The sequence below is a fragment of the Adiantum capillus-veneris genome, chromosome 10 (genome assembly GCF_014529385.1).
Source record: "Adiantum capillus-veneris isolate H3 chromosome 10, ASM1452938v2, whole genome shotgun sequence".
Taxonomy (NCBI): domain Eukaryota; kingdom Viridiplantae; phylum Streptophyta; class Polypodiopsida; order Polypodiales; family Pteridaceae; genus Adiantum; species Adiantum capillus-veneris.
The window spans coordinates 146,030,835-146,174,661 of NC_140940.1; the positions used below are offsets into that span (position 1 = coordinate 146,030,835).

A 143,827-nucleotide genomic window follows, 5' to 3' on the forward strand; every position below is an offset into this window, starting at 1 on the left:
GCAGTCCATGAGACAACCGTCCTTACCAGAAGTTGATCAAAAACATGATAAGACATGGAAAGAGCCCCACACTTGGCATACATATCCACTAATGCATTTCCTAACATGCTATCTTTTCCAAGAACCCCTTCTCGAACTGCTTCTGCATGTATTGCCTCACCCTTGTCAGTTGCCCCTATGCAGCAACAGGCTTTCAAGAGGCACAGCAAGGTTATCAAATTCGGCACAAGGCCCTTTTGTTCCATTTCCTCAAGACATTGAAGTGCTCTGTTGCCTTGCTTTTGATGAGCATACCCTGCAATTAATGCAGTCCAGGAGACTATATCCTGAACCGGAAGTTCATCAAACACTTCTTGTGCTGCTCCGAGTGCACCACCTTTCGCATACATATCCACCAATGCACTTCCAAGAGTACTATCTCTACTTAAAGAACCTAACCTAGCAATCTCTGCATGTACGTCCTTACCCTTATCAGCTGCTCCTATGCTGCCGCAGGCTTTAAGAACACATCGCAAAGTCACTGCATCTGGGGATAAGCCCTCGTCTTGCATGCGCTTGAAACAATCAATTGCTTTCTCACCCTGTCCATTTTGGTAATATCCTGTTATTAGTGTTGTCCACGACACTATGTTTCGAATTGGTAGCTCATTAAAAACTTTTTGTGCCTTCTCTAACACCCCACATTTGACATACATGTCAACTAAAGCATTTCCAAGGACGATATTTGTGCTGAGAGATCCCCTTTCAACCATCACACAATGGATTTCAATCCCCTTTTCAACTGCTCCCATGCTACCACAAGCTTTCAAAATGCAACAGAATGTTGTTTCATCAGGAGACAGACCTGCTTGTTGCATGCGGTCAAGGAAGAAAAATGCCTTTTCAGCATCTCCATGCTGGGCATAACCTCCAATGAGAGCATTCCAAATAACTGCATTTCGAGTAGAAAGCTCATCAAAAACTTCTTGTGCCTTTTCCAGGGCACCACACTTTGCATACATGTTTACCAAAGCACTACCTAAGAAAACATTCTCTTTCAGCAAGCCTCTGTTTACAGCATTTGCATGTATTATGCTACCTTTCTGCAAATCCCTTTGTTTAGTAGCAGCCTTGATCAAGGTGATAAGAGAAGTAGCCTCGTGGAACTTCTCGGCGTTGTTATCTACAAGAGTCTTAGTCTGAGTTGCTTGACCTGATTTGTAGTAGTTTACCCATTCACCAAGAGGCCATATTTTCTTCCCATTGGATAGCTTCTCATGTTTTATTCCTGTCAAATCATTGTCATTAGCAACGCCTCTACCAACAGAAATGGCATGGTCCTTAATAACATCATTTCTGGTACTGAATGCGCTCAAGAAAGTGACAATGGCAGCACCATCTTTGTGCTCCTGGTGATCGTCTGGTCCATCCTTTCTGGCCTGCTCCCTTGCCTGGGACATGTAGCTTTTTGCCTGCCCTCTCCGTGCAACACAGAAATCGACCTGTTCCGCGTCTGTTGAAGCCATCAGCAGTTGGGTTCTTTCTTTGATGAGCTTCGCTTGAGCCCAATGCGCACTCTTGTAAGCCATGAACTGCAGCAATGCCCTTGCACCCAAGGTCATCTCGCAGGACTTGGTTCCACGAAGTGCGACATGAAAATGATGGATCGCACGTCATGAGCCAAGCTGCCTTCATCACGCCGTTGGGGAGCACAGAGTTGGGTCGAACTGGGTCCTCGAACAAGGTTTCGACATAAAATGGGTTGGGATAGGCAAAGGAGAGAGTAGAAGAAGAAGAAGAGAGTTTTAACATCGTAGGAAACATCAAGAGGCCTTAAGCCGACGAAAAGTTGAACTCGAGACCTGTAATTCAAGAGGGAAATGGCATAACCAATCTACCACATTTTCCTCTTTTTATTAGAACACACACCCGAGAAGAAGAGAGTTTTAACGTCATAGGAAACTATCCCAAGAGACCTTAAAGATCTAGCCGATGAGGAGTTGAACTCAAGACCTGTTATTCAAGAGAAAATGGCATAACCAATCTAGACTTCGGTGATAGAAAGGCTATATCATTTTTCTCTTTTTATTAGCGCACACACCCACCCACACACCCGAGAAGCAGAGAGAGAGAGAGAGAGAGAGAGGTTCTAATTTTTCAATCTTCTCTTGGAGCTCTTGATAATTTTAGCCTAGTCATTTTATTATCTTCTAAGTGAACATGTCAGCAAAAGGCTGCCCTAATTAAATCCTGTTTGATCAAGCTCATAAAAAGCTCTTGTAGAGACAAGATCCACTTCTTAACTTTAAGGCTCTCCTTGGGAAGGAAGGAGGCAAAATTGGTCAAGAGCTTAAAACAATGAGGGATCGATATTTTCAATAAGATCTCCAGCCCTTTGTTACATTATCTGTGACCCAAACCATAAGCTCCACCTCATTGTGTACCTCTCAACCCTCCCAATGGCCCTACAAAGATAATAGAGGAGCCTCATATAAAAGGCACCCTTTTCTTCTTGCATTACAATGGCATTGATGACATGCTTGCTTAAGCTAACGTAAAACATGTGTTTCAATCAGCTGGCAGGATTCGTCATACATCATTGAGCCCTCCTTTTCTTCTTCAACACTAGACTGATAACCCGACACTTTTATGTCCGAAGACACTTCTAAAATGGAATTGGACTATTTCAGTTGAGAGTAGCGATGGAAATTAATGAGAGTACTTTTGAGAAATGACTTTGTGAGCATAGCGGGTGAACATAATTGAAGATAGCAACATAATCATAGCAATTAGTTAACTTGGCATGAACAATACTTTTGCAAGAGAGAGAATTTAGAGAACATGACAACGGTTGAGGACCGGATTTATGTGGAGCCCGGTCCCCCCTCCAATACGCATTTGTATTATGATTTCTCCCATTAAGAGAGACTTGTTACAATACAATCTTTGTGTTCCTTGTGACCTAGGTGATGCAATGAAGATGGAAAGCTTCATGCATCACAAGCATAACATAAACTTGAAGAAAGCTTTAACTGTCCCAAGCCTCAGTCCCAAGACCTCAAACACCTTCGAAGGTGGAGAGAGCTAGCAGGGAATGAGGGTAGGGAAGAGGAAGAAGAAATATTTCATACGAGAAAGAATAAGTTCCTCACTTATCGTAACTCTTCTTGCTAGCATACATAATAGCATAGTAATGAAGAAGAAGGAGATGGCAAGCTTAAGCATTGAAGCATGGCTCTTGATTGGATTTGCACTCCATAGCCAAGAGTGTTGGTGTAGGCTCTCAACCTCTACTTGCTTGGAGAAGGAGAGGGAGCTCTTGCACTTTGCATAGCACACAATGAGAGTGTTTGTGGGTGAGTATACCCCCTAATCAACCCCCTAGCTTGCTTGGGTCGACCCCCCCTTGTAGCTCATGCTTGAAGCTCATTGGACCCCTCCAAAAATAATCACAAGCAGAAGGCATTACAAGCAGCAAGGGTAGCCTTGGGACAAGTGTCCCCCTTTCCCCTTTGCGAGAGAGGACTTGATAAATTCAAAATCAATTAATTAAATCTCCTAAATTATCATTGGACCCCTTGGGTGGTAACCAATAGGCTTCAGGCACACCATGAGGGCAACATGAGGAGGAACTTGACAAGTATCCCTTTTGCTTTCTTTGTACCATGCATGCCTTGTGTGAGTATGTGGGTGTTCTCTCTCATCCCCCCTCTTGTAGGGCTCATCCCTTCCTTGTAGGGATTGAATCTTGACCTTTTCACACCTCAAGCCCCTCATGCATAGGCCCAATTCCCACCACAAGCTTGGCCCTTAAGAACTTTAAGCTTGGGCTGGGTTCTCACCTCAAGTGCAGCCCTAGCATCTCAAGCATGTCAAGCACCTCAAGCATCTCAATCATCAAGCACCTCAAGCCCCTCCGTCATCAAGCATGACAAGCAGGACTAGCACCTCGAGCTGGGTCGGGTTCCCGCCTCAAGCTCAGCCCTAGCTTACCTAAGGTCAAAGGACTTTTACACACATTATTGGAGGTCTTCAATGAAGCTAACCCTAAGGTCTTATGCTCCATTGGTTAGCCTTGCTCTTTGATAGACCAACTCTCCTTTGGGCCCCTTTACCATTGGCCCCGTGTTGAGATACATCTATAAGCACATGTCTATATCTTAACCCTTGTTCCTGTTTATTCTCCCACATTAAGTGATCAGTTTAATATGAGAAAATCATTTGGGTTGGTTAGATATTCGATTTTATGACATTAACTCTCTCTTGAAATCATAGTCGTTTTTGACTATGAGGTAGAAGAGATAAAGCCTTAGTCATTAGTCAATTTTACTTAGTGGGTAGAGGATCCCTTTTTACCCTACGACATCTTTCCAACATGGATGACTAATCCATTTGGTGCTTGGGAGACATAGCTGCCGCAAGCATGTCTGCTCTTTAGTCCATTTCGTTCTCTCAACGTAGAGTGACAAATTCTACTTGGTGTTTGAGAGACGTCGTCATCACAAACATGATTAGAAGCATGCATACTAGTTAGATTTGTGCATAATTAAAAAGAGGACTAGTCTTATAAGACAAAAACATGAGTCATTTAAAAGAAATTTGTACATTTGCTTACTCTAATGTAGCATTGTAAGCATTGACAAGGTTCATACTATCGTTAAGTTGTATTCCTTGCATCCATCTAGCATCTTCAAAAGGATAATTTTTGAACTTAATAAGATTACATCGGATAATCTTACCATGTCTTAGTATCTTGTCTTCATGCCGAAGGATAGCTTCGGGTTGTAGCACCTCTTTTTGGTCTTCAACTTCGGGAGGGTCTTCAATAATTGGTTCACTTGGTGGCTCTCCTTTGTAGGGCTTAAGTAGGCTTACATGAAAGGCATTGTGTATGAGCCAATGGTTGGGCAACTCTAGTTGATAAGCCGTTTCATTGATGGGCTTCAAGATTTGGAAAGGACCGTAGTATCTTTTTGCTAGTTTAGCATAATACTTTTGATGGCCCGTAGGATTTTTGCGCGTCATTTGCCTTAATGGAGCCTTAGGAAACTTGAGTAAGACCCAATCATTTTCTTTGAACATTAAGGCCCTTCTGTGCTTATCAGCACCAACTTTTTCCTTTGTTGAGAGATGGATATAGCCTCCTTAATCTTTTGAAAATATTCTTGTAGGTCACGGCTATACTCATCGACGGCAAAGATCTTCCCATGTACTTTGAGTAGCAAGGGACTTTTAGGTCTTCCCTCAATAATCTCAAAAGGTGCTTTTCCCGTAGAAGTATGTACATTATTATTGTAGGCATACTCTACAGAACGTAAGTACTTTTCCCATTGTGAGCGTTGATCTACTTCGGTAACATAAGTCTTGAGTAGATCGAGTATCGTAAGATTGGCTGTAACATTTAATGGCCTAAAAACTTGTGTGTAGCGGAAATTAGCATGAACGTAGTGGGCATTTCATTAGAACAGATTCCTAATGAGAATTACAAGAGTGCTTGGGTGGAGAGAGCAACAAAAAGCATAACACCTAGTTAGATAGCATGAACAATACTTTCAAAAGAGAGAGAAATTACAAGAGTGCTTGGGTGGAGAGAGCAACAAAAAGCATAACACCTAGTTAGATATCAATACTTTCAAAAGAGAGAGAAATTAAGCTATTGACAACAGTTGAGGACCCGATTTGCATGGAGCCGGTCCCCCCTCCAAAAGGCTTTGTATTATGGTTTCTCCCATCATTGTGAGTAGCTATAGACACCGCATTAACTTTTGGTCGTCGTGAAAGTGCATCATCCACTTGATTGTGTTTACCAGCAATGTGAGCAATATGAAAATCAAATTGCAAAAGAAAATTTTCCCACCTCATTTGTTTGTCGGAAAGCTTGGTTTGCGTCATAAAATACTTGAGACTTTGGTGATCGGTTTGTAGAATGAATGGAGTCCCCAATAAGTAGTGCTTCCACGTGTCTAGGGCATGTAGAACAGCTAAAATCTCTTTCTCATAAATGCCCAAGACTCATTTATCAATATTGAGCCTTTGACTCTCATATGCTATGGCATGCCCTTCTTGAAGCAAACTGCTCCAAGGCAATCACAACAAGCATCACATTGGACCTCAAATGGCTTTGAGAGATCTGGAAGTATGAGGACTGGTTGGGAAGTAAGCTTCTCTTTGAGCTTATCAAAAGCATTTTTCTCCTTAGCAGTCCATACATACTTAACATTCTTCTTAGTTAAGTCGTGTAGTGGTCCTGCTACTTAAGAGAATTTTGCTCTGAAGCGTCTATAGTATGCACACATACCAATAAAGCTTCTTAGCTCATGTAGATTCCTTAGGTTAGGCCATGCTTTTATTACCTCTAACTTCGATGGATCTATACGGATACCATCTTGAGAGATAATATGACATAAGTATTGAATCTCTTGAAGGAAAAATTCACTTTTCTTTTGGTTGAGAAAAAGCTTATTCTCCCTTAATGCTTGAAAAATCACTTGGAGATGTTGCTTATGTTCCTCCAAAGTCTTGGAGTAGATGATGATATCATCAAAGAACACTCCAGTGAATTTACGATAAGGTCTAAAAATTTCTCCATTAGACGATTGAACGTAGCTGGTGCATTAGTCAAGCCAAAAGGCGTGACTAGATATTCATAAAGACCAAACGGTGTGAAACGCGGTCTTTAGGATATCTTCATCCACTATCCTTATTGATGATAGCCACTCTTAAGGTCAATCCTACTAAAGTAGGTAGAGTCTTGTAGCTTATCAAACATATCTTCTACCCGAGGCACGGGAAATCTGTTTTTGATAGTGATATGGTTTAGTGCTCGATAGTCCACACACATACAGTATGTGCCATATTTCTTTTGCACTAAAAGGACTAAAGAACAAAAGGGAGAGGAACTAGGCCTCACCATCCCTTTGTCTACCAATTCCTATACTTGCCTCATGATCTCCTCTTGTTGTGCTTGTGAGACTCGATAAGGAGGCTTGTTAGGCGGTGAGCTTCCTGGAAGGAGCTCAATGAGATGGTCATCATCCCCTCGTTTTGGAGGTAAGTCCATAGGGATATCATCGATGAACACATCTTGGAATCCTTTTAGAAAATTAGACAAGTCTAACTCTTCTTGATTCTTATCATTTTACATTTGATGAAACATTAGGATCTTTTAGAGACTCTTTGACAAAAATCATGTACGCAAAAACCGAGCTCTTCATTGACTTATCAAAAGCAAGAGGATTTACAAGTGGAATAGTGCGACCACGCTCACTAGCATCTATATACATGTTCTTTCCCCTGTAGGTGAAGTAGATTCTCCTTTCATGGAACTTCATATTGGCAGCCATGCGATCAAACCATGGCGTCCCTAGGATAGCATCCTCATGTTGGAGAGGAGAGATGAAGAAGTCTTCTTTGTCAACATAGCTTTGGACATGAAGCCTCAACTTCCCAATCAAGGGAGTAACAGAGGCTTGTTGTCCCTTGAAAGCTACATCAGCCATTACCATATCTCCCATCTCAAAAGCTTGAATGCCCAACTTGGTGGCCAACTCCGTTGATATGAAGTTGTGAGTAGATCCAGGGTCAAACAAGATGAAGGCATCATGCTCTCTTACCTTTTCCCAAGCATAGGAAAGTGATGATCCTTTGCAATGAGCATCCTCTTTTGGAGCTTCGATGGTGGAAGCCCTAGGAGTTTCATTGCGAGTATTCTTCTAGCCATGTCCTTGCTCCCCACACTTGAAATACTTATGGTCCTTGCGAAAAGCTTCAAGCTCTTCAGGAGAGAGTTTGTTTTTACCTTTGTAGACTCCCTTCTCCTTGGACTGATTGTTGTTGTTGTTTTTGGAAGTGCCTTGGGAAGAATTTTGAACATTGGTTTTTCCCTTTGCATCATTTTTGTCTTTCTTTTCCATGGGCTTGACATTACATCTAGCCCCTTGATGGAAATTAATGTGTGAAGCAACCATGGTGTGATGGATTACTTCGCTAATAGTACCAGGCCGTTGAGAGTTGATGTATTGGGCCATCTCTTCATGCACAGAATTGCTACCTTTGCTTGGCAAAGTCTATCTTTTGAAAGACACTAGCCTTGAGATGTAATTCTAAAAACTTGTCTACATACTTGTGGATAGACTCATGAGAGGGAAGCTTCAAGCTGCACCATTTGGTAAGCACTTTGTCCTTTGCATCGCTTGCAAGGAATTGCTTCATGATGGAAACTCGTAGAGTTTTCCATGTCTTTGGGGCTTCACCATTGCCACGAAGGCTAGCCCACCATTGACGAGCTGATTTTTGGAAGCACATAGCTACATGACGTAGCTTGGAGGACTCTGTGAACCCCTCGTCTCCAAAGGCCGCATCAAATTGCTGGATGAAGGCCAACACTTTGTTAGTAGCACCAAAGGTTCCATCATAGGTGAGAAAAGAGATACTCTTTCCTCCCTCCTTGAACTTCTTTAGTGACCTTCACCATGCAGGAAATGATTTGCGATGTCCTCCCCTCTTGTATTCTCTAGGAGACTAGCCATAGCTTTCGTCGAAAGAGGAGGAAGGTGAAGAAGAAGGAGAAGAGAGTGACCTCTTCCTGACCCTTTTCTTCCTTTGTTTCCTCTCTTCCCTTTCAGAGTGATGAGGAGAAGGACTATGTGTTTATCTTTTCCTCTAGGGAGGAGTAGGCGATCATCTAACTGCCGTCTTCGTGGAGCCACATCTTCATAGGAACTTAAACTTGCATTGCTCTCTTGCTCTTTGGATTCCTCCTCTCAAATGGGAGAGAGTCTTCTTTTGGGGGTCTCTTCAAGAGGCCACCTAAGCTCTCTCTCCTCTTGGAGAGGAAGGGAAATTCCATAAGCACGAAGTTGTTGAGTAACTTCGGCTAGCAAAGCAGGGTTGCCTATAGCTTGCTGCAACCTAGTGATGAGATAATTCACAAACATGGGAGCATCATCATTAGCACCTTCATGTGCAAAGTCAAAGCTAGCAATGTTCATTCTACTCTCTTGATTATTGTCAGGCATGTTAAAAAAAATTATGTATGTACTTAGTGTATGCTTTGGCAATTCAAAACCTTATTCGCCACTCCTCTTAGCCTTTGAAAATGGCTCTTAAGTATCTACACCCACTGCTAGAAGTGGTTAATTATAGAGAGTAGAGGAGTAGGTCTAACATAGCAGAGTTACCGAGGGCTAGCTCCTTTCGGACTTCTTATGGCTCAATAATGGAAAAGAGGTAGGCAAGTCTAAAAAGACTCCATTCTTAAGTCCAAAGCTCCCGAGGTGTGCACCATATCCCACATAGTGGACTCAACAAAACCGATAATAGATCCCAGTTCCACTTACCCTAATTAACAACATCAACCATTTATAGGCTACTTAAAGGACGTCTCTTCTTAAGCAAGAAAAAGAGAAATCAAATGCTCTAATACCAAAGTAATGGAATTGGCCTAGTTAACTTGAGAGTAGCGGAAATTAATGAGGTACTTTTGAGAAATGACTTTGTGAGCATAGTAGGTGAACATAATTGAAGATAGCAACATAATCATAGCAATTAGTTAACTTGGCATGAACAATACTTTTGCAAGAGCGAGAATTTAGAGAACATGACAACGGTTGAGGACCGGATTTATGTGGAGCCGGTCCCCCCTCCAATAGGCATTCGTATTATGATTTCTCCCATTAAGAGAGACTTGTTACAATACAATCTTTGTGTTCCTTGTGACCTAGGTGATGCAATGAAGATGGAAAGCTTCATGCATCACAAGCATAACATAAACTTGAAGAAAGCTTTAACTGTCCCAAGCCTCAGTCCCAAGACCTCAAACACCTTCGAAGGTGGAGAGAGCTAGCAGGGAATGATGAAGAAGAAACATTTCATACGAGAAGGTGGAGAGAGAGCTCTCTCCACCTTCGAAGGTGGAGAGAGCTAGCAGGGAATGAGGGTAGGGAAGAGGAAGAAGAAACATTTCATACGAGAAATAATAAGTTCCTCACTTATCGTAACTCTTCTTGCTAGCATACATAATAGCATAGTAATGAAGAAGAAGGAGATGGCAAGCTTAAGCATTGAAGCATGGCTCTTGATTGGATTTGCACTCCATAGCCAAGAGTGTTGGTGTAGGCTCTCAACCTCTACTTGCTTGGAGAAGGAGAGGGAGCTCTTGCACTTTGCATAGCACACAATGAGAGTGTTTGTGGGTGAGTATACCCCCTAATCAACCCCCTAGCTTGCTTGGGTCGACCCCCCCTTGTAGCTCATGCTTGAAGCTCATTGGACCCCTCCAAAAATAATCACAAGCAGAAGGCATTACAAGCAGCAAGGGTAGCCTTGGGACAAGTGTCCCCCTTTCCCCTTTGCGAGAGAGGACTTGATAAATTCAAAATCAATTAATTAAATCTCCTAAATTATCATTGGACCCCTTGGGTGGTAACCAATAGGCTTCAGGCACACCATGAGGGCAACATGAGGAGGAACTTGACAAGTGTCCCTTTTGCTTTCTTTGTACCATGCATGCTTTGTGTGAGTGTGTGGGTGTTCTCTCTCATCCCCCCTCTTGTAGGGCTCATCCCTTCCTTGTACGGATTGAATCTTGACCTTTTCACACCTCAAGCCCCTCATGCATAGGCCCAGTTCCCACCACAAGCTTGGCCCTTAAGAACTTTAATCTTGGGCTGGGTTCTCACCTCAAGTGCAGCCCTAGCATCTCAAGCATGTCAAGCACCTCAAGCATCTCAATCATCAAGCACCTCAAGCATCTCAAGCACCTCAATCATCACGCACCTCAAACTCCTCAGTCATCAAGCATGACAAGCAGGACTAGCACCTCGAGCTGGGTCGGGTTCCCGCCCCAAGCTCAGCCCTAGCTTACCTAAGTTCAAAGGAGTTTTACACACATTATTGGAGGTCTTCAATGAAGCTAACCCTAAGGTCTTATGCTCCATTGGTTAGCCTTGCTCTTTGATAGACCAACTCTCATTTGGGCCCCTTTACCATTGGCCCCGTGTTAAGATACATCTATAAGCACATGTCTATATCTTAACCCTTGTTCCTGTTTATTCTCCCACATTAAGTGATCAGTTTAATATGAGAAAATCATTTGGGTTGGTTAGATATTAGATATTAGATTTTATGACACTTCTATGTCCTCTTATTTGAGCAACTTCCTAGAATTTTTCCAAGAGATGCACACTAAGCTTTGAAGCATTTTATAACCACAAAGTTAGCTTATGAGATTAAAAAAACTTGGGATTTTTTTGGGCTATGGATTCCACCTTTAGCCTTGTACTTGCAAAACATTTTTAGCCTTAACGTGTGCTAATTTTGGGTCATTTTTCATAATGCTAGCAATACACCACCCTAGAATCCACCTCGTATGATTAGCTTCAGTAGTTTTCCACATACTTGCATTCTTCTAAGAAGAGGAATGCTCATATTTTTAGTTATGGCCTATTAAGAAAAATTACATATGCTAATTTATTAACAAAATTACACTTAGATAAATTTTTTAGTAACGTCTATGCAAGCTAAAAAAAATATTTGATGGGATATATATATTCAATATCATATAACTAGTGGAGCTGAGTAGAGCTGAACCCATGTCTTATTAATAAGAATCAACAAATATCCCTTATCATGAGTTGAAAAGCAAAAGACAATGGTGACGGGCCAGATGGCGGCAAAGTGGCTTCATTGGGCTGCTTTGTAGGTATCTGTCGCATGTAGCTCAAACGGTGGCCAACGAAGCACATAAGATTATTTTTTATACATACTTCTCGCACATGCAGCAAGGAATTATTCGTGCTGGGTGGCATAGCCCGAGAGTCACTATCTGACCGCGAGGTGGCGAGATCAACTCTGAGGCACTACTCGGTGGTTTTGATGCAGAGAGTCATAGCAAAGCTAAGCTTGAAGCGGATCTTTAAAGATTCTTGCTAATGGAGAGTAGACCGAGTCCTTGGGTTTTGCAAGCTAAAGGAATCTTTGATAGGATTTATGGATTAGTATCATATAACTTTTCTTCCTTGAGTTCTGTAGCCGCTGATACCTCATACAGCTAAAACATCACCTTGGGATAATATCCATTTTATAAAGAAATAGAACACATTTTGAGTCACAGCTATATTCTCTTCAATATTTGTAGTTTCATTTGGAGAATCATGGGAGCTTGTAGCTTATACCATAAACTCATTTCACATTCTGAATTTTGCTAAATGCTGATAGTTTTATAAGGATAACAACATGATCTAGAAGCCAAAGCTTTTATGTGAGCAATTTTAGTACTTCATAATTGTGTCCAAAATTTTCCTAGGGAGACACCTTTTTATGCTTTTGTTGCTTACTATGTTGATGTATGGATGTAATGTATCAAAGCGTATCAAGGAAACACATACTTAATGGCAATAATGTGTGTAGCTACAAAATATTGATGACATGTTAGTAGTATGACTCTGTATGATTTTTTGTATATTATTCAATGTCTAGGATAAACCTTGTGGGTTTTCAAAAACAGTAGATTTGATCACCAACCATATGAAGATTGTCATAAAAATATTTTTGTGGTATAAAACCATCCCTCTTCTCCTTAGAACCTGATTAATCTATTTGGTAGAATGTAGCAATACATTGATTTTTGTGGTTTAGAACAATCCCTCTACTCTATGTGTAAGAACTATTGGCTGCTAGTAAATAAAAATCATTAGTTGGAAGATGCTTCGAAACTCCCTCGGCAATTGTGCATTAAGGATGGGCAACCTCAATCCTATTAATGCAAGCAGGCTTATTGCATGACGGAGAGAGAGAGAGAGAGAGAGAGAGAGAGAGAGAGAGATCACCTAGGTTGCCCCTAATTTGCAATAATAGGCATGAATCAATTCCCTACTTTCATGGACAATATCCTTAAATCTAATTAGGTGTCGTTCTTGAATATTTGACGGTTCGTGGCCTTCCAAACGTGCTAAATGTAGCAGAACCTAATAGTTCGAGTTCACATCAGCAGTGCTTGTCTTTTCATCGCTTTCCCTCCAAGGAACAAATCATTCTTATAGAACCCTATCTTCCATGTCCTTTGGACCCATTTGCACAACGTGCTTGCTAGTCCTATAATTATCAGGCACTACTTCAATAAGTGAGAGGGTTCCTCACTTGCCGTTCTGCACCCCAAACACCTATTTGAACCAGTACCTCAAACTTGGATTTTGGTGTCCGTCGGCAAGGCCCTCCATAACACCTTCCACAAAAATGTCTTCATTGCTTGTGGCCACTATGGGTTCTCGAAGTTATTTGATATTGCTACCCTTCTTACCCCACTGCTTGTTGAGGGGGGCAAACCAATCAGCCTCGAACATCAAAGCATGGTAGATACCCTTGGTTTGCAATATAGAAGTGGCTACTCTTAGGCCATTGCTAGGCTTTCCACTCAAAGTTGGACTCAAAGTTGGACTCATAGATAGGCATCAAGAGATTGTTCAGCCCTTCCACAACTCTATTGACCAGCAGTCTTTCAGTGCCATTAAGGTGAGATTGGGTAGCTAATTGGTTTGTATCTTTCCAGTTTTAACTATTGTTGTCCCCAAGGCAATGGCAAAGGTTTGCACAATCTCTAGAGCCTTCTTGACTATTCGAGGGCAAGTTTTCAAGAAGAGGAGGGAGTCGTCTATGAAGAGCTTTGCTAGAAGCTGATCATTGTGCCAGCAAGCAGGATCAACCCTTGCATTTCTTCTCTTGTAGCACTGGTTTCAAGCATAGTCACTAGAGGGTACTTGCTTTGGGATAGGTTTTATGAGTCCTCACTTTATGCTTGAGTTTAGGGCCCTTCAACCAATGCTTGGTTAGCCATTGGGACTTGATATCATCTCAAAATTCTTTGAAGAACTCAGTAGTCAAGCCATACCATTCGAGGGACTTTTCCTTGCCTAAAGATTGCAACACAAGAGAGCATTTATCTTCAGAAAATTCCTTCTCTAGTAAGTTGGCTTCTGAGAGGGAGCGTCTTAATGACACTTGTGAGTAGAGTTCCTTTGGCTTTGTCTGGTATGAACGGAGGAAAGGCGTGCTTGCAAATCTACACATGTGCACCTCTTAGAGTAGAGTGCTAAACATGCACGGTGAGAGAGGAGATGTGAGAAGAAAGAAGAAGGACATAAACACTAGGTGCAATCTCCCCCCGTGCAAGAGTGAGCATTTTCCTCTTGCAGGAATTCATTTATAGATTTCTTGAATGCTCAAAGTCATTAGAAGCTGTCTGCCCAGACATAAAGTGACCATAGCTCATAAAGAGCACTTTAATAATTAAATGTCCATAATCTTGCTGTCCCTTTTCATATACCATAGTTCATTGATGCTTTTGTCACCTATCAACTATAATAAAAAAATAATTATCAATTTTCATCACATACCTCTCCTTGAGGAAAGCAATTGTCCTAGTTGCTAAGTAAAAAATCTACAAACCATACTTGTCAAAAACAATGGTTAAAATTATATGTCAGAGATATCATGTATCAAAATATAAATTCATAAAGTTAAACAAATACATTTGCTTATGCCTTTTGTCATCTCCACACTGTATAATCTTGTGTCCCATACCACAAGAATAAGCAGTATATGTCATATCTTGATGTACCAGGATATCATAGATTTGTCGATTAAGGCAGCACACCAAAAAACAAAAAAATCACTAGTTTAAACAACATCAGTGCAGATTTTCTCGTTTAGGCAAGCACAAGTACAGATTCACCAATTTAAGCAGCACATCCCGTTGGTGTTGATTCTCAATTTAAGCAACATTGATCACAAATTCATGCTACAGTGGCTAGCCACCACTACCCCTAGTATGATTTTATTAACGTAGGTATATAATGTAATTGATTTGGATTTGGAATTGGATTTGGATTTGGTTTATGATGATTTACTGTCAACAATGTATATAAACTTGAATTTGAAATTAATGAAATTCAATTATGAAACAATGACTATGACCAACACTCGTACTACCTAAATTAGTAAATTTGCACGATCAATTAATGTTGCCTAAATCGACAAATCTACACCATGATGACTATGTAGACATTGCCTAAATCGAAGAATCTATGTGCTTGTGACCAATGGACTAGACAAGGCATAAAAAACAAAACATTTACTACCTGCTTGACACCAACTTGGTGTAGATTGGAATAGTCAAGTAGAAACCAAGTGTTGTCAAAATCCCAAATCACCCAAGCTCATGTGAGTAGCTTTATAGCTTAATGATTAATCATGTCAAGAGAAATTCCACTCAGTGTAAGTACAAGTCACAATGTTAGAGATGGTTGATCCCATAATTAATAAGATATTGGAGGTAAGGAAAAGAAGCCAGTCTCCTAAAATATGTCCAGCAATATTCTTCTTTGTTGTAAAATTGCTTGAGTGTAGCCCTTAAGTATATTTGTAAAGAAAAGAACTTACAAGCAATTAAAGAAGGTGAGTACCATCATAGTACTTTATTTACCTGGTAGTTGATTGTAGTATGAGCAGATGATGAATCATGATGGTGAGATCTTAAGACAAAGAAGGAAATAGAGAGAAACAGATATAAATGGCATTAATTCATGAAATATAATTCAAATACACATCTTAAGTGTTTATTCTTAAAATTCAACAATAAATTACATGTCCCTGGTGATATATCAAGTAGCCAAATTGATAAGCAAACCATATAATTTAAGTATGAGTGTCAGTGCTGATTTTTGTGAATGGGATGAGTAGGCTCTTCGAGGTTGTTGGCGTGATAGTATTATGGGTGAACCTTGTCACAAACTCAGTGATCGAAGAAAAGAATGATTTTTTTTAATGTACATGATTAGAATTATCAATCAACCACAAACATAAATATTAGTTAATGATGAACTTGAATATTTGACAATCTCTTAATGTAGTTGAGCTCCGATCATCCAAGAAGGAGAGTGTGACACATGTATTATAAATGTAATATGAAGATAATATATATATATATATATATATATATATATATATATATATATATATATATATATATATATATATATATATATATATATATATATATATATATATATATATATATATATATATTTGAGGACATTGGTCATAATGATAAACGGATGATAATCCGATACATTAGGCTAGTATTTTATCGCCACACATATTTATTCTAAGTAGCTTTGTGAGAAAAGAAAAGCAGAAGAGGACTTTCAATTTTTCCATAGGTTGACTTGTGGATAGCATGATCCAGCATGTAAATAGTTAGGGTACAAACACTATTATAATTAGTTCAAAGACAAGTCAACAACGTGGTAGAGGGTTGGAAACGTGATTAGTAAGATGAAATAAATAGGAAGATAACTTTCACATCAAATTAATACCACAAAACTAGGTGAGCATTGAAAGAAATTATAGTGATGCATGGTTAAGTGTATGCATAGGATGTCAAACTAAAAGTGAATATCTACACAGATTTAGTAATGCAGAATGAAATATATGCACATATGTAATACTACAAAATGAAATAGCATTCTATTCTTACAATATTAAGCCAGATCTTGAGTTTGATAGTATTGCATCTTGATATGTTAGCGCAAACATAAATCTTGATATAAAAGCTCAAGATAAATGGCTGATGGGGTTGTGTGCCAATCCAATGGACCATTGAGCTTACGTGGACATTTTCAAAACTGCTTTGTGTACACGGTTTAAACACTATGAATTTTTTATATAGAATTTATCACCCAATTTTGAATTTGAGGGTGAAAGTACCTACAAGATTGGGTGTACTTTAGTGTGAAACCCTTTAAATATAGTAAAAAAATACCTTTGAAACTTCTCGATTGTAGCTTTTTCTACAAAATTCAACTTTCTGCCCAAATAAATGTCTCCCAAAGCATTTTTTTATAGGTGAGTTGCATTTTTTTAACACTATTATTTTTAGTGTACCGATCACAAGCATGACAAGCTAATATGTAATATCTCGCCAAGGCTTGTGGAGAGGACAAGTGCTCTTACTCACCTTGACATGATAAAGTATAGCCTATCAAAATCTTTGGGGATATACATGTGTGCTCAACTGCTTTGGCATGAGATATCCACAAATTTTCTTATGATATGTGGTTGTGTCTTGTCATTATTTGAGCGTATGGAGCAAAAGCTATGGTGGTAGATGAAAATTTGTGTGTTCAAACAACGTCCTTTTATACTACCTAGTCCTATATCTCCTTAATTGAGCTCTTGAAACACATCCTAAAACTCTATGCATTGTTTGGTTTACGTGTCCTACATTGCAAAACTAAATTAGTTGTAATGTGCAATCTCTTGATCGATTGTAAAGAAAAAAAAGAAATCCATGTTGCCAGTAGGTTAATAGGTATGGTACATGAGGTGGAAGAAAAGTGTTGATATGCTCGATACAATGCCGGAGATCATAGTGGACATGATAGAAGGTATGAAGGGATTATGATAGAGGGGATGAATATCAAAGGGGTTGTAGGCAAAGGGAGGACTCATCAAGAGCATTTCATAGAAACTCGAGCAAGAGGGACCAAGATGAGCGAGACAGTTGCTCTTTGAAAGGGAGTTAAGTGCAAGAACTAGAGTTGAGATCAAAAGTGAGCGTGTGCTTTTGTCGCTATTGGAAATGCCACCTATGATTTCTAAAGCAAAATTTCTTGTGGAGAGAGATCACGAGGTAAAGCTTAAGATTGTTTTATGGTTATGAATTAAATTAGCCTTTGCATGAGTATGAGCCAACTATTATAGGAAAAGGCTTATTAGGCTGAATCACTTGAGATGCCAGAAAAAATGAACCCTAAAGCAAATGACGTGAGGGACAACTGACTACTTGGTGAAGGTGAAGGCAAGGGAAAGGGGTGTATGGAAACATCTGATGCACAATCGCTTGAAGAGCAATACCTGCTAGCTCCATGCGATGAGGCGCAAAGAGCTCGGGGACGAGTGAGGACACAAAATGTCTTGTTAATAAAAACTAAAGGGGTTTGATGGTGAACACCGACGAGCCAAGGATCTGGTGGCTAGTGCAGTATGACCATTGTAGGGGTGATGTTGCCAGTTGGAATCAATGCCTTGAGTCCTACATGGCAAGTTTTATCTAGATTTTGGAGGATGGGAGGAAGGTATCCCCGTAGATATACCCCCGTAGATTCGAGCTTACAAACTTGCGAAGTTGCCAGTATGTGTCCAGGAGTGTTTTCTGAGTGATATGGGTCTCTGAGTATAAAAAGAAGAGAGAGATCAAAAGGTAAGGGTTAAGTTGGAATAAGTTTTACCTTTACATGGGGATGTGGACCAAATGTTAGGCAATATTATCTAGATAATGAAAAGTAAAGGGTGGTTAGATTGTTACAAAAGAGGTAATCTGCATTGATTGCTTCACTATGTTTATGATAAGAAGTAAAAAAGTGGTTGTGGTGTGGATTTTATCGCATGGCATAGCTTGTGATGATGGATCCATAGCATATGTCCTCGAAGCTTTTGCCAAAATCTCTATGACCTCGCATCACAAATGAGATTTCACATTAAAAGATGTATGGAGGTATAAATGTGCACATTATAATAAAGATGGAGAGAGATGCATTTCATGCATTGCGATGCTTGTGCCAAAAAGAAAAGAAAAAACCATATGTATGTATGGTGTGGAGTTGACACCGTTCTCCACATTTATAATAATACCATGCGGAACGTGCCCTTCCCCCACCACTTTTATCCCCTTGAGTGTTGAAGAATATGCTGAGCCGCTAGCGGTCATGCGATTTTCTAAAAAGAAATTAGCAAACGAATCTTTCCAAATGAGATGAATCTTTCCACATGCCAGCGACGATGGAGCTGCAAAAAAAGAATTTTGACGATGGCATTTCAAGTGCAACGATTTGTAGGGACGACGATGCAAGCTAGGGACCGTCGAGGTGGGTTGGCAGCACAACAGGTCTTTTTTTCTAAATAATGAAGTGAATTCCATGATCAGCAGGCCACTCGCCAGGCTAGTTAGCGCAAGATAATAGGCTTTTGTTTTCCATGAGGTGCGTTCAAATCTTGATCGCAATAGTGCTCGCCACTATAGACAAAGCTTTAGTTTGGAAGAATCTACGTAGCTTCTAATGAATAAATTGATAAAGTTGCAAGTAGCAGGTCCGTGATTGAACAGTGAACTTTGTTTTTTTTTAAGGGAGGAGGGGGGGCCTCGTCACTAATTGACACCTCCCTAGGGAGGTGGGATCAATGACCCACATTAGGCATTGCGCGGTGGGTGCAATTTGGGCGGTCCGTTCTTCGTTTGAACTAGGTGTAAACTAAGCGTGAACTCGGGAGGTATGCGCACCACATCGAATTTTGGTGTGAGCTCGGTGTGAACTAAGTGTGAGCTTGGTGTGAACTTGGGAGGGTATGCACACCACACCAAATTTGGTGTTAACTCAATATGAACTCGCTGTGAACTAGGCGTGAATGAGATGTGAACTTGGCCATGATCTGTGGTCTATATACTTACCACAGACATACCTTTCAACGAACGCGCATTAAGTCACTTCCAAGGAGGAGAGGGTAGCAGATTCAAGCCCCGTGACCGGAAAAGTGGGAATCTTTTGCATTCCCTAGGCAATCCAACGGTCACAATCAATAGGTGATTGTGAGCCATTGATCCCACCTCCCAAAAGAAGGTGTCAATTAGTGAAAGGGGGGGGGGGGGGGGGGGGGGATCTCTATATTTTATGTTATTTTATTGTGTGATCACTATATAGACCTATGTAAAAGCAAAGCATATCATGTAGAGGCCCACACGAAGAGCATCAATACCTAAAGAAGCCTTGTTTCAAGATAAACATATGCACATACATATTGGTGAGTCCAAGGAGATTTTACTCTCGTTCTAGCTTGCACCACTAGCTCTATCACGCTATTCCATTCCACGATTTTTTATTTCTGAGTCACATCGTTTTTAAGTAGGCTCTATAGTGCATGCTAATTTCTTCTCTAAGTGTACATATTTACATAGTCTATAGTTCTCTCTTTTTTTATCTGCTCTTTATGTACATATATTTATCTATATCACAAGATTAAAATAAATTCTTTTATTTCCAATTAAAAAAAACTATACCAAGACTACTTGGTTCTCTTGAATCTTGATACATGCACTCACAATTAGAGAATGCATTGAAAGGGCCATCTATTACAAGGGCTTGCATAACATCACATCATCAAAACTGTAATGTGTATATATAAAAAGAAAACAAAGAACTTAGCTTGAATTTCCAAAACTCGCATAGATGTTCGAGATTGCTGGAAGGATAATATCCATGCTAATCATCATCCCTAAGGAAGTTACATCACCAAAAGCGTAATTTACGCTCTAATACCACATTGCAAATGGAGGAGGCGAGGTGTGTCTGCAAATCTACACAAAATAGCATACTACAAACAATAAATCAATCGATTTGCATACCTAACGAGCGACACATACAGATAATAAAAAATACATATGATCTAAGAGAGAGACATAGAGTGTGTGTAGGTGCACCTCTTAGAGCAGAGTGCTACACATGCACGGCGAGAAAGGAGATGTGAGAAGGAACAAGGACATAGACACTCAATGCAATCTCCTTGCCATGGAAGCGTGAGAATTTTCCTCTTGCATGTATTTACTTACAAATTTCTTGAATGCTCAAAGTGATTACAAATTGTCCATCCGGACATAAAGTAACATAGCTCATAAAGAGCACTTTAATAATTAAATGCCCTTAATTTTGTTATCCCTTTTCATATATCATAGTTCACTGATGCTTTTGCCACATGCCAGCTGTAATAAATAAATAATTATCAATTTCTATTACATTGTCCACTTCCTAAGAGCGGGCCTCAGGTTGGCATATAATCTTACTTAGATGATCAAGCATCAGCTTAGCCATTTCATCTTGGTCTTGTAATGCAATCCCATCTCCATCTCTCAACGATTGGACAAGACCTCAACTCCTCTTAACTTTCATGGCCCTAAAAAAATGTGCTTGATCGGTGGCTTTCGGCTAACAATAGGTCTCCTTGGATAATAATCTGCCCTCCCTAACCTCTTGTGCTCTTTTTTGAAGGCTGATCTGCCCTTCTTTTGGTGGCTAGCAAAGCTAGTCCATCTTCAAGTTGCTTCAGACGCTCCTCATGGGTCTTTTTTATTCTAAGGCCCGAGCTTTTGACCATTTTTTTAAATACTCTTGGAAAAGTTACTTCAAACTTTAGGGTTTGATAGACCAACGCCTTTACTGAGCTTGCTCATAGATTTTTTGGTTAGACTTTGAAAAAATGGACCTGTGAACAGGTGTTCCCTTATGAAGAGTAACTTCTTAGACCCTTTGGAGAATTGTCTCTCCACTTTGGCTTTTCTGAGTTTCATGAATAAAGGCAAGTTCTTTGACAAGTTTTCATTGTCACCACCTTCATTTCGAGAAGCGATGAAATCCAGGCGGCTTGATGAGAACAGTAGCATTTGTCAAGCCGATAAGCCGTGTGGGCATATTACAGGCTGATGTACATAAAGCTCAGTGTGCTATTCCACGGACCAACCTCACACATGTCCATCAGAGCCTATTTCTCACACACGCTCAATCGTTTTGTTTTTTTGGGCTTTTGCCAGCAGACTTGAGGAGCCTGCTCTCCTTTCTCTTCTCCACCATATTGAATTCTCCTAGTAGGAGCCACCCCCCTTCATTAGGGGAATAGCGGAATCTCTGAGGTGCATCCATAGTTTGGCTCTTTCCTTAGCATTGCAGGGGGCATATACATTTATTATCGTGAGTGTCTGATCCACCCACTTGACTCTCACTCCTAGGGCTCTCCCAGAGGGATGGTTGAGGACCACCTTTGTCTCAAGGTTCTTGTCCACAATAGAGAGGACACCAGCTTCTTCCCCAATGCTTGCTTTCTCTTACTACAAGTATCTAGGTGATGCTCTTGGATTGGAAACAATTAACTTCCTCTTCTTTCTAACTTCCTCCCCGAAGAGGACATTCTTGTTTTGGGTTTTCACACCTTTCACGTTCCATGACTGGATAGCAATATCTTCTATCATTGGGAGAGGGGTACAAACTCCTCCGCTTCAAGGAAATCTTCCTCAATGTTCTATTTCTTGTTGTCCTCTTCCATTGGAGCCTTCCTAGCTTCAAGTTAGGATTTGGCCAACCTAGATGTCATAAAGTTCTCGTGGTCCATATCCTGCAGCATGTCAAAGAAATTATTGTACAAAAAGGGGGTTTTGGGATTATCAGAGGGGAGTTCTTTTAGACTCCCAATCGCCCTAGCTTGGAATTTGAAGTGTTTGCATGAGATGTTTGAGATCTATTTCCATCTTTCATCCTTCTTCCTAAAGATGGGTGAAAGCACAATCTTCTAAACCACCAGGGTTGTCATTTTTTGCTAGGCAGAGGACGAGAAGTGAAATATAGGGGCGGCATGATTACTACTATGCCAAACTTGTAAAGACTTCTACGAATTCTCGGGGGATTTTAGTATGTCATCGAGCTTCTCGTCCTTCCTCGAATGTTCAAAGTTTTACTGTGATGGAATCCTATTTTCTACGCTTGCCTGTGGTGCTACCTGTACATCTCCTTCTTCATCCACACGGCCCACTGCTTTGATCAGAGCAGCAGAGCAAGACCTTGCAAAGTGCCCAAATTTGCTACACCTAAATCATGTACCAAAGAAGGTACGAAAGTTTAGAGGCCGGCTCCCACATTCACTACCATATTCTTGGGTTGGGGCTTTCTGAGATCCCACCAAATGCAAACCTTATTAGCTATGGTACCCGATGCTTTGTTAGATGGCACAAAAAATGGGCTACCAAGTGAGGCTTCCAAGTCTTTCAACTTATTCCTTAGCCACATCGAGAGGTTGACAAACTTCACCCATATCGGGCACATATCTTTAAAGGTGTCAATGGACTCAAATGAGGGGTCCAAAGGGAGCACGCATACCGGCATGTGATTGAAAAAGAGCAAGCTTTTGGCTAAGAATTTTCCACCATTATCTCATCGTCAAATTGAACTGAGAAGAAGACTTTTGCAAGAAACGATGCAAACATCACTAATCCCCTATGGTTCAAGACATTCGGGCTATAGAGCCAATTAATAAGCGAGGCTCTAGCAGGCACCCTCCCCATAAATCTAAAACAAGGTGGAGTTGGATACCTCGGTAGGTTTTTTCTTGATAATGGTAGGAGGACAGCCATGGTAATGGCATCTTCTACTTCCATTCTTTGTGGGAGCATCTTCTTGAGGGCCTAGAAGGCTTTGTTGCCCTTAGCAGTTTCCATGAAATCAATAGGTGACGCCGATTCCTCAAACGGCCTCTTGTTAAGGGACAATGCACTTAAGATACCATCAAGCTCTTTCTCTATCTACGGCTTGCACACTCTAAGTTCTTCCTTGTTCAACCCTGCAATGTCACTCTAGTCACCTTTGCGGCTATGTCGCCTTGTTTTGAAGTGTTGCCTTCTAAGCCATTTTCCATGTGTCTGGTCTGTTGGTCCTTGAGCCATCAAGACTGCCTCTCTATAGCTTGGCTTTTTTGCATTTTGCGTGTCCCAACACGATCCCCAAGACACAATGGGAATAGGCCCAAGCTTGTGGGAAACAAAGGGTAAATATCTTTAAAAAAACCTTGATAAGGGGGGCTCTTGACACCAAAACAAAACAAAAACCTTTTGAAGGGAGGGGGGCCCAAAGTCAACAACAATTATAATCATAAGGGAAAAAAAAGAGGCGGGGGGGAGGGGGGGGGGATGGGGTGCTATTACAGAGAAACGGGTGGCCGAGCAGTAGGCAGAGGTATCGCACCAATGACAAACCACTACCTACACAAGTTGAGCATTAGCTGAGCTAAGCACACAAGGCTAGAAGTAGTAACTCTCACACAACAAGCCCAATGTTGCAGATCACCTACTACCACCTTTCACCATTATTACAGAGGGGAACATACTCTATGAAGGTTGCAGTTTCCTAAGAATTGTTACTTCTATTCTTTATTCAAGATGGCTAGCTTTTAATGATGTTGTTGCCTCCAAGTCTTTCAAAGGCACATTGTCATAGCCATTAAGTGCATTGATTCAACAACTTTTGCTTGAAAAGTGTGACCTCTCTCTTTGAGTAGAGGTTATGGTAGTGTTGATAGATGGTAGCCATTAGTGGGTTCTTTTGGCTTCAAATCCACACTTTTTGAAGGGGTAGCAATCTTGTTAACACTCCATATATTCCTTGAGCATGTCATCAATCAAAAGGTTATGCGGATTAATAAGTATAGCATTCATGTTAGCATATTAAATCATCAACTAATTACCCAATGTAGAGTGTAGACTCAAATGATAACTTGATTGATAATAAATTAATAGCATACATGAAGCATGTGTGGCTAGGTGCATCTCTCAAGGGTCAAACATCATCTCTATGAAAGGTCAAGGAATCAACCAAGTGGCCACATATGGCTCCTAGAAATATGAGAGGCTATCTTAGACTCTTGTGTGATTCACCATGCCAAGTGTGCTAGGCCATGTGCTCTCACATTCTAATACGATAATTGGGCTATTGACTATAGAAGGGATGGTTCACACACCATTTGTGTCGGTATAGGCGAAAGGTCACAATCCCAATAAACCTCCCCTCAAACTTTGGACTAGACTAGTGACCACTACAAAGAGCTCATTTTTCCATAAAGGCTAGACTACAAAGATTATAATGTCTCAATGGACTATGGTGACACGGAGGCCAAAGACACCTCCCCTTAAACCAAGAGTTTCTTAGGACCAAGTTGTCCACACATACCGAGTTGTCCTCAAAGATGACTCCAAAAATGAGTTTGGGCTTCACCCATATTTTGTTGCAAGTTTTCATTATCACTATCAAGTCACGAGACACTAGCTTCACGTTCATCTCTCCTGCAGTGCTGCTCTTTGGATGTTGTTGCTACTTTGACAATTGGAAGAGGGATACCCCATCCTTCCACAGTGTATACATTGTTTAAGCCTCCAGCAATCCTTTGCTATATGTCCGGGCTTTCTACATTTGTAGCATCTCTTGATACCTTTACTGGATGCAAAACAAGATGTGGTCCAAGGAAATGAAACACTAAATGCAAGATTGATTGATGGTGATGATGCTCCTCCCATTGAAGGTAGATTTCTCTTTTCTTCATGGTGGGATTGATCCTTTGCAACCAAATTTTCATTCTAGGCGCGTTTTGTCTCTACTTGGAGCTAAAGTGAGTTCACAAGCAGCAAAACTAATGTTCGAATTTTTACAAATCTCTTGTTTGGGTGTTGTTGGAAGCTTAGTTGGTACAATAATTTTCATAGCTATTGTATATTATGCATTTTGCACTTTGTTTAGTTGTTTGGACCGATCCTTTATAGCCAATTTTCTATTTTGAATGCCTCTTAGCCTTCATTTTATAGTTAGAGTGCATTCAAGTGAAGAGTATTAAGTTTTGGCTTTCTGTAGATCTCCAATTTTGGTGTTGCAAGAAGCTCAATTGGTGATACAATTTTTGCAACTAGTATATAATAGTAGGAAGTATTATATTGGGTTGTATTGTGGTGACATTGGCAAACACTTGAGGAGTTTGGAGCATGTGAGCACCCATGGAAAAATAACAATTAGCACCTTTCTACCCATCTCTTAGGTGATTAGCCTTGCATTGTATATCAAGCACAATATTATAGCCATTGTACTCTTGTCTTCCTTGACACTATGATGTGTTACTTGTCATTTTATGAATATAAATTGAGGTCTCACGTGTTATTGATTATCTTTTCTATACATGATATTTTATTCATGGTGTGGATTTACATAAATCTTTTGCATCAACACCCTCTCTCCTCTTACAATTGTGTTCACCACGTATTGTTCTCCACATATTGATGCTTATTTTGGGTGATGTGGCCTTTATGAATCTCCACTTCATGATTGGAATAATGTGGATGACACAACAGTAGGATTACAAAATCTACCATCTTCTTTCACTCTACTTATACCAATACTTTGGAAAGTTCCACTACTACGGAGTTAAAGAGATGGATTGCATAAGAGGATGGCTAGACAATAAAGGTATACTAATAGCAGAAGCTTGGATTTTATAAATCTACTACCCTCCAAGATTTGAAGTTGGAGAAAGCTATTACAAACTTAGGCCAACCAATGCTCCGAGTGGCCCTGATGAAGAAAAAAGTGCTACTTTGTAAAAGGAAAATGCTACTACACTCGAGGTCAATATGCATGCCAATTATGAAGGAGTAGAGATCCCACTTATTGTCGTGGCAGTTATTTTAGACTTGGAAGGAACACATAATTATTTCTCAATTATCTTATCCTTGTCAATCCACCTTCCAACACAATCCCATCTGACCAGTATATGCTAACCATAGTTCAAGCTACTATATAGGTACTCAAAGATGTGCTTGATTTGGATTGTGGATGCTATTGAAGATTGCCAAAATGCTTATCATAGTGATCAAGGCCTTTGAAAATGCGGATCAAAAGGGTCATCTCTGGCTAGTTTTGGTCGAAGGCAGCCGCAACCTCTGTTAGGATCACAACATCAACATGGGTATCTACACTTGGGTCATGTTTTTGCCCTCACATTACGTGCAAACCTTTGAAGAATGCTTCATCATCAGCTTCTTTTGCACTTGATAATGTGTCACTTAAACCACTTTCAAAGATTTAAAATCCTGACATGTCTACTACCAACCCACACAAGTAGCCCACTCTTGGCGGTCCATTGCAAATACAATAGAATATGAAGCACGTAATTTTTCATTAAAACAAAGCTCTTGATCAATGAGTACAAAGGCCACTTAAGCACATGATTGATGGTTATGGACATGTGTTTGGTCATCTTAGCATACAGTCGCCCACCTAGCTAGACACCACAATTTTAATATAATTGTGCTCTATTACTTTTCCAAACTAGTATAGCTATAATGTGTAAACCTTGATTCCAGAGTAGGAGATATGAGTTGTAATTCTTTCATGATATTTATGAAGATTCATGTGAGCATGGCCACTGGCCATTTAGAAAGCCCCATGTATAAAAAGATAACGACCTTAGTATGAAAGGGAGGCTTATTTGTTGGGGAACAAAGGAAGCCCTGTGTACGCGCGCTCAAATGGCTAAGCAGCTCTAACTTGCAACCATTTTCTAATTATTGGGTAATCCTATTTCATTTCTAAAAAATGCATTGTGTTCCTCTTATCTTACTCTTTCATTCAAGTGTAAGCATTTCAAGTTCTATCATGGTTTGTGACTTCACGTTTGCGAGCATTATCTTCAGTTTTGAGTGCTTAAATCATTGTTTTTTAAGATTTTGATTATAAGAGAGTATTTTAGACCTTAGGAGGTGAGAAAAGGGTAGACTTCACATCTACAGCTAGTTGTGAGGCTAAGAAAAGGGCAGTCTTCACATCTACAATTGCCCTATGAGAAGTTTGAAGCTTTTTGCAAATCTTTAGGCTTGCTTCCCTTTGTGGATTGATCATGCATTCAGGTCATGGCACTTCCTTATACACTATGTGCCACCTCTTGTTCGCGGCATCACTCCCAGGGGGATCTGGGTGCTAGATAGGACATTACCAACATCATCTACACTGATAGTTAAAGTGCCTTAGCAGTTGCAAGGAACCCAATTTTTCATGCTTGCACAAAGCACCTTGAGGTGCATTATCACTATGCTAGAGAGACTCTCAGCGGGAGAGATCAACTTGTCTTATGTGCTGACACAGGACAACTTGTAGATTTGTTCACAAAGCCACTACCCTGTGAGAAGTTCGAATCTTTTTGCAAATATTCAGGTTTGCTTCCCTTTGTGGGCATGGAAGTTCCCTATACCCTATGTGCCACCTCTTGTTCACCGCATCACTCCCAGGGGGATTCGTTACCATATATATGTAGTAGTGATGTGTGGGAACACACTCAGGACCGTCGAGGCATTTCTTCCCTCATTAGGAGGTTTTTTACCCCATGCAATGTATATACACCCATCACTCTATGGCTAACTTATCTTTCCATTGTGAACTAAGCAATATACTCTTTGTTGTGTACCTTGAGCTTCTTCATCTTCTCCAAGCTGGATGTGTTTTCCTGCAACCCTATTTCCAACAAAAGAGACCCCAGATTGGTCAGATTGGTGATTGAACCACGACATATGAAACCATCTCAAGTGGCCAAACATGTCAAGACAAAGTACAATGGGTCAGGGGATCCGTACACAAACGTGCCACTATTTAAACAAGTGTTTAGGGCTGAATAAGTATCTGATTTCCATAAACAATATGAGAAATATGGTTTGATCTTGGAAGGGATAGCGTTGACTCTGTTCCAGCCATTTAACATAGAGCCCTTTTCAAACGTTTAACAACTCTTACAAGAATTTGCAAAGTTTTCTAAAACGGGGATCAAGCGCAATATGGTGTCACAGATTTATTCTTTCAAGCAAAAGGACATTGAAAAGGTGAAGAAAGCATTACTTTGATTCAAACAATACCTTGAGAGATGTCCCGTACAAGAGTAACTATTGGAGGAAAGATCGTCAGTTCTCATTATAGAGGGCTTAATAAAATGAAACTCTCAAAAAATATCTACACTTAAAAGGATGTACCACCTTTGAGCAAGTCGCGAATGAAGATTTGTACCTTGTGGATAATTGTAAAGCTTATGGTCAGGTTACAAAGGATGAAAAAACTACTACAAGCAATGTCTCCTCATCTTCTAGTGAATCCAACATGATACGAGTTGCTTAACCTCAACTAATGCCCAATCTAGATGAGCTAGCAGAAGAAGTAGCACGATGATTGAGCCTAGAATTTAGACAAAACCTAAACGTGAGATAGCCACAAATGAGAAAGTGTGGTATGTGGGACCATCCTACTCACTTATGTAATACACAACCAAAACCAACAATAGCTCACATAGAATACCCATTGAAATGGTGTACCATCGAGCATAAATGGACCAATCATGAGATGAGTGAGTTCTATTATAACCATAACTATGTGTGAAAGAGATTATAGTAGGGCATCAATTGCAAGCTCCAAAATTCCCAATGAATCAAGTTAGGATTGTGCTAAGTGTTGAGAGACCGCAACCATCGTATGTGTCACAATCCATGAGAAATCATTATTCCATGAACAAGAACACCTTAATATTCATAGCCAATCAAGAGTATGGATCAAAGACCATTCTTACTAGCATCCAAGAACAACCATTGGTTGCACCACCAACTATGCAACAAGTAGGATTATGCTATGAGTGTCGAGGCAATCATTGGGCAAGAAATTGTACTTATCAAGCAAAGAATGTAGAGATATTTAGATATTGTCTACAATATGGTTTCTCACATGTCATTCCTGATTGTCCAAAATACCCTAACAAAAAAGGAAAAGCAGCAATGAATGTTGTAGGAGTGATACCTTCTTCAAGCGGATCTAAGGTCGAACCCATGGTTCCTTTAAATGCGGTGACAAGAGCTCAAGATCAACAAGATGCCAAAAACAAACATGTCAAGGATGAACACAAACTACCTGTTCAAACAAAAATTGAGAACTTATTAGTGAGGACTCAAAGAAAATCATGGCAAAACGAGACAAAATGAAAGCAAAAAGGATGAAAGAGAAGACTACCTTAGAAACTGAGTGTTGCAACAAACCAAAGAGTAGTTGAAATAAGAAAAGGAAAACAAAAAAACAAATTGAAGGAGTGGTGTCATCCAAGAAATCATCGGGGGGTTCGATCCTGGTGGATAAAGTTATAGAACCTTTATAAGCTCTACTACAAGCTTATGAGGCTAGACTAAAAACCAATCAGACACTAGAACAGAGATGGTTGACATATCCGTATCCAAAGATTGAGGAGCAGAGACTTGAAGTGTGCAAAAGCCTCATAGAGATAGCTCAAGCTCTAATGGAGCCAAACAAAGAAAACATCCCTAAGTAAGAAGTATTAATCCGCAAAAGGGATGGAGAAATTGAGTAGAAGGGAATTGAAACAAAGTATCAAATGAGACCAGATCTAGAAACACCTTTGGACCATAGGGTAGTGGCTGATACCATAGATGACTTGAAGTTACAATTGATGATGCCAATTCCTAAAGTGGAAGAGCCATGGACACGATCCTTATGGGAAACAATACGGAACAAAAAGGATGATAGTGCAACTTTCAAGTCTACGCGTATCACTGAAATCAACATGGATCATGAGTTTTAACCAGGAGATATACAATCTCTATATGGTGATGCATTGACAGAATATCTAGGGAGAGTAAACGTAAAACGTTGAAAACTTTACCTTCCTTCATAGGAGAACACAAAATGAAATCACAAGTTAGAGTGGTGCCATCTTAGTGAAAAGCCACACCAAAAATTATGGATAGTAAAAGCTTGCACGAATTGATGTCTACTCCTATACAATGCACGATTTCTCTATCAGGGTTGTTGTTGAAAATCAGATCACATCTATGGGAAGAAGAAGGCAAAAATCTAGAGAGAATAGGATTAAAAATTCCTCTTTAAGGTATTCCGTTAGATAATCAAATGGGTAAAATGACACAAGAGAAACCTAAGGCAAAACTAGTACCTATACACAATGTGAGAGATTATTATGAAGGAGAAGACGGAAACAGCACCTTAGCAATGAAGCACAAAGGGTTCAAAACAATGGCCATACTTGATAGTGGGGTTGAAGTAGCCATAGCCACCAAAAAAAAAAGGAGGGAAAACCAACATGGCTACAAACCAAAACACACCTTTGGATATGTGGAGCTTCAAAATGTGGAAATTTAGCCAAAGAGAATCGTATTCTAGAAAAACCATTAGAGGACAAAGTGTACATCTGAGAAGCGTTTCGTGAGGATTTATTTGAGCCGTTTGGATGGAACCAAATCTTGGCTACTCTAGATGTGTGCATAAATGAAATAACGCCTACAAAGTTTTGTGACGAGGAAGACCATGAATAGTTCCCTGTTTTATGACAAAGGTGGCAAAGGAAGCTAATGAAAATTATGAGTATCAAAGTAAGAAAGGTGAGACAAACAACTATGTCATGAATCATGGTGCAAAAGCACAAACAAAGAAAGAAAATCAAACACAAGAATATGTCATCATTAACAAACCTCAAGAATCAACAATAGTTGTTTCAAAGAAGCCGACTCCAAAAAATCAAACACAAGAATATGTCATCATTATCAAACCTCAAGAATATGTCATCATTAACAAACCTCAAGAATCAACAATAGTTGTTTCAAAGAAGCCGACTCCAAAAAATGTACAATTGAAAGCAGATGAAGAAGCAGTGTTCAAGATAAGAACAAGGATAAGACAAAAGATCGATTGTCACCTACGGTGATCAAATTTAGCCTATGTAGAGAAACAACACTCAAAATTACATGTTCATCTATGATAGATCCTTTTGCTATAGAGAATCCAATGTCTTATGGCACTTGGGTAATGATGGAAAAGCCACCTATCAAAGAGCTAGAAGAAATGGTGTATACAAGTTCTAAAACATCAATTCCTAGCTTTGGCATGGAGAAGCCGTACTCAAGTTGAGTATTGGGGAGTTCAAGGAAATTTTCTACATAATCGACTCCCTCACATCAAAGAGAGTCTAGTCCTAACAAAAATCTGGATGAACATCTTCTTTTGACAGTAACAAAATGCTTCAATAACAACAACAATAATAGTCCCAAAAGCATCTCAAATCCATGAAAAAAAGAAACAACCAACCATAGCAAAAAAAGGTAAAGCTAAAGCAAACACTAAAGCAAATCAACCTCGCAAGTCAAATTTACCTTCAACGAGTCTCCATCAAACTTCCTACACAACCTCTACATCAAAAGCCAAACCATCAATAATGCAATGGAAACCTAAGCAAAAAGCTTATCAACCCAATTCTTGCATTTTAAAAAAAGCCTCCAAAAAATCCAAAAAAAATCAACGTAGTGTTAGTATCCAAAGAGCACATCAAAGTCAAAGATCCAGCTTGGATACACCAATCACAAGTTCAACCTTAACAGCCAAAGGTAATAAGGTGGGTAGCAGCAAATGAGTCGATCAATGATCAAGGCTAATTTCAAGAAAACATTAATGTTTGGTCCAAAAAGCGTAAGGTAATAGCTAGGACCTATTCACCTCAAGGAAAAAGTTCTACAACGAGAAAGGCTAACTATCAACGAACAACAAACACCTCAATCAAAAGAAAGAACAACCACAAAAGGCAAAAAAGAAGACCTTCAAAAGAACAAGCAATGCAACAAGTATTGGTACCAAAGTTAGATTTCTACCAAGCTACCCAAAGCAACAAATGATTCCAGCCAAGCTACTCAAAGCACAAGGATTTTATGAAGGTAAGTCTCAAAGATGGTTACCAAAAGTAGTACCTCAACTTGGAACAACTAAGACTAGTCATGTAGCACAAGGCTCCACCCAAAGGCAAGCAATCACAACCAAGAGACAATAGAAGCCAATCACAATCTAGGGTGATAGAGCCTCTAGATGGATGTCTTGTCTTTTACTACAAAAACAAGGTGTTTATAATGGTAGTAATTAGATATGGATACCAAAGACTAGTGTCCATCAAGCCATATAGCAAAAAGGGAAAATGCAAAAGACAGTCACATGGAGACCAAAAACAAGGTGGGTTTCAAAATTGCTATCGGAAACTCAATGACAAAGAACCCACAAGCATCTACACCCGCTTCTCATGGGAGATATAACAAAGGCTCCATCAGTGCCTTCTACAACCTTAGAACCTGATTCACAAAGCAATATCATCATATGACAAACACATCAAGAGAAGCAGAAGTTGCCAACCTACTAGAAAAAATGGTGGCATCAAAGACCAAAACAATGAAAAAGGCCTAAATTTCAAGAACCTATGGAATTAAGTTTTTGGCCTTGAGCATGTACATCCAAGTTGCCATTAAAAATACATGGCATAAGAGTCAAATTTGGACAGCTAAGCCACTAAATGAGCGAGGCGTTAGTCCCAAAGCTTCAAGTAATATTCTTTGTGGTCTAAGAGTCTTAGCTTTTTTAGGTACTCGAAGATTTGAGCATATTTACGTTGTGTCACTCATGTTGGCATAGGTGAGCACAAAGAGTCAAACTTTATGTATTTTAAGTCTGATGAAATGAAGGAGGAAGTCCAAAAGACACTCCCATACTGATCACAGTGAGGTATGAGTGGAGGAGCTTTTACATCAAAACCTGGAGGAGCTTTTACATCAAAATTCCTTGTTGGAAACATGGAAGCTATTGCAAAATTTTGATGTCACATGTGCTACATTTGTTGCTTAAAGCACTCATCAACTCCATCTTTCACACTGCATGCTTTTGTTTGACAAATTTCTCGTATGCATATAGAGTGTCCATGATTGACACTTGCATTTGACACTCTTCCTCTATTTCTCCCAAGTACTCACCTTGCATGAATAGGTACTAAAAGTCCAACTGCTCAACTCCAATAAGAGCATATACAAAAGGAACTTTTTTCCCACCGTATTTTTTCCCTTTGGTCATCTAGGTTTTGGACCCTAATCTAGAAACACTCATCATTATCCGCTTGTATATATTTCTTCTACATCAGGTACTAACAATAAGGAAAATACTACCCATATCCTTCTTCAAAGAATTAGAGCAAGAATTGCAGTTCTCAACTATGCTTGTCAAGAGCAACTCTTATCTTCAAGGACAACAACAAAGCTCCATTTAACAATGGCAAGTCAAAGAATGGCGTACAAAAAATAATAACAAGTGATGTCAAATTCAGCAAGCGAGCTATCAACAACAATCATAAGGAGCTCACACATTGCTTCAAAGTTGGTGAAATATTGTAGAGAACTCACATTTCAGTGGAACCCGAGGATAGTATCCATCATAAAGTTAAATATCCAAAGAGTTTCAGATTCCCAAAACCTAAAGACAACACCAACAATCAGATTGCACATACTTGTGTCAAGGGACGACATGAGCTAGGAAGAGGGGAGTGTTTGGTTGTTTCACAATATGGGCGCCCACCTAGCTAGACACCACATTTTTAATATATTTGTACTAAATATTGATTCCAAAGAAGCAGATCTATTCTATAAGTTGTTATTCTTTCATGATATTTGTGAAGCCCTATGTGAGCCTGGCCACATGCCATTTAGAAAGCCCTAGGTATAAAAGATAATAACCTTAGTTTGAAAGGGAGGCTTATTTTTTGGAGAATGAAGGGAGCAAAGTTTACTTGAAAAGAGTTCGATAATGTGCATTTTCTTACAAAGTTTCTCCAAGTTTAGACACAAACACCATATATGCTCCTACTTCTATAGAAATCTCTTTCGATTGAGATTATTGGCATGGAAAGGATTGTGGATTACATGATAAAGATGCGTCCAAACCCCTCACATCGATTTCTCACAATTGCATGGGAAGCAAGCAAAAAATTCAAAAGATGCATAAAAGTAAGATTTTGAGCATGAGATGGATGCAATACATAAAGAAGTGGTTTGGGAAATGGGATGCATTATACTCGCTACATGATGCCTCAATAGACTCCCAAGAAGTGAATGAAACTTTTCTACAACTCCAATGTATTACGACTTGGGATTCAACCTTGCACTTCAACATGGTATGCCATGTGAATCGTGATTGGAGCACTAATTGGATCAAGTCTTTGCAAAAAGGAGGGTATGTAAAGATTGTAAATAACTACTGGGCTATAATGATTGGTCTCTTATGGCAAAGTTGTTTGAGTGCATTACGGAGATAAAATTGAGTGATTAGGCTGAAGAGAATAGCAAGCGTGAAAAAGGACAAGCGGTTTTTGTCGATGCCATAGCACCATTGATCATCTTGTCACTCTTCATGTTCTTATGGAGGAAAGTTGGTTGAAAGGAAAGCGATTGTATTGTTGCTTTGTGGACTTTAAGAAATCCTTTCATATGATTCCACGTAGCAACTTGTGGAAAGGATGGAAGAACTCCAGGTGCCAAGTGAGTTTATGCTTCTGGTTTCCAAAAGAACATGAAGGAAAGTTGGTTGAAAGGAAAGCGATTGTATTGTTGCTTTGTGGACTTTAAGAAATCCTTTGATATGATTCCACGTAGCAACTTGTGGAAAGGATGGAAGAACTCCAGGTGCCAAGTGAGTTTATGCTTCTGGTTTCTCAAATCTATGAGAAGGTAATGTGTGTTAAACAATGATATCCGTTGTCACCAAATCTCTGTGGTCTATGTATAGATCAATTGGAATCCGGTGGGTCACACTTCATGCATTACACCACCCATATTGCCCCCAGCTACAAAACCATGTTCTTTGTTGAAAGAGGAAACCGTACTCACTCTTACATGCTTGAGTCTATCCCTTATCAACAATACGCACTATCATAGCCATTCAACTTAGCTCCCACTCCCTTTGATGTGAAACATGGCATTGGGGAAATGGAGAAGAGTCAAATCCATTGTGCACATTATGATCACTGCAAGTTTGAGTGTCTACATACCACAAACTATTAGAGTGCTCAACTTTTGGTCACATCCAAACTTGCTTCCCTCACATTTTTAGGCATGACTTAATCCTACACGCTTTCCTCTCCCAACCACAGTATGGGCTCTCCATTACAACTCTCATCACCACAAATTTGGAGCATTGAGAATCACTCATCAGCACACATACTACATCACATGTAACTTTGGTCCCATAGGTCATATTTAACCTTCAAGGATGAAAAATCTCTCTCTCTCTCTCTCTCTCTCTCTCTCTCTCTCTCTCTCTCTCTCTCTCTCTCTCTCTCTCTCTCTCAAAGGGGTTGTATCCTATGTACATAAGAGACCTCTGGAGATGCTCAATGGCCTATCACCCAAAGGAAGTACAAAAGTGGGGTAACAATGTGTAGGCTATGTAAATAGCAAGGTGATCTATATGATGAGTGTAAAAAGAATCACTATGGGGGTACATAATGCCATGAGATGTGGGCATGGTCCCGATAGAAAAGAATGGACGACCTTGCACATGTATAAAGAAAGTTGCATCAATGCTGCTCTGCTGCCCTCGAAGAGCCAGCTAAAGCATCCCAATGAATCCAAGGAGTGTGCAACAACTCAATCCAAATGCATCGAAGTTGGTGGCAATAGCAGTGGATCGGTGGCCCTCCTCACCAAAAAAAAAAGGTTGTACCAAAGCTCACTTTATATCCTAATTCTCTACTATGGCACATGCACATACTACCATCTTTTTTCTTCACTAGCAGAATGAAAGATGACTATGTTGAAGAACTATGTTGAATAAGCGCTCTGTTAAGGTAGTTAGCAAGCTAAGGTTCCACCTCAATAGACTCAAAATGACTCATTCTATAGAGTGGTCTACTAATGTGCTTACTACCTATAACCACACCTACACTAGGTTGCATAGAATGTGTCGAAGGTAACCCACGTGGTAAATCTTTTGGAAAGACGTCTTTGTATTCAGCTAAAAGTTACTTCCAATTATTAGCAATATTTGCTTGTTGTGGTGATCAAGAAAAAGCAAGAGAAGGAAGAGAAGAGAGAGAGAAGCATGCGGTGTTCAGGAATCTTCAACCATAACTAAATTATTATCTAAAAAATGACACAAAGAATAACACAAAAAGATTTCTCCTATTTATGGTGGGTACCTGTAAAATACCGTGTGGTTTTTGGTAACTACTAGAGGAATGGTGTGCTACTTGTGAATTAGGCTAGTTAGTCTTATTATACAGTTAGCTACATGTCATCAATAATCTAGAAGGAAAAATCACTTTCATTTTCTAAGAAGGTTAGAACCTTTGAGGCAGACCTACCCATTAGACTAACAAGTGCCAACACTACTCTGTTGGTATCTACCACACGATGAGGCTAGCTACCTAGACACACGGTAGCTTCTTATTTCTATGGCATGACAACTATCACCTAGGTAGCTAGCTCATGTAGCTTCCTTTTATGGTAGCTATCACCATATTCTCATGTGTGGCAGCTATTGAAGACATAGGGTAGCTACATATCTTCTACATGACAACTATCACCGAGGTAGCTAGCTCATGTGGCATAACTCTGTAATAGATACCACTACATTTTTTGTGAGATTTTTACGTGTGGTATTTTCCCAAGACACAAAATGATTACCCCTTTCCTTTGCATTAGATGTACCACATGGATAGCTATCTAGAGGTATGTTGCCATAATTTCTTTGGATTATGGTTTGTATGTTGGAAACTTAAAGGCAATAAGGCATGCAATATTCCAATGATAGCTACCAATTTGATTGCTTGCATTGAGGTTGTGGAGTTGACTCAGTGGTAGACACGACAACTGGTATTGTTGGTGATCATACATCTAGCTACCCTTTAAGAAGAGAGCCACCTAAAGAAAAATTTGTAAGAAATTGTAATTTTGAGTGGGGTAGCTACCATTTTTCTTACAAGTATAGTAGGTATGTCGACTGTGCATTTTGCAAGACAAGCTAGAAGATCTCCTTTTGGTTTTGTAGGCTGCTTTGTTATCAACTATAATACTTGTAAACAAACTCGATGGAAGTTTTTAAGTAGGTTGTAGGTGTATGTCATGATAGTTGAAATTTATGTTATTTCTAGCTTAACCTGGTTTCTTGCTAACCTAAAAATTTACGTTATTTCTAGCTAACCTGTTTTCTTGCATGCAGACTAATAGCTTCCTATATTTAGGTGATGGTAGCTTGAACTGTGGTGGCTATTGGCTATATGTATAGTAACCAGTTTAGTCGTACCTATAGTCAAGTACATGACAAACTAGGTGTGATCATTTTCTTTGGAGATAAAACTATGGTTTATTAATGATAACTAGGCATCATATGTTTCATGTAGCTAAAAATTTTCTTCAATTTCAATGGAGTCCCCTAGATCTAAAGATTTACCAACAAGCTTTTGAGATAGTGAAGCTCTACTTCTTTTTAGAGGGATGCCCTAAACAAGATAAAGCAAGGTTATCTAGGCTTTTATGTGGTCAATTGTAACTACTAGTGTAATATTTGGGGGCTAATGACAAGAGCAGCATGTGCGCATAAACCTTCAACAATAATACGCTACTATGGAGATTTATTGTTTATCCAAGGCTTCAAGGTGCAAGCTATCATAAACTAAAGTGTTTAATGGGAGATTTGTTTGTTTACGGATGCCATCACACCTAACAAAAGAATAAGTGTTCAAAGACATGGTGACATATAAGCTATTTGAGGCTGCCAAAATGAGATTCAAACGATGCCTTGGTACTCTAACCACTTTAGTGTCCACATTACTAATGTTTGTGTTGATGGTGTGGTCGACAAATATTATCACCTCTATATATCCAAGGACAAGTCTCATGATACCCTCTTTTGACAGATCAAAATAGATGACATCAATAAAAGCTAGAGGTGGGTTTTAGAGTAGTCCCTAATGCACCTAGTATTCATTGCATGTCTCCCTACTCTTTAACAAGTGAGAGAGCTCTGAGATGCAGGACTATCATTTCTTGTGTAGTGATTTTATGCAAGACCAGTGGAGGAGATTCTCCAATTTAGTACATGTGACATCTTCATAGTACATTACTCATGAGCCCAAGCATGACTTTCATGAGAAGGGAGAAATAGATGATCCAAATTCTAGACACCATGATGTGTTGAGGTAGATATTACATGTTGTGGATGATTTTGTTGTTACAATATGTGGTGACAATGAAGAGCTTGTGGACTTTTATTTGCTAAAATGCATAGAAAGGAAGACCTATCTTGAGGCTCCAATTATTTATGCATGGGGAAATCAATGCACACTAGGATCTTATATAGTCAAGAAAATGTGGTATTAGCAATGGACAAGAAACCCTTATAAATCAAGCTATTTTGCTCAAAACCCAAAGGCTACATGTTATCCCACATTGTGAAAAGTGAGAAAATGGGATGCAGATGGTTCAAGATGTCCCTTGATGTATATGAGGTAGTTTACAACAACATTCCCTTTGAAATGAAGAGGTTAAAATTTTAATTTGCTACAATAAAGACATGGGTTTTTTTTGGGTGGAAACGAGTTTCATGTTTTCATAGAATACAAATTTCCATGGAGTTATTGATATGTTGTTCTTGGGCCCATGTCACCTGGTAGATACCATATAGTAATGTGTAGATAGATGGTAGCTACTAGCTAGTTGTGTGGGGGGTTTAAGTAAGTGTGTGCCATGTTACCATAAATGGTTGATAGCTACTTATGGGTAACTAGATGATAGCTACCAGCACGTAGTACTAAATAGCTAGTACTTACTTACTGATAGCTACCAGTGTGTAGTTAGCTAATACCCACCATCTAGTATCGGTTAACTAGTTGGTAGCTAGTAGCTAGCTAATACCCACCAGATAACACTAGGTAATCAATTGGTAGCTACCTCTAAGGCAGCTACCACCTAGTACTAGGTAAATACCTACTAGCTACCATATAGTAGTGGGGGGTAGCTAGCAGCTAGTGGCTAGTTGGTGGCTAACTCATAGAGTTAGATGGCTACCTAAGAGCCTTTAGATAAAAGTGGGTAGCTATTCGGTAGCTAGTAGCTAGTTGATGAAAGTAGTTAGTTGGAAACTGGCATATGTATGGAAGCTACCATCATTTCTAGATTTTTCTTTGAATGATGCTACAAGAATACTTTTGGGGGCCAGTATTGCTAGGATGGTTTGAAAGGTATGCAGCATAGGTTTCATAGGTATGAAATGGGTTTGGAAAGTGTTTAGTGTTCAAAACAAACAACTTACATCCATGAAAAAATACAATGACTCTAATGCATGTGACAGGTCATAGGCTCTCACATCCGCGGCTCCAAAGTTCAACAAACACAAACAAATTGATAGAGCCTGTCATACTCCACAAAGCAACATATATAAGTGAGACTTTGATCCATGGATGAGCAAAGATGTGTGTGTGTGTGTGTGTGTGTGTGTGTGTGTGTGTGTGTGTGTGTGTGTGTGTGAGAGAGAGAGAGAGAGAGAGAGAGAGAGAGGGAGTTGATTTTGCAATTATCACACCCATAAAAAACAATCAATACATGTTGCACACAAAGAGAGTTTAAGTGTACTTGCACGTGGAATTTACCACTATGAAATCACATGATTTTTATAAGAAACGTGAACTTTTTTTTGAATTTAGTTTACCATGATAAGAAACAGGTTTCATGCATAAGAAATATTTTGAAATGTTTCATAAGTTCAAAAGGGGAAACACATTTTGAAACAACATTGATGGTGGCTATCATACTAGTACCAGGTGCTAGCTATGGTTATACACCATGGAAGCTATTGAAGAGAGCACCATTGTTATGAAATATAAGATTCTTGAAACAGAACCATCATAACAAGAAAGAAATTCTATCTTTGCAAGAAGATCGTAGTGGAAGCATAATAACTAAATTGCGCTTCAATACTTGCTCACATAAACAAAAAGGTTTATAAAGTAAATTAGTATTGAATTTAATAACCACACACTAAGTATATGAATTTTTCAAGGGGTAATCAATCTCTCCTAAACGGGCTAGCTATAAAAGGCCCAAAAAGAAAGCTAGGACCTTGCTAAAGCAAGCATGCATTTCTTACACTACTCCCAATGACTGATTACATGAAAGGGAACCCCATCCTTGTCATTTTTTATCATCTGAAGAGTAACTTAAGGATCATGATTTATTGCCATTGACCACACCCTTTAACCATGACATGAGAGTTTAGGTGAGGAAGTGGGGATTTTGTTGTGGTCTTCTAGCTCAACTGCGGGTGGACATATCATGATCGAGACGTGGTGAGCAATTTTTTTTGCATGTTTCATCCACAATAAGGGCCTTTGAATCATGCCAAGCTGGATTTAAAAAATGTTTATTTGTTGCTTTTTTATATAATCTCTCATGTCATTGAGCCTAAAAAGCATTTAAGTGCATTCGGTTAAAACGTCTTCCACACTATGGATGTAGCAATCTCAAGAAATCTTTCAACACAACATGGATGTTATGCATTGAGTAGCTATACTATAAGCACACATGGAATATGCTACCACGTTCTTGAATAAAGTTGAGAGCATCTAGTCGTGTCAAGCAAATCATACACATGTCATCACCACCCTTAGCCACCTTATTACATGCACGACTTGTAATAGATGCATGCGTAGATCCTTCCATCATGTAACTTTTGTGTTGGAAGCTTAGTTGCACCAACACTCAGGGAAGTTCACCTGAATACCAATGCATCTAACCCATCGGCTCAAGAAAAAAAACCTTAAAAAAACTCAAGAATAATTCGGGTAAATTTGGGCTAAATCAAAGCATCAAAGTAGGTTTACATAATAGGAACATAGACATAAACAATGCATGATAAATTGATGTTAGCAACGGCTAACATAGGCTACACTGAATATGCATCAAGCGGAAGATATGTTATGGATGTGCACAATATTTCCTATCCACATTTGTATAAGGTCTTGGGCTCATCGGGAGTTCCAAAGTTGTATATGATAGCTAGGGGGCTCAAACTTAAACCCATAGTAGAAGGGATTGTGGTGCAAGCCTTTATAAGGAAGCCTTTATGCAAGGAGGCTTTATTCTTGAGTATCCACTCTTGAGGATCCACTTTTGAGAGCTCTCTCTCTTTAGTGTTCACTCTATGGATGGCCTAGCTTTGAGCTTAATGTCCATGCTTAAGAGGCTAGTGCTAATCCATTGTAATTAGAGAAGCTATTTTTACTCTAATCTCTACTTTCTTCATTAGTTTACTTCTTCTATATTCCATTATGTCATGAAGTAGTTTCACCTTTCTCATTATTCTAGATTTGAGTGTGTGTGATGACTTCTTACTTATTAACCACTCTTATCCTTCTATGAGCATTCGATTTACAATATTTAACATCTCTAATTAGGTTGATAAATTTGGTTCTTAATCTTTTAATTAGTGTATGTGCCCTACTGTTTGCTTGTGTGTGGATGGGTTTTATGAAACTCTAGCACCATTCACCTTGTGCGTGTAGCTTTTGATGAAGTGCCTTGATTGGCATGTGTTGATTGGCATGTGGTGATTGGAGAGGCCAACGCCAATGCAATTAATGTGTACTTGTCAAGAGTGTGTTTAGAGATTCTAGTCTATGGTAAGTCGAACTTTGGTGGGCTTAATGTGTGTAGGAGATGCTTGGTTGATGATGTGATTAGAGTTAGTGATTAATGACGAATCTCTATTGCATTGGATGAGCATTCTCTTGAATCCTCTCATTCGAAACATTCGATGCTCATGCTTCCATGCCCTAGCCGGGTTGCCAATCCTAGGATTGATAATTTTGTTGGTCTTGGGTTGATTAGGCTATGCTACAATTGCCTCCAGCATTCGGCACCGTTGCCAAGGATCAATAACCTAAGCTAGTGAGTATAGGATGTTTAGAATGTATGTAACTCAAATTGGTTTGATTTGATGATGTTTGTGCAAGTAATTGAAGCTAATTTTTGAGTTATGAATACCCTAAACCCCCAATTCCACCGCCAATTTCACTAACTTCTCACCCATTGCTAATTTTGCTTCATTTTCATGCTAATTGTACTAATTGCATGCTAATTTTCGCTAATTTTTGACTAGCTTTGTTGACTTAAGCGGTAACATTAGAAGTGTAATGTATGTTCAATCCCCTTATAAGAGGTGGAACCAACACTTCTATCAAGTTAATTGTGCTGATCTATGCCCAATTTGATGATTTGAGTGTTTGATTTTGGCCTATAATGGTCAATTTTTGGGCTAATTTGGAAGAGCCACACGTGTGTGCATGATGGAATCATCGTGTGGAGCAAGGACTAGTTTGGATGTAATTGATTGTAAGTGCATTGACCTACTCCATTCAATTTTTGGGTGATTAATTTGATTCCAATGTGTTGCTAATTTAGTGCTAAAATTAGGTGTATAAATCAATTGACCTACACTTTGCACCTAATTTGATTGTTTTGGAATGAAATTGATGGTCAAGTTTGACAAATGAATGATGAAATAGATATTTGAGTAGCTTACTTAATGGAGAGAGACAAATTTTCACATAGGAGAGATTATAGAGTAGAGAGAGAGAGAGAGAGAGAGAGAGAGAGAGAGAGAGAGAGAGAGAGAGAGAGCACACGATATACGTGGTTCACCCAATGTGGGCTACATCCACGAGAAAGCAACCACTCAATGGCTTTAGTACTTCAAACAAGAAGTAGGTTACAAAGGGATTATACCCTTAATAGAGCTCTCGCCTTGCTTCACTCTCACCACCTCACACTCACCTTGTTGCATTAACTTCGCACTCCAAAATGTGTGTAGAAATGGCCTCCTTTTATAGGCCAAAAGGGTTGCCCTTTCTCATGAGAGGCAGCCGTGTGTAGCCGCCCTTGTGTTGACAAGTCCAAATGGACTTTGCAATCCGTCCACATGTGGCCGTCCTTGAGAAGACAAGTCCGCCTTTGAAATCGGCCACCGGCCATTGACTTCCGACCACCGGCCAAACGACCGATTGTTTTTCGACCACTTTTTGGCCGCCGTTCGGCCATAATATTCTGGCTAAAAGGAATATTTTGGGGTTGTGAAAATTTTGATTTTTGGCGAGTGATTTTTCTTCAGCACAATGGCTTCTCCTTATAATGGGGGCCTTACAAATGTGCGTTTCTAATACAGAAAATTACAAGGGGTAAATCAGTCTCCATACTTAACACTCATCTTAGGGAAACACACTGACAGCTATGCTCGGTCATAACCGGGGGAAAAGCATCAGTGACATTCAACCAAGGGTGAATTAGAAAACTCTTACCAATTGACCTTAGAATCTTGAGTTCAAATTTAGTATGATGACTTCGATTGGAAAGTTGAACCGATAAGGAAAGATGTTTTGGGGTTACAGGTTCCATATGAGAGAAAATGAATGTTATCACCCCCTTGAGTTGGCATCGAAGCGCATGAGGAATCCTATTTTGGTGTTGATCTCAAGCGAGAGGGATATTAGGAATCATGGTGTATCCATTTGGAGATGGTGTAATCAGCAATCCCCAACATGGCCCTCACATCTAAACTCAAAAATTCATAGAAAAGAAAGTTTTATGATACCCCTTGCATGCACGAGATATAGTAGTTTTACATGTAACAAATACTTGATGCATACCAACATTTGAGGTACCAAGTTTCATGTGACAAGCATATATCTCAATATGTCCCTTCTAACATAGATCACAATATCTTCAATAACACCAAAATCAAGTGGGATGTTCCTCTAGCTGCACATCACCTACGGCACAATCCACCCTTCTCTACAACAATAGCAAGCTCTACCTCATGTGACATAACTATTATGTTCATTACCAAGAGGGCTACACATCATCTCGGAAGTATTAGCAATTTGAGAATTAATAGCCCGTTCATCCTCATGAGACATGCTTCTAATATCCACATAAGCAAGCTCCCTTCTTATGTTTCCTTCCTTAGTGACACCATCAACCTTCTTTGAATTAGACGAGACATATACAAAACTGGCACCGATAGTAGCAACTATATTATGTGCACAAACAATGGTCTCAAGAGTGGCATCGTATGCCACATGTTCTACTACTGGATCAACAATAGCATGAAGGACATGAAGTGACTTGATGACATGAAGGAGGTCCCTTTTTGTTTGATAAAAACCTGAGGACCCAAGATCTTCTTTATTTTCATTAGCTTGCACAACTTGCTTAGGTGACAACAAAGCAAGTAAAGCAATTATAGGATGAAGGAGTCATTCAAAATTTCTTAAAACAATTAGAGGAATTGAAAGACTAAATGCTTTATTCAGCAATTCATTGCAAGAATAACTTGATCCCAAGAATAGTTATCACCATATTGCAAAATATGCCCCAAAGGACTATTACAAAGGCATTGGAAAGGTAAAATAGAGGCTTGAGAATGGTTTACTGGTTTTTACATGTTATCACTCCTTAAGCCAAACATCGTCGAGCCTTGACGGGGGCAACACATTTTTTTCCTTATGCATTACTTGCCATAATACTTTTTTTCTCAACAATGACAATCACATTTGTCTCTTTAGCTGCATCCAACTCGCTATGATGGTCTCCCGTTGATTCTCCTATAAATTATTAAGCATCTCAAAGAATATCTAATCATAAACAAGTAAATATCTTGCTTAGAAACTTTTTCTACTTGAATTCATTTTACAGTTTTGTGACTTTCTTTCTAGTGCAAAAGCATCTGCAAGACTAGAGCTTTTGGAGAGCCCAGCTCCTTCAGTCATTGCTTCAAGTGTTGAAGTCTTTGTAGGACTAGGATCTTGGCTTCTGTGCTCATCAAGTCAGATGTTGTTAACATGTCATGCACTATGTCCATAACTTCATTAGACTTCTACATTCATCCACCAGATTAATCATTTATGTTTCCAACTCATGCAAATGTGGAGAGTTACATTATTTAAAACAACAATCAGCAACGTTTGAAAAAAAGTTGTGAAAACAAATTAAATGGTCAATGTTACCTTAGCATCATGGTGATTTAAGGCTTACCCAATCATTAGGGAAATTTTGGACTCTCAAATGGGCCCTATAGACTTTGACTTTCTCCCTCTTGTGCAAAACAAGTGCAAGGTAGAATTTTTACAAATGAAATTAAAACTTGTCAGACTTTTTGGATTTAGAATGTACTCATAGATATCTATCCATTGATATATATCATGCCATCGTATTCTTATATTCTAGGAGATTCTATTTTTTGACGTGACAACTTCGTTTTATAAATGGAATCTCTCCGTACTTTTCAGCTTCAATGGGGAGGCCATAACTTCTACAAATCAACACCAAATTTGTTGGAGTTTGGGGATATAGAACCTACTTTCTAAGATCTTTCCAATAATATGTTGGTTGATAGGGTTTGACAAATTGTTTATGTACTTCACCGGGTTTCCCACTTTGGACAAGAGAGGCAAAGTCAAACCTCCTTATAGAGCCCCTTTGAGAGTCCAAATTTTCCCTAATGGTAGCTTTGATATCCATCTCATCAAAGGAAACTTCTTAGCTAGACCCCCATTCCTAGCCTAAGAATAATTGGTAGAAAACTTAGCAAACAAATAATGAAAACAACCATAACTTTTGTCCCAAAAAATGACACAAACATCACATTCTAATTTTTGTTTCATGCGTCATTTCGTTTTTTCATTGTGGAGGTATGCTTTGCAAAAACGTGCATCAAAATATGTTTCAAAAGTAGCTTTGACCAATGTTAACGAGAACCACACAAAAGGAATCTTCTGTAGTGAAATAACCTATACGGCTCTTAGACTTGAGAAAAGACCACTTCAAGGCTTTGGTAGCTACCACCACACTAGTAGCTACCAAAATGCAGTAGCTAAAATCGCACTGATTGCTATGGTGCTCAACACCACAATGCTAGCTACCACTACCGTAACATTGGTAGCTACAATAGCATCATAGTGCTAGATGGTTCAAAGTTCGGTAACCTTTGTAGCTACCACCACACTAGTAGCTACCATAATTGTTATAGCCAATATCACATTGATTACTTCTAGTATGGTGGTACCCAACACCACAATGCAAGCACTCTACAACAAGATTTATCAACTAGGTGGCCACACACAAAGTGCATATCATAGCATGTACAAGATGAGACACTGATTTTTTATATTGCAAGTAGCTACCATGATTGGTAGTTACCCACTATATGGCATTTTGAGCTACCATCAGGACATAAGGGATCAAAATAGCTATGATATATGGTATGTACAATTTAGCATCAGAATATCACATAGCCATTTGGCATCCAAATAAGAGACAACCTTTCACTATTGTAGAAAAGTATCTATTCACTATCCATTGAATAGATAGTTTCTACAAAGAATGAAATAACCACTTGTTGATCTTGCAGCTATCCCACTCTGCGATGTCTAAGCACAAGATTTTTTAGTGCTAGCTCTTGGATTGACATCTATTATAGGGCTAGGTACTTGTTGGACTATTGCCCTTGGGTTGGGTACTTGTTGGTTTATTTCCCAGCCAGTGGTATGAATCATTAGTGGCTACCACAAAGATGGTGAGGGCCACTAGTCACATTAGTAGCATATGAATAGTCGTTAAACTCAGTAACCACCCTAGCTATGTTACAAAAAGACAACAAGATAGCTACATCTACCTATTTATTCTTGTCTCCATCTACATGTTGTACACTTGAGTGATGGTATACCACAACCACAACAACTATCATATTCGTGTCCACAAATATAGTAGCTATTGTTTCCTTAACATTACTTCCCCCTTGGAGAAGTGTTTTTGTTCTCAAAACGAAAAGCGAAATATTTTATCTAAAAAACACTAATGTTTGCCGACTTGAGCTACACCATGATAGTCAAGAATACATTTAGGTTCATGCCGTTGTTGGAGGTCTAATGAAATTAACAAGAACATCTTGATTGACTACATTGTTGTCCTTATGTAAGCATTTACATAAATGGCTTACATGAGAAATGAGATGATTACTAGAGTGTGCATACCATATCCACAACTTGCTTGAGTATTTTTGAACGGGACAAAACATCTAGTAGATTACTTAGAGGTATGTCCAGCTTTCATACTTTTTTAAGATTTTGGAACACAAAAGTATAGCTCTTATTCAATTGTCATGAAAGTTACGTGCCCACTTTGCTTGAGAGTGTACTTCTTGTATCTATGCTTGCCAAAACATTTGGACGAGCAATCATGAGCATATCCATGTGATCTTGAATAAATTCCTAAACTTGCTGAATTGTTTCTGAAATGAATGAATTTGCATGCCGTTGTAGATATACCTTTGCTAAACACTAGGGCCCATAACACCTAGTGTGCATGCATTAGCACTATTGCTTGCCTATGCTCATGATGGAGCTTATTCCCATAACACATGAAACTTGAGGGAATAGATGTGTAAATTGATTTTTTAGTAGAAATTAACACTTCTTATCTTGAATCATAGTGTTTCATTATATAATAGATAGAGAAATTGTTAAATAGGCTAAAATATGTGAACCATGAAAGAATGTGAACATAAATCACATACATGCAAAAATAATGAAATATTTTCATTGACACGAAATAGCCTTTGCTATGCACATAATAGGTATGCATAGAGGCAACCTAAAAATCTTAAACAACCATCCGTTAATAGGTATGCATATAGATGGTTATAGTGCTACCTCACCGTGTGGTTATGGTGGTGTAATAATAAGAGAGGGGGAGACAAGCAATTTCCTTTCATGACACCCACACAAAAAAATCATCGACAAAGCAAAGAGGCAAAAAGAGGACAACACTTTTGTGGACAAGAGATTCTTATCTTCGAGTATTAGATGACAATTGTAAATTTTTGTAGATGTAAGGAAGTTATTAGATGTTAATTTTTCATGCATTTTATATGCTACAAATACATGATTAAAAAGATTCCTCGATAGATTGGAATCAAGCTCAAATGCACCCAAACTCGTGGTTGATTAATGCTTGAGGCAATTCCTTGCACCTTTTATTCGTGCAATGGATCACCACCAGGATCCATTCACAAATGGCTCATACTTAAGGTCGATTACTCATACCCGTGGTTGATTAATGCTTGAGGCACCTTCTTGCACCTCCATAGTGGTTTTTATTCAGGTAAAAGAAAATTGTACTCTATATCCTTGAGTAAATAGAAAAGTTAGTGGTAGGTTTTCTACCCCCTTTTTGTGATAATTGAGGGTGCCCAAGTTTTATCAGGACTACGATACTTTGTAGTATTATAGGTACATAAGCTCATGAATGATTCCCTACCACTAGATGATTATGTTCATGAAGGCTTTTGAGCTAGCTGTAATACTTCCCAAGAGAATATATAAGGACATGCTTGAAGAAGCTTGCATGACCTATTGATTGGTAGAGGATCTTAACTTTGTCATATTAGACAATTGTGAAGCATTCAACTTCAACACCTATACTTGCATCTATGTTGCATCAAGACTAAAAGATGGCATCATCATAGAAGAACAAAGAAGTCACTTCAAAGAAAAGTCACAAGAAAGGCTAGAAACATTGTTGTTGGTCAGTGGTGCCAAAGCGGTTCTTCCCTCCTCACTAGAAGAGAAGGAAAAATTTAAAGTCGTAGAAACATCCCCCCCCGGCCCTGACACACACACACACACACAAAGGTAGTCTATATCCTTGAGTAAATAGAAAAGGCTTAGTGGTAGGTTTCTACCCCCTTTTTGTGATGGCTGAGGGTGCCCAAGTTTTATCAAGACTAGGGTACTTTGTAGTATTATGGGTACGCAAGCTCATCAATAGGTGATGATTCCCTACCACTAGAGGATTATGCTCGTGAAGGCTTTTGAGCTAACCGTAATACTTTCCAAGAGAATATATAAGGACATGCTTGAAGAAGCTTGCATGACCCATTGATTGTTGGTAGAAGATATTAACTTTGTCACATCAGACAATTTTGAAGCATTCACCTTCGACATCTATGATTGCATCAAGACTAAAAGATGGCATCATCATAGAAGAGCAAAGAAGTCACTTCAAAGAAAAGTGACAAGAAAGGTTAGAAACATTGTTGTTGGCCAGTGGTGCCAAAGCAGTTCTTCCCTCTTCACTAGAAGTGAAGGAAAAATTTAAAGTTGTAGGAAACCCCCCCCCCCCCCTCCAACAAACACACACACAAAGAGAGAGAGAGAGAGATAGAGAGAGAGAGAGAGAGAGAGAGAGAGAGAGAGAGGAAGGCATTACGAGAGAAAAATTAACAAGGTGAAGGTTGGTGTTGGCATTCTAAAGGAATAAGGAAAGGGAAGGCAAGCCATCTAATTGTGTGAAATGAAAGGATCCATTTACCAACTAAAAAAAATAGACCATTTTAATTGTCTGCATGAAAAGGTAGGTCCAATCAATGTTGTAAGGATATAAGAAAGTCAAAAAAATGTCCATGAAAAAGTAGATCCAATCAATGTAAGGAAACAATTAAAGTGACAAATGTTAAGAGACTCTCTTCTCCTCTCAAGCTTCTTTTGAAAAGCCAAGAAACCTTTTGAAATAATAGTACTTTGGGTTCAAATATATTAGAGAGAGGACATACATCAATTTCAAACTATTGTCAATTGATGAGAAACCCTCCTTGGGCACAAACTCCATCACTCTCACCCCATCTTAGGACCTTATCTATATGCACCCTCACACTCCTTGGACACCTGTTTCATGTGCTTCTACCTATGTAGCCTCTTGTTTTGCTGCAATCACTTTTTTATTCTTAATAGCCACATGTATATTATCATTAACCATTTTATGTGATTGGTCCACTCAATTTGTTTTCTCTATTTGTTAAAAGGAGGAGAGCTATCCCTCCTTTCAACAACTACAAAAACGATGGTAGGCTAACCAAGGAATTACTAACAAGAAACCACAAAAATAAACAAAATTAGACAAGATCCCAACCAAATCAAAACAATATAGTGCAAATGAGAATAGATGGGTCGTGTGTATGTGCATGTTATTTTTCAAAATTTCAACAAAAAAAGGAAAAAATTCCTAAGTCTTTGAAAATAATCAAATTAGTCCCGAATTAGCCATCATTGTTGAATTTGACTCCAAAATTGAGAAATTAATCCTAAATTAAACTTAACAATGCAAAAAATACCATGATTAGGCTTAAGGGAATATTCCTCAAAGACTCTCATGCTTGCTAGTTTGCCACATGATTTTTTTTGGGAAAATTTTGGAATTATAATAGTGCCATGGAAATCCGAAATTCCTAGAGAGGGGTTTGTCCTCTTAGAACCTGTAAATAGAGATGTTGTCTCTTGCCTGTAGGCGTACTCATACTAAAAGTCAAGTTTAGTGTGTGAACACAACAATTAGGGTGTGTGTGTGTGTGTAGATAAGAGGTAAAAATTTGCTTCAGTCCAGGTTAAATTCTTGATCTAATATTGTCAAAATACAATAAATAACATTATGCTTCTAGTAATGCTTAAATCACCTCTCACATATACCATCTACTTCTAAGGCTATAATAGTCTAATTGATCCTAATCTAGTGGAAAATTTGGGATTCTAACCTAGAATTGGTACAATCTACTCTTAAAAGCAGTAATGCATAGCTGTAATGGGGTGACTTTAGATAGATCTTGTATATTGTTCCTAAGGAAAATTGTGAGGATACATTTTTTGAAAGTGAGGAAAGCTTTGCTAAAGGGGTGCTTGATATTGGAAATGGAGATGTACTTAGAGATAATTGTGATGAGGTGGTATTTCCCTCTAGTATGCTTCTGGCAAGAAATTGTGTCCAGTCTCTCATTGATTTTATATATCTAAACATTACATGCATTGAAAACTTTGAACTCTTTTTTAAAGAGCATCTTATGCTTCCAACAAAAAACTGTTAGGTGTGGGTTTTTTAGCACATAATGTGTGTGTACACCCTTTTACATGTGGATGCCTAGTCAACTTATGACATGTGATAGACCATGTACTAACCATGTACTCCAACCCTTTGTGTTGTAGGGGAGGATTTTGTGTATCTCACCTTACGCTTGGGGGATTTTGTGCATCCTTCCTTCTATTTGTGTTCAAAGGGAGGATTGTGTCTTGTGTACCTACCCTTAGCGTGTTTTGAGGGGAGCTTTTTACTAGTTTTTTGGGCTCTTGTAACTCTTGTTTACACATTATAAACAACTTATAGATACAAAATTCCTAATTTGATTATTGATTTTTCAAGCAATGGCGCCTAAAACTATCACTAACAACCCTAAGTACACAAAGGTTGGTTGGAACTCCCCAACAACGATGCCAATTGCGTCATTGATCATAATGTCAGGATGAGCTACACATGCAATATTGACATAATAAGCTCAAACCCTAGCTAGGGCATGGATGCACCATGCTACAAGTATGGAAATCCACAATGGTGCTCCTGCTGAATACACACTCAAATCTACACACTTAATCCACAACCTCAATCAACAATGTGCACAAACACGCACACACACACACACACACACACAATAGCATGAGAAATTTTCATCGAGGGATCTAACACTTAGAAATTCAAGGGAAACACTTGTAAGTCGGTTTAAATCCAAAAAGTATCTCATCATGAATAAATATGGTTTTTCTTTGGAGTGATTATAGGATCAATGTTAAGTGGTACGAGCTGACAAAACCACATGCATGATGTACCCCCACTACTTGCATGGTGGGGTCTTCCTCCATTTCCACCCCCATCACCCCACTCCTTAATGCAAAGAAACTGCCCTCACAATTGAAGCTTGCAAGAAATAGACCCACTATCTTATGTTATTTAAAAGCATGTGCATGGAATCCGCATAGCTTAAGGCTAGAAGATGTACTATTTGGCCCTTACTTCTCTGGCAAGCACTCCCTAGATATAGCTAATCAGGTCTTTGTAAAGCCTATAGTCCAAGCTATGTTGACATTAATAACAAGTGCATGTTTCTTTGAAGCTATGTTGACATTAATAACAAGTGCACCGTTTCAAAGAAACATGCAGTCATAAATTAAATAATAATTAAGTTTTTGATTTATGATGGATGCAGGTAACAGGGACAGTGCTTGCATAGAATGGAACTTTGGGGAAAAAAATGGAATTACCCAACATCACAATGGGAGCACAAATTATTGTATCATATGCCTCAATAATAATTTAGATCTTGTCACTTCTTGCATGATTTGTTAATGTGGTCAATTTTTGTCTGCTACACACACACACACACACACACACACACACACACACACACACACACACACACACACACACACACACTGGTATACTAGTCATAAGTTGTATTTTTTCCCAAAAGAACCCCCCCCCCCCCCCCCCTCCACCCCCCTTTTGTGCTCTTTTGCGTGGACCAGACTAGGTCAACTTAAGAGATTGCATTTAAAAATGGACCACTAAGTTTACTACTACCGGGGAGCTTAGCCCTTGAATGTATTATGATGCTCTGTACTTCTGGAGAGTCGAGCGTGTTCAATGGCATCTGCTCTCATGGCGCAGTGAAGGCCTCCCCCCCCCCCCCCCCCCCCCCGACTATCGATCTCCATTGAAGGCCATAGGCGTGCAGCTCTATGTTATCACACACTCATGAGGGAGTGCGGCTTTACTCTCTCGCTACCTTGGCACAACATATGGACGGACCGGCCTCCTCCTACTATAAAAACAGGTGAGGGCACATTTCTGCCCCTCACTTAGCCATTGTGGTTGTGTTGAGTTATTTTGAGATCACCTACTGTCTACTTTACTGCCAAGGAGAATGGAGCTCACCACGCAGGTGACTCATGTTTTTTTCTTACCCTTGCTAGGTTAGTTGGTTTACTGCACTATTTATGCATGTCTGACATGATTAAACACTAAAAGGCTTTAATTTAGGAAAGGTGGTCCTACCTTATGCTTGTTTCAAGCACACATACTGTGCAATTAAACCAACGGCTATGTTGTTCTTGTAAACTCTTTGCAAAACGGATTTTTTTGTTGTTGTTATATCAAGGAGCTTGATATGGTAACCTTGGGCATGATACAGCCCCGCCTGTTATAAGCTGACAAAGTATGGTATAAACATCATATAAGAGTTGCTCCTAACCTTGGACTGGTTAGGTCGCCTCTGTGGTTTACTGTCGAGGGCTGTCTGGCTCTACATATTGGGATTGGTTGGCACCTCTTGGGCTGGTCAATGGTAAGGACTGGATGTAATACTGTGGCATATATTGGTGGTTAGTGGTTGTTCTGCTGCTTTGTTTGGAAAGGAACTATGAGTAGTTGAGCTCGTTACTGCATATGATCCTATGAATGGGTTTCTTATAAATCCGTTGTAGGAAAATACCGTATGCAGGCTCTACCTAATCTCTGCGTAACTGGGTTTTTTGGAAAAAAAAGGGGTTTTTCTTGTTATTTCAATAAAAGCGATGCTGATTACTTTTTGCATTAACTGTGCGTTCGCGCTTTTTCTAATCTCGGCATAACTGATTCTTCTCAAATAAATGGGGTTACTCCTAGCCTTTGTAGCAACTAAGGCTTTAGGTACTCTATTTCACTGTAGGTGCTCACATTCTGAGGAAAGAATCATCATCTTGAGATTAAAGCTTAATGTAACACAACGTTTTGGGTTTTGCTTATGGTCTATTGAAATGGTTCTCTGCGCAAACTATGTATGAAGGTAAGTATATGGCAATTTTTGCTTCAAAAGAAGCTTGGAATGGGTTATACCTCGGGTAAAGATGGAATATTGCTTCTAATGCAGTGGCTAATTGTAATGGATGGTTTATTGACTACTCATTGTGAATTGGAGGAATCTTCCATGTGAAGGAGGTGATAAACGGTTATATTACAGTTTTTTCGGACCCATGTTCTAGTTTATGATTGTGTTTATGGGATGGATTTTTGATCTGTTGCACTCTATGAAGGACCAGTCCATGTTTTGGATTGACATTCACAATTAGTGGTTTTTTTCGAGCTATGCTTCTACTACTTGGCTAGCTATAAGGTTGTAACTTATAGATTACATTGGATCCCATTTATATGATATAGTACACCATCGATTCTATAACTAAAAGGTTATATCTATACTTACTGACTGATAGAACCTCACTAAAATGACTGTAGGATAACGCATATTCTCTTTGGGGAATATGCCACTCTGATTAAAAGGAATACTCTGTCACTTAGGTAAAAAGTAATAATTTGACTTATATAAGAAAAGAATTTACTGCGAACCTAGCTTGTTTAAAGTTAAAAAAGTTTTGTAAGATGGACATGGATAACAACTGGTATGGTCCATTGATACCTGTAAAACACATCCAAGGCTAACTGAATTGTTGTCTTGTTTGAATGGATGCAGGTAAGGACTCTATCTTATCTTGGATGGCTTTCTTTTCTTTGGCAAGCAACATTTTTGTAATGAAATACTCACTGAGGAACGGGGAAGTTCTTTTACTACTAGTCTTACTGAAAGAGGATCTCTTTCCTACAATCATTGTACCTAAATAATTCTAATACTGAGTTATTTTTGTACATATCAGTTCATTATTCCTTGGCCAACTGTCTTTTGAATGCAAAAATCAATTATGTATTATTAGTTAAGATTTAAATAGCTACACACACACACACACACACACACACACTCACCAATCAAGTATGCACTGCATACAAATGCGCATGTACACACTCAAGGGAGTGCATGCACATATGCATTTGAGAGATTACTCCTCTCTACCCACACACAAGTGTGCACGAAGTGAAAGAAAGAGAAAATTCTATCAATGGAGAGGATAAGAGAGTAGTAAAGCGTGGAACGTGAAGCTTGGAGATGGAGAACAAGAGCTTCTTGTAGATAGGGCAAGAAGCACTTTCACATCTTCAAACATAGCCTTTATAACTAAGGTATGCTTATGCATTGTCCAACTAGACACTAGCAAGACTAACTTTGGGTAAAATCTAGTAGATGCGAAAATGCAATTTAGAATCGAGTAGAGCTAGTGCTACCCTAGGAGATTACAAGGTCATTTGCAATATCACTTAGTAGTCTTGGCACTGTATTACATTGGCCACATAATACCACATAGGGAAAGTAAATGACAAAATGTTAGAATAGATCGACATCAATGCTTCCACATCTACTCCAACTCTTCACACAAATCTGCATCCTTTCATGGTCGTATTTTTAATCATCTATGAGACTGTATCTGCGGTAAGTGGCCTTGGCATGAGTATTACCACACAAGCGCCTTAGATAGGTATATAGGCATCTAGATTCCATAGTTAAAATTCCATCTTCTTTATGTACTCCCTCAGCTTCAACACCAATACCATCGTTATCTCCTAGAGATCTCGACAAATTGGCCTCAACAAGAGTCGTCTTGATAATTTTGATTGACATGACATTCCTCTTGCTATGCTCTTGGCGCAACATGAGGATAATTTTTCATCTTTTGTTTTGTTTTAAGTTGTATATATTAGGAGATCTAAGAGATTGAAACAAAAAATTTAGTTTTTGGCTTTGATTGGCTGTATCTTGGTGTCTTGGAACAATTGTTTTATTGTATTAGCCATCTTTATTTATCTTCTTGTGGGAAATTTGACCTCACAATGTTTACATAATAGAAGACATTTTGGTTTTGTTTGTGTGTGTGAGAGAGAGAGAGAGAGAGAGAGAGAGAGAGAGAGAGGCCCATGACACAAGGAAGGAAATGTTGACAAATGTTACTGTTTTACTGGAGAATGTCTTGCGTTAGGAAATGTGTAGGTCTATGTTGCATTTCTATGTGCAAAAAACATGGAGATTTACAAGAATGTGAGAGGGGTCAACAAGTCTTCTTTTTACCTTGAAGCAACATTTTCAGATCCTATGAAGAAAGATCAGTTGAGGTGACGTCTCAAAAACATATGGACATCCATGATGTGAAGAATTCAATGATAGGAAAGATGGAGGAATAAGCCTTATCATGATTCCAAAAGTATTAGCTTTTTCTGTGTTTCCCTGCGGTGCTTTAGTAAAGTTGCAGACCGCAAGATGCGTCTAAAGAGTGCGGAAGACATTCTTAGGAAGCAATTATCGATTGTTTGTTCGTGATGGGGCATGTCTCCTCGGCTTATCCAACATTGATCCTCATTGACATCGTCGCATGTTTACATGCATATTGTAAATTCGTGTAGTCGCGTGTGAAAGGGGCCATTTTGTTCATAAGGCACTATAAGTATCTTGCAGATGATCATTGAAAAGGTGGCTGTTGGAAAGCGTCTGTTGAAAAGTAGCTAGCAACGCAAAATGTGAGCGCAAGTGAGACTTTAAAAGCGAGCACATGTGAATGGCCCTCAACTTTGGAGGACAGCAAGATACAAACACTAGTCCCCACCATTATACGGTATGGGCGGATGATGGGGGAGGTAGACGAGGAAGAGGCAGCAGATGAAGAGGGAGGGCCCGCGAACGGGACATGCACAGGTTTGTGCTGGTGCCGCTGCTACGTCCTGCTGTATCTCTATCCCTCTCTTTTGCTGGATTCCTCTCCATTTTCTTCAGGCAATGGCAACACTTCTTGATTGAGAGAACTCGGGCCTGTGGACCCAAAACACACACACACACACACACACACACACACACACACACGCACGCACACGTACACCCGCAGAATCAGAGAGAATTAATAATCGACATTTCATTCGGATACAATTGCCCAATTCTTTGCATTGTTCTAAAACCTTCTGATCCTCCAATTGACGGCACTCGATTCTTTTCCTCTCCCGGAAGTTTGCTTGCACTTTGCTTTCGGATAGAGATCCAGCTGCTAGAGATGGCGTGTTTTTCTCTGTTTCTCATTTGCCACAAGAAGATCCGAGCATGAGTGCCCATAGCTTGCAATGACGATGACTCTTGATCTGGGCCATTGATGTTGGCTGGCCACGGCCATGGCTTGGCCAGTACCCCACAGTGTCTTGTTTCAATGACAATGGATTCTTGCACTGAAGAGGACCAAGAGGAGTTTTTTGAGACTTTGGAAGTCATCCCTGGATCGTCTCCATCTTCTGAGAGTGAGAGTGGTGGTGACGACAGTTGCCGCAAACCAGCAGCAATGGCCAAAGCTTCCGTCGAGAGTCAGCAGGTCTTACTTTCAAAATATGAAATTTGGCAGAATGATACGAGCAGCATTATTGAGAGGCGGCAACGTCTCTTCACGCAGATGGGGTTAAGATTGGAGCGGGAGGACTCCAAAAGAGCATTGGTTTTCCTTGAAACTTCAGAGCAAAGGTCATTGAAGAATCAGGACAAGGTTGTAACTGGCTCCAGAAATCAAATTGTTGGGTTCGTGAACCCCATGGATGGCCCTGAGGATCAACAAGCATCTATTGGAAGTGGTTATGATGTATCACAAGAAAGCCACAACGACAATCATGGTGTTTTGTCACAGAATGTATATAGGAGCAATGATTTGTTTGGCAGATTAGGCAGGTCAGGTACTTCTTTCTCTCCTGCACAAACTTGTGGAGGTAGCATGACACAAGTAGATGATAGCATAACTCTATTAAGGTCTGTTTCAAGTGGACACAGTCAGATTGCATCTAGTTTTGGAAACAATAATGGCACTGGGAGGAGTATTGATATAGCTAGAAGCAGTTCTGTTCAGGAAGGGGCATTTTTAAATCAGTTCCATGTAGGCTTGCATGACCATTCACCAGATTTTGCAAGCTTGTCAGAGGAGGAATGTACTGTGCCTTCCTCACAAATTATAGGACAAGCTGGCGGAATTCCTTCCAATGGAAATACAAACATGGACCTTTTTTGCAGGATCAAAGATCTAGACAGTGGCAAGGAATTTGTTGTGAAAACAGGTGGTAAAGATGACTTATGGAACAAGGTGAAAGAGCTTGAAACAGGTAGAGAACTGACTTTGGAAGAATTTGAGTCTTCTTTGGGTTTTTCTCCTATTGTGCAGGAAGTCATGAAGAGAGAAAGAGCCTCAGATGACAGTGGTGCGATAGATGTTCAAGTCGAGATGGAACCTGGGAACGAAAAGAAAAAGAGGGCATGGTTCAAAGCGATAAAGGGGTTTGTAAACAGTTCTCGTGACAAAAGCCATCACAAGAGTGGTAGCAGTGGTAGGGTATCCTCATTGGAGAAACCAGGAAGGAGGTCCAGTTCAGAATCCAATGATAGTCGGGAATCCCCTCCACAGCTAGCGAAACGAGTAAAAGTGCATGCTCGTAGAAAAAGCACGAAAGACTTTACAGACCTTTACTTGCGGCAGGAAATTCAAGCTCATGTGGGTGCAATCTGGACAATGAAATTTAGTTTTGATGGGTCTTTTTTGGCCAGTGCTGGGCAGGATAAAGTGGTGAGGGTATGGCAAGTTGTGGAACATGATAGAGGGGGGCACTTGCCGTCTGACATTTCAGGAGACTCACTTTTGATGGTGGAAACAACGCATGTGGACAATCCTTTGCAGTGCCACAATCACTTAAAGGGAAGTGTTAAAGAGAGCTCAACTGGTGTCAGCAGTCCTTGCTGGAGCAGCAAACCTTTCTTTCTCTTGGAAAAGCCAAAGCATGCCTTTCTCGGCCACAAAGAAGACGTTTTGGACTTATCTTGGTCAAAATCTCAGGTTTTTTTAAATTATCTCTTCTCAAATATTCCCTGGTCTTCTTGTGTTGCTGTGTTCTTTGGGTCCTTTCAAGTCATACATGAGTGCTGGGAGTTCTCTGGGCATGTTCTTTCTTTGTATTAAAACCGCACCTCTCTGTTGGGAGTGAGTTTTGCATTGCTTTTGCCAAGTTCTGAGAGCAGGCTACAGACAAGAAGAACAAGCCCAGCACTTGATGTTTGAACTTCTGGTTTTGTGTTATGATGTATGTGCATGTATGGGTTGACTGGAGTATGGAAGTTTGGAAAATAGAAAATTTGGTTAGTGCTATCACTTCCTAGACCCAATTTGATGTAACTCAGATTACAACATTAAAAGTTCCTTGTTGTGTTGATGCTTGTTCTCAACATTTTTGTTCAGTTGATCCATATCAAAGTTTTGAGTGTGAAAGGAAGGCACGCCTTGTTACCCAAGTGCAGATTCCCTATTTGCATACATATGGTACCAAAATGGGATTTGTTGTTATTGATAGTTGGTGGCACTAGAATTTTACTGTCATTGGGTATGCATTTTCCTCAAGCTTGTAATCTTATTATTGCGTATTTTCAATTGTTGCAGTTGCTTCTCTCTTCTTCTATGGATAAGACTGTACGTTTGTGGAATGTTATCAGTGGAGAGTGTGTGAGAATATTTGCACACAATGACTACGGTAAGTCTTTTTATTACACAATGAATTTCTCCTTGGCGGTGGTGATGTTAGTGCTGGACCTATATGTAGTTCCTCACTTTAAAGGTGCTAAACATTAACTCTTGACATGTTTTGCTGAGGTTCAGTAACATGTATTCAATTCAACCCTGTGGATGATGGATACTTCATTAGTGGGTCATTGGATGGTAAAGTGCGCATATGGAGCATAAAAGACCGTCAAGTGGTGGATTGGGTGGATCTTTGTGAGATGGTGACAGCAGCATGCTATACACAAAATGGGCAGGTTGTGGCTTAAGGAGTGCTTTTGACTTGATATAGATATGCCATGGATTCTTGGTCTTTCTGTTGTGTCATTCACATGGCTACTTTCTGATGCAAAGAAGGTTCTTTTCAGGGTGCAGTTGTAGGTTCATACAAAGGTACATGCCACTTGTATAAAACGTCAGGTCAGGTATTTCAAATTACGGTGCATTCCAACCAGGTAATGTGTTGACCAAGGAAGAAATCTAAGACAGCTTTGATCTGTTTCAGACAGCAAGTTGCAGTTCGACACAAAGTTTGAAGTGCAAAGGAAGAGGAAAAGACGGTCTCAAGGGAAGAAGAAGATCACTGGATTCCAGGTGTTTTTTTTTTCTCCTCATCCCTAGTATTGTCCAGGATACAATAAGGTGCTCCATCCTGAATTGTTGGACTTCTTATTTCTAATGTTGATGAGTGAGCAATGACAAATCAGCCATCCCTTGTAATGTCTACAATAGCACAATTTGCTTATAGCCAATTTCTTGAACTCGCTTCTATGTTAAAAAGCAACTTCTGGCACACAGGTTGTTCCGGGCGATGAAGGGAAGATCTTGATCACATCTAGCGATTCTCGGATCCGAGTGTACGATGGAAGCAAAGTCTGTTCTAAGTATATAGGTACTTAGCTTGAGTAACTTTTGTCTTCTGAACATTCTGAAGCTGGACTGATGACCGTGAATGCAAAATTATGAAGGGTACTTTTTTCGTTTTTGCGTGAGATCCTTCTATTGGTTTTTTGAAACTGCCCATAGGGCTACAATTCTCCTGTCAAGAGGGTACATGGTACAAGAACAAAAGATGGGGGAGACTCTGCCTGATACTTACTCTTGTTGTTCGTTATTAAAATTCTCTTCTTCTTCTTCTTCTTCTAGTAGCCTTTTTCAGGTTCTTGTAGCTTTTATATCTGGTTGAGTTCCACCTGTGAGGCATATTACTTTACCAACTATCTAGTTTTCCTTCTTCTCCCCGTATGACCTTGTATAAGTTGGGCGATGTATCAATTGGATGCTTTGTTTAATGCTTGTTTTGCATGATGTGTGTTACAGGCTTGGACACTCCAAGCGAGAAATCTACAGCCACACGCGTGAGCAAACTGCAAATAACTGAACTTGGAGGGAGAGAGAGAGAGAGAGAGAGAGAGAGAGAGAGAGAGAGAGAGAGAGAGAGAGAGAGAGAGAGAGAGAGAGAGAGAGAGAGAGAGAGAGAGAGAGAGAGAGAGAGAGAGAGAGAGAGAGAGAGAGAGAGAGAGAGAGAGAGAGAGAGAGAGAGAGAGAGAGAGAGAGAGAGAGAGAGAGAGAGAGAGAGAGAGAGAGAGAGAGAGAGAGAGAGAGAGAGAGAGAGAGAGAGAGAGAGAGAGAGATGAAATGTTATATTAACGTCTTCAAAAGGCCAAAGTGACCTATGAGACCTAAAAGTTACAATGTGGTGGATCTGATACAAAGTCCGAGTAACAAAAGTAACGAAATGAGAATGACAATATAGCTAGCTGGGATAGCTAAAATCACAAGAGATCCAGCATCGGTCGCTGGCGGATCTCATCAATCTCCTCCATGTTCAGTAGTCTGATCGGGCGTCGTGCATATCCTCTGACGCAGCCTCCGTCGGTGCTGTGTAGTCCTCCATAGTCGTGGGCGTATGGATCTCCCCAGCTTGGTCGCCCAGTCGATCAGTGTGCCTCTGGCGTGAGGCGGCGAGCTCTGCTGTGGTAGTAACTCCTCCGGGTGTCCAGTGTCTGCTCTAAAGAAGTCTGTGATCTCTCTCTGAAACTGGCTAGCCTCTCCTCTCATCAGGCTCTCTCTGTGTCTGCGCAGCTCGAGCAAAAACAAACCCAAGCATCTCTGATCCTCGTATCGCATGACTCTGGGGAGTGGTCCAAAGCCCTCTCTGAACAAGCAGTGGAAGCGACCTCGTATCTCGTAGTAGACGGGGCAGTGGCATGTGTAGTGCAACTTTGTCTCAGGCTATTGACCATGGAGGAGATTGATGAGATCCACGAGTGACCGATGTCGGATCTTTTGTGATTTAGCTATCCCACCTAGCTGCTTAGCTCGCATCTAGCAGTCTAGGATTCCATAGTATTTTTTTCTGTCATTTTTTGTTATTCTGACTTTGTATCAGATCCAGAGAGTTGACACAAAGCGGTGGAGTTCCGGAATCTGCTTCAAGATGCAGTGGCCCCAAAGATTAGTGCCCCTTTCGGTATTTCTTTCTTTATTGCTCAATCGCGTACAACTCCCAAGGGTCCAACTCTCTGTGACTTTACGTCTAGATGCTCTGAGAGAGTGGCCCCAAGGGTCCTTATAAACAGTAGAAGGGATGCCCAAAAGCACTTGCACCCAAAAGCTCTGATTCCAAAAGCATGACCCAACCTGGCTGTCCGTACAATGCCATGTTGGTAGAATCCGTACACTGCCACGTCGGTAGAATCTTTGCAACTTCCGACCAGGTTCCACGTCAGTAGTAGCCCGCGATTTGCACTGATTCGACCAGCCAGCCACGCACTATGACATAAAAACGCGTTTCGGCCCTCCGAAACTCTGAAACGACGAAACGGCCGAAACGTTTCTGCGAAACAGGCGAAACGAGACGATTTTTTTTTTCTCCCCTTTTGACCTACTTACCCAAAACGGGTGTTTTAGGATTTATAAACCCATTACAAAGCCTTATGAGGAGGACTCTAGCTAGTTTCTTATTGATATTTGGGCATTTTATGTAGTATGGCCAAAACTTAACTCATGTATTATTGGTCTTTTGGTCCGGACTCAAGATTTAGATCATGTATTAGGAACTGTTGGTGTGATTTGAGTCATGATTCTTGTTATGAGAACATGAGTTTAGACATTGTTATTTGTTTTGCCGTTGTAATTTATCATGGTTTTGGCTTGGCTAGGTATTTCAATTTCAGCTCTTACCTTGTTCACTCGTGACTCAAGTCTCACATCTAGATTTTGGTATTTCACATGTCTTGACAGGTGAATTTGTATGTATATTCAATGTATAATTATAAGTACATACATGGAAAACGAAACCTGTGTTTCGCTTTCTCTGAGCTCTGAAACGAAACGTTTCAGAAACCTAGAAACCCCGAAACGCACGAAACCCCGAAACATTTCATGTCACATTGCAGCCACGTCAACGTCTTTTTAGGTGCCTTTGCTTTACTGGGGTTTAGGCCCCTCGGCCATACTTTATAAGTTTGGTAAGGTCAGGTTTTTAATAAAAAACCCTAAACCCCTTTTATCTTTGTGCCACATCACTAATTTGTGACATACCCCCCTTTTGAAAGAATTGTAATCACCCTTGATTATGCCTGCAAAAGGCCAAAAGTTCTCTCAGTAGACACCGACTCTTATGTACCTATGCACTAGACCGGATACATCCAACACTTGCGCAAAGAGATCAGTCATCACTGATCAAATCATGATCATTGTAACATATTTAACAATCACATCCAGACCGTGCTGATCTTTTCACGGATGTCTTGATCCCCTAAATCTTGTCGCTAATTCATACCCTTTCTCACATTTCAAGTAGGCATGCTAATGACCATCCCCACAAGACAATACATCCACAGAGCATGCATTTAATAAATCAAACACTTAGTTGAGATTGAACACCTTGGGGCAACATTCAATCTAGTCATCTCATCTAGTCCAAAACTCTTCATGCGCCTAGATATGTCTGTAGCTATCTCATCTTTCCGGAACTCTTGACGCACTTACAACAGTATCCAGTCATCTCATCCAGATATAATTGTCGATGCACTAGAATCGCATTCACTTATCCATCACATTGAGACCTCACTGATCTCTAACATATCTCTAGATCCACTAAATTCATCAGACAAAATGTTGTAGGCATTGCATCTTTTCAACACATATTCTAACAATACACACATGAAAGAGCACATGTAATCAAGTTCAATCTAGGAAATTTTCAATTCAATGTACATATTTTCATAAAGTCATTCTATTACGAGGAGGTGTATTTTTCATGTGCCTTCTTTAAATATGTACTGCATATTTGTTTTAATGTTATTTTTACTTGTTTTCCTTGGAACCCTTGAAAAGGTGCAAGTGGACATTGCATGGCCGGTGTAAAACGGCTGCGGCTGAACAGGTTTCTCAGATCGGGAGTCTAGGTCGCTCAATCTGGGACTGGCCGGGCCAGTTAGCATCGAATTCTAATGAGTATGGAAGCGTGTGTGCGCCAGAAGGAATTTGGTTCGCTCGGCAAGTCACTTACAACTTTATAAGTTGGTGGGAAGGGGAATTGAACGAAAGGGGCAATCTGGACACTTGGCAGCTCCATAATGCTCTGCCAGATCCATCCCAAGAGGGGGCGCCCATTTTTGAGAGTGGAGGCTCATTTTCAACACAAGTGACCTACAATGTGTGTGTGAGTAGTGGGTGCAGGTTTACAGCTTTAATAGAAAGCTTGCTTTCTGCTTTGTCTCATGTAGTGCGATGATGTGCTCTCGTGCATCTCTCTCCCCCCTTTGCACATATGGTAATGCCCCACTAGTTGGGCTACTCAGATGATCATGTACAATTCGGAGGGTTTTATGCGCGTTTGCCAAGGCAAGAGCCTTCTGAACAGGAACCGGATTAGCTAATTGCTAATCCCCCACGGGTACGTGTAACAGACTTGGACACTCCAAGTCAAGAATCAACCGCGACAGCACCAAATAACCACTTCAAAACAATTCACAGATCACAATAGATTTGCACTGGCCCGGCAGAGTTCCGTTCCTAGAGATATTGGCCCCAAAGACCGGTGCCCCTTTCGGTATTTCTTTTTGTATTAATCAATCATCAAAGTACAAGAGAGCGGTTAGGGTTTCACTCTCAGACTCTGCGTCCAGATGCTCTGAGAAGTGAGGCCCTAACCACTAATTTAAAGGTTACAAGGGATTCCCAAAAGCAGAGCCCCAAAAGCTTTTAAAATAAAAAGCATTAGTTCTCTCTCTCTCTTAGAGAGTCTTTTCTCTTTTTTAAAAAAAAAAAAGCAAAATTCGCGTCGCTCATCATTTTCCAAAAAAATAAAATAAATTTTTTTTTCAGCCTCCGCGATTTTCGAAAATTAGGGTTTGCAGAAATTTTAGGGTTTCTGGCAGAAATTAGGGTTTCTGCTGTCCGCCACGTCATCACTTTGTGACATACCCCCCTCTTGAAAGCATTGTAATCGACCGCGATTACTCCTGCAAAACCGACAAAAGCCATAAACCGTCTTAGCAGACATTGACTGTTAGTACCTACGTACTAGGAACACACATCTAGCACATGTACAAAATCGACAGTCACATCACACAACATCACAGGACATCACCAGACATCACAGGACATCACATGACATTCAACATTCATTCGGATCTTAGACCATGATTTATCGGCAATGTAGCTAGCAATCACATCTAGGTCCAATTGGGACCTCATCGATGTCCGATTGACTAACCCCTATTGCAACCATGTCTATTCGAGATCAAGTAGACCAAAATGTTGCAGTCATTTCGTCTATCAGTTCCTGCACTCACAAGAAGTCAAGAACAAATCAGTATCATAATCAGGAATTCCATTTCATAAAGTCATCGAGCAGAATACTGTCAGCTCTCAGTATCCCTGAAGCTCAAAGAGACATCAGTGACTTTAGTATCAAAATCGAGGCATCTGTTGACAAAGGAGCAGAGTAACTCCCCTCTTGTGCATCCCACTGCACCAGATCTTCGGCCAAGCTGAGTTTCTGGGTTCCGTTGGAGTAGACTATGCTAAACCAAAACATCGAGGTAAAGTTTCACAATCCGAGGAGTATCTGCTAGGTCCACCTCCTCCATCCACTTCGCATCAAATGCAGGAAAGTTCTTGAACTACCGTCTTCAGACTTTACCTTTCTTCGTATCGTTATGTGCCAAAATCTGTTCAGGAACAAGGATCTCCTCGTTTTCTTCCACTTTGGGTTGCTCATCAGGCTCCCCATCATCAGGCACATCACCCTTAACAGGTTTCAAGAGACTCTCATGCAATGCATTGTTAATCCTCCAAGTATGTGGCAGTTTCAATCGGAAGGAGACATCATTTATCTTGTCAGTGATCTGGAAAGGTCCGTAGTATCGCATACTAAGCTTTGGAAAAAGCCTCTCCTTTCCCGTTTTCTTTCGTAGGCGTGCCTTCTCAAAAGTAAGAGCACCCAATCATCCTCCTTCAGTTTCAAGTCGCGACGATGGCGATCCGCTGCCTTTTTCTGTCGTTCTTGAGACTCCTGCAAAGTCTCGCGAACCTTGGCAAAAGCCGTATCCAAATCTCGTGAATATTCATCCGCTTCAAATATCTAATCTTTCGTGCTCAGGAAGGATGGAACCTTCGCAGCACTTTCAATAATCTCAAATGGCGTCTTCCCCTTCGAAGAGTGTATCGTGTTATTGTAGGCAAATTCCACCAAAGGTAAGTTCTTTTCCCATTGAGTCTTTTGATCCGAGATACAAGACTTCAATAAATCTGAAATCACTGAATTGGCAATCTCAGATTGCCCGTCAGTCTGCAAGTGGAACGATGATGAGAACTGGAACCGCGTGCCAATGTTCTTCCAAATTGCCTTCCAAAACAAACTCATAAATCTGGGGTCTCTGTCGGAGACAATCGTCTCAGACGTGCCATATAATCGGAAAATCATCGTGATCTTTCTGTGTTCTCGGGAGATCAAAAATGAAATCCATTGCAATACTTTCCCAGGGGTGGGTGGGTACGGGTAAAGGCTGTAACAATCCCTGTGCCTTATGCGTGTCAAACTTGACCTTCTGGCATACCAAGCAACTGCGCACAAACTCTTCCACATCCTTTTTGAGTCTCGGCCCAAAGAAGTATTTCTCTACCCCCTTCATGGTGGTAGCAATGCCGCGGTGACCCGTAAAAGGTGGACAGTGGCATTCAGTCAGTCATAACCTTTTCCCTCAACGGCTGTGTAACGCACAACATAGTCTTTTTCATCAAGTAGCCTTCCCGAAGGGAGTATCCAGCTACTGTCTCCCCATCCCTTATCCGTGTGAAAATATCTGCAAAATCTGTATGTGTGGCATACTGATCGACCATATCCTCGAAGCTCCTATGATGTATCGCGGAAAATAGCCAGAACCAACGGTTTCCGAGACAAAGCATCTGCCACCACATTCTTCTGTCCCTGCACATGGACAATCTCGAAGTGGAACTGTGACAAGATTTTCACCCACCTCATCTGCTTTTCCGAAAGCTGCTTCTGTGACAAGAAGTAGCGCAAACTCTGATGGTCTGTAAAAACAGTAAAATCCGCTCCGAGTAGGTAATGCCGCCACTGAGTAAGAGCATGGATAACCGCCAAAAGCTCTTTCTCATAGATCTGTGCTGTCATCTTCGGCCTAGAGAACAAACGGCTCTCGTAAGCTATGACATGGCCTTCTTGCATCAAGACCGCACCTAGACTACGACCACAAGCATCACAATACACTTCAAATGAATTCTGCAAGTCCGACAAAGTCAAAACAGGTCCCGTAGTCAATTTCTCTTTCAATGTCCGAAAGGCAGTCACCTCTGTGGGTCCCCATGAAAAAGGTACTCCTTTCTGTGTCAAGGTATGCAAAGGGGAAGCAACCTCTGCAAACTTTCGTATGAACCGCCTCAGTACGAACACAGTCCCAAGAAGCTTCTAACTTCATGGACATTCCTCAAATCGGGCCAATCACGGATAGTCTCTATCTTGGCCGGGTCCATTTGCACTCCTGCTGCTGACACAATGTGTCCCAAAAAGTGTATCTCTGGTAGGAAAAATTCACTTTTCTTTGCATTAATCACTAATGTGTGATCTCGTAATGCCTGAAAGACTTGAAGCAGATGATCTCTGTGTTCTGCCACATTCTTGGAGAAAACAATGATGTCGTCAAAGAAAATGCCAACAAATAGCCTGAACTCTGGAAAAATCCTGTCCATCATCCGGTTAAATGTCGCAGGAGCATTGGTTAAGCCAAAAGGCATCACCAGAAACTCAAATAACCCAAAAGTCGTCCGAAAAGACGTCTCCTGGCGCTATCCTGATCTAATGATATCCACTCTTCAAGTCAATCCTGCTAAAGCACGAGGATCCCTGTAACTTGTCGAGTAAATCATCGATCCTAGGAATCGGAAATCTGTTCTTGATGGTGATTTCGTTGAGAGGGCTATAATCGATGCACATTCTCCGAGAGCCGTCTTTCTTCAAAACCAACAATGCAATACGGTGAAGTACTAGGCTGGACAAGACCCTTTTCCAAGAGGTCTTTCACTTGGTTCATAATCTTTTCATTCTGTACTCGGCTCACACGATAAGGTGGCCGATTCGGTGGCGTGCTTCCAGGTATCAGATCAATGGTTTGATCTTCAGGCCCTCTGAAAAGCAATCGGCATGAGTGTGGAGAAAAATCTTGGCATTCTTTTGATCAGGTCAAAAACATATTCAACCTTTATCCATCGTTCAGTTCTCTCCCAAAAGAATGAGTAAGAAACTGAAGTTCATTAAGTACAATCTCTAAGCCCTTCATTTATCAAAGTCGCTTTCTCGGCCCGGTAGTCAACCACGGCGTAGTTCTTGTGGTACCAAGGGATCCCGAGTAGAACGTCACTCGCGTGCCTTGAACACCCTTGTCATTGCAAACGAAGTTTGCCAATGCTCGGTGTAATGGCAACATCCCATCCGGGTGCCAGTCGAACTACCTCGGCCTATGGCGTCAGTCTGTCGGGCGTAATTCCAAATCGAGCCGCCAATTCCAAGTGAAAAGAAGTTGGCCTTGGCTCCTTCAAAAGGGCTTGCTGATCCTTCACTTTGCCCCAAAAGCGGCAAAGTTTGTACTTTCATTCATTAGATTCGGTGCAAGTCCCACGCCATGTGGTACCAGTTCTGCTTTTCTATGTGCCTTTTCTGCCACATTCCGCAGCTGCTCTCGAACTCTCAGGCCTGTCGTCGTCTTTATCATTTTGTTCTTTCTGCGCCTTTTTAGGGCACTTCACGGAGATATGTCCATGTCCCCCGCATCCAAAGCACTTCCCCTCTCTGATGAAGCGAGCTCTCTCCTCAAGAGTAAGCTTGGGTTGTGCATCCTTTTTCTCTGGGTTGCTCTTTTTCTTTCTACTTTCATTCCCAGAAGTCTGTTCGGCTCGTTGTGTCATGGCCTTATCTGTGGGGTAGGTCAAACTGCCAGAGTGAATGGCAAAGCCCCGCTTCGCATGACTCATCAACTCCTGAATAGAAGCTGACTTCTGTTCCAAGCAGTGATCTCGGATCTCTGTAGGTAGACCCAAGGTAAACCGCTCAATCTGTTCTCTGAACGAGATCTTCTTGAATGAAGAGGCGGGTAGAAAAGAGCTCCAGAATCTTTCACAGTAAGCATTGATTGTGTCTTTCTTGGTCATCCGAAGATGGTTCCAAGCAGCTCGTATATCTCGTTCATATTCTTGCATCAACCAAGAAGAAATAAAAAGCTTTTCAAATTTCATCCATTTAACTGGCGCACTCTTGTTTACCACCAAGTACGAGCATTCCCCTTAAGGTAAGAGGTAGCTCTCCGAATCTTGGAGTGCTCTGAATAGCGTCCTCCCGCGAAAGCGATGTCAAACTGCTGTATAAAAGACAGAGCCTTTGAAGCATCTGAGTATCTTGAAAAGTATCAAACTTGATCGAGTGGCCACCTTCCTTAAACTTTTGGACTTTCTTGCTTTCATCTTCGAGAAAGTCATACTGGTTGGCTTTGTAAAATTCTTCTTGTTCGCATAAAAGTTTCCATGATCAGAATCTGAGCTGTCTGTAGACAAGTCCTTAGTAGAACTGTCAGTCTCGGGCGAGATGTAGCCTTCTTTCCCTTTTTCTTGCCCTTTCCGAAGCTTTGTTTCTTGCTTCGCTTTTTACCTTTTCTGTCTTCTTCGCTCGAATCTGAAGAGCTAGAAGAACTGTTAGAAGAAGGAGAAGAAGAAGAACTGGATACTCCTTCAAATCGAACATGCTTCTTCTGATTCTTTGCCTTGTCGAATGTCAACCGACGACCCAAATATCCCGGAAAGTCAGTGCCTTTCTTCTGCTTTTTGCCTTTCTTTTACACGTCAAAAAGCTGAGCAATCCGTGCATCAACCACGTTCTCTAGTTCCTTCTCCGTATATTTCTTGGAGGCAGAAGGTTTCTTGAGAGCGGGTTTCGGGAGTGGTGTTGTGGTTCTTTGCCACTCCATCTGTACCTCTTCCAAAGAGGTCTGGTTCATATATTTTGCCATCTTCGGGTCCTTGGCAAAATTGAGCATCATCTTTGTTGCATCGCCAATCAATTGACGACGCTCCATCTCTCTTTGCTCCGCCTGAGTAGGCCGAGGCGGGCCATACTCTCTGTTTGAATCTTTGTTGTGATCCCAGCTTGCTGTCACAAAGTGATGACGTGGCTATGGATAGTAGAAACCCTAATTTCTGCCAGAAACCCTAAAATTCCTGCAAACCCTAATTTTTGCCAGAAACCCTGATTTTCGGAAATCGCGGAGGCTTTTTTTTTTTTTTTGGGGAAAATTATGAGCGACGCGAATTTTGCTTTTTTTTTTTTTATATAAAAAAAAGAGAAAAGATTCTCTAAGAGAGAGAGAACTTATGCTTTTTATTTTAAAAGCTTTTGGGGCTCTGCTTTTGGGCATCCCTTGTAACCTTTAAATTATTGGTGAGGGCCTCACTTCTCAGAGCATCTGGACGCAGAGTCTGAGAGTGAAACCCTAACCGCTCTCTTGTACTTTGATGATTGATTAATACAAAAAAGAAATACCGAAAGGGGCGCCAGTCTTTGGGGCCAATATCTCTAGGCACGGAACTCCGCCGGGCCAGTGCAAATCTATTGTGATCTGTGAATTGTTTTGAAGTGGTTATTTGGTGCTGTCGCGGTTGATTCTTGACTTGGAATGTCCAAGTCTGTTACACCCGCATCTCCAGATGTAGAGGGAGTCGACTGATCCTTGCATGAAGCCATAGGTGCCGTGGAAAAAAAATTGGGGATCGGATTTCCCGTAGAAGAGAAATCGGCTGTGCTCTGATACCACTGTAACAGACTTGGACACTCCAAGTCAAGAATCAACCGCGACAACACCAAATAACCACTTCAAAACAATTCACAGATCACAATAGATTTGCACTGGCCCGGCGGAGCTCCGTGCCTAGAGATATTGGCCCCAAAGACTGGCGCCCCTTTCGGTATTTCTTTTTGTATTAATCAATCATCAAAGTACAAGAGAGCAGTTAGGGTTTCACTCTCAGACTTTGCGTCCAGATGCTCTGAGAAGTGAGGCCCTCACCACTAATTTAAAGGTTACAAGGGATGCCCAAAAGCAGAGCCCCAAAAGATTTTAAAATAAAAAGCATCAGTGTTCTCTCTCTTAGAGAGTCTTTTCTCTTTTTTATAAATAAAAGCAAAATTCGCGTCGCTCATTATTTTCCAAAAAAAATAAATATTTTTTTTTCAGCCTTCGTGATTTTTGGAAATTAGGGTTTTTGGCAAAAATTAGGGTTTGCAGGAATTTTAGGGTTTCTGGCAGAAATTAGGGTTTCTGCTGTCTGCCACGTCTTCACTTTGTGACAGTACGCATAGTTCCATCGCGAAAGATTGCGAATTTGGAGAGTTTTCTTGCGTGAAAACTCGCTCAATTTACAAGGGAACCATCCCAATGCGCGCGGGAGCCCTTGGGACATGCGTGGACGTGTTCGGTCCGCTAAAAACGATCCAAAACAGAGAATTACAGCTTGCTGTGTTTTTCTGCAGGTTTAGGTTTTGCACCTAAACTGCAAGGGAACACCAGGGGAGCCTTGGGAAGGCCTTGACATGCTTAGACAGGGCTTTGGGCACTTGGCAGTGGCAAAACAGGGACTTACAGCACGTTGAATTTCTGTTACAGCTTCTTAATTACGAGGGAATCCATCCTAGACAAGTACTGTTGACCTACAGGGGTTCGGGCATCGTTATGCTGTCGAAATCAGGTCGGAAACGTGTGTTCTCAGCCCTCGCCAGGTTTGGACAGCTTTGTGAGAGTTTGATCTAAGTGTTCGGATCGTCTACTTTCAATTGAATAAAGAAATACCAAAGGGGGCACCAGCCTTTGGGGCCTATAGGGTGTCGATCTCGTGTACGCAGTGACAATCTAGTCGCTGGATGCGTCTGTGTTCTCTTTTCTTCAAAGTGCTCTGGGTTAAGATTACAGGTAATTGAATTAGTACTGCCCTCTATTGTGTGCAGGCTGGTTATATCATTTCGTAGAATACTGTCAAACCATCAGTATTTTTAAAATCTCAAGGAGAAATTAGTGACTTTATTCAATCTAAGCAATCTATGACAAGGAAGTGGAGTCACGTGGCTCCGCTCTTGTGCAGCACGCACCGCACTAGATTCAACCCGCTGATTCGACGTGCACTTAAGGAATAGACATTGCTAATAATCCAAAAGCCTAAAGGTTACAACACAAAATTGAAGAGAATCTGCGAAGTTCTCCTCCCCCATCCACTTTGCATCGAGAGTTGAAAAAGCCCGCTCTTGACTTAATTATCGGTGAGCCAACCCTTCTGTTATTTTTCTTGCTGGTTCTTGGGTTCTTTCTTTGGACTCTTAATGAAGACATGCCCTTGTTCACCTCAACCATAACACTTTCCCTCTTTGAAGAACTCAGCGCGCTGCTCTTTTGCCAATTTGGGCCTTGTGGATTTCTTCTTCTGATTTTGCCCTTCTTTTCCTTGGAAGATTCTCTTCTTGTTGACTTGGACATTGGCTTGTCTGTCAGATAGGTCAAAGAGCTGGGATGCCTACCGAAACCTTCCTTGGCATGTCCCACAATTTTGACTTTTGCTTCAGGCATTATTGCCGAGTCTCCTTTGAAAGTCCACAGCAAAACCGCTCTACCTGCTCCTTAAAGGTGATCTCCCGAAAAGAAGCTACTGGGAAAAAGGTATCCCAAAACCGCTCTACCTGCTCCTTAAAGGTGATCTCCCGAAAAGAAGCTACTGGGAAAAAGGTATCCCAAAACCTCTACCAATACGCAATCAAAGCGTCTTTCTTTGTCATCTTTAGATGATGTCAAGCCGTGATGACATCCTCTTCATACTCTTCCGTTAACCATATCGAAGTGAAGATTCTTTTGAATTTGATCCACTTCTTATGTGCGTTTGTATGCAAGAGCAATGTAGATGACCATGGCTGTGCATTACCTTTCAGAAAAGACATCGCCGTTCGTACCTTGGAGGCTTTCGAGAAACGACCTCCCGAGAAAGCGATGCCAAATTGCTGTATAAATGCAAGGGCTCGATGGGTATCCTTGAAGCCTGAAAACGTGTCAAATGTAACTGCTTGACCCCCATTCTTGAACTCCTTAGTCCTCTTACTCGTTTTCTCACTGTTTGGATTGTTAGAAGAGGACGGGGTCTCCTCTTCTGATCTGCGAGATTGCTTTTTGTGCTTTCTTTACTTTTCTTGGATCTTCTTTTCTTGCTTTTTTTCCTGCTTCTTTCGCTTTTTCTCATTCTCATTGGAACTAGCAGACGAAAAGTTGGAACTTTGTGAAGACAAAGAAAAATTGGGGTCTTCCTCGAAACAAACGCGCTTCTTGGATCTGCTAGCCACCTTGAAAGTTGATTTCCGGTCCAAATAATAGGGGTAATTTACTGATTTGCTTTTCTAAATTTCTTTCGAGGGTGCTTTGTGCTTTTCATCAACTACTTGATCTTCTTATCAAGAGCTTCGTCAAACGGTGTGTGTGTGTGTGTGTGTGTGTGTGTGTGTAATGAGACGGGCACTACCTGCCAACTGAAAAGAACAAACTGAAACGCACGTTGAGCACTTAAAACAACTGAACAGAAAGAGAGAATCCACACGAGACACAGAGTATTGGAGTTCCACTCCCAGACTGCAATGGCCCCAAATGATGGCCCTTCTTTTGGTATTTCTTTAGATTGCTTCAACAAGTACAACTCTGTGGCTCTGCTTTGCTTCTCCACGCTGTAGAATAGTGCCAGAGAGAGATCCCTAATTACATATTTAAAGGCGCTTGGCCCAAACTCAACAACTGTACATGAAAGGCACAAAAGTCTAAAAGCATTTGCTTTATTTATGGTTTAGGTCCCTCTGTCAAGGTTTTGTATGGTGGCTGGGTTAGGAATTTATAATGGTAACCCACTTTGTCTCTTAGGCCTCTCGACTGGTCTTCAATAAGTTGGTAGATCTTTTTCTTCGTCTTCCTCTTGTGTCACAAATTGGTGACATGGCAGTGCCCCCGGATGCACACATACAGCCCGAAAAACGCTCGGGCGAATTCCACTGACAGGCTGACACATGGCAATCTGTACGATTTTTGTAAAACATGCTGATGACGTGCAGTCCGTACGATTTTCCATAATTGCAATGGCTGTTTTTTCCAGTCAAGTGGTTGAATCACAAGGCTCTTTACTTCTTCTTGGCTGACTCGGGAGTACGAACGAGATATACAAACCCGCTTGGAATCATCTTCGGATGACCAAGGGAGATTCTTTGGACGCTTATTGCGAGAGATTTTGGAACTTTTTTTTACCAACCTCTTCATTTAAGAAGTTGAGCGGTTTTGTTGCGGACTCCCTACAGAGATTCGAGACTACTGCTTGGAACAAAAGTCAAATTCTATTTAAGAGTTGATGGGTCGTGCGAAACGGGGTTTTGCGATACATTTGGGAAATTTGACTTATCCCATTGATGAGATCTTGACTTAGAGAACCCAACAGACCTCTAACAATGAAAGTAGAAAGAGAAAGAGTTCCCAAGAAAAGAAAGATAAGGATGCACGACCCCGGCTCACTCTTCGAGAGAGGGCCAATTACATCAAAGAAGGGAAGTGTTTTGGTTGTGGGAATATGGGCACGTCTCCGCAAAGTGCTCCAAAAAGGCACAACAAGAACAAAATGAAGGCAGGCCAGAGAGTTCAAGAGCAGCAGAGGAACGTGGCAGAAAAGACAAGATGAAAGCAGGACTGGTACCAGATTGCATGGGTACTGACCCAAGCATGATTGATGAAAGTACAGAACTTTGCCGAGCTTGGGGCAAAGTGAAAGATCAAGAAGCCTTGATTTTCTTCGATGGAGGAGCCAAGGCCAACTTCATTTCACCCGAATTGGCAGCGCGGCTCGAGATTACACGCGAAGGATGGGACCATCAACGGAGGCAGTTCTAGCGGCACCCGTACGGGACATAGCCATTACACCTGTCATTGGCAATCTTTGGTTGCATTGTCAGGGGTATTTGGGGCACGAGGACTTTTACATAATGCCCTTAGAAGGTTGTGACGTCCTCCCAGGAGTCCCTTGTTACCATAAGAACAATGCCGTGGTCGATTATCGAGCACAAATCTATGAGAAAGAGCTTTTGGCAGTAATCCACGCTCTTACTCAGTGGTGACATTACTTACTCGGAGCCGATTTTACGGTCTTCATTGATCATTAGAGTTTACGCTACTATAGAAGTAACTTTCGAAAAAGTAGATGCAGTGGGCTAACATCTTGTCACAGTTTCATTTCCAGATTATCCATGTTCAGATAGAAGAACTTGGTGGCTGATGCTTTGTCTCGGAAGCCGCTAGTCTTGGCTATTTCCGCGATTCATCATAGAAGCTTCGAGGACATGGTTGAGCAGTATGCCACAGATCCGGACTTTTCGGATGTATTCACTCGAATACAGAATGGAGGTAGTAGCGGGATATTCCATACATGATGGCTACTTGATGAAGAAAACGATGTTGTGCGTTACACAGCCGTTGAGGGAAAAGGTTTTGACAGAGCGCCATTGTCCACCTTTTACAGGTCATCGTGGAATTGACGCCACCTTGAAAGGTATGGAGTGTTACTTCTTTTGGCCGAGTCTCAAGAAGGATGTTGCTTGGTATGCCAAAAGGTCAAGTTTGACAGGCATAAAGCACAGGGATTGTTACAGCCTTTACCCATTCCCACCCGCCCCTGGGAAAGTATTGCTATGAATTTCATTTTTAATCTCCCGAAGACATAGAGTGGGCATGATGGCATTTGGAGTGTCATCGACAGATTTAGCAAGCAAGCTCACTTCATTCCACTGAAGAAAACAGTCAAGCCGAATCATTTAGCGAGATTGTTCATTGCTCAGATTTTCAAATTACATGGCATGCCTGAGACAGTAGTCTCTGATAGAGATCCGCCATTCACGAGTTTGTTTTGGAAGGCTATTTGGGAGAACATTGGCACACGGTTGCAGTTCTCGTCATCTTTCCACCCGCAGACAGATGGGCAATCTGAGATTGCAAATTCAATCGTACTCGATTTATTGAAGTCTTACATTTCTGATCAGAAGACTCAATGGGAATTTTTTTGCCCTTGGTGGAATTTGCTTACAATAACTTGATCCACTCTTCGACGGGGAAGGCGCCATTTGAGATCATTGAAGGTGCTCCGAAGGTTCCACCCTTAGCACGAAATTTTTGAAGCCGACCAGTACACGAGGGACTTGGACACTGCTTTTGCCAAGGTCCGGGAGGCTTTAGCGAAATCTCAGGAAAGACACAAGAAGGTAGCAGATCGACATCGTCGCGATTGAAATTAAAGGAGAAGGATTGGGTGCTCTTATGTTTTGAGAAGGCATGCCTAAGAAAGAAAAAGGGAAAGCAGCGGCTTTTTCCAAAGCTTAGCATGAGGTACTATGGCCCTTTCCAGATAAAAGAAAAGCTAAATGATGTCTCCTTTAGACTGAAGCTGCTTGATACTTGAAAGATTCACAATGCTATCCATGTGAGTCTATTGAAGCCTTTTAAAGGCGATGTGCCCAATGATGGGGAGCCAGATGAGCAACCCGAAGTGGAGGAAAGGGAGGAGATAATCGTTCCAAAACAAATATTGGCACACAAGGACATAAAGATTAAAGGTAAACTAATTAGGCGGTTCTTGGTTGAATTCAAGAACTATCCTGCATTGTATGCGAAGTGGATGGAGAAGGAGGACTTAGCAGATACTTCTCAGATTTTGGAACTTTACCTTGAAGCATTTGATTTAGTATAGTCTACTCCGATAGAACCCCGATTTCAGCATGGGTGAATCTAGTGCAGCGGGTTTGCACAAGAGGGGAGTCACTCCGCTCCTTTGTCAAGGGATTACCCCGATTTTGAATAGTCACTGATGTCCCCCTCTGGGTTTCAGGGATACTGGTGGGTTGACAGTATTCTGTTGTATGACTTTATGAACTGGAATTTCCAAAAATAAAAATGATTGATTTGTACTAGACTTGTTTGAGTGCAGGAACTGAAAGACGAAATGACTACAGCATTTCGGTCTCATAAATCTCTATAGACATGATTGCAATAAGGATTAGTTAATCGGGCATCTATGAGGTCCCGAATGGATCTAGATGCGATTACTATATACGTTGCCGATTAATCATGGTCTGAGATTTGGAATGAATTTGTATGTGATTTGTCATGTGATGTCCGGTGATGTGACTGTCAATTTGTACAAGTGCTAGATGTGTTGTGTCTAGTGCGTTGGTACTAACAGTCAGTGTCTACTAAGATAGTTTATGGCCTCTGTCTGTTTTGTAGGCGTAATCGAGGGCGATTACATTTCTTTCAAGAGGGGGGTATGTCACAAACTGGTGACATGGTAGTGCACCCGGATGCACACAGATATAGCCCGAAAAATGTGCCGCGAATTCCGTTGACAGGCTGACACGTGGCAATCTGTACGATTTTCGTACAACGCGCTGATGACGTGGTTGTCCGTACGATTTTCTGTAATTTGCGCTGGTTGTTTTTACGCTGGCTGATTTGGAGTAAAAGCTTTTGGGCATGATGCTTTTGAGTTAGAAGTTTTGAGTTATTTTGGGGCTTTGCTTTTGGGCATCCCTTGTAACAATAAATAAGTTTGTTGGGGGGTCATTACACAGAGCATCTGGACGTAGAGTCTGACTGTGAGTCCCCGCAGACTCCCTTGTACTTTGCACCAAGGTTAATATTGTCACTTGCACTTCTAACCCTATGTGCACGTGGACAAGCTACTTCAGGTCTAGGGTTCAGATCAGCTTAGGAAGTGTCCTGCACCTTTGTGAGCCTGTGCGCAGGCCGTGCATGTCCAGGCACTTAGAGTAGTTGCATATTCTCCGGTTGCACACAGCATGATCATCAGCATGACAGTCGGTATCCATCATGTGCATTTTACAGTGCACAGAACCCATTTTCCCAATTTATCCATTTTTCACTTATTATTTAATAAGTGACTTTTGTTGGAAAACTGGGTAGGGCAATTTTGCTAAGTCAGTATATAAGAAACCTAGCACTAGCACTTCCTAGCAGAAGAGGCAATAGAAGTTCTAGTGACTTGCAGTGCACCTTCTCAGCAAGACCGGCAGGAGACTTAGTGTTTTCAGCCACAAGACAAGCTCGGCATTTTTGGACTTCCTAGATCAGCGAGCGTTTCCAGATCCAGCACTTGACGCCAACAGATTGCAGATCAGGCCTAGCGTTTCTGCATCTTATAGATTGCCTAGCGTTTTGCAGTTTTCCAGCGTAAGATCAGCCCATTGCATCAGCGTTTCAGTTTTCAGCACTTAAGACACTGCAGAATCAGCCCCTAGCCTCGCAGATCTCACCTTCCCGCAGCAGATCCTTGCCGTACCGTTAGATCACGTTTTCAGATTCAGCCCGCTGCCCGCAGATTTCAGCATATGCGTTTTTAGTGCATTGTTGTCGCGTCGTCGCCATCGCCATCCTCGCCGACATAGTGTCATCAGCAGAAGTCAACGTTCCGTCCTCCTCGTCGTCATCATTGTCGTCGACATCGTCGGCAGGTCCATTGCATCTAGACCATTGTACCAGATTTATGCAATCAATAGCATAAACCTCTCTCGCCATAGAGAGGGGGGCCACACAACAGAATGTTATTCTCTGTTTTGGATCATTTTGGGCGAAGCGAGCATGCTTACGTGTGTCTCAAGTGCTCCCGCACGCAATGGAACAGTTCCCCTTTGAAACGGACGAGTTTTCACACGAGAAAACTCTCTGTTTTCGCAATCCTTCGCGATGGAACTGTGCGTACCTGTGGGGTAGTAATTAGCTAATCCGGTTCCTATTAAGAAGGCTCTTGCCTTGGCAAACGTGCATAAAACCCCCAGAATGTACATGCTCATCTGAGGAGCCCAACTAGTGGGGCGTTACCATATGTGCAAAGGAAAGAGAGAGATGCACGAGAGCGAATCATCGCGCTACATAGAGCAAGGGAGAAGGCAAGATTTCCATCAAAGCTGTGATCACATGCACCCACTACTCACGCACACACTGTTGAGCAAAAATCAGCCCCCTCTATCAAAATGGGCGCCCCCAGCTGGGATGAGCTTGGCAAGTGCACATGGAGCCGCCAAGTGTCTAGTTTGCCTCTTTTGATTTAATTTCCTAGTACCCACCGACTTATAAGTGTAGCGAGGGGCCTAAATGACGTTGAATTGAGCCTAGACACCCTTTTACTACTCGGATTTGAGTGCCGATTGGCCCGACCATCTTGTGGCGACCTACCCTTCTCGTCTGTGGGTGAAACTCTCGGCCATCGGTCGTTTCACAATTGCCATACAATGTCTGTCCATTTGCAACTTCAAAAAGAGGCTCTCAAAAATTAAATAAAAATCATCGGAAAGAAACCAACAACTAAGCAGTTGCCACGTCCTTGTGATACTCACATATGCATGTTACCAGATATAGAAACATTAAGTCGTTGATGAACATTCCTCCCGCATAACCTAACAAGGTCCGAGCCGAGAGATTCAAGGACTCCCTCATCACTCTTCCCGCATAACCAAAAAAGGTTCGGGCCGGGAGATATAGAGGCCTTTTACAACCAAACGCCCCCCAGACCGCAGCCTGCGTCGTTTGGAGGTGCCGAGAGTAAACACTGCTCAGACTTCTTAATTCTTCCCCCGTAAATAACCATCCAGGTTTGGGCCATAAGTAAAAATAAAAAACAACACTTTTCAAACATTTCAATACTCCCCTCGCAAATATCCACAAAGGTCCGGGCCATGAGTATGAACTAGCATTCTCAAACATCATTTCTCAGTACTCCACCCGGGAGTAAAATCACCAATCATTGAAACCAGTATTTAAAACCAGAGTCAAACAATTCAAATCGGCACCAAGATAGGTTTAAAACAGATACCATCCATTTCAAACAATATTTCCTCAAACAGAGTTCAAAAGTATCTAACAACTAAAAAAGTCATTTAGGTTTTTGTTCGGATAGCCAAACTTTGAGGACGACTGGCTTGTCCTTTTGCATGAGGGTAATAGTTCGGTTCCAAATGTGGAGTGTCGCATCATTCTTGTCGTGCCAAGGCATGCCCAAGATAACGTCGCAATTGCCTAACTTCATAATGTGGAAATCCGCTTTTCCATGATAATCTTGGATAGTCACTGGAAGAGCACCAATGAGAGGTACCACTTTTTGAGTTTGCCCTGTGGCTAGCTCGGCTTCAAGTTCTCCACCCTCTACATCATAATGAAAGTGCATCTGCTTCAAGAATTTTGGGTGGATGAATCTCTTTAAAGCTCCTGGGGTCAAAGAAAATTAGGGCTTTGAAGCCGTTAACTTTGCCATATGCTCGACACAATTCGTTTGTACTTTCAAGGCGTATGCCATAGATATTAGGTACTAGTCCAATAGCGGGCGTTGGGGTTCTGTCAACTATTGGTGCGGGCGTCGGCTCCGTTGGTCTATCAGTGCGATGGTGACAACTAGAATGGTTATGCCCTGTTTGAAAGCATCCAAAGCATCGGCCTTCTTGTAGTAAGGTGTCTCGTTGTTGAGGCGTCAAACAAGGCCTTTGCGATTGATTTTCACGAGACTCTCGAGAATTTGTTCGTTGTTGCCAAGAGTTGTAGTTAGTGGCCGGAGGTTCTTCTGTGGTAAACTCTAGCTTTCCCTTCATTAGTTTGCAGCCGACCGCAGCATGGTCCATAAGCTCTTGGTGGTGGAGACTTGCTTGAAGAGAGAATATTCTTGCAATGGTGATGGTAGTCCAATGGTGTATCGCTCGCATTGGGCCTCCAAGGGAACGAACCTAAAGGACACTGGAAGGTACACGTTGAGAAACCTTTGGTTATAGTCATCCATGGTTTCGGTAGCAAGCATTTTCAAGTTGTCCCACTCTGCCAAATTTCGGACTTCAAAGAGAGAAGTCATGTAACTGCGTGCAAAGATTGTCTTGAAAGCTTGCCAGGTCCTCCGAGCATGCGGTTGTGTTGTTGCGATTGAACTCCACCACTGCATCGCATTATCTTTAAGAAATCCCGTTGCTCAAGAAATCTTGGATTCTTCTGTATAGTTTTCCAAAGCATAAATGTTGTCGAATTGTTGTAGGAATTGCAATGCTTTCTTCTGATCTTTCACCTTGGAAAAAGTGAAAATATTTATTGTCGTGCCGCAATCCTTGAAATCTTTCGGTTGGTTAGGTGCGTATCTCGGGTACGGATAATAAGGGTATCCATTTGGGCTCCAACCATCGTAGCCTGGTGGCGGTGGTGGTGGGGGCAACGGCGGTGGCAAAGGCGGTTGCACAGGGTCAGGGTCAGATGGCTGCACCATATTCCTAAAGACTCCTCCAATCGGAACAGACGGCTGGGAAGGTTGCCGGTTGGAAGCTTTTGTACTTTTTGGTGCCGGAGGAGGAGGTACCACGTGCGGCATGAGAGGGGATAACATGTAATTCAAAAACTGTTGAAAACTTTGCAGCATCATAAGATTCTGCCGAGGATGCTATCAAAGAATTTCGCGAAGCTCGTCGAGGAGAAACTGCAAGTATTCTGTTGAATCCATGAACTCCATGTCTTGGGTTCTTTATGGCTTATGCCTTGTAAGACAGAGCGGTGCAGACGGGAGCGCGCGATGAAGTAAGGGTGGGAGTGGCTAATAAGTCCGGGGTCTGTCTAGCGTCTGGACATGAGGATTCTTCAAATAAAATTCCAGTAGACTTTGGAAGCGCCGGTTTGCTCTGTCTGCTCTTTGGTGGGACCGGTATGCTTTCAAAAAAGCACACATCTGAAGCTTTGATACCACTGTCACGAGATGGGCACCCTGTGCGGACAGAAAAGAACAGATTGAACAAACTTTTAGCACTTCAATAACAACTGAATTGAAAGAGAGAGAGCACACGCGACACGGAGTGGCGGTATTCCACCCCAGAGAGTACCGGCCTTAAACCTTGGCGCCCCTTTCGGTATTTCTCTATATTACTTGAACTCAGTACAATGCCAGTACTCGCGTTCTGCACCTTCACCTGGAAGTGTGTCAGAGAATGAGCCCTCTGCATATGTTTAAAGGCCCTTGGTCTTGAAAAGCAATTACATGAGAAGCAGTCAAACTCAAAAGCATCTGGTCCCAAAAGCACTAGTGCCCAAAAAGCTACCAACGCGTCTTGCGGAAATCCGTACAGCTTGTCAGCGCAAAATCCGAAAATCCGTACAATAGTGCCACATCATCAGCACTCCGCGCTTGTGTGTGTGGGCTTGCTTTTTTTTTAATGCCTTTATGTCATTAGGGCCCCATTGGACGGGGTCCCATAAGTTGGTGGGAACTATTTAAAAAAAAAAAGCCACTCGGCAAGACTTTGCAAGTTGGTAAAACTTCTTGTGCTGTTTTTGCTTCTTCGCTTAGGGTTTAGGCCCCTCGGTCGAGATTTGCAAGTTGGCTCCGTTCTTCAGTGGCTTGACACGTTAGCAGTTTGTGACATGCTCTGGCCCGAAAGACCCTTTCGGTATTTCTTTCTTTATTGCTCAATCTCATATAACTCGCGAGGGTCCCACTCTTTGCGACTCTATGTCCAGATGCTCTGCGAGAGATTGGCCCCAAGGGTCCTTGTAAAGAGTGCAAGGGATGCCCAAAAGTAGAGCCCCAAAAGCATGATCCAAATCTGGCATTAAAACCTTGCTGTCCATACGCTGCTACGTCAGCAGAATCTTTGCAATTTTAGACTAGGTGCCACGTCAGCAGTAGCCCATGATTTGTGCTGATTTGACCAGCCAGCCACGTCAACCTCTTTTTAGGTGCCTTGCTTTATTGAGGTTTAGGCCCTTGGGCCATACCTCATAAGTTTGGTCACGTTAGGTTTTTAATAAAAAACCCTAACCCCTTTTATCTTCATGCCACGTCACTAACTTGTGACACTGTGTTGTGTTACTAGTGTGGCAAATGCTAGTTGACCTGCAATTTACGTAGAGTGGAGTTCTTTGAATAAGATGCTAATTTTTCCTTGAAAAATGTGGCGCTGGGAAGGTGGAAATGGGGGTAGTCTGAAGGTGTGCCTGCTTAACCAAAGCGCGTCTAATGACATTTTGAGAACTTCTAGAATCAAAGAATATGACAACTCTTTGACCATTGACATGAACATAACATTTAATGAGTTCTTTATCATTGAAAGTCTTCTCTTCCTTATCTTCTAGCTCTACCAAAGTCATGGTATTAACTTGAGGGGTTGAAGTAGTAGGATCAGATATAGATTATTTTTTAGGACACTCCTTTTTAACATGACCTCGAACATGACAATGGAAGCACCTATGTTTCTTTGCATACAACTCTTGTTCTTCTTTCGTTAACGGTTAATTGCCCATTGAAAATCCCTTTCGCTAGGGGAGAGTCTATGTTTGTCCTCTTTTTGTTTGCCCTTTTCCTTTTCCTTGTCATTCTTTGAATTAGATGGAGAAGTGGATTGAGAAGAAGAGTTAGGAGAGTACTTTGAATTATTATTACCATTTTTATTAGAATTCTTCTCCTTTAGCAGAATCAAGAGAGGAAGATTTACCATTTAGCATCTTGAGCTTACTCTTTGAATGCTTCATAGCTTGAAGTTATGCCAATTGGATAGCTTTGGACAATGTCTTTGGATCATTGGTGCAAGTTGAATTGTCCATATTAAAGAGAAAGGCCTTAAACCGTTTCTCATGTGTCTTCCTTTAGCTGCAACATTCGGTTGGCATAAGATATAACATGTTTACCATTATGTGACAGAGCCCAAAAGTTCTCTTTCAATCTCTTCAAGTACTATGGAGGCAAAAAATGTGCCTTGAGAGGCTCTTGGAACTCCTCTTGATTGAGTGTGAGACGTATCACCAAGAGAGATGCTTCATTGGCCGCCTCGTGCGCAAGAGTTCTTCTCCATCGTCTTCTCTTTTCAGATGATAGGAGCACCTGTGAGATTCATAGAGGCTCAAAGAACCTTTTTACTTTTGGACTTTGGAACAACTTCAAAGTAAGCATCGAATTGATGCAACCAAACATTACTTACCATCATACTTACTAAATTGTATCTTCTCAAGAATGGGTGTATAAATGTTTGATGTCCTCTTTGTGGTAACCTCTGTAGCGTCTTGTAATCGAGCTCGGGCAGTGCATTAGATCGATATGCTAGAGAACAAATAAGATGACCGATGCTATTAGGTTTGGTCTCATGTTCGTCCTGTGGTTACTTAAGACATGTGATATCTTGATAGTTCCATCCTCTATGCAGGAGATGCATGATGCAATAGTTGGTATTGATGGTGCCTCTTGTCTTTTTATGCACCAAGAACAAGATTTTTCAATTTGTAGTAGATTTGGAGACTCCTTGTGCCAAGGTTAAGGAGGCTTTGCAGAAGCAGTAGATAAGCATCGACGCGACTTGTAGTTGAAGAAGAATGATTGGGTGCTTCTTAGATTTGAGAAGCCACGCCTGAGAAAGAGGAAGGGTAAGGAGAGGCCTTTTTCAAAGGTAAGTATGCAAGACTATAGGCCCTTCAAGGTTTCAGAAAAGATCAATGATGTATCCTTCTGTCTGAAGTTGCAAGATACTTGGAAGATTCACAACGCTTTTCATGTGAGTCTATTGAGACCTTTCAAGGGTGAGGTGCTAGAGGACAAGGAGTGAGAGGAGTAATCACATGTAGAAGAATCCAAGGTGTAACAAGGACGGGTACCACGTGCCAATGGAAAAGAACAGATTGAGCAACTTTAAGCACTTAAAATAAGAACTGAACTGAAAGAGATAGACGACACGAGACGGGGAGTGGCGGAGTTCCACCCCAAGAGAGCACTGGCCCCAAAGGTTGGCGCCCCTTTCGGTATTTCTTTATATTGCTTGAACTCAATACAACGCCACTACTCTAGACTCTGCATCTTCTCCAAGAAGCATGCCAGAGAATGAGCCCTTGGCTCATATTTAAAGGCCGTTGGCCATGAAAGCAGTTACATGAAAAGCTACAAACTCAAAAGCATCAGGCCCAAAAAGCGGGTGCAACTGAAAATGGGGAAATCTGTACACTGACCACGTCATTAGTAGCAGCGCAAAATGTGGAAGTCCGTACATGCTACCACGTGGCACTGTCACCGCAATATGCGAAATTCCGTACAGGTCTGCCACGTCATCAAGACTTTACGCAAGGGATTTTGGTGTGGGTCCTGCTTTATTTAGGTCACTTGGGCCCCATCCAACGGGGTCCCATAAGGTGGTGGGAACTCTTCTTTAAAGATAGGCCACTCGGCAAGACTTTGCAAGTTGGTAAAACTTGTTCTACTGTTTCTAGGGTTTAGTTTCTCGGTCGTGATCTGCATGTTGGCTCTGTTCTTCAGTGGCTTGACACGTCAGCAGTTTGTGACACAAGGAGATTCTTATACCAGAATAGGTCCTAGCGCATAAGGAAAGGAAAGTAAGGATAAGCTGGTCCACAGGTATTTGTTCAAGTTCAGGAATTATCCAACTCCTGATGCGAAGTGGATGGAGGAGGAGGACCTAGCAGATACTCCTCAAATTTTAGAGCTTTACCTTGAGGCTTTTGGTTTAGCTCCGTCTATTCCAAAAGTCAGCAAGACATTCGTGAGAAATCAACACAATTTGGATGTGATTTCTATGTAAGTTGTAATGATCACGATTCGTGTTTGAGATCTTGACGGGGATAATGATGTGAATGTGAGTGTGATTGTTCAGTGACTTGTGTCTTTGCGTTCGTGTATGGTTTATGTAGTCAAATGCATGTGCATAGAGTCAATGTCTATTTGAGTTATTTTCTTGTCCACTATCTGTTTTGTAGGCGTAATTGGGGACAATTACTTTTCTCTTAAGGGGAGGATATGCCACAAAGTGATGACGTGTCAGGCCAACACTTTTGAGAGAGAGAGAGAGAGAGAGAGAGAGAGAGAGAGAGAAAGAGAGAGAGAGAGAGTTGTACAGACGGATCTAGAAGAAGTGTTGTGATTCTCGCCGTAAAACGTGGCACAAAATGCAGGTTGTACGGTTGCTGACGTGGAAGGCCGTATGTGATGATGTGGCAGCTTTAATGCTCAACTTCTAGGGACCGATGGCCTTTGGCCAAGGTGCCTAGCTTTTGTATCAATGCCTAAGTTGTGTGCCAATATTGTTATCCAAAATATGGCAATATATAACGTGATTGGGATAGAACTAAACCATTAGCGGACCATTAGGGGATGTTTGTGATATCCTTTGAAAGAAGGAGCCGGGACCCCCACACTTGACCTTGCAATGAATTTGCCATATCTCTGCCCTCCAATAAGCATTCCACTACAAGTCACTTTGCAGCCTGTGCGGGTACGCCAAATAGTCCACATTGCTTCGTTGATTTTGCTCTCCTTTACCATAGGCCTTCCCCTTTATTCCTCCTAACAGACATGTTTATAGACTCTGCACGTGCAAAATTTATCTTCCTTGGTCGTCTACCTGGTGAGTGATTCTTGGTGATTGAACTGTACTCCGCTCAATGAGTTACTCATTCTCAACATTATTCCCCTCTGTTGGCAGCCTCTTATTTCAATAATTTTCCTTATTGCCCGTTAGAGTTGAGGGCACCTTATGGCATGGCGTTCCCTCGATGGCTTCATTAATGATCTGTTGTGAGCTCGTTGGTTGCCTCTCTATCTTATTGTAGAGATAGTGGGAACCACGTACATAAATGTCATACCGTAGGACAAAGTATACTCGCCCTAGTGCATGGAGGCTACAAGAGGTTGTCAGGCTCTTGGAGAACATACTTGAGCCCTATCTACTCGAAGCTACACTCACCTGCATGTTAGGCGCTACAACACCCGCAAGCAAATCTCATTGATTCACTAAGCAAAAAAGTCCAAACGCAACCAAACTTTTAGGTCGGATAGGCAATGCCTAAAGACACATTTTTATTTTTATGCCCTCAAATCCCTCTTTTGACCACTTTCCAAAATTGTGCTTATTATCTGCAGGGCAGATTTGACCTAATTGTTTTTGGTCTCGAATGTAACCTAGAGCTTAGCAATGATACCCCAACACACCTCCTATACATGAAATGCAATTTTGTTATGTAAATCTTGAATTATGAGTAGGTTTAGAAGGAAGTTAGCTGCAACAAAAACACGGTCTTACTGCAAGAGACTTACAATGTCATGAAGAACTTTCACCTGTGAACCCGATGAAGCGGACAACACTTCAAACAGACACTTCACGAGGGAGTTTTGAACTTGAGAAAGAAGGAGAGTACACAATGCTCTACAGAAACATCGTACACTTATTATCCAAAAACTTAAGTTTTGGGTGAAACTGTCGCACATCTGTCCACTCGGGAATCCGATCGATGCGGGGAATGGCTTGTTGGATTCCTCTAACCTAGAACTACATATACATCATGCCACATGCCCACTGTCGTGTAACAACATTTGTCAAAACACTTGTACAAACCATTTTGTGCAAGAGGGTTTCAAATTGGAAAATTGGCTCTAGAAGTCGATGAAGCCTGTCCAAGTGGCACATAGCCATGTGCATGTGACAAGATGATATAATGGATGCGGATGATTTCGGAGGCACGGGACAAGGGGTTTTTTAGTCCCATTGGCTTCTATGAATTGCAGATGGAATGGATGCGGATGATTTTGGAGGCACAGGACAAGGGGTTTTTCAGTCCCATTGGCTACAAGAGGGTTCTTACAACAGGTACTTGTATCTTTTTGGTGACTAGCATTGGTCTTTACGGTTTTGTCACAAAATTGGCTCACGGCCATGGATTGTGATGACTATCCGCAATGGTTTCATGTCTTTGTTATGTGGGCTGCATGTTTGCAAGAGGAACTTGAGGAGCTTCAGGTGCTTAAAGTGTTGTAGGGGCCCTAGGAGAGAGGAGCGCGAGCTGCTCTCTGGCTAAATATTGCAGCAAATGGACACATTGGCACCAAATGCATGGCAGGGAGACATTTGGAAGCTGAGTGACCCTCAAACTAGCAAAGGATGCAGGAAAAGTAGGCAACCAATGGGGCGACCCTGAAACTGGCAGAGCATGCAAGGCAAGTGGACACTCGGCCACACATGCATGGCACATGCAATGCAGGTGGACTCTTGGACACCACATGCGTGGTACATGCAAGGTAGGTGGACACTTGGATAGACCATGCATGGCACATGCAAAGCAAGTGGATGCTTGGGCAAGGCCATGGCAAGTGGCAAATTATGTATGGCAAGTGGTCTCATGCACTAGGTGACTCCAAAAGCCTGCCAATTTCAGCCAGGGCGACCACACACACAAAGGTGCTTGCAGCAAAGCAGCTAGCACTTGTCCAAAGCTGCCATTTTCAGCCAAGGGCGACCCCACACAGATTCTTGCAGCCAAGCTACTGGCCATTTGCCTAAAACAGCCCACGAGAGGCTCCGTTAGAGAGGGAAGATGTTAACAAATGGCACATCTGCCATGTTTAAACACGCGTGCGTGCACACACACATTTTTTTAAAGGTCCGAATAGCCAGTTGTATAGGTCTTTTACAGTCTCTCTCTCTCTCTCTCTCTCTCTCACACACACACACACACACACACACACACACTGTGGTAATACTATGGATTTAATTTTGTCCTCCTCCTATAGGGTTTTTTCCATAAAAAAACCCCCCTTCCCCCCCCCCCCCCCCCATTGGCAAAATAGGGCCCTCATTATTTCACTGTGCCACCGACTCTTTTTGATATGGGACAAAATATATAAGGACTCTTTTGTAAAAGAGCAAGAGGAAATCCTCAGCTATCATCACAAAGGGAAGGCGGCTCCTTCCACCCTTGGACCATGTACTCGCGCTCTCTCCCCAGGCAATAATATCTTCTGACGCCTGAGGGGCTCTCACAGCAAGGGGCGGCTCTGCTCTTTCACTTCGGGTGCTCAGGAGGCGTGCAAACCAACCTATAAATACTAAGGTGAGGGCACTCCTTAGCCCTCACTTAGCTTATGATTTAGTTTCTGGTTGTGGTTATCCCACTCTATGTCGTTACTACTTGAACTTCCTAAAGCTATGGAGCTTGCAGCTCAAACTCCTCAGGTATTGTGGTCTAGTTCAACTCTCGTTTGCTTCCTCTATGATTTACTGCCAGCGACTATCTTTACATAATGGGATTGACTGGCTCCTCTTGAGCCGGGCAATGAAAAGGAATAGAGGTAATACCATGGCATATATTGGTGATTAATGGTTGTTCTGCTGCTTTGTGTGGAAAGTAACTAGGAACTGTCGAACTCATTAACTGCATATGATCATAGGAAAGGATGTTTTGTTAATCCATGTGCAGGAGAATACCATATACAGGCACTGTTTTTTCTGCATAATAGCCGGGTCTTACCACAGGCTTTTTTTGAAAATGGCTCTCTAAAAAACAGCCGAAATACTTCACCTATGCTTAAATGAATAGGTGTTTATATGAGGCAGGATGTATGTGTGTATAGGAGTATGTGGATGGAAGCATGATGGGTGGTTTGGCTTATTGGCTGTTCTTAAACATCAGGTACATCAAGATATTTGCATAGGAGTTGGTTGCTAAAAGTAGTTGATATCCACTGTTGGATTACAGTCGAGGGGTTTCTGCCTATTGGTTTTCTGGAAAGAGACTGCATGCAACACATACATCTCTCTACTATGTATTTGTTTTGAAACAGCGATGCTGATTAATTTGGTAAACTGTCGGGGCCTATCGGCTCTTCATACTATGTATAGTTGGCACCTCTTAGGCTAGTAAAAGAGGAATTGGCTGGAATGATTTAGCATACATTGGTAGATAGGCTTTTTCTGCTATTCTTTTGGAAAGGCACTATGTGCAGTAGGGCTGAAAAGCTGCGATATGATATTATAGATGGGTTTCCTTTTAAACCACTGCAGGGCATCACCATTTGCATGCTGTACCTAATTTCGGCATGACTGGTTTTTTTCTCAGAAAAATGGGGTTCTAATAACTAAGGTGTTGTTTAAATTTGCTTTACTGTGGGTTCTCACATTCCCTAGTATCGGCATAACTGGTTTTTTTTTTTAAAATGAGGTGACTCCTAGATTTTAGAGCAAAACTGAGGCACTAAGTACTCTTTATCACGGTGCTTGCTCACATTCTGAGGAAAGGATCATCATCTATATTTGAAAATAAAGTTGGATATAACCCAACGTTTTGGGTTTGCTTATGGTTTATGAAATGGTTCTCTGTTCAAACGGTTGGTGAAGGTAAGTATATGGCAGTTTTTTTGGCTTCAACAGAAGCTCGAAAAAGAGTATACCTAGCAGTCTTGCTAACCGGTTATGCTAGCATCTTATTGGTGGTTTGTTTAAAAAAAAGCGAGGTAGGTATCACCCTCATTTGGTACCATTGGTTGACAAAAAGTAAGTCAGATTTCACATCTCCTTAGCTAAAGGAGTACCTTTGATACCATTTGTTTTAATTCTGAAGGTAAGTATATGGTTACTGAGCTATGGATCTCGAAATAGTTTTGACTCTTAATGGACTTCACCATGTAAGAAGGTATATTATAAACACTCATTTTGTGAAAGAATAAGAAAAGATTGCTAAAAATACCAGTTCTAAATAACTTAGCTTGTCTAAAGTAACTAAAACCGATAAGATGGACATGGATAACAATTGATATGGTCCATTAATACCTGTAAAACACATCCAAGGCTAACTGAATTGTTGTCTTGTTTGGATGGATGCAGGTAAGGACTCTATCTTATCTTGGAGGGTTTCTTTTCTTTGGCAAGCAACATTACTGTTATGAAATATCCACTGAAGAATCGGGGAAGTTTGTTTACTATCAACCCCACTGAAAGAGGACCTCTTTCTTACAATCATTGTACTTAGATAATTCTGATACTGAGTTATTTTTGTACAAATCAGTGCATTGTTCCTTGGCCAGTTGTCTTTTGAATGTGAAAGTTCAATTATGTCTTATTAAGTAAGATTTAAACAGCTACACACACACACACACACACACACATACACACACACATTTTTTTAATTTTTTTTTGTAAATCGATTGATTAATTTACTAGTGGGAAACCTCAAAGCGAGGAAAACCCACTGCAAAGATCATATACAAGGGGAAAAGCACAAAACTACTCAGTTGTAGAGAGTAGCTAAAAACATTCATATGAAAGCTGATGCATCTCTAAGGTGATATCACCAACTTCCAAGCAAACTGTAACGATTGCCTAAGAGAAAACACACACACACACACACACACACACACACACACACACACATATTTTTTTTGTAAATCTGCTTTGATTAATTTACAAGTGAGAAACCTCAAAACGAGGAAAACCCACGAAAAGAAAGGGATACAAAACACGGAGCACTATGAGGCTCCGAAGGCTAGAAACAGCCAAAATAAATCCTGTAGGTATCAAGAGTGATGTCTCCAACGTCATAGGCAAAATACAGTGCTTGACCGAGAGATAATTTGAAATAGGGAAAGGGGTCAACAAGATTGCCGTGGAACATTAAGGAGTTCCTATGATGCCAGATGGCCCACATCGTCCAAAATCTGACCCAGGTGAAGAACACCGCAAACTGAGATTGCTGTGACCGAAGCACCCCCAAAAGCCAAAATCGTCTGTGAAAAGAGCCGGAAGGAAAACGCAGCCGAAGGGCAGTCGACACTTGCCCAATGAAGGCTCTGGAGTGACGACAACACCATAGTAAGTGTGGTACGGTTTCGTCAACTTCAAGGCATCTGGGGCAGCGGGAAGGCGCAATATGCCGAGCATGTAACACACTTCCAATAGGTAGAGCTCCCACCAAGCACCGCCACAAAAAAACATGTTCCTTCAAAGGCAGATGACTCTGCCAAATACGAGACAATGTGTGTTGCCACCACAAGGATGATTCGGAGAGCGACCACAGTTGATTATCCCGATGCACAATCCATACATCAGACTGAAGGATGGCATAGACACTGGCAACTGAGATGCAGTCCAATCTAGTAGTAGCCAGATTCCAATCAGAGAAGCGAGTCTCCATCCAGAGGAGGAATGGGCAAATGAGGAGCAAGCATGTTTTGGATTTCTGGCCAGAGAGGAGAATAGTGAAGACCCAACTGAAAGCGGGAGACGGCATCAGCGAAAGAAAGAACATAACCCGAGTCATCAACCACCTGATGCACCTGACAGATTCCTTTTGGGAAAGAAAATATGCTTGGCGAGGAGACCGTTGAACCAAAGTCCAAGCAAAAACCCTGCTCCAATGCAGATTCTCCAAGCGAAGAGAGTTACCCCCAGAGGATTGTCGACCATCCCAAGCCAAATGCGAAGTGACAACCTTCCAATCAACAATTAGAGAAGAAGTAAAGGGACATCCAGGAATGTGTCCTTTAAGCTTTCCAAAAACAACATCCCAATAAGTCAGTTTCCAAGGACCAAAAGAAGGGGTGACAATGTGCGCACATAAATGTGCGATCATGAGAGCCTAGGGTTGTTGCTGCTCTAACAAAACTGGCAACAACATAGCTTTCTGAGCCAGAAGATGACGTCTCAAGTCCAAAATATTCAACCCTCCAAGCCGCTTGGGAGAACACAGCTTGTCCATAGATAGAAGTCGAAGGCCCCTCTTGGTGGACGAGGTCCGCCAAAAATGTTCTAAAATATTGGACATGAGAGACTGCAAGCGCAACCGAGGCCAGGACGACAAAGGCAAGTAAAACTGCACATAAGCCACAAGGATGCATTGGACAATCCTGAGATGTACATGAAGTGGCCACGTGGACAATTTCCAATAATTCAACTTGGAATGTAGAGGTTGGAGCACCCAGTCCATTTTCTTCTTAGCCGATACATTCCAACCCAACGGATAACCCAAATGGCGAACCAGAACCTGGGGAGGAACAATCTCTCCAGGCCACAATATCTTATGCCAGTCACACTCCTTTAGAGGCAATAGCTTGGATTTGCAAAAGTTAACTTTGAGACCTGCTGCCAGTCCAAACAAGTGAAGAGTATGCATAATCTGTTGTACATCATCATAGTTATTACGAGGCATGAACAAAGAGTCATCCGCATAAGCCTGACCAGCAAACTGTCGACCAGAAGGTAAAGTCAAGCCATGTAGCCTACCAGTGGAGGCCAAGGAATCCAAATACTTAAACAAGGGATGAGTAGCGATCGCATAAAGTAAAGCACTCAGAGGACAGCCCTGCCTTACCGACTGTCCCAAAGGCCAAGATTCTGTGAGAGAACCATCCAGCAAGCCTGCAGAAGTACTGTATGCATACAAGAAAAGCACGACATGGGATAGCCTAGGCCCAAAGCCCAAATGTCGCATGGTATCCGCAATGTAATCCCAAAGAACAATATCAAATGCCTTTTCAATGTCGACCTGCATGACTAATACATCCTGTCGAGTATATTTTGCATATTCCATACCAATAATGACATTCGCGAGGTTATCAGTAATTTGACGTCGTGGAATAAAGCCGTATTGAGATTGATGCAAGCCTTCATGCAGAAAGCATTTGAGTCGGTTAGCAAGCATTTTTGCCATTAATTTATATACCACAGGCATAAGTGTAATAGGCTGCCAATGTGAAATTCTTCTCACAATGCATGTTTAGGGATCAGCTTGAGCAAACCTTCTTTCCAAGAGGAGTGTAATTCCTGTTGTTCCCAAGCTGTGTTCATCATGAACAATAGAGGCAACTTCAAATAATCCCAGAAAGACAAGAAGAATTCCACAGAGAGACCATCCCAACCAGGAGCTCTCCATCGACCCAAATCAAGCAAGCTTGCATACAATTCCGACCCAGTGAAAACAGCTTCCAAGTCTTGAGCCTGCCGCATCGAGAGAATGGAAGTAACATGCGATAGAAACATGTGACGCGCTTGGCGAGCTTCTCTCGTGGGAGAAGAAGGAGCCTCAAAAATCTTGCCATAATGAGAGTGTAGGGCTAGTGCTAGCTCTCGAAAAGTGGAGGTCCACTCCCCTGACGGTAATCTAACTCTTCGTATAGCTTGAGACTGCCTCGAGTGATGCAAATGCTGAAAGAATTGTTTAGAAGCACATCCTTTATCTGCAAAAGCCTGTTGACGAGCTCGAGTCTGCCATTTGGCCAACACACACACACACACACACACACACACACACATACACACATGAGCAGGGTGCTATTTGCCTTGAAGAGTCTTGTAACCGCTATACTGTTGATAAAGTAAACAAATACCACAGGGGTGCCTATTCAGGGACCAGTCCTGCGTAAGGGAGGGTTTTTGTTTGCAACAATGTTGTATTTGTGATCATAGTTGCCAAGAAACTCGTTTCTTCTTCAATCAAGAAACTTACGAAATGTTTGAAACGTTTCGAAATGTCTCTCGAATGTTTCAAAGGCGAATGCTTTCTAATAGCGTCTAAGTCGTTAATTCCATTAAAGTGTCCAACTCTAAAGTGAGTTTCTTGATCTCCTAGTCTCTTTATGCTGATCTGTGTGTATGTGTAATGAGTGTAAGCTCTTTAATTATACATGTTTTTGTTTGATGCTCTGAGATTCTAACTAAACTTCTATTGTCGCGTTTCATACAAAATGTTTTGAAACTTCGTGGCTATTGTGTCCATGATGCCTATAGGCTTTCGGTTAGACTTTTGTAAGCTTGCAAGTAAAACAAAGGATTCTAGCCCCACTTTTTGATTGAGAGAGAGAGAGAGAGAGAGAGAGAGAGAGAGAGAGAGGAGGATCAACAGTGGATGGCAGTTCAGGAGCAGCCTGAGCTGCCCCAGAATAGGATAGTCCAGCAGTCTTTGGATCTTATGGAGATTCAGTCGCAGGTGCTCCTCACAATAGGCACTGTTCACGGAAAGCAGGAGAGTGAGTCCTCACAGTTTGCTGAGGATTTCGACTATTCAGCAGGCTTCGCATCTTCGGCAAATGTCCTGCTTTCTGAGATCTTGCTAGCTTAGTTCTTCGCGGTTGGTCCGTAGAGATCTCCAGATGTTTCTTTGAGGAGTGGGCCATTATGCGTCGACAAGCTTTTCCTCCAGTTGTCAGGAACATGCCACATTTTCCTTGGTCCAGAGCGAGCTCCCAAGATTAGATTTAGACTGCAGGTTTTACATGAGGATTCTTTTTGGATGAGGGAGGCCGTCTATGGTGCCTCACAGGAGCAGACAATGGTTGAAGCCAATTACTCTATGGAGATCAGACAGTTTGCAGATTTGTTTAAGAGTCAGTTTAGAGAGGCCGTAGGGAAGTTGGTTTGGTCAGAGAGGTGCATCTTGGTACCTCTCCTTGGCTTTTGATGTGGACAGTGAGTGTGTCCCCCCTGCCTCTCTTACAGTTTGGTTGTGCTGTAGATCCGCTTCCTTTTTTGGGGTGCATCATCAGGAAATGTTGTGGATGCAGATGATTTTGGAGGCACGGCCTAGGGGTTCATAGTCCCTTGGCTTTTGTGAGATACTACAGGAGGTTTTTACAGTGGATGCTTTATATCAGTCAGATATACAGCATTGGACTTTGTGGTTTTTGCTACATCACCCGAGGTGAACAGAGCTTCGGGTAGGTTCGTGTAGACTTGATCTCTTTCCATATAGCTACACTTCACCACCTGATTAGAGTTATCTTTATCCTCAGATGTATCCTGTGGTTTGTTATAGGGTTTTTCCCATGTATATGGAAGCCTCACTTTTTTGCGAGAGAGAGAGAGAGAGAGAGAGAGAGAGAGAGAGAGAGAGAGAGAGAGAGAGAGAGAGAGAGAGAGTTGGTTGGTTGGTTGTCAGGTTTACGGAACAGCAACAGCCAGATCTCTGCCTCCTTCAGCTCCAATGGGATGTACGTAATTTGTGCAAGCGAAGATTCACGTGTTTGCATATGGAAATATTATGATGCAAGCCTGCACTCCGCCCAAAAACAGAAATCTCTTTCAAGGTCCTATGAAGACTTCTCTGCTCAACATGTTTCTATTGCTATACCTTGGCCTGGGTCAGGCTTAAAATTAGCTCCAGAGAAATTAAAGATGGTGACATTGGAAAGGACCATTGACACTAGTCCTATCAGCATTTCACAGGATAAGTGTGAGCTTGAGAGGACGTGCAGAAGCTCTCCCGACGCCGCAAGAAATGGGGAATCAGTGCCTGCCGACATTAAAGAACACGAGTGCGATGAATTAACAAGGACTTCGTCACACCTTTCAGAACAGAAGAGTAGTTGCCTAAGTGGCAGGGAGACAAGCTCAGAAATAGTGGCTTCTCCGATGCTTGATTCTTATCTAGAGGATTGCTGCTCAGCGTTATCGAAGGCTGGACATGATGAGCAAAATGGTAGTCGTCACGCTTTCTCTTTAGAGGGGGGAGGGTCTTCGGCCTGGCCTGAGGACAGCCTTCCATCACCTAGCTTTGACAGGAATTCCAGTCATGAAAACAAGCGGACATTTAGTGCAGGGGAGGATGTGACAGTGGACAAAAGAGTCTCTGCAGTCACAACAGCGTGGGGGCTGGTGATTGTTACAGCCGGATTGGGAGGAGAAATCCAAGTATTTCAAAATCAATGCGTGCCTGTATAAATTTTTGAGCGGAAATTCGTTGAAAGCCTGCCTGATTTTTTGCAATCCACAATGGATTATTAATGTATAAGCCTCAGCCCTCCTGCAATTGTCTTGAAGGTGTCAAGAGCGTAGGAGCTCTGGCAGCCCATTTTTTGTCGAAGACATTGGTTGGTTAGGGAGCTGGCTGGCCTCGACAGTGTTCAACATAATGAAGTATGACCACTCTCCTAACAGAAACATATGTTGGCATGTCGGAGAGGTTCAGTGTTGTCGCTCCTAGCCACCATTAACTATGTTACTAAGGCTGTGCATTGTCCCTTGCACTCTTGTATTTTTTTTTAGCATCCATTCTTGGTATTGTTAGAGCTCGCCTTTAAAGCAACGTCTCAAGCAAGTTGGTAAAAATATGTCCAAAACTCTCTTTTTGTATGTATGGTCAAGCTCACAAGGATTGTGTTCATGAGTGTTTGGAGGTGATCACAAAGAATAGGTTCATGTGTAACTAAATTGTGTCTGGAAATTTGCACTTAATATTTCAGTAAAGCAGAATCTCAAAGCCATTGATGCATTCTGGAAGATTTGTCATATTTGATTGCCATCGGTGCATTGCGAGGAGCGCCTAAGCCTTAACGTTGTCATACACTCGAGTTGCGAGCATATTAGAATGGTATGTGCCTTGCACGAGCGCTCCACCTACGTAGTTAGGTTTCTAGTTTTTACATGAACCGCGAAAACATTAGACCTAATCTCAGTGAAGTGTTCCCTTAAAACTAGCTTGGAGGCCTTCAATTTCTGAGAATCAAAATATGACTTATATGAAATGCACTAATGTCATCTCCATGCTTGAGTCTGCAAAACAACCAATACTAGGAGCTTATTCAACATTTTCATAGGATTAAATTATAAGGCAACACTTGGAACTCAAGCTTCTTCCTGGAAGAGTGACACTGGAGCTTGGTGTTATTATGTGATAACACATTATGATTAGGTTGTGCTAAGAAGGCTTCTGAAGTTTAAAGGATATAAATTGTGAGGGACGACATGAATTCATGCATTGTTTAAAAAAAAAAAGATTTAGGATTGAATGCACCCGACAAAGATTTATGATTGCATGCAAAGAGACATATTTCCCATCATTCAATCTGGTATTTGTCCTTTATGATGGGTATAAAAGTTACACATTCATAAGTGATTGTTTAGAAGAAGTGTACCTAGTACTAGGAGGTTGTGTGAAAGAGGGCATGAGATTTTGGCTGGATACTCTTTAAGGAGACTTTTAATTTAAATATTGACAATCTCTCTTTGAAATCGATGAGAGAACCATACACGGGTCTCTAGACACTTTTTAAGAGAGTAACATGAGAGATCCTCACTCAGCGAAGCACTAATTTTATGTGCTCTAAAATGGAACATCCTTACAAAATCAATGCACAAAGACTAGAAAAAGAGAAAGATTTGTGAACACTAATTAATGAGGGGTAACATAAGAACTACTCGTTAGACGAATGAATAATTTTATGTGCTAGAAATTCTAATGCCTATCCAAGCTGATAATTTGCACATTGTGTTAAACATATTACCGTGAAGTATGTTAGTTAACATTGTGCTAACTAACATATTTTGAAAACTTCCATTTCCTATTCTTCAGGATTAATTATAGCAATAAGCATGAGAGCCTATATAGCATCCAAATCATCGTTCACATGGTCCCACATGATGCTATATATTCTTACTTCATCTCCCAATTCTCACTTTTTCTTACACAAAGTATCAACATTATAATTGCTTAGCACTCGTAGCGAGAGTCCAACCCCAAGACTTAAAGTTCACCTTGTGATGGAGAAGATAGTTTATGATTAGATCATATGGTAAAGGCCCTTTTATAGGCTCACACATCCGACAAGAGTTCATGTGACTAAACTATTACAGAGAATGCTCCACATTAATAAGTGTTCTCAAAGAGACAGTTCAATTTCTATTCACAAGAAATTTTTTTCATAAAGATGAGTAGACTAAGTGCTAGGAAGACGTGCCTATTATTGGGGCAAGATAAGAGATGGAATGGTGCATGAAAGGTAAAGGGCCTTTTAAAGATGAGCAAGGACTATATAACCAAGCGAACAAAGAGAGATGATTTAGGGTCTTATGCTTATTTTGTCATGCAAGGTTGTGGCCATAATTTTCTGCTCAAATATGAGCATTATATGGTCAATACAAAGAACAAAATTGAGGGGGCATGTTATTGGGTAAAATAACGAAAGGAGAGGTATTAAGAACTAACTTGAGGGAACACAATCCTCCCATATAAGGAGATGAAATATGAGCACTATATTGCTCAACAAAATTGAGGGTGCATATTATTGGATGAAATAACGTAAGGAGAGGTATTAAGAACTTAACTTGAGGGAACACTATGTCTCATATATTCCTCACATATAAAAAGTTGGAAACTACCATGAGATCATGAAATACAATTGTCTCATCGTGATTGTTCACTTATCTTGAGAGTGTCTTTAAAAGGAATATTATGACATGTGCCCAATGCTTCTTATCTAGGTAAGGATTTGGCATAATTGTGCATACTGTTGCAAGTGGCAAATCTTTCACTCTGCAACGATTTATATATATATGGGACCAAGAGGATCTTTTGGATGAATTTGGACTTGCAAACTTGATCTTGTAGTCAAGTTTGTGAATGATAGATGCATTGTGCTTAACCTCGATTTTGGATCTGCTTATGGCCAAGTCCAAAGTATTTAGGTTCTTTGAGAAATTTTGGCTCATGGCTAGAACTGTATCCGTCTTTGCTCCATGCACCCTTTGTTTTGATAGAGGAGGGGAGTATATGCCTGAAGAGCTAAATGCATTTGTGGTGAGTTGTGGGATAAAACATTAATGTATAGTGCCATACAACCCACTTTGTATAATTCTTGCTTTGGTTGCTAGAGAGAATACAAAGCTCGTCCATGGATGTCAAGGCGATGTTCTTACATGACGATCTTCATCTTGGGAAAAGGGTTGTAAGAAGGCACGCTTCTAAGCCAATGCCATTGTTGATGAGGCTATCACTAGTAGAAGAACTCATACCACTTTAGCAAAAGAGCTTGTTCTTTGCTTGCAATCTCATCAAGGCTAATTACATTGATATAGCATTAGAGAAGTCTTTGTTTAAACACTCCTATATAACTCCTAATCTCTATTTATGGTTGAGCCATATTGCATAATTTTTGCCAAAATACGAGTGATAGCCTCATCAACAATGGTAAAGAATGTTGACTTTGCAAGATGCAAGCTTATGGTACAACTTGCCTTTGCATCAAGTGATTTCCACTCTATCTCAGATATGCATCATCCTCTTGGTGTTCAAACAATGGTGCTGATTGGTTCTTCAAAATAAAACTATTTTGGACTTGTTCCTTTTAGATGGAAAAGTTTGTACCATCAAACTTTTGGATATTAAAAATATTCTATTAGAAGATGATGCCATAACTAGAACCATTTAAAAAGAAAATTATGTCTATAAAATTGGCAAAATTTTGACAGAGTCTCCTCTGTAAATCCAATGAAATCTCAAACCAATAGAGAGTCAAAAGAACTATTGTACAATGACCATCCACATAAGTGCCTATCTCACCAAGTGCACTATCACTGACCAAATGCTGATCAAAATTGACTCGCCAATATGGTGCATGATGCACCTAGTCCTTTCTATACATATGCTATGGTGAGGTCACGAAGGGAATCTCTGGCATACTAATCCACACCACATTGGATAATTAGGCTCCACAATGCCCGGATTAAAAAAAACGTCACCACGATCCTCACAAAAGGTTGCAAAGACTCAAGACTTAAACTTGCTATGTAAATACCAAATCGACACCACAACAAGCATACTTAGCAACATCCTTCAAGATTGTACATACATCGTAAAGTAATCACTACGTATGTGAGTAGGAAATGTGCATAAATAAGCGTCAAAAAATATACAAGCGAAGTACATCATAATCTATAAAAAGTAAACCTGGTGATGATAGTTGCCTCAATCATGCAGGAGAGACATCAAACCATAGGGCATCTAATGTCAAGTCTGCATCAAGAATACAATAAACCCCATATACTGCCATGAAATGCATTAACCAATGCACATATGCTCAATGTGAGTATCCATAAGCCTGCATAAAAGCATGTTCAATATCTAAAGCAATAACATAGCATCCTAAATGCATAATCTAATGTGTACATGCGAGCACTCACAATGCTCAAGTTGCAAAGGCACCCGAAAAAAGAATGTACAAAGCATTTGCATCAAGTATGCATAACATCTGTAAGCATAAACATGTCACTTCAATGTAACTCTGATTCGTGTCGACGAGAAATCTGTGTAAAAATCTATACAGGCATCCACAATTACAAGCTCAAAAAGCTCCCAATGAAAATTTCCAAGCGGCATACATATCCAAACACTTACAATATGCTTATAGTAGAGGCATCAATATGACACAACTCTTATGTGTCAATTTGCTGCAGAATGTTGCACATTTTTTTGTGAGTAGAATTTTAAGCTTATGATGTCATCAACACGCCAAAAACATGCCAAAACTCCAAACTATACTCTTGAATCATGTCAATTTGATTCTGCATGGAGGAGACATGCCAAAAACTGCATTTCAAGACCAAAAAAAAAAAAAATAATCATGCTAAAATCTATTTTTCTTGCTTCTTCTTTGACTGAATCAGTCAAGAGCTTACTCCTTAAGCTCTACACAAGTTCAAGATTCGTGCTCAAGCTCAAATCTACACTCCCTCTGCAATCTATGCACACAAAGTGTAAAAAGACAAGATTCTTTTGTAAACAATTGATCTTCTTCTTACTGAGCACCACACTTCTTTGCTCCGTTGACAACGTTTCTGCAATTGCATCTCTAATACGAGTTGAAAGGGGGGGGGGGGGAGAGAGAGAGAGAGAGAGAGAGAGAGAGAGAGAGAGAGAGAGAGAGAGAGAGAGAGAGAGAGAGAGAGAGAGAGAGAGAGGAGTACATAGAGATATTGGTGGAGCACAGACACAATAGTTGTGCAGTTCCTTATTCTCTATTGTCCACAAAGTATAGAATAATTTGCTAGTGATGGTTGTTAGTAAGGGGATAGGAGATTGACCATGTTTGGTTGCCTGGCCATTGTGACCTTTATCCTAACACTCTCAAAGTGAGTTACATAATCCCTATAGGGCATCATGTGGCTATGGCACACTATGGTTTATTGGGATGAATGCTCAAATAGGCCTTGCTACATTACAATTGAGATTGGCAATTACACTTACATAGAAAGACATATTGGAACTGGGATGGAGAGGAGGAGGATGTCCAATCTATTGCATTCATCCAATATTTAAAGGTGAGGGTTTTCTCACCCTCACTTAGCCTTGTTTACCATTTTCTTTCTTGCATTCAAAAATCTACACTTGCATTTGAGGGAGAGAAAGTGTATTTGGTGGGCCTTATTGATGCTCATTACAAACAAGGAATTGGAGGATGCAACTGCTTCTTCCTAGGTTGAATTATTTTCTAATTTTCTATAACATAAACCCAAATTTTGCAAATCTAAGCATGTGGTTTTGTTCCTTGTTTACTTTGAAACACTAAAACAATCAGTGATTTGATAATTGTGGGGGTATCTTATCCTAAAAATCGTGCTTTTGATCTTGTCTTGCTAGTTTTTTCTTAAACAAAATGCAAGGATTTGGTGGTTGCTATGTGTTACCATATACATGTGGTAGTGATGTGTGTGAACACATCTAGGACCGCCACGGCATTTTTTTCCTCACTAGGAGGTTTTCCCCCCCGTGCATTGTATATATGCCCATCACTTTAGGGCTATCTCATCTTTCCATTGCACACTAAGTAATACTACTCTCTGTTGTGTTCCTTGAGCTTCCTTCATCTTCTCCAAGCTGTGTGTGTTTCCCTGCAACCCTATTTCCAACAATTGGTATCATAGCAGGTTGCGTCCTCCTTGGCTTAGTTGGCAACATTGCTAGCACACACTTGCTCACTTTCTCCGATTTCAGTGAGCTTTGGTGAGTGTCACCACATCGATAAATACTTCAGGATAGCTTGTAGAGGTAAGTCTGCTCAGATTTCCCATTTAGGCTCATTTCGGCCTCCGTTTCCACTACAGACAATGTTGCACAAACAATTTTGTCCTTTTGTGTAGAATTTTTATCAGTGTTGTGTTCTACATAACAGGTCCCTTATAGTCTTTCTTCAGCTTGTGCTATATAGCACACATTAGTCCCGCTTCGTTTCTCCTCTTTTTGAGCAATTTTCACATCAGGTGCAGACATTTGCCATGGCTGACAACAACACATATGTGTTCAAGATGTTTGGATGGATTGGATGGGGAAAATTACCCAATGTGGGCTTACATGATGTACCATGTTCTTGTGTCAAAGGGTGTCTGGAATCTTGTGCAGGGCATTGATATACGTCCTGCTTTTGTGGATACAGGTGATATAGAGGATGTTGAAGGTTTTGGTGGCAGGATTGCTGCTGCTAGAGCTGTTTTGCCTACGGTTGAGCAGGCTTGTTGGGATGTAAGAGATGCGCAGACTCTTGCATTGATTGCATTATCTGTGAAGTACACTATCACTCTTCACATTTGTTCAGCTAAATCTGCAAAAGAGGCTTGGGATTCTGGCTGGTCTTTATGCAAGTCGCAATGAGGCTAAAATTGCATTGCTGCATAAAGAGCTGGAATTGACGATTATGCATGAGAAAGATGAAATGGACACTTTCCTTGCTGGTATCAAGGATATCAATGAGCACAATATTTATGTAGTGCGAAGTCATAGTTTTCCCTTGTGCAGACTGTTCTTGATGCTTTGCCAGATTCTTATCAGACTTTTGCTAGTACTGGGAGACTTGACCCAAGGAAATCTTGAAGTTGTCAAGTTTGATGCATTATGCACATTGCTATTGCAAGAGTCAGTTTCCAAAAAAAAAGGCTAAACAGCGTGCAATTGAACATGCCTTTATTGCTGCTCAAAGAAAAAGTGGTAACAGTAATGTAGTCACTTCTCATGATTTGTATGCAAGTGGAAAGGCACCTATTCCTAATGCTTCTGTTGGCAGCTTCATATGAAAAATTATGGTGTAAAGGAGAAAAATAAGACACGTTTCCATTATTGTGAAGCTAATGATCACTTGATCTGGTAGTGTTGAAAATTGAAGGCAAAAGAGGCTAAGAAGAAAGAGGTCAGTTCCACTACAAGTGTACTGTTGATGTAGATGCAAAATGGGCTTTTAGTGCAGAGTGTACTTATAATCCTTTTGACCATGATGCATGTATGTCAATTGCAGCAGATGCTTATGTGTGGTACTTTGACAGTGGTGCTGCATAGCACATTATGTCTCATCGTAACTTGTTTACCTCTCTCGAGGATGTTCCTCATGGGAATGCAGTCACTTGTGCAAACAATGCCTCTTATCCGGTTAAGGGAGTTGGAAGGATTCTATTGATTGCTGCAGATGATAGTTCTTTCACACTTGTCGATGCACTTTATGTACCTGGAATAAAAAGAACCTTTTGTTTGTATCTGCACTTGCTAGACTTGGTCTTGTTGTCAAATTTGTGGATGACAGATGTGCAATTCATGATGTCAGTTTTGGTGATAAAACTGTTGCATCTGGCATTTTACGCCGTGGGTTGTATAAGCTCACTCTGTATGACAAGCGTGGGCAGAATTTTGCAAATGCAGTTGTGCAATTCAAATTTTGCAAATGCAGTTGTCAAATTTGTGGATGACAGATGTGAAATTCACGATGTCAATTTTGGTGATAAAACTGTTGCATCTGGCATTTTATGCCGTGGGTTGTATAAGCTCACTTTGTATGACAAGTGTGGGCATAATTTTGCAAATGCAGTTGTGGATTCACAGGCTAAGTCAAATGCAAAACTTTGGCATGCACATTTTGGGCATCTGAATTTTGCGAGTTTGCTATGTTTGCTTATGTGTGGTACTTTGATAGTGGTGCTGCATAGCACATTACGTCTCATCGTAACTTGTTTACCTCTCTCGAGGATGTTCCTCATGGGAATGCAGTCACTTGTGCAAACAATGCCTCTTATCCGGTTAAGGGAGTTGGAAGGATTCTATTGATTGCTGCAGATGATAGTTCTTTCACACTTGTCGATGCACTTTATGTACCTGGAATAAAAAGAACCTTTTGTTTGTATCTGCACTTGCTAGACTTGGTCTTGTTGTCAAATTTGTGGATGACAGATGTGCAATTCATGATGTCAGTTTTGGTGATAAAACTGTTGCATCTGGCATTTTATGCCGTGGGTTGTATAAGCTCACTTTGTATGACAAGTGTGGGCAGAATTTTGCAAATGCAGTTGTGGATTCACAGGCTAAGTCAAATGCAAAACTTTGGCATGCACATTTTGGGCATCTGAATTTTGCGAGTTTGCTATGTTTGCAAAAATCTGATATGGCTGCTTCTTTGCCGCCTCTTGAAGCCCCTGTGAAGCATGTTTGTGAAGGCTGTCTTGGGCAAAATGCAACGTTCAAAGTTTCCAATGGATGGTTCAGTTAGGGCTACATGCATGTTGCAGCTTGTGCATAGTGATGTTTTTCAGCCCTTGCAAACTCCATTACCTTTACTTCATGACTTTCATCGATGATTATTCTAGGCATGCATGGGTCTATCCGCTTGAAGCGAATTCTGAACTGTTTATGTACTTCAAGCAATTTCGGGCTATGGCTGAAAATGTCTCTAAATGTACTATGGGCACCCTTCGTTTCAATTGGGGGGGGGAGTATATGTGATGAATTTAGTGCATTATGGCTAGTTGTGGGAAAAAATACCAATCTACATGGCCATATACACCTCAACAAAATGGTGCTACTAAAAAGACAAATAGGTTGCCTATGCGTTTTTGTTTGAAGAGACTTCTTTGGGATCCACCTTTTTGTTGTGTGAGTCAACAGTGGTCTTTGCTTCAGCCCTTGTACGCTTGGTTGGGGACGGGATTCAGGCTTTGAAAGTTGATATTGTGGTTGTTTTGGAATCCAAATGAATTCCTGACTTTTTTGTGTCATTTTGGCTTGAGGCTATCATGTGTGCCACTTATGTACTTAACAGGTGTCCTACAAAAGCTTTGTAGTCTGTGACTCCATATGAAGCATGGAATGATAGAAAGCCTTCTATTGATCACATGCATATCTTTGGCTGTTTGGCTTATGATTTAGTGCCACAAACATAGCGCAAAAAAATGGATGATAAGGCTGTCAAATGTATCTTGGTTTCACGGGATGTTGTGTTTGTGGAAGATTTTGTTCAGCCCTTACTGTCATGTACTAGAGATAGTAATGTTAGCTCACATGACATTTTTGACAGTTTGTTGCCTCTTTTCAGCGGTGAAATTTGAATGTAAATTTAAATGAGGCAAATGTACAGCCTATGGGGGTAGTCATACTCGTTTAGGTTCTTGCCATGCATCTTATGTATCGGATTGCTATGCTTTGGATGTTTCTAGATTGCTATGCATCTTATGTATCAGATTGCTATGCTTTGGCTGTTTCTAGCTTATGTGATGTTGGAACCTCTCTCTTTTGATGAAGCACATAATTCAAAAAATTGGATGGCTGCCATGCAATCAGAATATGATGCGCTTATAAAAAATGACATATGGACTTTATGTGATTTGCCTCTTGGCAAAAAGGCTATTACTACAAAGTGGGTTTACAAGTTGAAATGCAAACCAAATGGTGAATAAGACTCGGCTTGTTGCAAAAGGTTATGCACAACAAAATGCATAGATTATGAAGAGACTTTTGCTCCTACTTTTTGTATGACTACTATGCGTTTTCTATGTGCATTGGCAGCTCATTTTGGATTGAGGGATGTACATCAATCTGGTATTGTTTCTTTGTTTTTGAATGGTGACACATTTGAGAAAGTTTATGTAACATAGCCTCACGGTTTTGTCATTAAAGAGCAAGAAGATAAAGTGTGCAAATGTAAGAAAGCTTTGTTTGGGTTGAAGCAATCTCCTCGTGCTTGGTATGAGAAAGCTGACACTTATTTGGTTAAACGAGGCTTTTATAATAGTCCAACATAAATCACTTTGTATGTAAAGCGTGAGGGCGATGTACTTCTCATTGTTGTTCTATATGTGGATGATTTGCCGATCACTGGTTCAAATGAGGCACAAATTGCTGAATTTTAGGTTGATTTAAATGCTACTTTCAAATTGAAAGATTTGGGGCTATTTCAGCATTACTTGGACATACAATTTAAGTAGTGTGATGGTGATATTGCCTTCTGTCAGACAAGTTACATATAGACATTGCTATGTAAGTTTGGACTTGACGATCGCCAAACCTATTGCCACTCCCAATGAAACACGTTTGAAATTGAGTCTTCATGATGTTGGTGATCCTCTTGACGTCACGCTATTGGATGCCTTATTTATGTATGCAACAAAAGGCTATATACTTAGTTTGCAGTCTCACAAGTCAACACATTTATGCATATCCCAGGGTCTAAGCATTGGCAGACTGTCAAGTGGATCTTTCGCTACTTGAGTGGCACTTACATCTTGGGTTGTTTTATCACAAGGGGGGATAATTGCCGCCAGATTTACATGTTTTTTTGGACTCAGATTGGGATGGTTGTTTTGACATGCGAGTGTCCACAAGTGGTTTTTGTTTCATGATTGGCAATTCATGCATATCATGGCTGAGCAAGAAGCAACCTATTGTGGCCACTTCCAGCTGTGAGGCAGAGTACAAGGCAGTCTTCACAGCTACGGTTGAGTGTGTATGGCTAAGATGCCTTATGGTGACTGATTTGGGTGTTGGACAGGACTTGCCAACATCATCTACACTGACAATCAGAGCACATTGGAAATTGGGAGGAACCCAATTTTTCATGCTCGCACAAAGCACATTGAGGTGCATTACCACTATGTCAGGGAGAGACTCTCAATAGAAGAGATAAACTTGGCTCATGTGCCAACACATGACAACCTCGCAGATCTTTTCACAAAGGAATTGTCTCATGAGGTTCAAAGCTTTTTGCAAAGCTTTGGGCCTAGTCCCCTTTGTGGACTGATTTTGTCCTATAGGCATGTCACTTCCATATACTCTATGTGCCAGCTCTAGTTTACCGCATCACTCTCAGAGGGGATTTGTTACCATATACATGTGGAAGTGATGTGTCAAAACAGATTTCGAACCGTCGGGGCATTTTTCCCCTCACTAGGAGGTTTTTCCCCAGTGCATTGTAGATACGCTCAGCACTCTAGGGCTATCTCATCTTTCTATTGCACTAAGTAATACTACTCTCTGTTGTGTGCCTTGAGCTTCCTTCATCTTCTCCAAATCATGTGCCTTTCCGTGCAACCCTATTTCCAACACAATGTTTGCAAAAGCTTTGGGATTATTGACCTAGGACTCTTAATTATGGTCGTGTCTTGGCAAATCACATTGGTAAAATTTGAATATTATGTGTGATAGATATTCATCATTGTTGAGTGAGTTGAGGTGGTATTTAGCAGTAGAACTTGGCACCAAACAATGACCTAGTAATTATTAAATTGGGCTGCTTAGGTATGGTAAGAATTGATGATGGCTCTCTTTTACGTTACTTGCATATTATGGCTGCTTAGGCCTTTTATTTTTCTCTCAGACTATATTGAGGATCTTTTGCTAAGCTCTTGGTTTTTGCTAGAGCTTGTTTTGTACTTTCTAATTTTGATCTAACTCTGGGCACTATGTTATGGCATACTATGAAGGAATGGGGCTGATTTGGGCTCTTTTTTATTGCCCCTAATTTTGCTTATGTTCTTTTTCCTAAAGCTAAGATCTAGATTTTGCCCATATTGAGAAAAATATGTGCTCGAAAATCTATTTGGATACAATAATACTCAGGATATCATCTACAACCTTAAAAAAAAGGTTGAAGGCTACAAGTCGTGGTATCCTCCTCTCAACGATAGGTCCTAACATGTCTAGGTAATTTCAATTACTTTCATAGCCTATACCTTTTTGAGGAATTTGCCCTATGTTTTGAATTCCTAGTTATGGTCACGGAAAATGGAAATTAAAAGATCTTCATGAGACATGTTGGTGCTTGGGCAAACCAAAGCATATTGGAAAACCAGATGCATTCTTGAAACATGGAATTTTCTTGAGCTAGGAAATGGACTTTTCAACTTCTTCTTTTTGGGTATGTCAAGGCTTGGGAATGCTTGAGTAAGGTAAGATTTGCGCGTGCTTGCTCTAGTATTTCTATTTGAAACGGCTTTTTAATGTATCTTTTTTATATTAAAGAACTTAAGACTACTTGGGTTTGTTAAGAACTTGGGGCTGCTTGCTCTGTACTTTCAAACTTTGACCTAGATTTGAGCCCTTGGCTATGGTATACTATGGAAGATGGGGTTGTGTAACATACCCCATGGATTGTGGTCCAGTGTGCCCTTAACAATATGATATGTTACATTTATAAAGAGTGTTTAGTTAAGTGGAAAGATTGTACTGAAGAGAGTTCAACATGGGAGCAAGTAAGCACTCCCTAGAAAAGAATCCCTAACTTTAGGATTGTGGAATGTAACCTATCCTATGGTTAAGGGCACACTGCACCACAAGCCATGGGGTCATGGCCTTGTGTGACCCACCCCCTAGAGATAAAAAAGAGAGGGTTGGCCAAGTGTCCATGGGAGAAAGCTCTGGCCAAGTTGGAGGGGGTGGGATCAAGGGCCCACGAAGGGAGAGATGCGGTTTGGCTAGTGTGCGTGTGTGTTAAGCCCTGGTTCTTGCTTTTCTTTACTATATAGGTTGCTTAGGAGATTTTTTTGTATTCTTTTGATCTTATTGTTGGTCTTGGGTCTGCTGATGCTAAGCACTTGGTCTTATTGGTCATTCATGTTGGTTGTAGTGATGGTCTTTGAACTAATGTTAATCCCTTGGTTTCTGTGGAAGGTGGGGTAGCGTTGGGCTTCTTACTAAACCTTTTGATTTTGTTGATTTTCTTTTGGTTAGCTCTTGCTACTGTTACTACACTTTCAAAAGTGTCCTTCTGAATGGTAGAAAATGGGGATGATATATACCAAGTAAAATTGAGCAATGGTAGAAAATGGGGATGATATATACCAAGTAAAATTGAGCAAAAATTTTTGTTGCCTTACTGGTTCTAAACTTTTGGACATTCATTATAGCCTTTTGATTTGTTAAAATTTGGGAGATACACCTAACATCAGATATTATCTTGCTACCTTTTCTTCAAAAAATCCATTTTGGAAGAACCTAGGGATGTTTGACGTCCTATAATGGTCCTTCTGGATATACTTGTTGACTTGGACCTTGTTTAGTACCCTTGGCCTAGGTATTTGTCTTGAGATTAATGGGATCTAATGACTTTGCATTTTTAAAACTACTCTTTTCTCTAATGGTAGCTTTAAACGAAGTATGGTATGAAGTGGGGGTTGCTTGCTAGCCTTTACTACATGCTTGTGCTTAAGCAATGCAAACATATAGGGTAACCACATGCATTCTTGAAACTCATCGTTTTTGAGAGATAGGTTTTGATTGCGATAAATATTGATGGTACCTATTGCCTTTTGCTTAGGATTTGTAAGTTTTGGGGACTGGTCTCTCTCTTTGTTTTTGACCTATCGCAAAACTCCTGGTTTACTGTGGTGGATAGGGCTACTTAGGACCTCTTTACTGTCCCATATATTTATGGTAGGGATCTTTGATTTAATGGCAAGCCCCTAGGTTTGTTCATTATGAGGAAAATCATTATTTGTCAATCAACATGAATATGAATTGATACTTAAATAATCTAAAACTGTTGGAGTGCCACATGCAGTTCTAAACTTGGGTTCTTTTTCTGTTAATTACTAAACATTTCATGGTTTCCTACTTAAAAAAAGCTTAAATTTTTTTTTGGGTAAAGAGTGGGGATGTTAGACTATCTTTTATTGTACCTCTTGATTGTACTTTGACCAGCTCTCGATTTTGGTCATCTTGGGATCTTGTGAAGCTGCAAGAGTTTTGCTAGTCCAATATATAATATGTTATTGAATGTAGTTTTGGAAACATGGGAACTTTTTGATTGCCTAAAATAAATTGACATGAAATGAAATTCTGAAGGTCATATTGGATCTACGCTTGGTTTTGCTTCACTAGGTCATTACCCTAAATGATAAAGTGCTTAGCTTATCTTCATTCACATGAATTAATTTGTTAGTATCGTCATATGAAGATTACAAAGGAGGACATATAAAAGCTAGCTCTTTGGACTTAGGAGGAAAATCAACGACAAGAGAATCCAATTGAGAGTGTTGCAATGGAGTAACATAGAGAGAGAGAGAGAGAGAGAGAGAGAGAGAGAGAGAGAGAATTATCGTCCACAAAGGTATGATATGACCCTTGAGACCGAAAAACAAATCATTATAGAGGGTTCCTTCTAAGTGGAGGAGTTGTCAGATACATCTCAGTTAAGGACCGAGGGTCTAAGGAACGATAAAAAAGAGGAATACCTAAGGAGGGACAGGTGAAGGGTAGCCAGTTTGGGAGTTCGAAACTCTTAGACAATTGCTTTACCTCCTCGATAAAATGCCCATTTTCTTGCTTCACACACTTCCTGCACCTTTTGGAGCTCTACCTTTCTCTGTTTTAGTCGGGCAAGTGTAAGATCTTTTGCAAACCAAATTTTGGTGTCTTTCAGAAGCCTTGATTACTCAAGGAATTTGATTTGATTCACCTTGGTCTTGAAAGAGAGGATCGCATGGTTGGTGCTGTATACGCTCGTGAGCGTGGTGATTGTTGCTTGATCCCATTGTACGCTCACAGGGATTATTGTTTGAATTCGAACAAGGGACTCATTGAACTTGAGATTCCCCTCCCCTTTCCATACGCTTGGGAGCCCGCCAATGCAAACATTGAGGGGGGCTATGTCTTCTTGACGCTTTTGTTAGAGTAGTGTGGATGCCACACTGTCTTCAATCTTGCGAGAGATCTCCTCATGCACTTGAGTCTTGACCTCCTTTGTGAAGGTCGTTGTTACTTCCATTTCTTTGGTGAACAAGGCTTCCATTTGTTCCACATTCTTGCTTTCCTCCACTAGAGTGAGAGGGGCCTCAATTGCAGTGAGTCTTTCCTTCAATTCATTGTTCTCTTTGCTAAGTCTCTTGACTTGTGTTGAAGGCAGGTAGTGCTGTCGAGCTTCAGGGGTGTTGCCACGACCTCAACAAAGGTTAGCTTGCTTCAGCTACTCGGGTGGCCGTGGCCACTGCTTATTTGAAAACACCTTTGCTAAGAGGCGGTCGAGAGCCAGGACAACAACCCGCCGAAAGCTCGAGCAAGCTGACACATCTGAGGTATCACGTGTGTACATTCCAATGTCAGCAGCCTGTACAGAGCGTGGGCAGCTCGTGTAGGTCTTCTTGAGGAGGGGTAGAGGGCGTTGTCCAATGTGTACAGTGTGGGTAGCGCGTCTTGAGGAGGGGGAGTGGGGCAGCTCTATGTCCAACCCCCTTGAGGCCGCCGCTCCTGCACCCACATTGGAGCACAGAGACCACGAGAGAGAGAGAGAGAGAGAGAGAGAGAGAGAGAGCGCATGATTGTGAACTCGTGCATCGTAGTAGCCTTATGAGTCCGAAGCCAGTGATGGCTACTTGATTTGCTCACCTCTCGCGAATTGCTTCTTGGTACGATGAGCTCAAGTGCATCTTTTGCGTTGTTCACATGGAAGTGCTGGGCACAAAGAAAAGTATGTTGGGAGATGCACACATAAAAAACGTGCTCACTTAGCTCAAGGATATAATGCCTAGCTACCTTCGAAGCATAGTGTCGATCAATATCCCCAAGTACCACTAGTCATGGCACCATATCGAATGAAGTAAACCAAAATCCAGGAACATAAAATCAATTGTAATAGCATGGATTTTTTAGCCAAAGGAGTTGGCCCTACGAAGCACTTGTGCTATTTCTGAACCAAAGAATGGGACAACTAGGATGTGAATGGATCACCAACAAGATTATGGGGAGCAATAGGTATTCAATATTGCTTTTGGGTGATTTGTTCTATGACATGGTTTGGGGCAAATTATTTCACATGCATTGATTTGTTGCTATCCTCGTATGAAGAGAGGCCAAAGGGAAAGCTAGCCCTTTGGACTTATGAGGAAGATCAACAACACTAGTATTCAATTAGGAGTATTCCAATGAAGTAACCGATGAGCGAGAGCATGTTTGTCATTCTGTGCAACATGGCCTTATGATTGTGAAGCTACTTGGCTACTTAATTTGCTTGTCGATGACAAACAGCTTCATGGTATGAGCTCGACAGAAACAAATTGCTTTCATGATAGAGAGAAATCAAAGTGGCAAGAATTGCTCGAGGAGAGCTGTAAAGCTGCTGGTTGCTATCAGCCTTGTGATGCACTTGACGATGCCATCCAAAGTAAGAGAACAAACTGCTTCAAAGTGAATTCATTCCAATGCATTGTAAATCCAAAAAAAAGGTACCCTCCACCACTAGAGGAGAAGCATGCCATGACCCTGCAACACTCAAATAGGAGAAGGGTACATTCCCTGTACGGTTTATAAAACAAAGTGAGGACAGTGCCACCTCATCGCCATACATATGTATGCTTTTTCATTTTTCTTGTGGGCACAAGCATGCAAGCACGTTGCACTTTTCATGATCTTTAAGAAACCATGCAAGCAAATTTTAATTGCTATTGACATGTGCTAATTCTCACATTTTGCTAGCTTATGAGGTTTGGACATGTGATAAACTCTATGCTAGGGCTATGATCCACCTTACAGCACAAAATACAGATATATGACTACTCTTCCATCGGAGCATATTCGTTAATGATTTTGTCGAACCATTTTGGGATGGCATACTAATGCACTCATGGGGTGTGCGTGTTGCGAGAAATGCAGACCTTCGCACGCGCACATACACACATTTCCGCAAGCACTCCCCTTCGCGTCAATGGATCGGGACCAGATTACAAGAGCCATAACCGCACTTCTTTCTGGCACCATGGCTAGAAAGAAGCCACCATGGTTTGTGAAGGTGCAGGACGGTGAGATCAAGTGATGTCCTACAGATTATGCAGAAGCTTCGGACTATTGCCAGGTTTGCAGTCCTACTCAAGGACTGTGGCAAGAGCAAGAACCTCTATCAAGGAAGCAGACTCCATGCTGAGATTTGTGAACGACGGTTGCTCAGAAAGAACGTACATTTGGGCAGCGCGCTGATCACCATGTATGCTAAATGCGGCTCCCTTTTCAAAGCTCAGGAAGTTTTTGATGAGCTTCCATTTCAAGATGTGGTCTCCTGGACTGCGCTTATTGCAGGTTTTGCCCAGTACGGCAACGGCAACAAAGCACTGCTTTGTTTTGAACGCATGCAAAGCGACGGCCTCTCTCCAAACGCAATGACCTTCTCTTGCATCTTAAGAGCCTGTGGTAGTATAGGAGCCCTTAAACACGGCCACAAAATACATGCTGAGATTGCTAGAAGGGGAATGTTAGAGAACGACATCATACTTGGTAATGCGATAGTAGATATGTATGCCAAGTGTGGTGCATTTGAATGGGCCCGACAGGTTATGAATCAGCTTACCGCCCGGGATGTTGTCTGCTGGACTGCATTGATTTCTGGTTACTGCCAACACGGGTGTGCGGAGGAAGCACTTGCTTCGTTTGAAGAGATGAAAAGAGACGGCCTTTCTCCCAATGAAGTGACTTTTGCTTGTTTGTTGCAAGCCTGTGGTAGCATGCAAGAAGCTGAGAAAGGTGGAGAATTACATGCTGAAATAGTTCGAATGGGCCTTCTAGAGAAAGATGTCGTGCTTGGGAATGCACTCATGGATATGTACACCAAGTGTGGCGTTCTTGCAAAGGCCCAAGATGTGTTTAACAAGCTTCCTGTGCATGACGTAGTCTCCTGGACTTCTTTAATCACAGGCTATGCTTTGGAGGGGCTTGGTGAGGAAGCGCTGAAGTATTTTGAGAAGATGAAAGGCGAGGGATTTCTTCCTAATGCAGTGACCTTGCTTTGCATTTTGCAAGTCTGTGGCAGCATTGGAGCAGCTGAAGTGGGGGAAGGGATACATGCTGAAATTGTGAGAGAGGGGTTATTTGGCAGAAATAATGCCCTTGACACAGCATTGGTGGATATGTATGCCAAATGTGGTGCACTTAAAAGAGCACAAAGTGTATTCGACGAGCTCGCAGTTCCAAATGTAGTCTCATGGACTGCACTTATGGCAGGGTATGCACAAGCTGGAAAGCACACCATTGTTTTTGACTCTTTTAGAAGAATGATTAGCCAAGGTGTACAGCCAAATTCGGTCACCTTCATGACTCTGCTTACGGCGTGTAGTTCTTTAGAGTTAGTCGATGAGGGTAAATCTTACTTTGAGAGAATGACTGCGAGCTTTGGGATTGTACCCACCTCAAAGCATTACACTTGCATGGTGGACCTCTTTAGTCGTGCAGGGCACTTCGACAAGGCACTAGAGACAATCAGGAAGATGCCATCTTCAGAACATCTTCCGGCTTGGTTTGCATTGTTGGCTGCTTGTCGTAAGTGGGGAAACACTAACATAGGAGGATGGGCCTACAGCAATGCAGTGCGTTGCTCTAGTGTACTCTCCGTACAAAATGGAAATGGCAACCCCCAGCATCAAGAAATTTAAAGAAGGCTTGGCTTGACTTAGTCCAGGGCGTTTGGGGGGAGCTCTCATACGGAAGACTACGTCAAGCTCAAAATTATATATCTATGGTTGAACTGCCCTGACCTGATGACAAGTTCTATAATGTGCGTAATATATTTCCCATCGCAGCAACTCTCTGGAAAGATGTTCCAAAAGTGCAAGCTTCCATGGCAAGCTGGAGGCCAAGGTCCTGTGAGAAGGTGCATGAATGCTCATGCGTGCACAATGTGGCTGAAGGGGCAAGTATGTGGGCAATATAGCGTGGCTACAATTTTAGATGCAGTACATAGTATAGGTAAGGCACAAATTGTCAATCTGTGTTTTTGCAATCAGATTGTTCCTTAATATTTTTGGACAAATGTATAGTAAATGGACCAGATGTACTATATATAAGACAGGTGGATACAAGAGAAGTCATCTACATATAAGCAAGTGAAAGCAGACGTTTACATTTTTACAATGGGGCCAACTCAGGCTGACATGGTTTTTATTTTAGATTGACAGTTTACCTATCATCTATGGCAAGCTTGGCACAATTTTGTAGTGGATACTAAAGCGGGATGCAGGACAAGAGCTAAGGTTGACATGCTCGAGTGTCCGATGCTAGTACAATCCGACGTTAGTATGGTATGAAATGACTAAGGCAAAGCGTACAACACATACGATGAAAGAAAGAGAGTTTTCAGAAAAGAGCTTAGGATACCAAAGTTGGAAGGCCAAAATGGCATCTTTGCAACACCTAAGGCTTCAACTTTGGCCCTATGCCCTTGAGCGTTTGGCCTTTGCCCCTGGGCCATGTGACAATATTGGCCTCAAGGACCAAACTTTGCCCAAAACAACAGCTGGCCGGTCCATGGTCAAACTGACTGGACCCCTAACTTACTAGTTTGGACGTCAGTATGGGATTAGACGGGTGTATGTCAAACATGGACAACCCTAATGAGAGCAAAGAAAGATGGAATCAACTTACTAAACATGTCAATGCAGTAGAGTCTATAAATTTACCGGTCATTTTGTGATAATTAGTGGCATTTATTACATGGGAAGGATGCTATTCAAGCGCATAGGTGGGTATTCTTTCATAAGTACTTCGTGTATAAGTCCTTTCATATGGGTGTGTGTTTACAAAGTGAGGATCAAACTAGTCAATACCCTCCGTCGAGAGGATATGGGGTGTATTTGTGCATCGAGACTTGATATCAGCTCTCCATGCAATAATGATACACTTTGTGAGCTTTTAGTTTTTGGATGTAGATGCTGATCATTAGGCATGCAACTGATAGCTTGATGAGAGACATGCCAAATTTTGCATGCAATTTTCACATCCTACGATTTGTCTTCTCCATTTCTAATCTAGAGATATGAGCTTCAACTGGAGAGATGTCAAAGCGCGTGAGGCCATTTTATCTTCACTCAAAAGATGCAACTACAGCACACAAAATGTGCATAATAGGTTGGCTCTTTGTCCCCAATGGTGCATGCTGCAAGTGAAATTGAGGAAACACACCTACAAAATAAGATGCTCAACTTTCAATGAAGCATTAGTTGAGAGATCTTGAACAATGCTTTCAAGGCACAGAAAGACCATTACTATTGGCATAGTGCACATTGTGCACATGAAGGGAATAACCTTTCCAACTCCATGAGTATGTACCATGCAAAACACGAATTTTACCTTTGACCTTATGTGCACAGCAAGTGTTCAAGTTATAGTGCACAAATGCAAGCCACTTTGAGCTGTGTAATGACCATCAATTAGTAGTTATTTGTGCTTAGCTTACCTCGGTCGACAAGAGGCAACTTGATAGCACTCTAAAGGCAACTAATCAGCACTCAATTAGTAGTCACTTGTGCTTAGCCTACCTCGGTCAACAAGAGGCAGCTTGATAGCACTCTAAAGCCAATTAGTCAGCACTCAAGAGTTGGTTGATAATGATGCTACATGAGCCTAGATTTCAATGTTTGAGCCACATGAGATGATGGGATGGAGCTCCGGGGGATCAAGCATGGAAAACTAACGGTACCACGTAAGGAGGAGGGAGGTTGTTCAAAGTCCTAAATAAGTGTATAAGTTTGGTGTTGGGTCCCAATAATTTTCCCTTCTAAACTTATAAGTAGGGGGGATGGGTTATAAGTCTCATAGGAGGGAGAAGGGGAAGTAGAAGAGATAGAGATGTATCATTAGCAGAGGAACATATATTGTCTCTATAAGCCTATTGATAACATATATCTCTAGTCACATATATAGATAGAGAGTTTGATTATTACTAGTACGATATTTCTAATTTCTATGTGATGTCATGCTCTTTGATATCACAAGACTTAAACCTTTTTTACTTAAATCAACTCAAGTATATATGTATTCACATGCTACCATCAAGCATTACTTAATGATGATTTCTTGATTTTTGCTCTCTTATGGCGTTAGGATTATTTGGAACTTAAAATAATGAGAATCTCATCAAAGTATATCAATCTAAATTAATGCTAAAAAACACAAAAGAGAGTTTCACTATACAATAGATTTAGCAATAGTGTGTTTTCAAAGAACCATACAAAACTTTACAAGTGAGATAAAGGTATACTAATTTCTTTCACTATAGCTTTAATAAGCATAAAAGGGGGGTTATAACTACTATACACTAATCTTAAATAGAGGATTTTTTAAGACTCTTCGCTCACAAGTGGCATGTCCTTTTCTATAAGGAGTGGATCCCTTGAGGATGGAGCATTTCTTAAGGTAGTGGCTGTAGTAAAAGATGACAATAGGGTTCTCATTGTTGATTAGGCCGATTGTTGTCGAGGGCAACAATTGAAAGAGGGATAGTCAAGTAGCATTGCTTGTAGCTTTAGATAGTGTGTTTAGAGCAATTAAAAAGCCAGAAATAAAGATGCCTCATTGCCTTCTTGAGAGGGGTGCAAAGAGCTAGCTATTGATTGAGGGTGAAACTTGATGAGCTGAGGATATCACAGCTGAGCTACCAAGGAAAAGATTGCTCATGAAGTTTGAAATCAGCCAAGTGAACCCTTGAGAAGTTGCCAAAAGGAATCATGTAGGGTTTGATTATTAAATTACAAAAAATAATGCAAATGATGTGCTTATGTAAACACAAGCATACTCTAGTTAAGCTATGTTGGATGAAACATTAAGAAGCTTTTATTATGAAAGGATAAGTGGGAAAGAACATTAAAGATAAGCTACTAAGAAACTTGTCATTAAATAAATGCACCAATAGGAGAATGGGAAGGTCTTTGTCAAAATAGTTTTGTTACTTGTCTTGAATTCAACGTGGTAGGTTAAAACTTGCGAATGGTCAATTTCAACATCAAAGACACAAGCATGTTTGTTGCTAATCATAGTCTCAAAGGCCTTACAAGAATTCCTCTAACTCACTTTTCATAGTTCCACAAGAATTTTGAGAGGTGACTTTGAGAGTGGATATTGTGGCGGATCTCTTGAAGAGATTGGATCTTCATCACCAAAAATTTCTTATTTGTAGTCTCCAAGATAACATGCTAATAGTTTGTGGAAAACAAAGAGAATTTTCAATATCAGATGAACAATCAAAAGAGATTCGAGTACCTATATGGACGATTGTTGAGCTCAAGGCCTAGTACACAAGAGGGAGAGATGGCATATTATTGTTTTAAGATGGACAAACTTCCCTATAAACTACATGAAACCATTAATCATCAGATGACTTTGGGAAATTGCATCTAACATTTCAATCAACAAACCAATCAACATGGAAATTTTGCATAGAGGGACCTTTGTGTCACTTAGTCAGAGGCATTTAGGGATTCAAAAATTGAAATAGATCAACTTCTCAAACTGGCTTGATAGGGCTTTTTGCCAGGAATTTGTTGTTGATACCGACATGCCTAATAGATCATACACATAGGTCTAATGAGCATCTTTGAGAAGATCGATGGGCCCAAAAAAGAGCCTCCTTTTGAACACCTCTATATAAGAGGCGTCCCCTTCCTCTCCTCTAGATTTGGAGAAACCAAGATATTGATTGAATTAAAATCGATACAAAATAGGTAATTTTAAGTAGTTATTTTTTATATTGATTTATGACAAGCAAGAACTAATTTGGAGTATCTATGATGATGGGCTAGATTTCACCTTGAGAGGATTGTAGGAGATTGTAAGAGGCTATGATCATTAGATCTACTTTGAGCCTGGAGTTATACTTACTCGCTTTACCATTGCACTGTTTTCTACGTTTCTAGTGGGCTATATGTTGGGTAGTCTATTCTTTTGCTAGCTTTTTTGGCAAGAATCCATCTTTGAGGTGTTTAAGGAGGTTGGAATGCTTGGACCCCTAATCCTAAAGATGGACTAAGGTGCTTCTTGTCCATTTTGTTGCTATGCTTGTTATTTTACATCTAGCTAGTCTTTTGTTGGATGGTATCTCCCTTTGCCAATTGTTTTAGATAGGAGACATACTTTAAGGGCCTCAAAAGGGATACATGCTTGATAAGAAATCTTACATTTGCATTAGTGGATGCTCCCATGATGGATGACCTATGGGTGAGCTTTTTTTATGTTCTTTCCTTCTTAGTAGATCTACTTTGGAAATAACAAAAAAAAACTTGAAAAATCAAAAGCAATCAGAAAGTAAAAACAACTGGAATGTGACTCCACTCAAAATCTCCATGTTTGTATCATTTCTTGTATGACTTACCAGGTTCTTCAAAAAGATGCCGTCATCCAATTGCTCTAGAGTCTCGAGTAGTTCTAGTATCTTTGACATGCTGCTCTTATTTTAGTAGATGCAAACCTTCCTTGCTTGCTCCTCTAGGTCAACAAAGTTTCTTGACTTCTTACAAGGCATCAAACATGCCCCAAAACTTGGAGCCTTCTCTAGAAAAGGAAATATGGTATCAATTGTTTTGTTTTTGCTAACATCACCCAATACGTGTGGAGTGGCTTGAGCTTTTGATAGTGGGATTTTCACTTGTGGGGTCCCCATGGCCGATGTGGCCTCAATGGAACTCTTTGCTTTGCTCACTAAGTTGCAGTCTTCAACTTTCCCCCTACCAATACATGCACAAAAGAAGACATCGATGAGCATTGATGACTTCTTCCATGCTCATCAAATTACTAGAGTGCCAATACACATGCATGAAAGAAGGATGTCATGAGCATTGATGACCTACCAACATGCATAACTTGTTGTCGATTGGCACACTCTACCCACAAGAATCAAGAGTGCAAACCAAATCAACCCCACCCTATACGGAAAAAAAAATGGATGGCTGGTATGGCTACATGCCAATGTGTACACAATAGCATAACCAGGAGCAGCTAAAGCTTCACCACATGCAACATAAACTCCTGGAACATATACAATGCCCTTTGTGCTACATGTCTATGCACATCATAAAAAAATCATTCCACCTATTCTATGCATCTACAGAAAGAGTCTATTGTTGATGAGGTACTTTACAAAGCTATTCAAGGTATGTAAGATGAAAACCCATGACAAGACATATGGTCCTCAAAAGACCTATTGTAGTACAATGGTACTTTGATCAACATCCTAAGATACTTACAAAGTACCTTTGGTGCTGCTACCAATGTATCATGAATGTGCCTTTGTTGCCTCCATGGCCCTTTGAAAGGCAGGTTAGAGAAATTCTTAAGGTACTTCACTAAGAACTTATGGAAGTGCAAAAGTACCTAATGTACCTTAAAGAGACCTATGTCCTTAAAAAGGTAGTCTAGACACCTTTTCAATCTCTCTACAAAGAAGGGTAGAGAATGGAAAGTGCTCATGGAACTTCAAGAGTACCTAATGAAGTACCTATGGAAATTTAGAAAGCTTCTCTAGGTACTTTGCATCGTACCTATAGGACTAGACAAGTACCTATAGAAGTACATATTACACCTGAAAATACCTATGTCCCTACAAGGGGAGCTTACAAAATCCCTATAGGACTAGACACATACATGTGTAAGCATTTGAAATACCTATAAGAGACATATGGTGTGCAAAGGTAGTTTAAAACGTACATATAAGGCTAGACAAAGTACCTATGCAAGCAATTGTAATACCCAAAAAAGACTTGTTGCCCTACGGATGAGATTTTGACAAATTCTAAGGTCCTTTTTAAATACCTATGGAGTAGCAAATGTGTCTAGGAAGTACCTTTTAATTTTGCAAAACACATATAGCCCTTCAAAGGGATTGTAGATCACTAATTGAGGCACCTCCTACAGTATGCAAGGAAATGAAAAAGTATCTATGCAAGTAGCTATAATAGTAAAGACCTATGGCCTACAAAGGCAACTTGGATAGATTCTTAAGGTAATTTTGAAAGTACTACCTTGGGAAGTATTTTACAAAACACTTATGGACCTTCATAGAAAAATTAGACAACTAATTGAGGTACAACCTGAAGCACTTATGGAAATGAAAAAGTAAATGTGCAAGTACCTGTAATACCTAGAAAAGACCTATGGCATACAAGGGCAATTTTGATAGATTCTTAAGGTACTTGTGAAAATACCTATGGGTGCCTCTTTACCGCTGCAAAACACCCACGACCCTTCATTAGGTAGTTTAGAAAAGTAATTAAGGTACAACGTGAAGTACTTGTGAAAATGAGAAAAAACGTATGCAAGTACTATAGTACCTAGTAAAATGTATGGCCTACAAAGATAGTCTTAAGATACACTTAAGGTACTTTTCAAATTAAATATGGAGATGCAAAATGCCTGGGAAAGTACCATTATAAACTGCAAAACACCCATGGCTCTTGAAAGGCAGTTTAGGTTAAAATTCCTATAGAAAAGAAAAAGTACTTGTGCAAATAACTATGATGCCAAAATACCTATGGCCCTACAAAGCAGTTTAGGTATCTCCCAAAGCTACTCTTTAAAGTATCTCTTCACAAAGTACTTTACAAGGTGCATGTAAAACTCGTCATACCTTTCACACTACTCATGCTCCCTAAAAAGTACTAGTGGCATTCCAAAGGTGCTTTGGACATTCTCATATGTACCGCACCATACGAAGTACATATGGCCCTACAAAGCATTAAGTAGTTCCCAAAGATACTCTTAGTACCTCTTCACAAAGTAATTTACAAAGTGCCTATAGAACTCGTCATACCTTTCACACAACCCATGGTCCCTAAAAAGTACATGTGGAATTCCAAAGGTACTTTGGACATTTTTGTACGTACCGTACCAAGTACATATGGCACTGCCAAGTGCCTTTGGCTATACAAGGGTACTTTAGACATATAACTTGCAAGGTTTTGCACCATGTACATATGTTCTGGTGCCTGTGATGTAATGTTATATTATTAATGCCTAAGATTTTCCACACCTTAAGTCAACCTTTACTTATCTATCCATAAGAAAGCACGTTTGTACAAAACTCAAGACATATGAAATATGCTATCAGAAGATACCTACACAAGAGCTATAGATGACTTCGTATTGGTAATGCTAGAATCCATCCCAATATTCTCCAATGCATTTCTAATGGAATTTTTTTTTGCTTCCACCTCTACAAATACTAGGCTGCTCTTATCGACAAGTCCCTTCATTTTCTCGTACTTTGTTTGAAGCTCATCCACTTGACTTTGAAGCCCTAAAGTTGCCAAGGATTTTCCCTCACTCTTCATAGGCTATGTTGCATTATCTCAAGCTCCTCGTTCTTAAAATCATTTTGAAGGATTTCTCCTCAGTCTTCCACATGTTGTGTTGCATTTCCTTAAGGTCCTTCTGCTTCATTTAAATTACTTCCTTGCTTTGTTTATTACTTGTAAGAATAATAGCTCCATGCTTGGCAATGAAGCCATAACCAAGAAGTATTGCCTTCATGCTTAAATTGCAAGTCCTTCTCGTAATGCAAGATGGCAAGATGTGCCTCTTTATGAACAGAACCTTCTTGAAAAGAAGGAAAACTAGAAGGCAAGCTGCATTTTTGCGTGCTGCAAGTTTCTCACTCATTGCACCCTCATTATGTGCCTTCAACGTCATGTCTCCTCTCAATTTGAACTTGAAAGCCAAGGATTCTTAAAGATTAGCCAAGGTCTAGTCATCATTGACTTCTATATCCCAAACATAGTGTTCTTGTGTGCATACATGAACCTCCAGATGCCTTGAGTTGAGCAAGTATGAATCTAACATCTCCCATTTCTCCTCATGAGCTTCCGACATTTGCAAAAAAAGAAATTGGATAGCAGTGGATTGGTTATGGCAACAGAGTACATAACAATATTGCACCCGAGTGAGACTCAGCGCAAGATCTCCTCTTGGCAAAGGTGGGCAAGATCATCATTGTATAGATTTTGAACCTTATAGATTATGACTTGGATTTTGAGAGTCTAGACATTGCCCAAGGTTTTACATAGGAACCTTCCCAACTTTGGGGTGCAACATGGATACATGTTTGGTAGTGGTGCCATGGTTTTGATCCTACCATCAATGTGTAATCACAATTTCCAGTATATGAGTACTCTACCTTTGGTACGCAACCTCGTGCATATTCCCATTCTTTGTCAGTGATGTCTTCTCCGTGTGCCATTCTCTCATGAATCCACTCGGCACTAATGAAATCTAGAAGACATACAAGGTGTCTAGGCAGTGAGTGTGCCCTCCTTCCTCCATGCACTTGCTTTGATGCTTCCCTTTCCTATAAATGCCTTGCCTTTTCCATTGTCCTCAAGTCCACCCACTTGGTCATAACCTTTACATTGAGCATACAAAAGTTATTGACCTCTTGGGATAGATTCATATCCATGTTAAATAACTTTCCATTTCCACTTGGTACCACCTTGGATAAGAGATATCATGGTACTTATATTGCGCCTCTTTGAACATCTACTTCAATGGCTACAAAGATGGTAGAGATTCCCATTGTCCAAAATCTTATAAATGAACCCCAAGTCTCCCAAAGATGGTTCTTCTCCCTACACTACGTGGTGGTGTGCTATGAAACGATTTAAGTACTTGTGGCTACCAAATCAACTTTATATTTCCAAATAGATGTGGCATCTCACAAAGGATTGACCTTGCCAAAGAACTAAACTAGCTATAAGACCCCATTCTTAGCCATCACAAAGTCACCAAACACAAATGCAGTCACGTTCTTTAGCTATGCCATACTCATTTTCCTTGGTGGCACGTGAGGATACAATGCTTATATGGATGATCAAGGGTTGAAACAAGTCCATTGACATTAGAGGGGCCACAAGGGCAACACCTTGGGCTCTCATAGGGAAATGTTTCAAACCCTTCATGAGTTAGGAGTAGATCATGCAAGCGGATCACCACTGGCTAGTCATCAAACCACCATTTGACCCTTAAAGTAATTCCTCTCCCTACTCAGCCACCTTCCTCTCCTTACCTTCCCCTAGCACTTGACTTCATTGCATGCCCCCCTTGAAACTACAGCCTCCACCTTCTTGCATCACATTCTCCTATAGCTTTGTCCACTGCTTCCGTTTCATCACACTCTATTGCTGATCTACCCCCTCCTCCCCATCCACTTTGCAGCTAGCTAGGACACCACCCTTGGTTGTTAAGCTTTATTTCTTGGGGAGTACTTTAGCACAAGACCATGTTCCCTTGGTGATAAAGCTATGAATCTCTCCATGCATGATGAGGATTGGTTAGCTTTTATGCCATCAAAGGGGGGGAGTGTGTTGATTATGTCTTTGAGGCATCAAGGGGTTATAGATGCACATGTTTCAACATAGCAAATTCCATGTCTTGTTTTCTCTAGCCAAGAAGACGTGGAATCTTGGATCTAGCCTCGTCTCCCTTGGCTCAAACGAGATGAGGCTATTTACATAGACGCGGGTTACTCATTTTGATTATGTGGGGTGAAGTCATTAAGAATACCCCATTGGGAGTTATGAGATTTTTTGCTTTAAATTACTATCGGTAATATGGGTGCCCATTGTGGGCTATGTATCTTGATTGTGGATTCTTGGTGGCATGCCATTTTGGAAAAAGGAGTCATATTTTGCTCTGATAGGCTCAATAGCCTATGATGCACTTCTGTGTAGAGAGAACTAGCTTGTCCAATGTTAATGCCCCCAATTACATGTGTGCAAGAGTAGAGTTCAAGGAAATGATTATACATTACAAATGGTTGAGCATTGGTGTGTTGGGGGTGAATTCAACTTTCTCGAAGAACCAATTGACAAGATTTTTGGGAGCCACACATTGTTGAGCTTGCAGCTTGTGAGAGGTTATGCATGACATTGCACTTGATGGATGTACCACACTATGAGTATTTTATGTGGAAACATGGGATTTTGAAGTGATCTCAATTGGACTTTTGTTAAGGGTGCCAACCTCTTCCAAAGTAATTGATCCTATGTGGATGATCTTCTTGGGATGAGAGGGGGCTCCACGCTGATCCATGGTGGCTGATCTTCTTGGTGTGAGAGGGGGCAGGCTTCTCTTTTTTAATTCATGCCCCAGTTGTACTAGCCAGACACTTCAAATAATAAGTGAGAGTGTGCTACTTGATGCAATTTTGGGTAGTACTATAACGAAATCTAGCGGGCAATGATGAGCTCAAAAGGGGGATGCACATATTTGGCATAGGTAATGGGAGAATAGAGTTGATGAGAAAACTCTTTTATAAGACTCTTGACTAATAGAGATCCAAAAGCATGGGTGGCACTTGAGATGGGTCCTTGCCTTATGCTAAAAGACGTAAAACGGACATCCAAAGAGCTTGAGGATAGAGTCTCAATTTATCCAGGCTAGGCATAAGATCTCTTAAGGTTGAGGAATAATCCAATGATTGGGTAAAAGCATGGTTTGGTAGTACTTGTTTCTACTTTTTAGGCGGTGTAGTGAGAGCAAATTTTGGATCACACAATAATATTTTGGTTATCAACTTTGTTTACTTTACTTACTAGACATCAACTTGAGTGCCAAAATTTGCATCCATAACACTAATTCTGACAATGGGCCACAATAATCTTGCAAAGAGATTAGAAAATTGTGTTGACAACATGGGTCATTAGCAGAGAAGCCATGTAGATTAAGAGATAGCCACAAGTTTTTACTATTGCTTCTTTTTGGGAGAGGAGCCTTTGTAGAGATGAGAGGCCTATGAGATCAAGAAGTTTAAGCTCCTACTAGGTAGCATTGTCATGGAAATATGGAATGATTTGGAGAGGCCTTTCTCAAAGTTTGAGTTGCTTGATGCACTAAGGGACGTATTGTGTTGGAGTATCCCTAGCAAGGATGACCTCACTCGAGCCTTTTTGATGTGGTTTTAGTATTTTCTTGGTCCTTGTTTGTATATAGGTTTTTAGCATGTGATTGATTTGGGTGTCATATCACAAAGCTTGACAAAAGGGATGATTTAAATAATCCCCAAGGATGCACAAGCGGATATAAAACAATGGAGGTCAATCACTATCCTCAACTCAACCTTGAAAAGACCTGCAAAGGCTCTGAGTTGAGGACCCAGCCACTCCTCAAAGACTTTATTCATGCCATCATGGTGAGTGGATTTTTATTTAATATAGTATTCTTGATAGTATCTTCACCTTCTATGAGGCCACAACCTTGTCTCATATCTGTGATGAGGATTTGATGACAATTGGGAAAGCTTATTAAAAGTTGGATCAATACTTCTTGAAGGGACTACGTAGAGGTGGGATTTCTATCTTCACCTTCTATGAGGCCACAAACTTGTCTCATATCTGTGATGAGGATTTGATGAGAATTGGGAAAGCTTATTAAAAGTTGGATTGGCACTTTTTTGAAGGGACTTTGTAGAGGCTAAGGTCATGGATGTTGTTGCATTGTACACCATGCTCAAATTCAAGTGTTCACTATTGATTGTAGGTGGATGGGCAAAGATTTTCATTCTCTAGATCTATGATGATTTTCCCACTTGCACCTATTTAGTTCTCATTTTTTGTAGAGGCCCTGAGTAGTTATGTCACAACTCATGACATTGAGCTTAGAGAATTGTATATGTGTATTTGAGATGAGGAGCTCCCTGGTGTGGAGTTTGACGATCAAAATACATAATACTTGTGGGTCAAGAGGAAAATATGAGGAGGGATGAGGGGGGCCTTGAGGCATTTTTTGTAGCTTTGGTTGCATTGGCAAAGTAGCACAAGCTGATTTCCTTTTTCTTTTGTTGATCACCCACCCACCCTTGATTGGTTTTGTAGATACAATTTGTGTTGGATTCGCACTAGGATGCCTTGTGTTGTCACAAAGGACATGACACCTTGATAGAAAATTTTATCCCTCCTCTTGAGTATTCAAAGAAAGCTTCTTCACTAATTTTGGACCATCTTTCCTTAGGAGGATTATGGAGGCCATTCAAGTGCTTTTGAAACCAATATTGTACAATAATTCTTCTTGAACTTTGTCGGCTTTTGTTGTAGGAAAGATCCAATATCTTTTTGGGAACTTTAATAACAGGGAGATGTAGCACCTACACATACCAATTTTTTTGGGAGGTCATCATTTTACACACCTTGTACGGTGTACTCAAACTCATAAACTGTGCCTTTGAAAAGTGCACAAAGAGCTCAACCAAAGCTGTGTGTAGACAGGTATAACCAAGAATGGGAGGAAAATTTTCTTTGAGTGTTATGAAAACATGGGAGTGAATTCACCCTTGCTATACTTAGAGATAAATCTCTTGTACGGAGGAGAGACTTTCATTGACACCATTGATATGTAACATGTGGTAGTAGACCACATGTAGCCTAGGGTCCCATGGCTTTTGATCCTACCCAAAGTTATGGGGAGTGCATTTGGTTTCCTACTCTAGAGGATGTACAACATCAAAAAATGGGCCCCATGAGGGAAGATTTACTATGAACAAGAAATTATTTCTTGATAGACTAGCACCTCCCTTTTAAGCTCCATGCATCAACATAGATGAGTACTTTCAAATATCGAGATATATTGGTTAGGTTCAACACATATACAAAATGAGGGAGAATGATTTTTCTTTGGAGGTGCAGGAGGGGGGACCACTCCCTTGTGTGTGATGTGAGCCTTATCCTAGTCTTGGAATGCATTGTCTAGAGGATTAGAGTTCTTGTAATGACCAAGTGTCAATGAATACCCGACATAACATTGGACCCTATGCAATTAAATGATGCTTGAGCTTGTGGTATTTTGGCAGATAGCCAGGGTTACTAGTGGCTAGCTGCATGGACACCCTTGGGTTGCCTTAGGGGCGGCGGGCTTCCAATGGAGACTAACCATTATTGATATGGATTTTCCCACATGTACATTGGGTTTGTATTTATAATTCTTGATGTGATGGCCTTGTTGGAGCAAGCCCAACTTGTGAACTATAAGTGTCACATGGTTGTAAGGCGTGCATAATTTTCCTAGACTAGAGGTCCCTAACACATTAAGGTTTTGGGGTTTAGATCATTTCTGATTTTAAGAAACCTCACTGTTAATTGTTGCATGTGCAGGAGCAGTATTAGGATGGGTGATGTTCTTGGAAGGTGCTGACGGAGTAAGCTCAACTTGCAAACTATAAGTGGAGCCTATTTGTAAGGCTTGCATAAATTTTCTAGACCAGAGGTTCCTCACCTTAAGGTTTCGAGGTTTGGATGTGGTTACACCAATTTGTTGAAACCTTGTAGTATGTGGAGAAATAGTATTGGTATGTGTGACCTCTTGGAAAGGTGATACTCCCATGCCACTTCCGTCTCCATCCTCCTAGATATTGCGTTCACTTGGGGGAAAATAGCATGGCTAGCTACTTTAAGGCTAGCACTTGGATATGAGAGGGTGCAACATGACATCTTATCTTTTAGACTTCAATCAGGGTGAGCTCAGTGTTGCCCTATGTTTGAATTCTTCGCAACGACATGGGCTTAGGACAAAGACATAAAAGAGACCTAATAAATACCCTAAGACTTTGGTTCATTGGCAAGGGCTATATGCTTGCATTCTTGATAGTGATGTGGGCTTACGACAAAGACCTTCAAAGAGACCTAATCATGTGGGCTTACAACAAAGACCTTCAAAGAGACTTGATTAGTATGCGAAGCCTTTGTTCATCTAAAGGGCTCAAACTTTTTGTGTCAAGAGACAAGATGTGCCTAGAGGATGAAGATTGGCAAGACAAAAATTGGTGGCAAATGCAATGGTGTAGTTGGTTGACATAAAAAAGATGGAAAATTTATCTTCATGGGGTAGCCCGAGACACCTACCGTGATGGTTTGAGTCTTCTAGCTTGAGTCGCTCCACACACTCAGATTGATACAAAAAATCATCCAAGATAGCTCAAATAGGGCTAAGAGACGATGCCTTGCATCCTTTAGTGTGTGACGTTTGAAAGTTATCTTCAAGGAGGAGCATTATTTTCATTAACATTTGGCCTTTCCCTCCTCCCATCATGGTATATAGCCATTGAATATCCTTTGTGACTTATTTTCTAGCAATTTTTCCTTTTGTACAATTTTACCCTGTTGGTAGAAGTGATGTAGCCCCTTGGGCATATTATAAAATTAATGGCCTTTACATGGATCTATGACTCCAAAGTGTGTAGGGTGCAAATGAAGCCCCAAAGAAAGATCACAAAAGGTCACTCTTGTTCTCTTGCACAATGAAAAGGCCACAAACAACCTTTTTAAAGCCCTAGTGGACTTTAGTCCATTGGGATCCAACTCACGTTGTCCACTGTATACTTACTCTATGACTCCAAAATTTCTTTTCTTGGACATTGAATGGCCTTGTTCAATCTATTTGACCACCTCAAGCAATGGCAAAATTGTGACATCCTTCATACATTTGCATTAGTTTGACCTTTGAGTCTTAAAATGTAATGTTTGCATTACGTTTTGACCTTGGATCTTTGAGACTTTTATTCATGTTTTTGTAAGGCATTCTCATTAAGTTGAATAAACTCTTGTTACCATATATTGGTGGTAGTGACGTGTACCACTGGGGCATTTTTTCCCTCACTAGGAGGATTTTCCCCTCGTGCATTGTATATACGCTCATCATTCTAGGGCTATCAATATTTCCATTGCACACTAAGTAATACACTCTTGGTTGTGTACCTTGAGCTTCCTTCATCTTCTCCAAGCTGTGTATGTTTTCCTGCAACCCTAATTCCAACATTTGGTATAGAGCAAGTTGCATCCTTCAGCTGCCAGCAGCTCCAACACGCTTGCTCACTTTCTTCAAATTCTGTGAGCTTTTCAAGTCGACAAAAATTTAGGGTATGCTCAAAGAGCTCAATATGCTCAGATTTATGATTCAGACTCATTTCGGCCTCCGTTTCCACTACAGGCAGTACTGCACATGCTATTTTGTCGAAGTTTTTGGCCACCAATGCCAAAGACAAAGTACTCACCGAATGGCGAATCTTAAAGCTCTCTCCCAATGAATCTATCCACAAATATGTAGACAAGTTTTGGGACCTACAACTCAAAGCCACTGTCTTCAAAAAGTTGGATTTTGGAGAGCAAAAGCAACAATTTTGTGCGGGCTTAACCGAAGAAATGGCGGAGTATGTCAACTCCCAAAGACCACGTACCATATCGGCGGTAATACACCACACTATGGTCGCCTCTCGAATCAATTTCCAAACGGGGGCAAAAAGAAATAATAAGCCCCCGGAAAACAAGGGTTCCAATGAGCCTAAGGGGAAGGACAATGTCCAAAAGTCTCTTAAGGGTAACTCCAACAAAGCTAAAGAGAAGAGAGTTTACAAAGGTAAGAATAAACTCTCTCCTGAAGAGCTTGAGCGTTATCGTAAGGATAACCGGTGTTTCAAGTGCGGCGAACAAGGGCATGCGTACCGCGCTTGTCTCCAAAAGAACAACCGCCAAGATCCTCCTAGAGCTTCCTTGGTTGAAATCCAAGAGGAGGAGACTCACCAAACTCACCACAAAGGATCTCCTCTATGCCATGCGTGGGGAAAGGTAAGAGAACATAATGCTTTTATTCTCTTTGACCCTGGTTCTACTCACAATTTTATATCTATAGAGTTGGCCACCAAGCTAGGAATACAATCCTACGAGATGGGAGATGTCCTACCCGCAGACAATGCCTTCAAGGGGCAAGAAGCTTCAGTCACTCCCTTAATCGGGAAATTGAGGCTTCATGTCCAAGGCTATGTGGACAAAGAGGACTTCTTTATCTCTCCTCTCAAGCATGAGGATGTAATCCTAGGGGCACCATGGTTTGACCGCCTGGTTGCCGATGTTAAATTTCCAGAAAGGAGAATCTCCTTTAAGTTCAGGGAAAAAGACATGTATATAGATGCTAAGGAAATGGGTAACACCATCCCCATTGTACATACACCAGCTTTCAACAAGTCAATAAAGAGCTCTATTTCCGTGTACATGATTTTTGTTAAAGACTCTCAAAATGAACCTAATGCTTTAGCAAAAGAAAATAAAAGCAACCAAAAGGAATTAGAGTTATCGAATTTTCTCAAGGGGTTTCAAGATGTTTTTATTGACGACATCCCTTGTGAGCTACCTCCTAAACGAGGTAATGATGACCATGCAATTGAACTTCTTCCAGGAAGTTCACCGCCTAATAAACCTCCTTATAGAGTTTCTCAAGCGCAACAAGAGGAGATTATGCGGCAAGTGCATGAGTTAGTTGAGAAGGGTATGGTTAGGCCAAGCTCATCTCCATTTTGCTCACCTGTGCTATTAGTGCAAAAGAAAGACGGCACATATCGTATGTGTGTCGACTATAGAGCACTAAATAGGATCACTATCAAGAATAGGTTTCCCGTTCCACGGGTAGAAGACCTATTTGATAAGCTACAAAGATCGACCTACTTCAGTAGGGTTGACCTAAAAAGTGGCTATCATCAAATAAGGATAGTTGATCAAGACATTGTAAAGACCGCATTTCGTACTACATTTGGTCTTTACGAATACATTGTCATGCCTTTTGGCTTGACCAATGCACCAGCCACATTCAACCGCTTGATGGAGAAGCTGTTCAGGCCTCATCGAACCTTCACTGGAGTGTTCTTTGATGATATTATCATCTACTCTAATTCATTGGAGGAACACAAGCAACACCTCCAGGTAATATTTCAAGTTTTAAGAGAGAATAAACTTTATGTTAATCGAAAGAAAAGTGAATTTTTCTTGCAAGAGATTCAGTATTTAGGTCACATTATCTCTCAAGATGGCATCCAAACGGATCCATCCAAGTTAGAGGTAATAAAAGGATGGCCTAAACCAAGGAATCTTCATGAACTAAGAAGCTTCATAGGTATGTGTGCATACTATAGACGCTTCATAGAAAAGTTCTCACAAATTGCGGGACCATTACATGACCTAACAAAGAAAAGCGTTAGGTATACATGGTCTGCTAAGGAGAACAATGCTTTAGAAAAGCTTATCTCTCAACCTGTGCTTACACTACCGGATCTCTCAAAACCATTTGAGGTCCAATGCGATGCTTGTGGTGATTGCCTTGGAGCTGTTTTGCTCCAAGAAGGGCACGCCATAGGCTATGAGAGTCGAAGGCTCGACCCTGTTGAGCAAGCTCTAGGCATATACGAAAAGGAACTCCTTGCAGTTCTACATGCCTTAGACTCATGGAAGCACTATTTATTGGGGACTCCTTTCATTCTACGAACGGATCACCACAGTCTTAAGTACTTCATGACGCAGACCAAGCTCTCCGACAAACAAATGAGGTGGGCAAATTTCATTTCGCAATTTCATTTTCATATTGCTCACATTGCTGGCAAGCATAATCAAGTAGCTGATGCACTCTCAAGACGGCCGAGAGTGAATGCGGTTTCCATAGCAACTCACAATGATCTATCTTCAATGATAGATGAGTATGCTATTGATCCTGATTTTAGAGATGTGATTTCAACCCTTGCATTAGGGAAGAAAGAAGAACCATTTACTTTACAAGATGGTTATGTTCTCTATGGCAATAGACTATGCATTACTAACTCACTACGTGAGAAAGTAATGTATGAATCTCATGCTCCACCTTATGCGGGGCATAGAGGGATTTAGTCTACCTTAAAGGGAATTGAAACATATTTCTATTGGCCTACCATGAAAGTGAACATACAAGAGTATGTTTCCAAATGTGTGGTATGCCAAAAGACAAAATTTGATAGAGGGAAGCAACTTGGATTGCTTCAACCCTTGCCAATCCCTAATTCACCATGGGAGAGCATATCCATGGATTTTATCTTTGGATTGCCTAAGTCTATCCATGGGAATACGGGAATATGGACGATAGTAGACAGGTTTAGTAAACAAGCTCATTTTATACCTGTCAAAAAGACCATGGCTCCCTTTACACAAAGGGAATGAGGGACACATGTCAGCTCCCTAGGCCAGATGCCCACAAGGTGTGCCCAATTTCTATTGGATGACCCTTGAAGTGGACCAATGAGAATTAAGCTAGAGTAAATCTAGTTTAATTAATTTAAAAACATTTAATAAAAGAAACCAATGAGAATTAAGTCTCCTAGAAGACTATTGGGCAGTCTCCCAAGGGGTCCAATGAGCATTCAGGAGCCCCATGGCTTGCCTGATTCCTATTGGCCAGGAGGCAAAGGGGTCCAATGAGAGTTTAGTTTAATTATTTATTTACCTAAAGCTCTCACAAAAGGGGAAAGGGGGATACATGTCAGAAGGCTATCACTTATGCTGCTTAATTGTAATTGGCTTGACTTGGGGAGGGCCAATGAGGCTTCAGCAAGAGCAATTAGCAAGAGGGCTCGCCCAAGAGAGAGAGGGGGCTGATTTTTGCAAGGCATTATCACACACACACTCACACAAGCTCATGTGTGAAGAAAGAGAAGACTATCTCTTCCCAAGCTTTAATGGAGAACTCATCACCTAGTCCAAGCTTGTGAGATAGAAGCCTACATCAACACTCTCTTGGCATGTGGATGCAAATCCAACCAAGAGCCAAGCTTCAATGCATGCTCATCTCCTCTACCAAGCTAATTACTAAGCTAAGCTATGCTACATATGAGTGATTATGTGAGGAGATGTACGTCTTTCTCGTAAGATACTCCTTCTTCCTCTCAATCTACTCTCATACCCTACTAGCTCTCACCATCTTCGAAGGTGTGTGAGGTCTTGGGTCTGAGAACGGGGATAATTCAAGTTGTGTTTGTTAAGTGTTTTGCTTAGTGCATGAAGTTTACATCTTCATTGCACTAGCTAGTCTTGAAGGAACACAAAGAATTGTATTGTACAATGTCTCTCTTGATGGGAGAAACCATAATACAAAGCCTTTTGGAGGGGGGACCGGCTCCATGAAAATCCGGTCCTCAACTGTTGTCAATAACTTAATTTCTCTCTCTTTTGAAAGTATTGTCGATGCTATCTAACTAGGTGTTATGCTTTTTGTTGCTCTCTCCACCCAAGCACTCTTGTAATTCTCATTAGGAATTTATTCTAATGAAATGCCCACTATGTTCATGCTAATTTCCGCTACACATAAGTTATTAGGCCATTAAATGTTACACTCATTGAGCTTTTGATTGATGTGTGTGTGTGATTGATGAGAGTGTACACCCATTGTCCTCTTGATTGTTGAGATTAAAGAAGATTAGAGAGTAGGCATTGAGTGATTAGCCTTCTCCATAGCTTTCTCTTCTTCTTAACTCTCTTGATTAGGATCCTCTTCTTGCATCTCTAGTGATTCCATGCCTTCATGCACTAGCCGAGTTATCGATCCATTGGTTTGACATTATGTCGGTGGATTGAGCTATGCGACAACCCCCCAACATTGGTGCCCCGGGGATCGATTACCTAAGCTAGAGGAGTCATTAGTATGTTGAAGAGTCATTAATCATGTTTTAGAGTAGTTTAGATTATTCTTTAGGTGTTGGTGATGGTGAATTGTGGATTTATGGTGAGATTTGGTTAAGAAATTATGATTATTTGTATGCTTTTCTCTCTTTTTCACTAATTATTCACTAATTTTCTACTAATCCGCTAACAATTTGAGTTCTTTATATGTGTGTATGCCTAATTAGAGGCTTAAGCATCACTCTTTTGATAAGAAATTTCAAAAAAATTTGAGTGAAATCGAGTTATTTTTTAGTGTGTAATTAGGGTTTTTTTCCTAATTAGGCTCTCTAATTACTCTCTAATCACACGTGATTTTTGTGTTACACATAGCTAAATGATTGATTTGAAGTGTGGTTATCATTCCTATGTGTTTAATTTGATTGAAAATGATGCTACACATGAGATTTTGTGCTTGATTGATTGTAGGTGAATTGCGGTTAAGCGGTTGCTAGTACACACACATGTGTGTAGGCGACAATTGGAGTGGAAAATCAACGCGATGCTTATGTTATTGTGAGTGCATTAACCCATTCATTTTCTGATTTGATTTGCAAGTTTGATTAAAGATAAATTTCACAAAAAATTAGTGCAAATCTAAGTGCAATTAGTGTGTCTATGTGTAAGCAAAGTGCACATTTTTTAGTGCAAATTATGGTTTAATTGGTGCCAATTGGGTTCATAAAAAGCATTGGATTGCTCGATGTTGTTATGATGATTATGGATCATTTTTTACATTGCTAAAATTGCGTCAAAATGCTACCCAATTTTTGCTAGATTGTGTGTGCATTGATTAGAGATTAGTGCTTGATTATGCTTGTGTGTGTACACTTAATTGGGCTTGTAATTGATTGCAAATTGATGTGAAATTGGTTTAATTGCAAAGTTCAAAGTGTGTTGATCAATTGTATATGCTTAATTCTATTGCTAATTACGCTAATTTTTAGTCAAAATTAAGCAAAAAAGAAGCAAAAATCGACCTAATTTGGATGCAAAATGCATAGAAATTTGATTTTGGGTGTAACTTTGAAGTGTTAATTGCAAAAAATTCTTTATAAAATTGAGTGTGTACGCACTTCACGACCTATTTTTAGTTTCGCACGCACATACGTCTCACTTCTTGTAACAATGTGTGCACTTACTTAATTTAGGTGTGTGCATTTACTTAATTTAGGTGTGTGTGTGTGTGCACTTACTTAAATTGGATGTGTGTGTGTATGCATTTACTCGATTTAGGTGTGTGTGCACTTACTTGATTTAGGTGTGTGCATCATTTAAGAGGGATGTACCATCCTCAATTTGGGTGTGTGTAAAGTGTAGTGCACAAGCAAACAAAGGGGGTGGGGGGTCAAGCACATGTGCATGCTTGTTTTTAGGTGTGTGGAAAGGGAGTAAAGTCAACAAAAGACAAGGCATATGAGAAAAGAATCTAGGTGAAAGAAAGAGAAACAAAAGTCAACAAAGATAATAAAAAGAGTGTGTGCATGGGCTTCCGAATTTAAAAAAACCCTTTGAAAAAACACTTTTTTTTGGTTCTCTTTTTTTGTAGGCGTCCCATGCATGTGCGCATCTAGTCGGCCTCTTTCGGACCATGTATTACGAGGATCTCTCTCCTATACTTTCTCTTATATACCTTGTTCACTCGCGCATTTATGCACGACTAGGCACTGAGAGTATATATGTCCGGAGAGTCGTTTTCCTGATTCGCTTACTTGTTTGACATAGCACACTGTAGGATTTTGTGGACTCTTGACACATTGACATCATTGTGATGTGATTTATGAGCCACGATTATCATGCATGATTGACTATAGGTCACCCGTGTGACAGTTTCATTTGATCACACCATTCACATCACGATCTTGTCATACACTTATTATATTGCTTGCTATTCCTTGAGAGATCTAGATCAGTCATAGTGAGCTTCTACATGATCATTGAGTATTTGCACTCTCTAGATTGATGACGACCATGGCCCTGAGAGGTTCCGATTTGGTGTTGCTATGGTTAGTAGGAGAGTACGAGAGACATTTATGTTATCGAGATCAATATACCAATCGCTATTTTGTGAGGCTTCAGCCTCATGATCACTCTACTCATGCTTTTCAGTCAGTTAGAGCCAGAGTCCACCCCACGAGGTCTGATCATCTCATAGATTTCTTAGATGTACTCTACCGAGTACAAAATATCCATTCTAGACATGAGATCCCAGTACCATCCCTAGAGGATGTTGCAGACACAAGATATCATCCAGTGACAGTCCAGTTACGGCGTCTGCATGATAGTTTTTTGTATGTTGATGATGATGCACACATGTATTTGAGAGAGCCTGTACCAGAGCCTCAGGTAGATTTTGGTAGATCCATGGGTAGTAAGAACTATTATGGCCTTGATGATTATAGTACCTACACGATGACTTTTGGCCTACCTTATCGACCTATCCCTAGCCCTAGATCACCTACATCTAGTGTCGACATTGAGCTTGAGTCCACATACACAGCGAGATCACCCATTAGACCACCTCCAGGCTTTCTACCTAGACCTATTGCTCCACAGAACTCTATCGATGACCATAGATCTAGGTTGACACTGGAGATTGACAAGTCTCGAGAGCAGTTATTGAGAGAGCCACGCATAGAGACCGAGACGAGATTGACATCAGAGTCCTCACAGACACCACACAGAGCTAGATTTGGCATGATGATCACTTCACAGTCTATGTTTACGATGAGATCAGAGCCACCACGAGTCATCGAGATGAGAGCACCCGCTGTGAGTGCACCACACATAGAACCATTGACTATGAGACGATTACATTGTGGACCCATGAGAGAGCATCCACAGCCTTTGGTGATGGAGCATACCATGCATTTACCTAGAGAGGCTGTTACGACCACAACATTGAGCCATATTGATGTTTCAGGATCACATGACCATGAAAGAGTTATGTCACATGGGGCTATAGTTTCGACGAGTGACACGAGTCCTACGATGAGAAATGAGCTACATGAGTTAGCCACTACTCTGCGGACAGATAGACCTATGCTAGTCTTGTGTGGTGAGAGGATGGGATTATGCATATTTCATGATTTGAGCGGATCGAGTTTCTTTCAGAAACTCAAGCGCTTTGTTCAGGATCCTCCCACACATCAGTTAGTGCGAGTTTTTCCTAACCCAGGCATGCCAGGATCTTTTAGAGACGAGTATGATGCGATGTACTTGCCGATGTTTGAGATGGACTTACAGACCATAGAGCCTTTATCATATGACGAGTCCCTAGATATGCATACTCATCCCACATTGGTAGAGTTGTATAGACTTGAGCAGACAAAGTCATATGTTGAGGACTGTGGACGTAGATACACACGAGAGTCTAGCACATCTAGTGAGTTATGTCAGAGAGTGACTGCCATGCTTTCGTTTGATCAAGATCCTCAAGAGCGTGTATATAGAGGCACTGCTCATGCCATCTATGTGCTGACTATTGGAGTGAGATACACACCTAGATCATTGATCGAGCAAGCACATTGTAGCACTAGACTACCTACTATAGCTTTAGCCCACCAGTCTAGTCACAGATCACCTCCTACACCCATGAGTGATTGTGATCCTCTACGAGAGATTACTAGGACTATGCCACCCCTATATGGAGCTCTTGAGCTTAGCCTACCATAGAGTGAGCTTCATAGGCTAGATCAGCATGAGACCGATGACATAGAGCTGACATGTGTTGCTCATCATCATGATGTGTAGCAGAGTGACACATTAGTGATTGATTCAGCTACAGAGCACCCACATCACATAGATGTTTCCATAGAGCCATCTATTCTTGCAGAGACACGATCTCATTCCTCAATCATAGAGCGAGCAGATACGATTGCATAGACATTGACACATGAGGTTCCTCTAGACCACCACACAGATACCACACATATAGAGGTCACACCACATATCATTGAGCCTACACAGACTAGTATGACCTCTAGAAATTTACATCATGAGGATAGACGAGCATCTGCGAGATTCTATTGGAGACCACAAGGATTGTCTGATTCTGAGCGAGCATTAGAGCCTTCTCTAGATTTTAAGTTTAATCTTATTAATGAGCCTTGATGTTAGGAGACTGTGACTTAAGGTTAACCAATTCACTTGACCACTAGGTTTAGTTGGAAATATTATTTGAGTGTTTGAGACCTTAGGAGTGTTTTAAGCATAGAGAGGCTTGCTCACTCAAACAACAATGACCACTAGTGAGAATACAAAAGAAATGGAAGCAAAAGTTGGAAGAGAAATCCCAGCTTCATTGTATTGCCTATGGTATTAGAGTCCTAGAGGTTCCTAGTGTGGGTGCTTTTCTTTGAGAAGCAAAAATCCCCGGGTATACAAATAAGCACACACGTCAAATGATTTTGCAAAATGTGAAAAATATTAAATGAAAAGCAAGAAAAATGAAATGAGAAAGACTTCCATTGAGCTTCAAGTTAAAAAAATTCAAGCTTTTGTTTCGAGTTGTGAGAGTTAGTTAGCTAATCTATGACAGACATAATTAGGGAATCTTGCATTGGGATAAATTTACTAACTTAGCTAGTACTAGAGTAAATGTTTTAACCCTTAGTCGTAGCTAACTAATTGATAGACTCATTCATAAGCCCAAAACTCTTGATTAATTAATTTCAGCAAGTGTAATTTATTTTTCCTTAATGGCAGTGTAACATTTCATAATTCTTTGCATTTACTCATTATTACATGTGCTTTGCCTTTTCCTTATGCCTTATCACCATATATTTGAGCTTGCTACCTCATCCACCTTTTTCTTTTTTGTAGGCACATTCTTTCTCAAGCATCTACCACGATATGGCTTTGTCAGGGACGACAAAGCTTCGGAAGGGGAGAGTGTTGACCGGCGAGCGTCAACGACATGCATTATGCTTCCATTGGTGTGTACACATATGTGTATGCATATATTTTTTGTATTTACGGGCTCCACAGTGGGTTCCAAGTTGTACATTGATGATTAGATGAGCCTAGATACTTGTAGCATGTTACACATTTTTTGGCCGGCCGCCCATTTTTGAAAAAGCCCTTGTATATAAGTCAATTCACAAGATGTGAAAGGGCATTCTTAGAGAAGAGAGTGTGAGGGAGTGTGGAAAAGAAGAAGAGGAGTGGATATGGAGCTTGGATCTTCCACATCATATGTAGTAGTCATTGGGATTAATGGAAGCTAAGTTATCTCAACTTTCTCTTGTCTTTCAAGCTTATGTGTGTTAATGGTGTATGATTAGTGTTAATCTTCTCTTCTCTCTCAAGTTTTCCCTCTTGTTTGAGCATTCTTGCTTCACATGTGTGCTAGATTAGAGTGTGTGTGTACGTGGGCTGCATACATTTCTCTCATTAGGCTTCTTTGTGTATGCTTAATGTGTGATTAGAGTGTGTGTGCTTGAGATTAGAGCAAAGGGATACACCATTGTCTGCATGATTAGAGAGTTAGAGTGTAGATTGAGAGTGTGTGTTCACAGATCTTGCTTCATCGGCTTTCCCTCTTCTCCTCTCTTGCTTTACCCCTCTTCCTAGAGTCCTCATTCCGTCACATTAGGTGCATCCATGCTTCCATGCACTAGCCAGGTTCCGATCTTACATTTAGATAATCTTTCTAACTTAGCTAGTACTAGAGTAAATTTTTTTAACCTTTAGTTGTAGTTAACTAATTGATAGACTCATCCATAAGCCCAAAACTTTTGATTAATGAATTTCAGCAAGTGCAATTTTGTCCTTAATGGCGGTGTACCATTCCATAATTATTTGTATTCATTCATTACCACATACATGATTTGCCTTTCCTTTATGCTTTATTGCCATATGATTCAGCTTACTACCTCATTGCCTTTTTCTTTTTCAGGTCCATTCTTCACATAGTATCTACCACGACATGGCTTTGTCAGGGACAACAAAGCTTAGGAGGGGGGCAGTGTTTGGCAGCGCAAACACAAAGTAGCAGATGACCTTCAACTATGCTATTTTTAGCATATGCTTATGATGTATGAGCATACGTTGCTTCATTTTTTGACAGACACATCATTTTGTATATGTACTTTTGACATATTTACGGGCTCTACATGAGTTCGAGCTTGTATATTTGATGTTACCATGATGCCTAGGAGCTATAGAGATGCACACAATTCTATGCATCTCATGGGGGGTTGGACATATTTTTTATGCCCTAGGTATAAAAGTGAAAGTTAGGTCATTTTTTAGGAATCCTCAGGTGAGTTAAGCTTTCATGGAAAGCTTGTAGAGAAGATAGAGGTGAAGATGTTTGGAGTTGGAGCTTCCTCTTGTGCTCACCTACTTTCTATGTCATGCAATGGAAAGCTAAGCGCTCTTGTTCTTCTTTCTCTTTGTCAATTGTGTTTATGGTGTGTAGTTAAGCATTGATTAGTCTCTAATTAGTGTTTCCCTCTCTTATTTATCTTCACTTTTACATTATTTGTGAGCTCATTGAGCTTTTGATTGATGTCTATGTGTGATTGATGAGAGTGTGCACCCATTGTCCTCTTGATTGTTGAGATTAAAGAAGATTAGAGAGTAGTCATTGAGTGATTAACCTTCTCCATAGCTTTCTCTTCTTCTTAACTCTCTTGATTAGGATCCTCTTCTTGCATTTCTAGTGATTCCATGCCTTCATGCACTAGCAGGGTTATCGATCCATTGGTTTGACATTACGTCAGTGGATTGAGCTATGCGACAACCCCCCAACAAGTGGTTTTTGTTTCATGCTTGGAAAATCATGTATATCATGGTTGAGCAAGAAGAAACCTACTGTGGCCACTTCTAGTTGTGAGGCTGAGTACAGGGTAGTCTTCACAACTACGGTTGAGTGTGTATGGCTCAGATGCCTTATGGTTGATTTGGGTGTTGGACGTGACATTACCAATACTATCTAAAGTTCAGAGCGCATTGGCAGTTGCGAGGAACCCAGTTTTTCATGCTTGCACAAAGCACATTGAGGTACATTACCACTATGTCAGGGAGAGGCTCTCAACAAGAGAGATCAGCTTGGCTTATGTGCCAACACAAGACAACGGTGCAGATCTTTTCACAAAGGCATTGTCTTGTGAGAAGTTTGAAGATTTCCACAAAGCTTTGGGCTTACTCCGCTTTGTGGGTGATCATGTTCTCAGGGCATGTCACTTCCCTTTACTCATGTGCCAACTCTCATTCACCGCATCACTCGGGGGGGGCTTTGTCACCATATACATGTGGTAGTGATGTGTGTGAACACACTTAGGGTATTTTTTCCCTCACTAGGAGGTTTCCCCCCCTGCATTGTATATACGCCCATCATTCTAGGGCTATCAATCTTTCCATTGCACACTAACTAATACACTCTCGAATGTGTGCCTTGATCTTCCTTTGTCTTCTCCAAGCTGTGCGTGTTTTCCTGCAACCTCCTAATTCCAACAACTCTCACATAAGGTAAGAATTGAAAAAAACTCTCATTAAAAGTAGAGAAAGCTAGAAGAAAATTACATGATTTGTTAACGCTCTAGTCTCAACTTATTGCTAGCAATTGAGAAAAATTAAGTAGTAATATAAAATTTCAGACTTAGATGTTTTGTAAAAATCACTTGATCTCAAAAACTTGAATACATGAGCAAAATGGACGTTTGTAATAGTTTCCTGACATTTAACATTTGCATTCTCCTTTGTAATGAACTTCTTGTCTATTGAGTGTCCTCAAATCTCCAATTTTTTTACAACATGAGTACTTTTAGTAGGGTTTTAAGAAAATGATGTTGTAACCTTCAAATAGCATTTGAAGTACAATACAAGACTGCATCATTGTATAGACATCCTATCTTTAACACTAAACTTCCAACACCTTGATTAGACTTAGGTTATACAAATCCTTTTAAGTTCACTTGTTTAGATAAAAAGGTTTTATGCAATCTTTCCAATGGTATGGGCAACAACCTGTTAGAATCAATCTTAGTGATCTATTAGGTCTCCCCAATTTCACAAAAATAAAAATTCTTTCAAACATACTAAGTGCATAAGTGAAGGGCGAGTTTAGGAAATGAAAACACAGATGAAGGTGGAAAGTGAAATTTTGCATCCATATAAAGAAGTGTTCGACTTCACATTGTATATTTGTGTTTCACTTCTCCTTTGTTTTTCCTTTAGCGTTTACTTCTCTTTAAAGTGTCCTTGCACTCTCTATCTTCTCTTCTCTCTTCTCTCTCTCTCTCTCTCTCTCTCTCTCTCTCTCTCTCTCTCTCTCTCTCTCTCTCTCTCAAAGTTGTATCAGTCTTTCCCATGTCCAACTGATACTGTTGCAAATCTACATGCTTTGTCATTGCCTCTTGCTGCATGCTATAG

General features: G+C 40.8%; 3 protein-coding genes across 5 annotated transcripts in view; 2 read left to right on the forward strand and 1 right to left on the reverse strand.

Moving 5' to 3' along the window:
• LOC147449802 (pentatricopeptide repeat-containing protein At1g06140, mitochondrial-like) overlaps window positions 1-1,774 on the reverse strand; it is a 3,415-nt gene extending 1,641 nt beyond the window's left edge. The window contains exons 1-2 of one of the 3 annotated variants that reach the window (XM_086522165.1): window positions 1,019-1,774; window positions 1-931 (exon numbers count right to left, since the gene is read on the reverse strand). The exon at window positions 1-931 is cut by the window's left edge and continues 1,641 nt beyond it. In XM_086522165.1, coding sequence (XP_086378291.1) covers window positions 1-931; window positions 1,019-1,601 — 1,514 coding nt within the window. In that variant the 5' untranslated portion in view covers window positions 1,602-1,774. The other 2 variants (XR_015189476.1, XM_086522164.1) reach the window with 2 other exon arrangements.
• Window positions 1,775-56,861: 55,087 nt separating this feature from the next.
• LOC147449803 (uncharacterized) lies at window positions 56,862-97,272 on the forward strand. Its single transcript, XM_086522166.1, has 7 exons — window positions 56,862-59,139; window positions 59,737-59,827; window positions 59,953-60,110; window positions 60,222-60,273; window positions 60,359-60,447; window positions 60,652-60,745; window positions 96,144-97,272. Exons 1-7 carry the CDS (start codon window positions 57,430-57,432, stop codon window positions 96,923-96,925), a joined length of 2,976 nt encoding a protein of 991 aa, XP_086378292.1. The 5' UTR covers window positions 56,862-57,429; the 3' UTR covers window positions 96,926-97,272.
• A 16,470-nt stretch (window positions 97,273-113,742) lies between these two features.
• Window positions 113,743-117,032, forward strand: LOC147449804 (pentatricopeptide repeat-containing protein At2g03380, mitochondrial-like). Its single transcript, XM_086522167.1, has one exon. It carries the CDS (start codon window positions 114,041-114,043, stop codon window positions 115,631-115,633), a length of 1,593 nt encoding a protein of 530 aa, XP_086378293.1. The 5' UTR covers window positions 113,743-114,040; the 3' UTR covers window positions 115,634-117,032.
• The last annotated feature ends 26,795 nt before the right edge of the window (window positions 117,033-143,827 follow it).

Excerpts from the sequence above, each read along its gene's own strand:
- LOC147449804 (XM_086522167.1), top strand. The coding sequence starts at position 114,041 with ATGCAGAAGCTTCGGACTATTGCCAGGTTTGCAGTCCTACTCAAGGAC.
- LOC147449803 (XM_086522166.1), top strand. The coding sequence starts at position 57,430 with ATGTTGGCTGGCCACGGCCATGGCTTGGCCAGTACCCCACAGTGTCTT. Across the intron at positions 59,828-59,952 it reads ATTTGCACACAATGACTACG|TAACATGTATTCAATTCAAC; the intron begins GTAAGTCTTTTT and ends GCTGAGGTTCAG. Across the intron at positions 60,448-60,651 it reads AGAAGATCACTGGATTCCAG|GTTGTTCCGGGCGATGAAGG; the intron begins GTGTTTTTTTTT and ends TCTGGCACACAG.